Source organism: Solenopsis invicta, chromosome 3 (genome assembly GCF_016802725.1).
Source record: "Solenopsis invicta isolate M01_SB chromosome 3, UNIL_Sinv_3.0, whole genome shotgun sequence".
NCBI classification, from domain to species: domain Eukaryota; kingdom Metazoa; phylum Arthropoda; class Insecta; order Hymenoptera; family Formicidae; genus Solenopsis; species Solenopsis invicta.
In genome coordinates, this window is record NC_052666.1 from 10488692 (window position 1) to 10605437 (window position 116746).

At 37.5% G+C, this 116746-nt stretch overlaps 8 protein-coding genes across 8 annotated transcripts; 4 read left to right on the top strand and 4 right to left on the bottom strand.

Moving 5' to 3' along the window:
* Positions 1 to 30126: 30126 nt before the first annotated feature.
* On the bottom strand, positions 30127 to 30929 carry LOC120357368. Its single transcript, XM_039447547.1, has 2 exons — positions 30799 to 30929; positions 30127 to 30715 (listed from the first exon to the last, which is right to left on the bottom strand). Exons 1-2 carry the CDS (start codon positions 30912 to 30914, stop codon positions 30127 to 30129), a joined length of 705 nt encoding a protein of 234 aa, XP_039303481.1. The 5' UTR covers positions 30915 to 30929.
* Positions 30930 to 47012: 16083 nt separating this feature from the next.
* On the top strand, positions 47013 to 47564 carry LOC105203716 (cyclin-dependent kinase inhibitor 1C-like). Its single transcript, XM_026130041.2, has 2 exons — positions 47013 to 47343; positions 47422 to 47564. The coding sequence occupies exons 1-2, from the start codon at positions 47013 to 47015 to the stop codon at positions 47562 to 47564; spliced, it is 474 nt and encodes a 157-aa protein (XP_025985826.2).
* Positions 47565 to 60765: 13201 nt separating this feature from the next.
* On the top strand, positions 60766 to 62693 carry LOC120357137 (leucine-rich repeat extensin-like protein 6). The gene is made up of 2 exons (XM_039446889.1): positions 60766 to 61063; positions 61661 to 62693. The coding sequence occupies exon 2, from the start codon at positions 61707 to 61709 to the stop codon at positions 62097 to 62099; it is 393 nt and encodes a 130-aa protein (XP_039302823.1). The 5' UTR covers positions 60766 to 61063; positions 61661 to 61706; the 3' UTR covers positions 62100 to 62693.
* Positions 62694 to 65497: 2804 nt separating this feature from the next.
* LOC120357369 (extensin-1-like) lies at positions 65498 to 66188 on the top strand. The gene is made up of 3 exons (XM_039447549.1): positions 65498 to 65534; positions 65614 to 65762; positions 65817 to 66188. Exons 1-3 carry the CDS (start codon positions 65498 to 65500, stop codon positions 66186 to 66188), a joined length of 558 nt encoding a protein of 185 aa, XP_039303483.1.
* Positions 66189 to 73345: 7157 nt separating this feature from the next.
* LOC120357370 lies at positions 73346 to 78514 on the top strand. Its single transcript, XM_039447550.1, has one exon. The coding sequence runs from the start codon at positions 73346 to 73348 to the stop codon at positions 78512 to 78514; it is 5169 nt and encodes a 1722-aa protein (XP_039303484.1).
* Positions 78515 to 90802: 12288 nt separating this feature from the next.
* On the bottom strand, positions 90803 to 92053 carry LOC105203984. Its single transcript, XM_011172949.2, has one exon. It carries the CDS (start codon positions 92051 to 92053, stop codon positions 90803 to 90805), a length of 1251 nt encoding a protein of 416 aa, XP_011171251.2.
* Positions 92054 to 92985: 932 nt separating this feature from the next.
* LOC120357371 lies at positions 92986 to 93972 on the bottom strand. Its single transcript, XM_039447552.1, has one exon. It carries the CDS (start codon positions 93970 to 93972, stop codon positions 92986 to 92988), a length of 987 nt encoding a protein of 328 aa, XP_039303486.1.
* Positions 93973 to 94099: 127 nt separating this feature from the next.
* On the bottom strand, positions 94100 to 95770 carry LOC105203691. The gene has a single exon (XM_011172569.3). It carries the CDS (start codon positions 95768 to 95770, stop codon positions 94100 to 94102), a length of 1671 nt encoding a protein of 556 aa, XP_011170871.3.
* Between the last annotated feature and the right edge of the window lie 20976 nt (positions 95771 to 116746).

Consider the following 116746-nt stretch of genomic DNA (forward strand, 5'->3'; position numbering starts at 1 on the left):
AATATTAAAAAAAGAATATGAAAACCTGAGTAAAGTTCTCACAAAATTACAATATAATGTACATAAATGGCAAATGTGTGGTGATTTAAAAATAACCACAATTTTATTAGGACAACAAACCAGCTTCACTAAATATCCATGCTTCATGTGTGAACATGGGACAGTCGTGATCGTGATAAGCATTATATTAAAAAAGATTAGCCGCTTAGACAAAGTTTAGATCCTGATTCTAAAAATGTTTTACATGAAAGTTTAATTCTATCATCTCAAATAATACTTCCGCCATTGCACATAAAACTTGGTTTAATGAAGCAATATGTGAAAGCTATGAAAATTAACGACAGTGATGCATTCAATTACATATTCTTAAAGTTTTCAAAACTCTGATGCAAAAATTAGGGAAGGAGTATTTGATAGTCCTCAAATAAGAACATTATTACGTGATGATGAATTAAAAAAAAAAAAAAAAAATTACAAAAAAAGAAGAAGCTGCGTGGAAAAACTTTTGAAAAGTGATTTCCAAGTATTTAGAAAACAATAAGGATCCGGACTACAAAAATATAGTTTAAAAAATGCTCAACAATTTTAAAAACATGGGATGCTTAATAAATTTGAAAATGCATTTCTTGAATTCCTATATTAATTACTTCCCTGAGAATCTTGGTAATTTTAGTGAGGCGCAGGGAGAAAAATTTCATCAAGATATCAAAGACATAGAGAAAAGATATCAGGGGATTTGGGATGATCATATGATGGCAGATTATTGCTGGTGTTTAAAACAAGATACAAGAAAATCGTATAAAAGAAGATCGATTCGTAGATCATTCAAGATTAAAAAAATATGTTATTCAAAGAAAACAGAATAACATTTATTTTTTACTTAGCATTGGCGCCCCCGTTATAAACGGGTTAGTCCTAATTAAAGTGGTACCTCCACGTGGTTCAGGATGGGTAACACAAAATCCATTTCAAAATATCAAAGTTCAGTAAATTTGACATTAAAGAACTCTTTCCTTTATTTATGACTTTAGGGGATTCAAGTGTTTTCTTATCGATAGAGTCGTCTCACTTGCGTTTTATTGTTTTCCAAAATCCCGGTTGAAGTTTCAAGACAATCTCTTAAAAAATCAGATTCACTAACAGTAATATCACCATACCAGTAGTAACATCATAAGGTTCGCCATATTGCATCCACCATCTTGAATTTCGGAATTCTAATATTAGTTTTGTAATCAATGAGTCCAAAAACCTTTACATTAGAAGTTTTAAAATGATTCTTTAAAAAACAGTAAAATGCGCTATATGCGTCATATTGAATCCGCCATTTTTTAAAAAACCTAGGATGATAGAACAAAACGAGACCTGGATTCGGATTTAGGGGCTCAAAATACATACCGGAAACCTATCCAAGTAAATTTTTGAAAATTTTTTTTGTAGACCAATGTAATTAAAAACTTCTCTATGGTACGCGCACCCGTCCACGCGTTCGTGCGCTACGGAAGTGACTCCCTCCGATTTTAATGTGCCTTTAATATGTTGTACAGATAAAAATAAGAAACACGTATTTTTTCATACGTACTCTAATGCACTTTTAAGAGTAAAGCACACTTTTGAAGAAAATTGTTTTTTTTTCTTTCAAAGCGTGTATCGTCAAAATTATAAAAGATAGAAAAAAATGTTCTCAATGAAAGTTGAATACAGTTTTTCTCGCATAATAGATGACAAAAACGGGTGAGGTTTCGAAAAGTAGAACCCTCCGATTTGGCTGCAAATTGATATACTACTGTATTTCGGTGCGTTGATTACGAATATCATAATGAAAATCATCGACAAGGTCATCTTCAAAGTAAAAAATCAAGGTAAAAATCACGTTTTTTTTATTCTTTTACATATATCTTGGTAAATATTAATTTCCTAGAAAAAAGTGTCAAATAAAAAATAAAGCTCTTAAAATTGTCTACAAAAAAGCTTTTATGCATAATTTTCGTAATCGCAACGGTATACGCGTAATCATCGAAAAATAAAATAAAAGCATAAAAAAAAAATACTGCGAAATTGACGAGTCGTAGGATCCATGCACGTGTAATAACTATACATATACTAACACACACACACACACATACGGGGGGGGGGGTGGATTAGATAAGTCGGGGAGGGGCTCTGCTCTTCCCCTGCCAAAGCGTTTACTTTTCACGCAAAACGTATGTGTGTGTGTGTGTGTGTGTGTGTGTGTAAGTATGTGTAGTTATACATGTTTTCAGTGACACGTGCATTTTGCGTGTATGCGTAGCTGCCGCGCGCCAAGCGTCAAGGTCATGGTTCCTGTCGGTGTATATATATATTCGCTTTGTTTATTTGTGTAACAGTCGAGCGTAAAGTGTCGAACGAGTGTCGATTCTTACCGGTGCGTGTACATTGTTAAAATTTAATTAAAATTTTTTTTTCTATTTTTTTTTCTAAATCTTTTTTTATCTGTTTTTGTAGAAAAATGGATAAAAAGTATAATTTAGTTGCACTAACGTCTATTTTAGAAAATCGTTCTTCAACTCTTCAATGGTTGAGAGAAATTGATTTAATTCCGACACAAAGATTCTGTAAAATTCATTAAAAAAAATATGCATTTATTAGAATCTGAGATGGTTTTTGGACGATTTGTTTGTATGAAAAAAAGAAAATATCGACATTCTGCCACTGTTGCCGAGGATACGTGGTTTGAGAGGTGCCATATTTCTCCTGCGGCATGTATTACGTATTCTTTATAACGTATTGCTTCGCTGTCAATATGACGTTTAAACAAACCATTCGAGAAAGCAGTATCCACCATTAATGGTCAGGAAATATCTTGTGAGACTGTGGCTGATAGGTTTTCTTTTTGCCGAGAAGTTTGTTTGGTTGCACTCGATAAGCAGTTTGAAGAAGAGGATCTTTTGGGAGGTGTTGGTGAAGTGGTCGAAATTGATAAGTGTAAAATTGGTCGTCAAAAATATGAACGAGGGCGTGTTGTAGAGGGGTCGTGGGTTCTTGGAATGATTCAGCGTGGACATTCTACTAATTATCGAGTGGAAATTTGTCCGGAAAATAAGAGAGATAAGGATACTCTTCTGGCAATAAAGAAGCATGTGGATTCTGGGACTGAGATTCATACTGATTGTTGGAAGGGTTATAATTTGGAGCAACACGGATATATTCACAAAGTGGTGAATCATTCTAATTTCTTCGTAGATCCTGAAGTTAACTCTCACACTCAGAATATTGAGTCCTCCTGGCGTTGAATGCGTCGTGAATTATCCCGTGGAGGATTTTCCAAGTACTCCTTTGCTGATCATTTATGTAAATTTTTGTGGCGTCGTCGTGTTCGAAAATTGGGTCAAGATTCTTTTAAACAATTACTAATTGATATTAAAAATGTTATCCGGTAAAAGTGTAAGAAAACGTTGCAGCTAGAAAGTGCAAGAATGATATAGACACGTGCCTCTCGGGAGCAACCCGCGCACATTAGTTCTGTGCGTGCGTTAATTACTGGATTGAAGTCTCTCGATAAACTGTTTATAATGAACTTGATAGTTAGAAAGTCGAATTTAGCAACCAAAGTTGATTCCCTGGTTTCACTTAACATAACGTTCATGGGTGTAGAACCCTTGTAATTTAATGCAACTCTAATAGCTTTGCACTACAGACGGCAAATCTTTGTTGAGTTACCCTCATATTGATATATCTGACATCCAGATTCTAGCGCACTTTGAATTATGGCTCAATATGTGTTTATTGGAAGCTGAGGATGTGAGCCCCATCAAACTCCGGCCAAAGCTGAAATAATATCAATTAGCGTTCGACATTTGCTAATTAGAAATTGATAAATGTGCTTTAGATTTAGTGGGGGAATAGCTCCAAGCCCTTGTTTTTTAGGAATAAACATACATTATTGATAGTTTGTTGTATCATATCGCTTACAGTATCAACATTCTTGGTAGAGGTATAGATCACCAAATCATCTGCATATTGCAGTGATTTGATTCCTGGTGGAAGAGACTTAGTGATGTCTTTTAAATATAGATTGAAAAGGATGGGGCTTAAAGTTGCTCCTTGAGGAGTGCCTTTTTGTAAAATGGGTGGCGCTGATAAATTTCCATTAATAACGAAGAACGCTTTTCTGTTCCAGATTAAATTTTCGACAAATTTATGTGTTTTTTCTGGGATTCCAATCTGGAATTCCAAATGTCTTTAAATCATTAATGAGGATAGAAGAGATGACATTGTCAAATGCTGACTTGATATCTAGAAATATACAGATGACGGAGCGTTTTTTAAGGAAGTTGGTGTGTATGAAGCTGGTCAAAGTGGTAAGGCTGTCAATACAAAATTTTCCACCCCTTCTTTTCCAGTGAGCATTGAAATCCCCGAGTATCAGAATATGATTAAATGTGTTGGTTAAATTGAAAAGTTCATTGTAGAAACGTCTTGGCGTACAAATGTTTGAATGTCTGTAGATGTTAATTATTACAAGTATGAATTCTTTTGTTTTCATTCAAATGCTTTGCAATTCTACTGAATAGTGTTGAATGTTACCTAAATCAATTATTTCAAATTGTATGGAGTTTTTGACCAGAATACATATACCCCTTTTGCCAGAAGCATCAATGTCCTTTATCACCGCGAAGTAGTTCTTGATGGTAAATTGATTGAAATTGGTGAAAACCATTTTTTGTAGACAGATTACGCCAATGTCATATGCATGCAAACTGTCTTGTAGTAAAAAAAAGCTGCCTCTGACGCCCCGACAATTCCACTGCGCAATTCGCAACTCCGCACGGGGACATGTCAAACCGACGGCAAAGCGGTGCCGATCAAGAAGAGTAGTCATGTTGATTATGAGATGTCTTTGTTGTAATAAAAGTATCATCTGTAACAAACCGCCTCCGCGCGACCTCCCCCCAACGGACCGGTCATCGTCCGCCAAACGCCGGCCGAACATCCGCCGAGCATCGAACAAGGCGCTACACGCCGAGTTCAAACGCGCCAATGCAAGCAGCGAGGCATCCGCGCGTCGCGGTATCTCGCCGCGCACGCGCACCGGCCCAAACCGGCATGCGCTAACGACGTGCTCGCTCGCTTCCGTCCGCTCGCCACGCAACCGATCTCGAGCGGCGGGGTCGCTGGCACCGACGCGAACCAAATCGCCACCGAGTGTTCCCGACGTCTCAAGATTCGGGTATAAAAGCGCTGGAGCAGCGAGATGCTGCGCTTCTTCTCCGCCAACTGTTCGGACCGCTATTCCGCCGACTGGTCTCCGAAGAAGTCTCCCGAGGTAGTCCTGGGTTCAAGTGTCTTGGCCTCTGTCGAGCGTTCTCGGCGGCTACCGCTCTCACACCCGTCTCTCCTCGCCGAAGCTGGGCTCAAGCGTCTTGGGCTCAGGCAAGCGTACTTGCCCGACCGGCTTTCCTCGAAACCGATCCGATCCTACCGCGGCGGCTACAGAAAAACGGTGTAAAGCGTCTTTGCCTCCGTCGAGCGTACTCGACGTAGCCGTCGCATCCTGCCTGCAAGAAATCCCGCGGTATAGAAGCAGAGGATTTAAAGGGACACTCAGCCGAGCGCCACCCCGCGCTCCGCTACCGCTCCGACGACCGCGAAAGCCGTGCACGCGACCTCGCAAGGTCGATAAACACGAGACCGCCCCGCGCCCCGAAAAGAACGCCGACGACGTAAACAACGCACCTGTCGCGCGAATAACGGCAACCACGCCGACGACGATCCGCGCACCGAAGTCGGTACCCACCGGTATTCGCGACCTCTGCTACCGAGATAACCGTCACCTCCGCGCGATACGGCCGACGACGTATCAGCGGTGACGCTCTCGTAACTTTTGTAAATAGTAGTGCTAAGACATTTGTATTTCGTCCGTGTGCTTTACTAAATAAAAACTGTACATATCTGATACGTCAAACCGCAAATCTAATTCTCTCTTAACCCGGATCGTGCCCTGGAATTCCCGACGAGCTACGTCCGTGCGCGATATCTAATCAAGAAACATGGGTTGTTACACATCTTTGCTTTAATGCTGATTAAGATTAGTTATAAAATTAACTGTAAAATTAAGGACTTGCTCTAAAAGATCGTTAGTGTTAATATCGGCTCTTAAACAAAGAATTAGATTTCTTTGTGCAGAGTTTAGAAATGCAGATCGTAAGTTTGATGCGTTTGATGCGTAAGAAAGATCCTGGAAGTAACTGTGATCTCCGACAGAAACAGAATTAGCTAAGGCATTGCCTTGACTGCAATATTTGTAACTTTGCGGATAATAAAGAGGGCGTTCCTTCCGAGGCCGTTCTTGCCCAGCTTTCTCTGCATGCGCTGTTGATTCCAGGATTGGAGTATGTTCCTGAAGATTCTGCGTTAGCAGAAAATGATTCTTTGCGGAGTTTTTTATCCATTGAAGCAATTGACGTGTTTTTCAAAATAAGTCTAGCATGTCCTTTACTCAAAGAAGAAACGGGACATTCCGGAGATAAAGATATATTATTTGGATTTTTACGCTGTTCTTTGTGTCTTCCATAAGCGTTGGAGTTGTTCGACAAGATACACACCGTCTGACGCTTCTTGGGAGTGAAATAGGAATTACTGTTGCTATATTTGGTGGAGTCGTTGCTGTCTCGGTTGCTGCAAATATTTGCAACAACATGCGCATATGTCGGGCGTATCATAGAGATATTTTGTTCCCTTTCCGCATACAGTGAGGATCCTAGTGCTTTAAAACTATTTTTGCTGTAAAACAACGGTTTGTTATTAGAGGGAGAATTATTGTGATGGTTTGGAATGGAAAATCGCGTCGGTCCGTTATTCAACTGCAAGCAAATTGAATAGCTTCATCGTAGCTATTCTTACCGTTATTTTGACCATATACATTGCTGAGTGAGTTCTTCAGCGATTCAGAACTGCTGTTATGGCTGTTGTAAGAGGGATACATAATTCTCACTTTGCGCTTGGCTTTCATAAGTGAAATATCATCATAAGTAGCCATTGTGGTAACCAGTACATATTTCTTTAAAGCTTTGCAGTCGGGCGCAGTAGTAAAATGTTTAAGCCTGCAGTTGAGATATCTGGAAGGAAGCCTACCGCAAGGGCATTCCATCCCCGTAGGATGTCTTCCTTGCCGCACATAAGACATCTCGCGCTACTCTTGCAGTTGGCGCCAATGTGGCTAATTTGGAAATATTAGAAGCAAACCTTAACCTAGGGTACAAAGGCAATAACCTCGTATCTGAATTTGTATATAAAGATGTATCTGGGTAATTCCTGCCTATCAAAGAAAATCTTGACTGTAGACGAGGGGAATTCCAATCCTTCTTTAATTTCTTCCAAGGAAATGATGTTGGAATTTTGCAAATAATTCTGGTTCTGTGAGAGCAAAAAGCTGAAATAAAAACTTTAAGATTGTGTGTTTTAAGTAAAGTAAATTGCAAGAGGTTGTTTGCAGTGGAAGCTTTTGAAACCTCCACGCATGTTTTTCCTGCGTCAAAAGATTTATTGATGATTACGTCATAACAATTTGAGTGATAAATTTGCCCACCGATACTAGATGTGGGATCTTGTCACTAAACAAGTTCTCATCTGGATATATAAATATGGTATAGGAAGGCTTGTCGGTAGGAAGGTAACTATTTTTTCTAGAAATACTTATTCGTTGTTGAAACGGAATAGTGCTGGGTGGCATATTGTTTTAGGTAACTTTGCCTTAACGGCCTCCTTATTTAAAAGTGTATTGTTTAATGAGGGGCAGTTTATATTTAAATCGTGCAAATCTGAAGATGTGTGTTCACACGCAGACCTTTTAAATCCTTTTGAATTTAGAACATCAATATCCATATCCATGACATTTTTATTATTGAGAATCATACCTTTACCTGTAGAATGGCCAATCGCGGTACTTATATTTGACTTAACTGACGAGGTTATGGTTGCTAAGCAGTTTACATGGTTGTCGGTTGGCTTAGCTTGACGTAGACTTCGACTTCTATCCCTCTTTTCTGACTTGGAAGCAGAAAGTTCTTCAAATTGTTGAAATACGCACAAAGGAGCCAACGGGATTCCTGAAAGATCAGGTACTTTGCTGGATTGGGATAAAAGGTTCGGGAGGGAATCCTGGTGGACGCACACCTAGCTCCCCCTCCCGGGTCCCGATCCGCTATGATGCCGGCTATGCGGTAACCGGCCTGACTAAAAACCGACGATCCGCGCAAAAGTACGTCGCCCAAAGGGTTCACTCGATACTATAATACGCGGAGGCTCTAAAAAGAGCCGTTTATGTGGCAAAAAGATGAGACAATCTCAATCCGCAAGCCAAACACCCGAACAATCCCCGCAGGAACACAGCAAGCAAAAGCACAATGGCGTCATTCACGCGCGATTCAGAATCAAGGATATGACTGCCGGAGCTGCTTCCTGGGGAGAGCCGGTAATGAGTATACTAAGGTTACGTCTAGAGATGGGTAATTCGCAAACAAACTGGTAAAATGAACGGTTCTTTTGCGGGAACTAAGTGAACTAGTTCACAATTCTCATACGAATTAGTTCAAATTGAACTACTTTATCCATTGATAATTGCCAAAATGGCGACTGAAACTGAATGCAAAAAGGACGCGTTCAAGATAAAAATTCAGCAGAATAGTGAACGAGGAACGAGTGCGAAACCATTCCGCAGTTTTTAGAAACTGTTTCAAAAACTGTGGAACGATAATGTATCGAATAAAGACTAATAGACTAATGAGAATTTTGTGTAAATTATCAAGACCACTATGTTGGATGTTTATTGGGCCATTGGTCTTATATTATGCTTATATTCTGTTATGCAATTTATGTGCGATAGGTTTTAAGCGGGAAACACACTTTTGCATAGCTGCATAACCGTATGTGTAAAAAAATTATCTAATTACATTTATTTTATAAAGAAGCATAATGTGTGATTGGATAATTTTTTTATGCATATGGTTATGCAGGATTATCTGGATAGGTCATAGACGCGCTCATGATAGTGATACAACGAATGCAACAAATTTATGGACGAGTAGTTCACGAAAGACATGTCAGTGTTGTCAGATACCTTTATCAATTTCTTCCTAAAGCAGCCTCGGATTCTCCCTACATATCCCTAAATTGATTCCGAAAAACTCCAAGTTTCTCCCCACATTTTTCTGTTTATTAATAAACGCTTATATCAATAAACATTTTCCATTTATTTATAAACTGTAAATTTAAGCTATATATAGATCACCTACACAATGGTATAAATAAAATTGTCTAATATTATGTTTAAAATAAAATAAAATATACTAAAATGTTTTATTTAATTATTATTAATTATTAATAATGTTAATTTTATATATTAACATAATAGAGAAAAAAGTAGAATACTTTAGATCTATGTTTAAAAGATAAATATTTCAAACTAATATTATGGGAACTTGTTAATGTGTATAAATTTACCTAAAAAATTATTGAGCACTATAATGCTTCTTTTACATTTTGTTGTCCCAATTTTTGCTTCTATAGAAATTTTGTTTACACGTCCATCATTTTTCCCTTACATTCGACATAAGCTCTGAATTTTATTTTAAAAAAGAATGTTCGCTGTGTACAAAGAACAAAATTTATTTTTTAACCGTTTCAAAATAATTTAAAATGTCAAAAGCTTGAATATCTATTTGGCCTCCATAAACAATTTCACTTACAAATTTTTGTAACATTTGATTTGATGGTTGAAAGTTTGCGTATTTGGCAACAGATATTGTACTCTGAGGATTGCATCTAATGCATCTGTTCTAACGATTAATCTATTTCGTAGCTTATTTTTAACAATAGTCATTATTGAAAATGCTCTCTCGACTGAAGCATTTGAAAATGGTAAACAGAGAAGCGCGAGAGTTAATCTCGAGATACGTTTAAAACGCTTTTCACCTGCAGCATCTACATTATTGTTTATTTTAACCCCAAAATCCTCAGAATTATTTGAGTCTATTTCTAAATGATGCAAAATATTTCACTCTTTAACAGTAGAGTCAACGTCCAAACAAATTAACAACTTTTTACCATTTCAAAATGTAGTTTCAGTTCATCCCATTGATCAATAATGGTTTTAATGGCTTCTATACGAGCAAGTCGCCTAGTTCCTGATAACTTAGCAATTTTTTTCGGCCTACTTTGATTTATAGCTTCGTATATTTTTCTATATTCAATATTTCTTTTTGTACTATGCGAAAACTAGGTATGATCATAGGATTTTTCAGCGGCCAGATGAAGTGAATGGCAAATACATTTTATAACTACTAAATGAGGAATTATACGTTTTAATCTAAATGCTACCGAGTTATTTTTGACAATCATACTGTTTGTTTCATCAACCCCTATACCAATTAAATGTTTTATATTTAAGCTATCATTTTGAAGATGACTTATTAATGGGTTAATTGGTCATATTTTCAGCGGTTCCAGATTCTAATGAAAATAATTTGTAAAATGTTGTACAAATTTTTTTTTTTAAGTAACCTAAAATATCGAATCATAATACACATGATTTTCGTATTATCTATCGCTGTACTTTCATCAATAATTAATGAATAATAAGATTCTCCTAAATCATCAAGCATTTCTTTAAATAAACAAAGGGAAATAACATTTACGATCAACTGTGCATTTTGTACGGTGAATCTTAATATTCTTAAGAATATGAGAAGTCGAGTCCAAATCTTTTATAACTTTACTCAAATCATCGACAGCATTTATTGAACAATGCTCACATATGAAGGCAGCTATTTTTAATTTAGCTATTTTTTGAAGATTATCAATACGTAATGCAAAATTGTCCAGTTTAGGGAGTCGCAAGCATTCCTTTTCAAGTTTGAAATTTTGAATATGTTTTTGGTGTTTCTGTGTACTTTTAACAATTTTTGATATGCCAAAATATCGATTTTAGAATAAGCACAGTGTGCTTTCGTATCGTCTCCAATACAAGGTTTCAACTAACCTAGAAAAGTCATTAATAAATAAGCTTTTATTTACTTTTGTACGTACTGCTTTTGAACGGTTTGTGGCATTGTTAATTTTTGAATAATAAGAGTGTTTATACTTATTGACAAAAAGATATGAACTGCAAAAGAATATAAGGGTGATTATTAATGACTGTTACACCGTTTTACCCTAAGAGGATAACATACCGACAGAACACTGTAATATACTCAGCGCTCGTTAGATGACAGCTGCGCCGAGCAGTGTGTGGGCTATTGCAGTAGCCCGGGAAATATATCAGGTCGTAATTAATATGGTACGCGACAGTGTTGTTAACCGGATTGACGGTATATTTTAAACAACATGAAGTAGTTATACAGCGAGGATTACAGGATGATGTAATATAACTAAAGACGCACGATTATACCGACACGCGGGCATGTGTGTGTGCACATGCATGTAACTCGACGACGTACAGAGCTCGAATGCTCACGCAACGCTGCTCGGCAGAACCCGGCTTCGATCATAGACTACGAATAGCGTAGAGGGAACTCGCCGGTCGCCACAAGTGCCTAGAGTCCCTAGAAGTAGAGAGTCTGGACATCTGTTCCTAAAATGTCGGTGATGATTATGTTAGTGTATGTACGTGAGCTTTATGTGTGTGTATGTTTATCGTTGTGTGCACTTGAACATGTTGTATGCTGTTATCGCATTGGCTAAAGAGGATTAAACAGGGATCCGTATTGGTGCTGCCATTTTAGGTGCACAATCACGTGTATCCAATCACGTGGAACCCCGAGATGTCCAGACTCTCTACTTCTAGGGACTCTAGCAGTGCCGAGTGATACGTACATATAGGCTCCTGCTAAAAAATTTTCCTCAGATTATTTTTATATAATTTTTCAAAATGTCTGTATAATTTTATAGTTTTTTCAGACTTTTTCATAAAAATTGGAATACTTTTTATAAATATTTAGAATGTCTATATCTTTTTTCAAAATTTTTAAATGTGTTAACTATGAAGTATCCTAAGATTTCTATTATTTTTTGTTGTATAATTTCATATAAAATATTATAAAATTTAAAATAGTTAAAAGTATTTTACAAAAATTATAGGATAAGAAATCTCAGAACATTTCAGACTTCACATGTATAAAAAGTTCAAAGAGAAAATGTACACTTTTCAAGTAATTCTAATTATTTCCGAAAAATGTTCCAATTCGTACAACGATTACGAGAAAAATTTTTATTAGGAAAAACTTTTATTATGTTTTCGAGAAAAATATGAAAAATTCTTATAATTATGGAATTGCTCTGAAAAGTTATGCTATTTTTTATTTTTTGTTGGCAAAAGATTTAAGAAAATGTTAGAAAATCTGAAGAATTTCACATAACTTTACATACGAATATTTTGAGAAATTATGTGATTTCTTATGTTATGTCTTTTTTGGAAAAGTGTGTAAAAATATTAGAAAATTTAAAAATTTTTTTATATTTTTTATGGGATTGTTTTCTGATCTTATTGTGATATTATGAAGCTTTATATTTTATGTTTTAGTGAAAAATGTGAGAAAATTTGAAAAAATTTTCACACAAGTTTACACAATTACTTATAAATTGTTGGCATGACACATTATGAAAACTTTTATAGAAAATTATGATAAAAGTTTCTCCAGGGAAAGCTGTGCATACTCCGTTATATTGCATTTATTACTTAGATTATTACTTTTATTTATTAATCTGATTAATAAATAAACGTAGTACGTAATAACGTAATTTAAAATACTAAATATATTTTATATTTACATAAAATAAAAATGATGTATAAAAATGATGATAATTAGATTTTCTTATATCTTTTTCCAACAAGAAATAAAAAAATACCATAACTTTTCAGAGCGATTCCATAATTATGATAATTTCTTATATTTTTCTCGAAAACATCCCTTATAAAAGTCTTTCTCGTAATCTTTGTACAAATTGGAACATTTTTTGGAAATAATCAAAATTACTTGGAAAGTGTACATCTTCTCTTTAAATTTTTTATATGTGTGAATTCTGAAATGTTCTGAGATTTCTCATCCTATAATTTTTATAAAATACTTTTAACTATTTTAAATTTTATAATATTTTATCTGAAATTATACAACAAAAAATAATAGGAATAAAAAAGGATAGAGACATTCTAAGTATTTATAAAAAGTATTCCAATTCTTATAAAAAAGTCTGAAAAAACTATAAAATTATACAGACATTTTGAAAAATTATATAAAAGTAATCTGAGAAAAATTTTTTAGCAGGGGCCTATACGTACGTATCACTCGGCACTGCCAGAGTCCCTAGAAGTAGAGAGTCTGGACATCTCGGGGTTCCACGTGATTGGATACACGTGATTGTGCACCTAAAATGGCAGCACCAATACGGATCCCTGTTTAATCCTCTTTAGCCAATGCGATAACAGCATACAACACGTTCAAGTGCACACAACGATAAACATACACACATAAAGCTCACGTACATACACTAACATAATCATCACCGACATTTTAGGAACAGATGTCCAGACTCTCTACTTCTAGGGACTCTAGGCACTGCTCGGCGCAGCTGTCATCTAACGAGCGCTGAGTATATTACAGTGTTCTGTCGGTATGTTATCCTCTTAGAGTAAAACGCTGTAACAGTCATTAATAATCACCCTGTATAACGTAAGCTCGACTTTATCAAAACTGTTCCAGCGATTTGTGCACATTACAAAATTCCTCATTTTAATTTTTAATTCTTGAAAAATTGACATAAATGTATAGTAGTCAATTTTTCAAGTATATATATTTATATAAAGCGAGTCAATGGTGAGTTGCGATTTCATTTGGTTATTGTTTATTTATATAAGTAATATAGTATAAAATGAAAATAATCTGCGCTGGAACATGTCATCCACATTATTGTGTAGCAAGTTTTAAAATATACGCAAGTATTGTGTTGCTAGACTTCGTATATTTGTATTATGATACTTCACAGCTTTTCACAATCCGTGATAAAGTGAAAATCGCGCACAGGGCAACAAATGACATTAGCGATCAAAATTAGCGGGTGTAAACACCAAGGGGAAGCATCCATTTGGACACAGTACAATTGGACACAAACCACTCACAGCGCTTGAACAAAAGAAACTTGCTAGGCACAAGCCGCTGTGATTGGCTGTGTCCAATTGTACTGTGTCCAAATGGATGTTTCCCAACACCAAGCCATACCGGTTGCGTTCTTTTTCTGATTCTGTTTTTTATATTCTTTCCTTCTTTTTCGGCTTTTTCTATCACTATCTTTCTTCTGTTTGCACGCACGCAGCGTATTACTTAAGTCAAGTAAAATCATAAAGCATAATAGCGCACCGCGCGGTCAAATATTTTTTTTACAGTAAACAGAAAAAAACCCAAACATACTCCTTAAATATTTTGTCTCCCTAAATTTCTCCCTAAATTTGCAAAATAACACTAAATCTAAGGAGAAAATCCACAATCTGGCAACAGAGACCAGTGTTGTCAACTCTCGAAAAAAAGAAAAGCTAAATGGCACTTTTAAAAAAGCTGAAAAATAGCCATATTTTATTAAGTTTTTAAAATAGAGTTGTATAATAAAAAAAATACATTTATAATTATATAATTCGATATATCAATTTATTTAAATACAACATACAATTCAATTTTTAAAATTGCACATGAACATTGTATACAAAATAGTATTATAAAATAAACTATAAGTATTATAACATGTTCTATTATATGTTATGAATGATATAATATAATAAAATAAAAAATCTTAGCAAAGAAAACTACACAAATCATTCGTGAAGTAAACCATTTATATCAAAATTCTCATATTTTTGAGGATAAGTTTTATTAGTACTAATACGATTTAAAATATTTTCCGGTAATTCATAATTGTAACAGCACTTTCCGTGTCTTTTTAAACCATAGCGTATACATAATATTGAATTTATCATATTAACACTTAAATTATTTCTTGATTTTTTTTTATTAAGTTGAGTTGACTAAATATGCGCTCAACTTCTCGATTTTATACTAGAAGCACCAACAGCAATAAAGCTATTTCTACTAAATTTTTAAAAGGATTTTCACCTATATCGTCTCGGTATTTATATACTTCTCCCCAAAAATGTATGTTGTATTTTGTTTCATTTAATTAAATGAATTTTGTTATATTCAATTTCTATTTGTGCAATATGTAAGGAGGCAATATTCATTTCAATTAACAAACGTGTAATAGATAGTTTGTGATGCTTAAGTACATTTTCAACTGAAAATAAATTAATTTTTTCTAATCAATGTTGTCAGGTAATCTCTGTTTTATTTGTTTATATAAAAATAGTAAAAAGATTCTGCATCTAGATCTTACGTTTGTTTCTTCTTCTACATTAATTTTTTTCGTCTTTGAGATGTTCAATTTTATTCTCAAACCTATAACCCAAATTAGGATTAGAATCTAAAAATGGTTAAATATCATTTTTTATAGGATCTACTTTATAAAATGAAAGTACTATCATTTTACTAATTCTACGAGGGCAGTCCGATAACTTAACCTACAAAAGAAAAACAAAAAATTTTGGAAAAGTGGCGATTTATTTCTCAACATAGTCTTCTTTTAGCTCGATACACTTGACCCAGCGATGCTCCAACTTCTTTAACCCATCTGAAAAATACGTTTTCTCGGGGTCTGCAAAGTAGGCCTCCGTGGCGGCGATAACCTCCTCATTCGACTCAAATTTCTGCCCGGTGAGTGACTTTTTCAAGTTTGGAAACAAAAAAAGTCGCACGGGGCCAAATCTGGAAAATACAGTGGATGGGGCAGCAGTTCATAATGCAATTCGACCAATTTGGCCGTGGCGACGGCGGAGGTGTGAGCCGGTGCATTGTCATGGTGGAAGAGCACTTTTTTCTTCGCCAAATGGGGCCGTTTTTTCTGCAATTCGGCGTCGAATTGGCCCAATAATTCGGCATAGTAGAGCCCTGTGACCGTTTTGCCCTTCTCCAGGTAGTCGATGTAGATTACACCTTGTGAATCCCAGAAAACGGTGACCATCACCTTTCCGGCCGATAGGACAGTCTTCGTCTTCTTCGGAGCACGTTTGTCGGGTGAAGTCCACTGTTTCGACTGTTCCTTGGTCTCTGGTGTGTACCAGTGGATCCATGTTTCGTCGACGGTCACGAAACGACGCAGAAACTTTTTCGGATTGCGCTTAAACAGCGTCAAACACTGCTCTGAAGTGGTCTCACGGTTGCGCTTGTTGTCCGGAGAGAGCAAACGTGGCACCCATTGCGCCGATAGCTTTCTCATGCCCAAAATTTCATGCAAGATATGACCCACGCGGTTTTTTGAGATGCCTACTGTTTCAGCTATCTCGCGCACTTTCAATCGGCAGTCTGCTAATACGAGATCGTGGATTTTTGTCACGTAATCCTCCGTGGTAACCATTTTCGGGGCACCTGGGCGTGGCTCATCAAAAACCGACGTGCGACCATGTTGAAACTCGTTAAACCAATTTTTGACGGTCGCCATTGAAGGAGAAGAGTAACCGTACACAGCATCCAAGCGCTCTTTGATTTCGCTGCGCGATTTCCCTTCCAAAAACAAGAATCGACCGATATTGCTCTTTTTCCATTGTTCTAAAATCCGCGGACACGCCCGCTTCCACACGCGATCAAAACAAAACTACGAGTCCGATTCGGCTGAAATTTTGACAGTAGCCGTCTACGAGAATGTATTACACGATAGTAAATCTCTCTGTGGCGTTCTTACGCTCTTTCACTTACACTTACACTTTTTACACTTGTTCGATTTTCCTTGTAAACATATTCAACTATCTTTTATTACTTAGCAACACACTAAACATCTGTTGTTATAAACATTTACTTCTTTATTATTATTCTGCTTGTCAAAGAGTTTACATGTCTCAATAAATTTCTCTCAATCAAATATAAATCTAGTGATTTATACAATAAGTAATCGCTACATTTTTGGTGACCCCGACGTGATAACGGTGTATGTTGAAATCTTTTGACGCGGGAAATTTGATTTCTGAAGTGCTATTTGGTGTCAACAAGAATCTTCGAATTTTGATTCCTGGATTGTCTTGGCTCTTCTCTGAAAGCATCAAACCTTTAATAAAATGCCTGTGGATAGAACTCCTGTTAAATCTGAGTCAACTCCGTCGACTTCGACTACTTCAACTTCAGCGTCAACTGTGAGTCTTCAACAACAGGTCGAAATGGAAATTTTAAATTTACCTTCTGTTATTGAACATCAATCATCGGGTGAGTTCACTCAGATCCATTCTAATGAATTTCACCTGTTGGAACTTCCAACCTTTTGGCATAACCTAAGCTGTGGTTTGCTCAGATTGAGAGTGAATTTACCGTGTACCGTATCCGTTCCAAAGATATTAAATATAGTTCCGTTATTCTCGATGAACAAGCTTTAGTCGCGATTTCGGAAATTGTTGAAAATCCGCCTGAAATTAATAAATATAATCAATTAAAGAAAGCACTCATTCATCGTTTCACGGATTCGGAAGAAAAACGTTTGAGATAATTATTAGCCGGTATTGAGTTAAATGACAACCTTCAGAACTCTTACGTGAAATCCGTCAATTATCCGGTGGTTCTTTAGCAGATAATATTTTACATTCGATTTGGCTACAACGCTTACCATATAGAGTTCAAGCGACTCTTGCTGTTGTTGAAAACGTACCTTTAGTCAAGCTCTCGGAACTTGCGGATAAAAATGTTGAACGCGATACTGGTTTTCAAGTCGCGGAAGTTAATACGCAATCAACCTCTAAACAACCGGATTTTTCTGATTTGGAACGAAGAATCGCTGCGCTTGAAGTTTCTCGTCGTCGTGGCAAATCTTTTAGCCGATCTAGAAGCAAATCAAAATTTAGATCAAATTCACGAAATAAAAAACCTAATTCTAAAAATCAGTCAATTTGTTTTTATCATAAAAAATTTGGCGATAAATCAAAGAAATGTATCATTCTTTGTACGATGTCAAAAACTTTTACTGACTTTCAAGAAAACTAGAAGCGCCGTTGAAGATTGAGGCTGCTTACAACGGTTTACCTTGTCACGGCCTCGTAATTTTTGACAAATCTTCTAATTTACATTTTCTTGTTAACACTGGCGCTGATATTTCCTCAGTTCCTAAGAGAGTTTTGTTTAAACCATTATCAACTAATTTTAAACTTTTTGCTGCTAACGGTACTCAAATTCATACTTATGGTTCTAAAACTCTTTCTTTGGATCTTGGCCTCAGGAGAAATTTCCGTTGGAAATTTTGCATCGCGGATATTCAACGTCCCATTTTAGGTGATTTCCTCGGACATTTTCATCTCCTAGTTGATATTAAAAACAAACGTTTGATCGACTCTGTTACTGGCCTTAAACATTTTGGAAAGATCCAAGAAGTGTCACTATTATCTATTTGTACCATATCTCCCGACTCTCCTTATCACAAGATTTTAGCAGAATTTCCTGGACTTACTCGATTTGCTTCTCTTTCTTCGGTGAAGTCTCATGGAATCGAACATCGTATAATCACGGAAGGATCTCCTAAATTTTCAGTTCCCAGAAGACTTTCTCCGGAAAAACTCAAGTTCGCCAAGGAGGAATTTAAGTTCATGATGGAACAAGGAATTTGTAGACCTTCGAGTAGTACTTGGGCAGCTCCTCTACATATGGTTCCCAAATCGGAAAATGTTTGGAGACTTTGTGGTGATTACCGTGCGTTAAATTCGGTCACTGTTCCTGATCGTTACCCACTGCCTCATATTCAAGATTTTACTTCTGGACTTTACGGTAAGAATATCTTCTCCAAAAATGACTTAGTAAAAGCGTACTATCAAGTACCCGTCGCCAAGGAGGATATTCACAAGATCGCCGTTACTATACCTTTTGGACTTTTTGAATTTTTGGTCATGCCTTTTGGTCTTCGTAACGCGGCTCAAACTTTCCAAAGATTAATGAACTCACTACTCAGTGATTTAGATTTTGCTTTTTGCTATCTTGACGACATTCTTATAGCTTCTAAAAATGAACATGTTGCCCATTTGCGCATTATTTTTAATCGTTTATTACAAGCCGGAATGTCAATTAATGTATCCAAATGTCTTTTTGGACAAAAAGAACTTTCTTTCCTCGGATACTTAGTTTCAAATCAAGGTATTAAACCTACAACAGAAAAAGTAAAATCTATTATTGATTATCCTAAACTTAAGACAATTCATGATATGCGTAGATTTATTGGCATTATCAATTATTATCGTCGTTGTCTTAAAAATGCAGCCGAACATCAAGCTTTACTTACTGAATTTTTAAAGGATAGTCGCAAGAGAGATATAAGAGTTATCCCTTGGAATAATGAATCTGAAGTAGCCTTTCAAAATTGCAAAGAAGAACTTCTTCGAGTTACTACTCTTTCTCATCCTGCACCTCACGTTCCTTTGATTTTAACTTGTGATGCCTCTAATTTTGCTGTTGGAGCGTCTCTAGAACAAACCATCGATAATGTTAATAAACTATTGCATTCTTTTCTAAAAAACTTGATCAAACTCAGAAAAATTATAGCATTTATGATAGAGAACTTCTTAGTATTTATTTAGCTATCAAGTATTTTAAATATTTACTTGAAGGACGTCAACTGATTATTAGAATAGATCACAAGCCTTTGATTTACGCTTTCCGTCAGAAACTTGATAAAGCATCTCCTAGGCAGATCAGACAATTGGATTTTATAGCCCAATTTTCTTCTGATATTGTTTATATTTCAGGCAAGTTATATTCTGTAGCCGATGCTCTTTCAAGAATTGAATCAGTCTCAATGCCAATAGTATCTCTGGATGAGTTAGCTGATTTTCAAAAAGAAGATGAAGAACTTCAAGACTTACTTTCTTCGAACTCTTCTCTTCAATTAAGGAAACTTATTCTTACTGGCTCAACTTCTCCTATTTATTGTGATTGTTCTTCTGAACTAATTCGTCCTTATGTGCATAAATCTCTTCGCAAGAGAATTTTTGATGTTGTTCATGGTCTTGCTCATCCCAGTGAAAGATCAACAGCTAAACAACTTTTACACAAATTTATTTGGCCATCTTTAAAAAAGGACATCAAAGAATGGACTCGTACGTGTCTACCTTGTCAACGCTCTAAGATTTCAAGACACACGAAGAATGTTCCTGTTAAAATCGCAATTCCTGATCAGCGTTTTCAACATGTCCATTTAGACTTGATTGGTCCCCTTCCATCTTGTCAAAATTTTCGTTATTGCCTTACGATTATTGATCGTTTTTCACGTTGGCCTGAAGCTATCCCTCTTAAGGAAATCTCTGCTAATACTGTTTCTACAGCTTTTTATACTCATTGGGTAGCTAGATACGGTTCTCCCTTAACTATCACCACGAATCAAGGATCGCAGTTCGAAGCATCTCTTTTCAAGGCTTTAACCAATTTGATTGGTTATGACAGGAAAAGAACTTCTGCTTATCATCCTGCTTCAAATGGCATTTTGGAAAGGTGGCATAGGACTGTCAAGACTGCCATTATGTGTCATCAGACGAAGAATTGGTTAGAATCTCTTCCTTCTGTTCTTCTTGGTCTTCGTTCATGTTTTAAAGAAGATTTAAAAGCTTCACCCGCGGAATTATTCTATGGAACCACTCTTCGGATTCTTGGAGAATTTTTTATTGAAGAGGATTTTCCTGCAGATCCTGAAATCTTTTTGGAGAAACACAGAATTCATATGAGAAATGTCAGATCTTCACCAACCAATCATCACATCAAGAAATCTCCTTTTGTATATAAAAATCTCTTTAATTGTACTCATGTTTGGATTCGTGATGATGCTGTCAAGAAATCTCTTCAACCTCCTTATTCTGGACCATTTCTTGTTGTCAAACGCATTTCTGATTATTTGTTCTCTATAAACGTTTCAGGTAAAATTGTCAATATTTCTACAGAACGACTTAAACCAGCTTTCCTTCCTAGAGAAGACTTCTCTGCAGTTTCTACTTCCTCACCTTGCTCTTCGTCTACGGAACCTGCAACCAGTTTGGATGTTCTCGCTTCTATTTCCGTTTCTGTTTCAAGACCTTTAAGAACTTACCCAGCTAAAAAAAAAGTTCATTTCGCAACGTAGTCGTTGCTTTGGGGGGAGTACTGTGGCGTTCTTACACTCTTTCACTTACACTTACACTTACACTTTCTACACTTGTTATCGATTTTCCTTGTAAACATATTCAACTATCTTTTATTACTTAGCAACACACTAAACATCTGTTGTTATAAACATTTACTTCTTTATTATTCTGCTTGTCAAAGAGTTTACATGTCTCAATAAATTTCTCTCAATCAAATATAAATCTAGCGATTTATACAATAAGTAATCGCTACATCTCTTGCGATACTGGCACCATCGGGCAGTGAGACTAAGTACTTATCGAACCGCCCTCGTATACATCAGTATTATGCATAATACTAATGTGTTATAAAATGGAAAATAAAAATAATTTTAAGAAAAGATGATTTAATAACATAAATGTATTTGCAATAATAAAAAATATAATTTTATTATTGCTTAATTTACTCAAATGTACTAAGAAACTTTAACTCAGTTGCAAAGAACACAGCGAATACATTAAGTAATTTCTAACAACTTTAAGCTAAAAATAATATAAAAACTGAAAAGAGCGTATGGTAAGATACATCTAATAGTAATTATTGCATAACATTTCATTACATAGTACCATCTTTGTGAAAAGTTATCGCTTGTGCCCCATTATAGCCCGTAGCTTACTTTATTATGACTCGGGTTCCCCGTGTGTGTGAAGTTGGTATATCATTTTAAGGAAATTCACGACAAATTGAGAGTTCTGGCTTTATTTATATTAGTTCTATAGTTTCTGACAGATAAAACAAATAGTTCTGGCCTTTAAAGTAAAAAAACGCATAGGATAAAGTGAGACGTCAGGTTCATGCAGTGTTTCAGTTTGTCCTGCGTTATTTTCCGACACAATTCTTGTAGAATTTTAAAAGATCAATAGTTTTAGAAAAGTTCTAGAAAGATTTCTGACGTTTACTATAGTTTATTTCATTTTTATTTAAAATTCTCGTAAAATATTTACGTTATAATGTTATGTAATAGAGTTCCGTGTACAAAAGGATATGTTTCCTTTGAACGTATCTAAGCGCCTTCCAAAGAGTTCTGATCGAATCCGTTATTAATTAGTTAATAAAAAATTAATACCTTCTACGAAAAATATATATTTGTGTATATGGGTGCGACTTTGTTCTATTTTCAAGAGTTTTGTGTACAAAAAAATATTTTTCCTCCAGTTCTGAATATATTTAAGCGCCTTTCAGGAGGCATTTATATGTTCAAAACTGGATAAAAAATTTTTTTTTTTTTTTGTACACGGAACTGTATTATATAATATTATAAAATAATTATTTTAAAATAATTTTAAATAAAAATTAAATAAACTATGTCAAACGCCAGAAATCTTTCTAGAACTCATGCAGAGCTATAAATTTTTTAAAATCCTAAAATAGTTTCCAATAATGACGCAGGACAAGTTGCGTGAACCTAGCGTCTCACTTTGTCTTATGCGTTTTTTTCGTTTTAAAGGCCAGAACTATTTGTATTATCTATCAGGAACTAAAGAACTATTATAAATAAACTCTCTTTAATTTTTCGTGAGTTTCCAGAAAATAATACGCCAAATTAACATACACGGGTTTCCCTATGTGTCAAAAACTTATCATTTATTTCTCAGAAGATAGTCGCGACTGTCTTCTGTCTTTTGAGCACTACTTCTCAAAGTTTCCAATTTTGCTGATCATCAAAACACGCATCTCTGCGATTTCCGTAGTACACACTGGAAGCGAGACTTACGATATCTCCTTTTCACTTTGGTCTGAACTAGGCTTTTCTGCAAACGCTGTAGTAGGCGTCAAGGTAGGCGTAAGCTTAACGATAAAAAAAAAATCACTTTTATTCAATCGTTTTTTTATTGTCAATATTTTTTAAAATTTGAGCAGTATGAAAACATACGCGAAATTAATTACGATTGATGCTATTTGTGACGCTATTATACAGATATATAATATGATAATAACGTTTATGATTTTGTTTCTCGTTTACATCATTCCTCTAAACATGTTGACATTTGCAGTAATATTATACGTAATGGGAAACAGCGTACAGTTGAAAAACATCATAGAAAATGTAAAGACCTCGTTAGGAAATATACAAATAGCATTATAAGCGTTATTAATACCAAAACTCATAATATAATGTCACCTGTACAATACGTAAAGCAAACTGAACGCGTGAAAAAAGTAACATCCTCAAACATGTCTAAAAATGTAACAATGTTGATTTTCTGCACAATGATGTGAATAAAGAAGAAACACCAATGGAAATGTTTTCACAAAGTCTAATCATCGACGAACATACATCATCAACTATTACAGACGATCAATCTCTTCGTTCTGACGAACGATTGATAATTGAAGAAGACCATGATTCATCATTAAGTCAATTCTCTTTGCGTATAAAAGATATTACGGTTAATGAAAGTTCATCATCAAACGTGTCCGCGGAATTCTGATTTATTTCCGAATTTATCTGAGTTATCTCCGAATAACATTCCTGGAAAAAAGTTATGGGTAGAAAGAAGAAAGTTTCAATACGCGGAAGCTCTTTCATCCTCCCTAAACATTTTTGGGAAAAAATATGGGTTGGCCACGGTGAACCTTTACGAAAGGGTTGGATAGGCGCTTTCAATATTGAACTTGAAAAAAATATCGTCTGTGCGTTTTAGCCATCTCATGTAGCCATAAATGTAAGAATAAGTTAAACAGAAGTAATTTTTTCTTTTAAGCTAGAGGGCAATGCAAACACTCAACATGCATTAAATTTAAATTTTTTGTCAAAGAAAAAATTGACATGTCCTATATTGACACAATTGTGCATGTTGATGTCAGTGGACATGTTTCCCATAGGAATGAACGATATCGTCAAAACATTTGTGGCAAAACCAGAGCAGCGTTAGCCAATGAATTAGAAAAACAATCGGCAATAGTGGTTAAATTAAAAATGCTTGCTAAGGCTGATAAAGAAATATTACATGCAGGAAATTTAAACAATACTTCAAGTTTAGATATTTTACAAAAAATATCATGAGAAAATCGTACAAAATATGATCTTGATAAAGATATCGTTATATTTCTGATCAACAACAAGAACAGATCCGAGGTGACATACTAGACGTTTACATATAAGAATTTTCATTAATACCGTTATTCTATTTAGTGAAAAACAAATTAAATACTTAGCTGCTAATAAATTGTGACATTTACACCTGGATGCCACTAGCTCAATTATTGCACAACCTAAACTTCTTCGTACTGCAACTACAATTTATTATTATGTATGGTTATTGCCAGGAAATATAGACGTTGGGCCGTTGTCTATAGCAGAATTTATATTACGAAGCATGATATTACTGCAATTAAACATTTTTTGGATGTATTCAATGGTAATTAAAAAAAATAACAGCCAAAAAAATAAAAAAAAAACAAAATAGATTTTAGTCTGGAATTAATACAGTCGGTCTGCGGAACTTTTAATGGCATTAAGGTAAAAGTACCAATGACGGACCATGTCCCTTTACTTGGCCATTGACGGACATTTTATTCTTTATTAAGCTATATACATAAAGAAAAAGAAATATTTTTACTGATTTATGTTATTTGGTTATTCAGTGTCTTATATAAAAAATTATGCCACTAGACATTTTGTTTAAAATATTTAAAAAATTGTTTGAAATATCGTAGTCAAATGCACCCTGAGTCTTCATACATTCCTTTAAGATATAGCTAAGGAATGTGTGATACTTTGTTAAGATGATAATAATCATAATATTAGATATTTCTGCATAAATAAAGTTTCTATATAATATTAAGAATATTTATAATAAAAAAAAAAAATAAAAAATTGCTCATTTAAAATATTTTTTCAATAAAAATTTACATGGCTATGAATCGGTAACGTAATAATTTTGCCTGCCCGAAAACTAGCCGACTGTCCAGTTATCGGGCGAGTCATTATCTCAAGTGCTTACTTGTGCGTCCTAGTACCTAGCTGCAACACGCGCTCGAGTTTCTGTGCTTTATTTTTACGTTTTCTATACGAAATTTGTAAGTATATATTTATTATAACATTACTTCTAATGATAGTGTATTAGATTGTATACTTTTTTCTGTTGTATGTATTTCTTTCGTTCATTTTTATTGACATGTAGTATATATAATCTCAAATCGTAAGTTATTTGCTAACTTATCTCTCTCTCGCATTTTTTATTTATAGAAAACTCAAGATAAGAAAAGAAAAGAACAAAGCAAAAACAGTATATAAAAAGACATATACTCAAAAAGATGTGAATAATGCATTAAAGAAAGTGGAAAAGGGAATGTCTACACGAAAAGCCGCTAATATGTTTCAAGAAGCATTTTGTATGCAAAGCATAAAGAGTTGATTCCAGTTGAAGGTGTCAGAGGACCTAGTACTTATTTAACAACGGAAGAAGAAAAATTACTTGTTGACTGGATTTTTTATTGCAGTCAAAGAAGTTTCCCAATAACAAAATCTCAACTTCTTCAGTGTGTGCAGAAACTTGTCACTGAGTTAAAAAGAGAAACTCCTTTCAAGGATAATAAACCAGGCAGGCACTGGTGGGAAAGTTTTTGCCGTAGACATTCAGATGTAATTCCAAGAGTCGCTCAAAATTTAACAATAAATCGAGTATCAGCAACAGAAGATGTTTTGAAGAATTGGTTTAAAGAAGTGAAAGAACATTTACACAAATTAAACGTACTGGACATCCATCAAGAATATTTAACTTACATGAAAGTGCATTCTTCTTAATTCCAAAGGCAGATAGAGTATTGGCTCGTAAAGGATCAAAGTCTGTTTATAAGGTTGTACATGGTGATGAGAAGGAAAGTCTAACTGTTTTGTTTATAGTAAATGCTGAAGGCATTATGTTACCACCCATGATCCTTTTCTGGTATGAAAGGACACCAGCAACTGTTACAAACAGTTTACCTCCAGGATGGATCGCTGGGAACACTGAAAGAGGCTGGATGACAGTAGACAGCTTTTATAATTATATAACTACTAAATTCTATCCATGGCTTGTAAAGAACAACATTCAATTTCCAGTAGTTGTATACGTAAATGGTCATGCTTCGCATCTGACCTTGGCTTTGTCACAATTTTGTAAAACAAATCAGATAGAGCTCATTGCTTTATATCCTAACGCAATACACATACTACAGCCACTTGATGTAGCAGTATTCCATCCATTAAAATCAAAGTGGAAGAAGGCTGTTGATTAATGGAGGATCGATCACGGAGCTGTAAAGTTAAAAAGAGAAAATTTTGCTCCAGTTTTAAAACAAGCTTTGGATTCAATGTTTAATTTAGCAAATATTATTGAACATGGCTTTTAGACTTGTGGTCTTTCACCATTTTCTTCAGACGCTGTTGATTTCAATATTTTAAATAAAAAAAAGAAAAAAAATACAAAGTGAGCATGTGGATCAAGATTTAGCAGACACAAATAACGAACAAGAGGAAGCCAAGAAACATCTCAAATATTTCGAACATCAATTGAGTTCTGATGATCTTCAGGATTTTGAAAATCCTTTATCGAATGGAAGCTTGAAGATTTTTAACAGTGACAATGAGGGTCTTTTTAAGTACTGGGTGGACATGAAACGTCTATCTGGTGCTATAAATAATTACATTAAATATTTTGAACATTTAATATTAATTATAATAAACAATTTTAAATGCTATTTAATATTATAAAATTTTTATAATTACTATTATAAAAATAATTAATATTAAAAATAATTTAATATAATTAATATTATAGTAACTAAATATTTGATCAAATTTGAGCAAATTTGATCAAAATTTATGTATTTACCTAGAGACTTTGTCACTTATTAACATTGTAATTACGTACTTGTTCATATTTATTTTATAAGAGAATGCTAGTAATAGTGTGAACATGAATGAAGACTCCGGACTGGATAAAAATGAAGTGTTGATTGAGATTGTAGATCCAGGGCCTTGTATACCTGTATTAGATATGGATGTACATATTAGCGATTTAGAAATAGTTTTATTACCAGAAAAAAATAAGAACAGTTTAACACTGAAGACAGAAAGTTTAGGTACAGCAGAGGCTCACATAAATACTTCAAAGATTTGTGATTCAACATATATGGTTGATGTAAAGCCTTCTGAAGATTTTCGTCAATGTAACTTGTTTGAAGGTTTGTAAACTATTATTGTATAAAATATGTTATACAAATTAAAGTTAATTTCATTATATTTATATATTTCTCAGTTGATGCAAATGTTGATGCAAACGTTGACACAAATGTTGAAAATAAAACACAAAATGATAAAGAAGTGTTTCAAAGATTCGAGGAGAGCTCAAATTGTAATAAACAAGTTTTAAATATTGGTGCAATTGAAGGTAATATAAACAATTATTTATTTTTAAAAATAGTGTATAAAATAAATTTAATTTTTAAAAATATTGATTACAGAGTTCAAGAATGGTGATGAGGAAAATAAAATTGAGTATGGAGATCTAAGTACGGAAAGAGTGACAAAGATTTTTGAAAAGTCTAATGAAAATGTTTTACGAAACACTGTTCTTAAAGAGATTCAAAACCGAGTGAGTGATAAAACTCAAGGTATGTATAAAAAACTAACTTTCCAATATTTTTTAAATACTTAAATAATGTGATTTTTAATAAGAACACTTTTTACAGATATTGATACGGAATGCATAAAGATGGAAAAAGAAAAAGCGTCCCATCGCCTTTCAAAAGAGCTCTGATTTAGCCTGAAAACATTAAAAGAATAAAGAAAACAAAGTCAACTAAAAAGATCTCCACCGTATTGACGTCAGAAGAGTGGCAACAACATCATTTGGAAATACAAGAGGAAAAATTAAGAAAACAGAGAGAAATAGAAGATAGAAAAAAGCGTAGAGAAGAAGCAAAGAAAAGAAAAGCTGGAGAAAAGGAAGCTAAAAGAACTGCAGCTGAAGAAAAAAAAAACTGAATAAAGAGAATAAAAAAATTGATGGCGAAGAAGAAAACATTAAAAAAAAAACTAATACTAATACATTGTAATTGTTTTGTAATGAACCAAAATGTGTTGAACTGTTAAAGTTTTATATAAGTTTAATCTAATTATTAAATTACTGATAAAAGTGAATTATTTAATATATTGTAAAACTCTTTATCAATTAATAATAAATAAATTTACTTATTTAAAACAGTAATAATAAAAATAAATTATTTATTAGACTGTAACAAAACTTCTTTTTTATTTTCTAACCTAACCTCTTAAGGTTAAGCATTTCTTTCAATATTTTTATATTTTTAACTTTTCTAAAGTTTTCTATTAACTTATTTATTATTTTATTCTTGCTTTTACTCTGAAAAATAAAATTCCTTTCATTAAAATTATTTTAATACACTTAAAAAGTCATGGCCAGTTACTAGGACCTCATAATTTGGACGCTGGGACAATCGCATTTTGGCTGGTCATGTATTGGTACATCGATGTCTACTACATTTTTATTTAAATTACATGAAATACCGCAAAAAATATCACTTTTTTTACTCGTTTAAGCAGAAAATAGTTATAATTTCCTAAATAAAAAAGTTTTTTGTAGCATAAAATTAATTTTATGTATTAGATTTAAGATTTATTTTCTTCGTATCCTTAAGTGGCCCGTTATTGGTACTTTTACCTTAATTTACAAAGTTATATTCAACGCATGTATAAAGAATGTAAAAAATATATATATATGAAAAAAAATGTGACAATTATAAATATATGTTCTTCCCACTTTATAAAAACGGCAATACAAAAAATAAAAAAATGTTATCCAAATGGAAAAACGCAAAAACAAATGCGTTCTATAGCAGCATCGCTATTAACAAATATGTTACATTGTAATTGTGTATCAGCTGCTGCTGAAGTTTATAGCGTATTTATAATTTTTTGGAAATGATTACGAAATAAATGACTTCGACAACGAGTAGTATGACTATGAGAGTTCTAACCCAGGTGCTCCGGGGGGGGGGAGGTGCGCGGGGGAAATGTGGGTGCGGGGTAATGACGTCACCCCGGGACTTACCGTTATCTGTTTACATAAACAGAGATAACCGTTATTTGTTTACATAAACAGAGATAACCGTTATCTGTTTATATAAATAGTAATAACCGTTATTTGTTTATGTAAATAGATAGCGTGGGGTGATTGGGGGAACCCTCGGTGTCTGAGTTAGAACTCTCATAATATATATTTATAATTTGCGTCGCGGGCCTGACGTCACCCGCGGACCTAAAATTCGCGGCGCGCGGGCCTGACGTGGCGTTCGCGGAACTGTCCGCGCGCACAAAGAAATAAATTTGCTCACTCCCCTCGGCCTCCACTTCGTCCTCACCTGTAAAGGTGGTGGTGCTCGAAGAGGATTACCCGAGGAGGCTGTCCGTGGGAACGAACTCCTTGAAGAAGACGTTCATCCACGTGCCTCACGTCATTTTTTCTCACTCACAATGTTTGCTAATCGAGAGCACGGCTACGACTGAGGAACAAAGGGCTGTGCGAGAGCATCCTCCGTCGCACTGCGTATTTACAATTAATCGCATGTATATAGAATGACGAGTATCTTTTATACGTTCTCCGATATGTGGAGGTAGATTTTCATGAAACGATGATTCAAGGGATCGATTGCCGCTGCATGACGCAAACTTAGACAAAGAAGATGCGGATAGATAGGCAAAATGGCGCGGGGACTTACTGAGAGGTGGAGTCACCCGCGCAATACAGCGGTATGTATCCGCTGTGGGGATGGAGGATGTCGGGAGAGGGAAAGCTAGAACCATATAATATTTTATAATGTGGAAATGATGAGAGAAAATAATTTTAGAGCGTATGTTTTTAATACATTTATTTTATTCAGTATGCAATGCATCGTGTACAATAATATCAATAGCATAAGCAATTAATTCGCACTCGATCTGCGAACTCTTATCGTAAGATTTGTGCAACATATGTATAGCTTCGCGTTTATTTACGACACAGTTTTGACGCAAAAAATTTACGAAATATTTAAATTTCTCAGTCACGATAGCGATGCTTTGATACAACGTAAAATATACATGTTCAACGCAGTGCTCTAACTCGTATAAGAATAGCACGGTTGCAGGCTTGAGATAAATACATGCATCGTGTAACGTTAATTTAACAATACTTTGTTCGTTCAGTTTAACAAGTTGCATGTTAAGGTCGTGTATCATTATCGATGATGATGTTTCCGTTGACTGGACGAATCGCTCGATGTCAACACGTTTCTCGATCAGAGTTCTCCATGTTCTGTATGGTAGAATAATCCGGTTGCCGCGTGTATCGCCGAGCGATATCTCCACGGAGCATGAAACTGATGTCACGCTGATGTCAATATCAATCCATTTGTATGATGTTAAGGTTAACGGGAACCTTCTGCTTAGAATGCGCGGTGTATACCGCGAATCTGAAGACGTGCTGAAAAGAAATGGAGATGAATGAAACGTACAATAAAAAGTAATTGAATAAAATATAATTTATATGTATAAAATGATACTTACGATTTATTGCACGCTTCGATCGGAACGTAATAAAGTGCCATTGCGCTTATTTCAAGAGCATTGCGTTGTCTGAACCATTCGCACAAGCAACTGATGCAAGACTGATTGCAAATCATGAGACTTTTTGCGATTAATAGTTCTGGATTTTTTTTTTTTTTAATGGAGAAGGGGAAGTCCCCCTCTTTTCAGTAATTTCTTTGTTATCACTCGAACATGTCACGACACGTTTTTTTTCACGGTCCGACAACGTTGCACATGACGTTTTTTGTGATTAATGTTACTGGAATTTTCTAAGAAGGAGAAGGGGAAGTTCCCCTCTTTCCAATAATTTAATCGGTAGCCTTGAACATGTCTCGACACGTTTATGCTTCTGAATTTTTTTATAGGAGAGGGGATGCTTCCCCCTTTTTTCAATAATTGCATCATCATCGTTATTACATGTCACGACACGTTTTCGCAGCAACGTTGTACAAGAACGAAACATTAAACATAACGTACATGGCGTACGTGAAATGTGAAACACTAAATGAAACATGTATAAGAACGTTAAACGAAATATGAACAATCTATATAAAACATGAACAACCTATATGAAACACAAAAAACGTTGGAGAAACGTTGATATAATGGTGGGGAAAGGAATGAAACGTTGATATAATGGTGGGGAAAGGATATCTCGTATATTACATATGTTTATTCATGTACTTGTGTCCACCAATTGAAAAGTTTGAATACATTTTGCATTGCACAATGTTTATTCGTACGGTGTTGTCCACATTGAAAAGTATTAGCATCATCTAGATTATTTAAATTATCCACGTCTTCGTAATCCACATCCAGGCTCTCGATGTATGCGTATTCTCGTCGACTGTCCAGAAGTAATTCTCCCAGCCATTCTCGTTTCTCGTGCCCTTTGACGTACACAATCTCCTTGTTGTCATAATTTTCAGCACCCAGTACTGCAGTCGTAATCACTTGTCTCGCTTTCCGGTACGGAACCACCCCGTCGGTGCCCCATTTTAGACCATGATGACAGACAGTGAGCCAGGAAGCACAGGATTTTTCGGATTTCATCAACCAATCCCATGGCTGGGGACTGTCAAAATATAATGCGCGAGAACGTTTCCCCCTCTTAACGCCGCATATTCTTTTACGATGAAACCACTTAATCGTCCAAGGGGAAAACCTTGCAGATCCACGAACGTCGGCACAGACATGTCGCGGTCGAAACGAAGACTGTGGTTCATGTCGATGTATCGTATAATATATAAGCGCAGAATTAGGTGATTTTGCGCACAATGTTTGTCAACGGGTTATATTGAATCACGCGATCGTGTATTATGAGTGCATACGCGCCGGTGTTCTCCGGCACGTTATCTTTAGTTTCGAATTCTATTCGCACGTCAACGGTTGCGCTCTTAATCGATTCGACTTGCCGACTGCAATCAATTATGCAGAACGGACCTCTGTTTAGAAAGTTGGTGACGGTGAGATTCGGCTCGAGATACTCGTATCCGAGGTAGTTTTTGTAGAAACGCGCGTACATCTCGTATAGAATAGCCCATTTGTTTTTGGCAAAATCAAGATCCATTTCGATGTAGGGATAAGATTCAGAATTCAGATAAAGTTTCACGTTGGTCACATTGCAATGGTCGAATCGGCTCGTGTCCTCAGACATGTTATTTTTTCGGCCGGTTTGCATAGCGAAAATGACGTAACACGGTTTCTCGAGCTGAGTAGCGGTCTTGATAGCCCACGAATGCTTGGTAGTGCATTGCAATAGTGGATACTCGTAAAGATCCCACGAGCGAAAAGCCATGCTGAGATATCGTCCGCTCTCCAAAGTGCGCAGCATCGAAAGTTTATTTATACCACTCAAGAGCACATGCGGCATTCGCCACTGAATTTTAAACAACTCGAGAACGGGCTCCAACGCCGAATTACCCTTCAGGCAATTGTTATCGTTGCGCGCTCGTATCAAGATCAACTCGTGACGAGCATTGATCATTATGCGTTTATAATCTTCGCAGAATTCCAACAGCACGTAGAGCGGGACACAGAAATTGAAATACCCGTCAGCGGTAGTCATCTGCGTTTCCCAGCCGGCATTTCGCAGAATCACGCTTTTGTCGGATGGCAGCGTTACATAGTTTTTCAGCGTGCTGGTTATGCCCACGTTTCTATTACGATCAATTTCGACGCCGTTCAACTCGTATCTTATCTCGTCGAACATAAACGCAACACAATTATTTCCCAATACCACGTCACCGCTGGCCCCTTGAGGTCTTTCCTTTTTAGTAATTCTCCCCTCGACGTATAGGAAACTCTCGTACGGCAATGTATACAAATCTTGTTGTTGTATGGGTATTCTTATCTCATCGCTGTGCCCGTACGTTGTGTTTGCATACGGCGAATAAGCGTGGGTTTCAATCTTGACGATTCGATCGTCAAAGATCGGCTCGTCTCCAACGTTTAGAATATCAGTCATTTTAAGATTTTCGTACCGCGAATCCCAGTGATTGTAAAAATTTAACGTTTGATGCGCTGAGCTTTTTCTTCTTAGTTGACCGAGTCGGATTATCAATCGATGATGTCACCGTCCTTGTAAAGAATGCGGTATCTCTCCGTGCGCGCTCGGCTCCACTCAACACAAGCATCTCATGTGTGACGCTCGCTTTCGAACGTGCAACCTAACTGTAATCTCTTCTCCGCGAAAGTCCAACAATCGTCCGTTTTGATCGACAACTCGTATGGTGAGAGTCGTAATGCTCCGTACGATTACTGGAAGGTAAATGATCTGATTTGGCTTTTCACTGAGCTTATATCCTGAAGGCACACTCGGCGAAAATTCATGAATCGTATGCACACGCGCACCGTTGTTGTATGCACCCGCAGTTACACTGCATTCAATACGAATTATATTTACGTTAATTATGTTGATCGACTGGTCCGATTCATACCATCTACGCGGTTGCAGTACGCGCTTCGAGAATCCCAGCAGTGATCCAATGCTGTTTGGTTTATTAAAGTTTATTGTGTATGCACATTTAATCTCGCACTTCATTGTGTTATAATTTGCGCGAATCACTATCGGGAACTCTTCTTCCTCGTTGTCATCATTGAACACACCGATATCGCCGCGGACAACGTCACCGGTATCGGGTGCGTTGCGTCGTGGACGTTTCTGCGAAATTGCGCGTATCAAAAATTCGTTTATGGCCGGCAGCTCGTACGATCCTTCGGGTATCGTAATCTCCGCATCGTCTTTGCCGAAATAGAATTTATTGTTCGAGGCGTTCACGTTCGGTATCGTGTTGTAAGTTTCAAAAAGCGTCAGACCGAGTTCGTATTCGGCATCGGTTAAATCTATAACCGGAGAGTAATTTGCAACGAGAACGTTGCTCTTTCCGCTCAGCGTTAGGGTAAACGACATGATGGAAAAAGCGCTCGACGAATACTGAGACTTTGCGGTATCTCGTCGGTCTTTTAAAGGTCTGAAGAAACCGCAAGCACATTTGTCCGCAGAAACTTTGATCGTACGTCTGATAGGACGTTCGATTGTACTCAATCGTAACATTGCTTCCGAAATATCGCACCAGTTCTCGAGGCGGTCGAAGATTACCAAAACTATCGAAATAAATTACACGGTTGCTCCTTTTTACGTATGCGACCCAATGAGTCCCAGGGCCCGCGATATCGTCTAGGTTGACAATACCGCTTTCGTTTCTTCGTACGCCACTGGTCGGTAAAGCATTACGCATGTACACTCCTCTAAAATATGGTATGCGCATACGTTTCGCCAGACAGTTTAATTGCACATCGGTGGTCACTCCCTCGGGCATTTTTATCGTTTTTTCGACGTTTTTTTTTTTCTTCGCCGATACTCCTTGTCCGCGTTTATATAGTCCAAGATACAATCCTCGTCCATGCTTGTACGGAGCAAGATAAAGCCCGCAACCTTGTTCCATTGCGCGATTGTGACGTTGCAGCTCCTCGAGCTGACGTCGCGCGGCTTTGCTGTTGTTTATCGCTTTCGCTACACCGGCTGCACCACCGATTAAAGATCCGAGCACGCCTAACATTGGCAGGATCGGTAACACACCGCCTCGTTTCGCCGACGGAAGTATTCGTTTTTTCATCGTTTTTTTGTCGTTGCTTTCTTCTTTCTCGCCTTCATACCCATGTCAATCTTGGTCTTGGCCTTCATCGCTGTCCAAACGGCTGCAGCGGCGGCTTTTTCGCCGATAGTCGAATCTCCTGCGATGACGCGTCCCAGCGCTTTATCGGCGAGCACCTTATCCGCCGCGTGTCTATCAACGAGTTCGTTGCTAAGAGAGTACGCAATATCGTGTTCGCGGCACGCTGCGTCCAATGGATTTACGCCTCTGTCGCCTCTAGCTAATCGTTTCTTCAACCGAGTGCCCGGACCGCAAAATTGATAGCCGGGAATATGTAATTCGAAAGGAAGCGCGTTTATCGCTCGATTCAGCAGACCTCCGACGCAGCCTTTGCTCGACGCTGACATTCGCCGCAATCTTTAATTCTCGGCGCGGGACTGTCAATGTGCGTTCTCTGCCACGGCTGATTGTGATGCTCGTCGCAGCGACGATACGTTCCAACTTCCGAGTCCGCTCTTATATGCTTCCGAAGCCTGTCCCACACGTGATCGACGTAGTTGCCGTATACGTGTAACAATACGACTTTCGGTATATATTCCAACTGCTCAGCGCTCAAATCTAAAATATCACAGGGATGTGACAGCGTGAGAAACATTTTTACTACTGAGCAACTCGCAGTTCCGCGCGCCTATAAATAGGCGCTCGACGTGTCACGCGAGTTTAGTGTGAATCATGCAATTCGTGCGGCAGTCGCGTACGATACGCGTCACAAACTGTGACGAAAAATTGCAAATGATTGGGGGCAGCGCGCCGCTGAGGAAGCACGGTGAATTGTTGCCGAGTACCTTCCGCGCTATAATTGCGGGACCATCCTCGTGCGGCAAGACTAATGTTCTTATAAGCCTCGAGAGTCCGCACGGTGTACGTTTTGAAAATGTTTATATTTATTCCAAGTCGCTAATGCAACCAACATATCGATATCTCGAAAATCTGTTGACATCGATCGATGAAATCGGATACTTTACATTCTCAAATAACAGCGATGTCGTTCCGCCGAGCGAGTCGCGTCCGAATTCGATCTTTGTCTTCGACGACGTTGCATGCGATAAGCAGGATGAGATCAGAGAATACTTTTCGATGGGTCGTCATTCGAATGTCGACTGCTTTTACCTGTGTCAAACGTACGCGAGGATACCGAAACATCTGATACGCGATAATGCCAATCTCCTAATCCTGTTTAAACAGGATGGTACTAACCTGAAACATATTTACAACGATCACGTGAACAACGACATGTCGTACGACGAATTTTGCGCATTATGTCGTACTTGTTGGCAGCGTGAGTACGGATTTCTAGTGATAGACAAGGATAGTTCGCTCACTAATGGACGATACAGAAAAGGATTTAACAAGTTCGCGGTACCGTGAAACGATTAGTTGTTCTCGATACCTTGAACAGAGACGTTCATCATGGCTAATGTGCGTAATCGCGAAAAACTCGCGATGGAGATTGAAAAAACGAGCGAGGCGATCCGGAAGAAACATCACGCTCTGAAAACTGGTCGAATTGAGGAAGAGATCGCGATGGAGAGACGTTTCAAGCCTATCGTTGAACCTCTGAAACAGATTGTCGAGGAATCCCAGCCGATTAAGAAAGAGGTTAAAGATATCAAAGAGGAAAAGTCGAAACATACTAAGAAGAAACACAGGGATAGTGACGACGACGACGACGACGATGATGGAGCATCTCACAAATATTCAAAATTACCATCGGGAGAAAGGAAACGTTCTAACGTCGCGTTGGATTCACCTGTGCTTCATTCTACAATGATATAATCGCCAGGACCGTCGACGAAAACACCTACGATTGGAGCAGCAAAATCAACGAATAAGGTTCTCGAGGACGTCTTCGAAACCACATTCATTCAGAACAACTGTTCTACATCAAATGCAAACGTTGGAAGGTCGAAAAACGTTGTCGCAACATTTGGGTCCGCTCGGTCAAAAGTACATCGGCGAATTCCTCAGCGGTGGTGGTGGATCGGAGAAAAGTATAGACCATATATGGCGTTCGTCTCGACACAAATGATGCTTGGTAATAAAAAGTTTGACGTGGACATCGATGATAACATCATTATCGACGGCGTGCGATACGTTGGCACACCCGGTCTTTATGAGTTGATTTTTAAAAGATTGCCCGATGATTTTTTCAATAAGGAGGACGATTTGCAAAAGTACAAGAGCATATTATTGGCTACAAACGTACATAGAAAAAATTTCACCGCGCAGAGTCGACTACGGGGCAACAGAGGATACAAGTATAAATACGTGATTGCGCCATTGATGTCAATTGAATCTACACCAAAGAGAAAGAATAAATCCGGAAAGGGAATACCTCGCGCTATGATACTGAACGATAATAAGATCGATTACGTGCACTGGGACGATCCCAATGAGTTGGTGGATCGACTCCGATTGCTTGACGCTTCATATAGAGCCGGCAACGATGCTCACGGCAACGAGATGCTGTCCATCATCGAGGAACTTCGCGAAGCCGGTATAATTATAAATTAAACGCATATCCCGCGAAACGAGTCAGACAGGAGGCTGACTTTGTCCGAAAAGGACGTGCGATAAAAAAAAATGAGCGGCAATGAACGCCGAAAAGACGGGTACGAACGTCTAACGAATGACTTTGAACGGTTCTTAAATAAAAATCGGACGGTTGGGGAATGATTGACGGATAATTATCACGCGGCTCAAGATCGTTGTGAAAAATCTCGAGATCGAGTATTAGATGGTTATCGAACGAGCGTAAATCGGATGAAGAATGAGTATGAAAAATTATCTAATCGACAGAAACCGGAGGACAAAGAATGGTTACTGAAGGATGATAGAAAATAAACGAAGCTGATTTACATTACATCGCGAGTTTACAAAAACATGAGTTCATCAAAGAAAATTAGCTCCGAAAGACGACGTCTCGTCGAGGAATTACACGCTCCAGCGAGACGGCATTTTCCAAGAAGACGTGTTATAATCAAAGGATTCGACGATCTGTGGCAAGCTGATATCGCCGAGATGCGTCCATATTCAAATATTAACAAAGGTCATCATTATATACTAACGGTCATTGATGCGTTGAGCAAATTTGGATGGGCAGTAGCGATGAAGAGCAAGAGCGGAAAAGAGACAGCTGACGTCATCGCCGAGATAATTCGGAAGAGCGGAAGATGTCCACGCAACTTGCAAACGGATATGGGCAAGGAGTTTTACAACGCCGATGTGCAGAAACTTTTGAAAAAGCACAACATTAATCATTATTCCACGTATTCGGTGATGAAAGCATCGATAATTGAGCGCTTCAATAGAACTTTGAAGGAGAAGATGTGGAAAATGTTTACGTTGCAAAGATCTTACAAGTGGGTCGACGAACTACCGCGTCTGGTTTCAGATTACAACCGCGCGTTTCATCGTACGATAAGCATGCGACCCGTGGATGTAACGCCAGAATTGGCTAAAAAGCTCCTCGACACGGTGTATAGCCACGTTAAGATCGCTGCACCTGCGAAATTCAAGGTTGGAGCTAAAGTAAGCGTGAGCAAACACAAGACAATTTTTGAAAAAAACTATACTCCAAATTGGACAACCGAGGTGTTTACGATCGTTAAAGTGCAGCATACAAATCCCATCACGTATTTATTGGAAGATTATCGCGGAAAAAGCGTCGCGGGTGCATTTTATGAACATGAATTACATCAAGCGAAATATCCTGATGTTTATTTAGTGCAGAAAATTTTAAAGAAGAAAGGAAACAAAGTTTACGTGAAATGGCTGGGATTCGATGCATCGCATAATTCGTGGATAAATAAAAATGATGTTATTTAATTTTGTAAGAAACATATATATTGTGAACAATAAATACATGAAAAAAAAATATATGATTATACTTTTTATTTTCTCTCTTTGTCCTCGTTTAATACAATTATTACACATGAATTAGAAGATATCACACACACACACACACACGCACACGCACACGCACACGCACACGCACACACACATACACACACACACACACACACACACACATACAACGTGAGGCATACGTACATTCAATATAAAGAAACATTAAAATAGGTTTAATGAAAAAAAATTATAGTAAATATTACTTCTAAATATAAAAACATATAACAATACATCGCATAATACTGATACAACTTATAATAAAACGTGACACATTAAATATATATTACAATGGTATACGCCAATGTCCCCACGGTAATGTTTTTGTTGAATCATGGATAACGTATCGCTTATCGTCTTTTGAATTAAGCGCAACTTTCTTCTCATTAATAGTATACACCTCATGTAATTTTGAACGTATACATGTTTGGCGGCGAGTTAATTCTACATCGTCGTGCAAGCATCGCTTATAATCTTCAAAAGTAATAGTTCGCGCTACTACATTATTCTTTACACCTTTAGCCTTTTTCGTATCTCTTTTCCCTTCTACTCTCACAGCATACATTTTCGCTCTTAGCCCTACAAATTCAGTCATAATCATACCGCAATTCTCATCCTTCATTAGCCCGGGAACCTTCTTATTAATGAGAGGCATATCATATACATTGTCCGCGGGATAATCGCTTGTGTCGTATCTCGCGATATCACGTTTCATGTCCATGTACACATCATCGCACTCGATGGCCATTACCATGCTGTCTGTGTCTGTGTAGAGTACACTGACATTTATCTTGATACAATGGTAGCATATAATCGTAGTAAAATTCGTAAAGGCAGGTTTTTGAAATGTCGAGAATACACATGCCGACATATATGGGTTTGTTAAATTTTACCGAGAGTTTACGCATTTCTATGGCAACCAGATTTTCTGTGAAAACGCTGCGGCTATGAAAATTCGGAGCAGCGATCATGGCCTCTGCCCCGTAACGGCCTTCCCATTGCGTTACTAATTTAATATCAGCATGATTACGTACATTTTCCATTGTTTTACCGAAAACTGCATTATTCATTAATTTATATAAATTTTTCTCGAAATCGTTTTTCGCGTTTGTTCGAAATTCTGTATTTAGTTCTATATAATTTCTGAGCCAAGTGGATTGAGCGAATTGAAGTACGCGATGTATTTTTACGATTCGAAGCCCATGACGCGTGCACTGTTGAAGATTGCGGTAGTGGATGACGTAACGCTCTTTATCATGCACTGTCGCTAAAAGTTTACTTTGCCTTGACCCTGGAGGCTTATCGCTCGAAGGACAGAACGGTAGGTCACTGTGTCGATCGTGCAGATGATTCTCATATGCAAGGTCGACTTCCAATATATACCCGGTGTTCGAGTCCAATGCGATCGCGTTTACATCAAAATTTTCAACGTTTTCGACCCATTTAAATTCACCGTATGGCAACGGCTGGCACATTGCCCATCCATAAAGATTATTCACATCGTAATATTGACAATATATTAATGGTTTTGACGGATCGTACGATTTCATGTACTTATTATTGGCCTTTGCATATCTGCCCGAACATTGACTTAATCCGCCACGAATCCCACGTTCTACGTAAAGTACCATTTCTATGTCCGTAAGCAATTCGAATCTTATACCAGTTTTTTTCAACATTGCATCCCATGTATAGCCTGGCAATGTATAGTAATGCGCAGGGTCCAGACTGTAACTCTGCATGCTTTTATCACGAAAGTTTTCGAAAATGTCGGCTAATAATAAAACATCCGTTTTCAAATATAAATCGCTGTATTCGCCCAGGGTTTCAATTGCGAACCGCTGCCATACGTTCTCGGCATGAGCGTAATCATGCTCTGATACCGTCTGCTCGGTGAGTGAACTGTAGAACGATTTACGCGGAGGTAAACGCGTTTCTAAAAGTTTGTCGACATTATCAACGTACTCGTACGGAAAGTCACCTTTGCGTGTGAGCAATTCGAAATCCTCGTTCGATAACGATGAAAATTCAGAACGAGTAATTTTTAATTGTTCAATATTTAGAAATGACGCCAATTTTTCGAGACTCGAACTTAAGAATTTATATGAATCAATGAATCGAAATCGTATACAATTTCGTACTTCGCCTGATTTTGTTCCTACGCCAGAAGCTGCGACATGTTTAGTAAAAGAAATATATTTTTCTTTATTTACCGGTAGTAGATCAATCTTGCCTTCGAACGCGGTAGAAATTTCTTTTATTGTAAAATGCGCGTCGTAACCGCTCAAATTATGAAAAACGATTGGAATAACATACGTATTCTTATAATTTAGATTACATTTATTATGAGCGGGACCACGGTACTTGCCGGTCAGATGACAATGATCATGCACCCGTTGATTATCAAGCCACTCGTTACGGATAAGGCGCTTATCTGATACAAACGGTTTTTCGCATATATGGCACTTCGTCGCGTTCAAGAATGCCTCTTGTTGCTGTCTTGTTAATTGTTCCATTGGAACATTGATGGATATTCGGGCTTTCATGTCATGCGCCAAATTTTCTAATTCTTTCGCGAACCACGCGATACAGTCCTTATCGCGGCGAAAGCGATACTTTGATAACGCGTCGTCGAACGAGCATTTAACATAGTAAGCTATGCTAAATACCTTGTGATGTTGATACGCGAAACTCAACGTGTTCTCTGTTTCATTCTCCATCTTCCTCAATACGCACTCCAAATCAGCGTAAATTACAAAGGGGACGCGCTCCTTGTTGTTGTATGAGTCGAATTCTAGCCATTTCTAGTCCTCTCTCGGTAGAATGATGGCGCAGTCATTTATTTTCTTGCACTCCATTTCGTGCAACTGCAACTTTTCCTCTAAGTGGAAGTAATGCAGGCATCTGTAATAAACAAATTATTTTTTACTAAACAATAATTAAAAGTGTAAATTTTTTATTTTTTTTATTTTTTTATTATTACACTTACCGATCGCAAATGTACTTTCTTCCATTATGTTTGTTTAGTTGTGAGTTGACCAGTCGCGACAGGTTCTTAATCCCCGCAAAGTGGCCGTGGGTGACGTCATGTTTATCTTCCACGTAAAAAAGATTGATGTGTTTCTCCTTTTTATCTTCAGTCAGACGTAACGGTACAACGTACTGTATCTTTTCTTTTCTAGCAAGTTCGGTACCGTACACGTTCACCAACACGTCGTTTAATCGTTCAAATTTTCCAATGTCTTTCACTTTCATTGGAAATTGTATATCGTCAAACTTTAAAACAGTCGAATAATGTGGGTACGACGATTCCCGGTCGGCATGATTTTTGGCGGGGTATAGGGCAGCCACCACCGACCACGCAAAACAAGCATTGTCTTTCGATTGCACATTAATTACCGCACGTTTGTCACTTGCTTCCATCGGCATTTTGATGCAACATCCCGCGTGCATGGGATTAAGTTTGTTTATATTCACCATCAAGTTCTGTATTCGGTGTAACGCCCAACCACTATCGCGTTCCTGAAACTCATCGAGCATTGCTACTATTACTTCAATAACGCGTCGTTCATACCACTCGCGCAAATTTGATGCTCTGTACAATTCATAGTTTTTCGTCGCGAGACTTTTATTATCGCGATCGTCACGAATGTTTACAAATTCACCGTTGAATACAGTGTTCACTTTTACACTTCCATGTTTTGCGATAGCGTCTCGCACTTGCTCGATCACCAAATCACTAGCGTCTTCCAAGAAATGCCGCAGCTCAATATAATCCGCGTTTATTACAGCACCCGTAAGAATACGTGACTCAAACGCAACGTCGATCTCGCGCCACACAAGCGACTTTTTGTCATCGGCGCTACTACTAGCGTGCCCATCACCACCACCAAAGTGCACAAAACGCTTTTCTAATTGCGCTTTTGCACCTGCAAGTCGCGCGATTCTCGCCACTGTGGATTGTTTAGAGCCGACTATGAGCCGTGGACGTTTGGCACTACTACAACATTCTTCGAGCTGCGAGAGGCACTCGTCGCATCGTTGCAACCACGTAAAACATTCTGCTAAATTTGCGACCTGCGAGCATTGCTCGAGCAGTTCGCGTTCCACTTGCTCACTATTTTCCATTTTTCAATTATTAACACGTACTATAAAATGTCAAGCAGCACTTGCACGTATATAGTTTACACGATCGATTACAGTATCGATTGATGCTTTGAACGCGATATTGATCTTGTGCAAACTTTGCTTCAAAAATCGACATCTATGCGTTGACTGATAATAAATGTCTTTCTTATTGTGTAGACACACACATATTGGGCACATGTCACATGGAATCTTCAGAAACGTTGATCGCCTGCAGTTGGTACAAGATCGACCGTTTAGCGCAATAAAAGAACCTGTTTCATGATCTCGAATAATGCGCATTACTCTCCATGTGTATTGCGCCCTTTCAATCATGCACGTTGCACACAGTGATCGAGAATCATACGACGTATAATAAACATGAATCATACAATATTTTGTACTCTGATTCAAAGCACGGATTTGCGCATTTGACATGACTCTTTCCACAAAATTCTCAGGATGTTCACTCTGATTGCAATCATTATCATCGGGTAACTCTTCGTCAGATTCTTCGTCTATTAAATTCTCAAAATTTATTCGCATATTTTCGAACGAATCATTATCAATGTCCATATTATTATCTATGTTCCCAATATTTTCGAACTCAACGTCTTTGATACGCTCAGCCATTTTTACCACTGCATATTGCGACCGATTCGGTATGCTTCCGAGACATCTACTGAGGTCTGAGCGCTAATTGACTTATTATATATTTTATCTGCAACTCCTTTGTCCCTTTATTCAACTGGGTGAAGCATCGTCATTGCCTCGCGATTTGTTTAATGCAACCTGTCCGTGCCTGTTTTGAATCATCGTTTCATAAAAATCTATCCCACATATCGAGGGATGTTCGCACCGACGTTAGCGACTTCTTTGTCTAAGCTTGCATCATGCAGCGGCGGTTGATACCTGTTTTGAATCGTTTTGCCAACAAATCTACCCCCCCCCCCCCTATATCGGGTGATCGTGTATTTGACAACAGGTCATATTCGCATCGATATTTTGCCTACCTATCCGCATCTTCTTTGTCTAAGCTTGCGTTATGCAGCGGCAATCGATCCCTTGAATAATCGTTTCATGAAAATCTACCCCCACATATCGGGGAACGTATAAAAGATACTCGTCATTCTATATACATGCGATTAATTGTAAATACGCAGTGCGACGGAGGATGCTCTCGCACAGCCCTTTGTTCCTCAGTCGTAGCCGTGCTCTCGATTAGCAAACATTGTGAGTGAGAAAAAATGACGTGGGGCACGTGGATGAACGTCTTCTTCAAGGAGTTCGTTCCCACGGACAGCCTCCTCGGGTAATCCTCTTCGAGCACCACCACCTTTACAGGTGAGGACGAAGTGGAGGCCGAGGAGAGTGAGCAAATTTATTTCTTTGTGCGCGCGGCGGCGGACAGTTCCGCGAACGCCACGTCAGGCCCGCGTGCCGCGAATTTTAGGTCCGCGGGTGACGTCAGGCCCGCGACGCAAATTATAAATATATATTATGAGAGTTCTAACTCAGGCACCGAGGGTTCCCCCAACCACCTCACGGCTATCTATTTACATAAACAAATAACGGTTATTACTATTTATATAAACAGATAATGGTTATCTCTGTTTATGTAAACAAATAACGGTTATCTCTGTTTATGTAAACAGATAACGGTAAGTCCCGGGGTGACGTCATTACCCCGCACCCACATTTCCCCCGCGCACCTCACCCCCCCTCGGAGCACCTGGGTTAGAACTCTCATAGTCATACTACTACAACGTAATACAATACGTGAAAATAATTACAGAAGATGTTAACAATATATCAGATGATAGATATTCACCACTAGAAGAACAAGCTGAAACGTTTTCTTTCAACAGTAAATCTTTTTTGTATTAGCAGGCATTTAAAAAAATAGAGGGAAATTCACGAGAAAATAATAAAATCAATTCAAAATTAAACCCATTTTTCTCAAAAAAGTTTTTTGATTACGTCACGGATTTTCTAATGCCATATGTCCCTTTATGGTCTGCCACGGGCATTGCACAATTCCATTTAAGTCGGGACAGCAATGCTCCTGTCGAAAATTATTTAAAAATTTTAAAACATCAGATACTGGACGGAGAAACACGCATACCTGTACCTAAATTTACACAAGTAAATTGTAAAATAATTGAAGCGCGATTACAGGAGCGACAGTTTTCTTTAAAAACTACCCGTTGTAAAGAAAAAAAAAGAGATCAGTGATGACGAAAATAATCCTGTCAAGACATGGAAAAAATCTAAACCCTTACAAATTTTTAATATATTCTAAATTTATAAAAGACAACAAAACGATTCAACAAAATCAAGAGACTACAAATCAAGAGATTACAATATCACGTAAAGATAACGATTTTCCAGAAAAATGTAAATCAAGATATCATGAAACAGCAGCAGACAAATTATTATTTTATACAAATATCAGATATTCTGATGGTTTCCCCGACCTAAGAAAAGATATTAACGGGTATATAATTGAAATTGAAAATTTCAGAACGCTGTTACCAGATCAATATCTAGATGATACTATTATTAATGCATTTTTTAACCTTTTACCCAGAACCGCAAAAACTAAAAGCATTTCACTGCTATGTTTTGATACTCATTTTTGTCAAAATATATTAACGCGAGGGTTCGTTAGCGTCGGGTATAATAAGTGGGCAACGCAAAACGCAGTGTGGGACTACCCCATGTGATTCATATCAATTCACTTTGCAGTTCATTGGATATTTCTGGTAATAGTCCATTCACAGTAAATCATAGTGTATCTAGATTTATTACATGGAAGTCCAAAAGAAAAAATATTAAATGCAATTTGCAATTTCATTCAAGAATATGTTGGAATTACCTCGTGGAATGAATGGATATTACACACCCCACGAGACGTTCCTTCGCAAATAAAAAATAACAATGTAGGCGGAAATTGTGGAGTGCACGTATGCAAATGAGCATACATAATTGCTTTTGGTTTCTTCACACAATTTACTGAAGACGATATAAGTGTGACACTTAAAGGTATAGCAAGTTATTTACCCAATTCAGTTTCGGACAAACGGACGGAAAATAATACAACAAAATTTCGAAGTTTAATTTTATCAAATAACGAGCAACACTTAACAACTGAAAACTCTATTTTAAAATATTTAAAAAAATCAAAAAGTGTTCCATTCCATTTTATAAGTATATTCAAATTTGCAGTATCTTTGCACTTAATAATTCAAATTGATAAGCCACTACCACAAATTAGGCAACAAAAGAGAGAAACGTCATACTCGTCAAGAGAAGTATGTAATAAAAAACTTTATCTATAAGAGACATCATGTCTGTAAGAGACATCTGAAAGACTCAATAAGTAAAAAAAAGACATCATGTTTATAAGAAACATCATGTCTGTAAAAGACAAACATGATGTGCAAAATCCGACCGTGCAACCTCCCCATGGTGCACATCGGGTAACGCAAATGCAGGCGGTATAAATGCATTTATATTTAAAAGAAAAGTTTAAACATAAATACATTTTTTTTTCAACTCGCAATTCGTATACGACATAGCTGCTAAATAATTTTTTAATTAATTAATTTTATTTAACAATTAAAATTCATAAGCTTGTTTTGAATAAATTTACTATTTATTAAGAAGAGCTTAGGAACCGCCTAAGTCAGTCTGAGCTACATTCCAAAATCAACCTTAGTTAATCTTGATAGTAACCTTGCCAACCTCACAATTTTGTGAGATAAGTAAGTTATTGCTCTTGTGGTCAATCTGTCTAACTGTGCGTTTGGGTACAGTTTCGGAACGAACCACGGTAACCAAGGTTAGATTTCGGAACGTAGCCCTGGAGGTTATCGTGCGTACGTGGCGACAGAGATTCGCGCTTTTAAGGAAATTCATCAAGAGATTAAACGTAAATTTTAATATGTAATGAAAACCTCGCTCATAATCAATATAATTTCCATAATTATATTTTTTACAGAGATGGTGTCACAAATGAACTCATTTGATAACCATGTGCTGCAAGAAGCAATAAATGAAAAAAGATTGTTTCAAGCAGAACAACCACCAGTAGACCCTCCAGCAGCCGTGCCAGCAGCCGTGCCAGTAAACCCTCCAGCAGCCGTGCTACCAGATCCTCCAACAGCCGTGCCATCAGCCGCACCAGTAGACCCTCCAGCAGCCGCGCCAATAGCCCCTCCAGTAGCCCCGCCAACAGTTCAGCCAGCACCCGCGCTATTAGCTCTGCCAACGGTTCAGCTAGCAGTCGCGCCAGACGCTGCGCCAGCCAGTTCAGCGGTTTCAGGAGAAAGACGTATGTATTAAATTATATAATTACCTATTCATTATTAAATTTTAAAAGAATTGTAATAAATATTTCTTTATTTTACAGCTGCTAAAAGAGGGCAAAAAGGAGGGCACCATCTTGGTGGGCGGGGAGGACGCGCGGGCCGCGGTTTTAGATATTACAATATTAAGAGGATGTTAAAGCAACAAGAGAACTTCCTTCGCGTCGGCACTGCAGATTTGTGGTAAGAATCTGCGAAAGCCGAACTCTAGAGTCCCTAGAAGTAGAGAGTCTGGACATCTCGGGGTTCCACGTGATTGGATACACGTGATTGTGCACCTAAAATGGCAGCACCAATACGGATCCCTGTTTAATCCTCTTTAGCCAATGCGATAACATACAACACGTTCAAGTGCACACAACGATAAACATACACACACATAAAGCTCACGTACATACACTAACATAATCATCACCGACATTTTAGGAACAGATGTCCAGACTCTCTACTTCTAGGGACTCTACCAAACTCCGCGTAACAGCGCCAACTATACGCGGAAAATGTTACTCAATGGTAAATTACCGACATTTTTAATTTTGTCATATTACCATCGACATATAGGCAGGAATGGCGTCCTTCAACGCGCGGCGCATATGTGCTACACATATGTATACGCGAAGCGCGCACGTACATACATACATGTATTGAAAACATGTATACATGCATACGATGTAGTAATTATTTGATGTAGATATTACATCTATATTAGAATGTAAATATCTGTATCCATAAGAGGATATTATCACCATGTAGCCAAATGTCTGATTTTTGGTCGGAAAATAATAACGCTTTTGATACAAATTTCCGACCGCTTTTGTTCTCTCCAGAATCGATATTTGAAAACCAAACAGATAATCGTGATTATGTACATGAAACATAAGCATGCTTTCGATCTTAATTTTCATAGAACACCGATTGTTGCAGAGAGCTTTCAGAAAGATTTCAACCTTTTACATTTTATGTGCAATACTTCTGAAAGCATTCTGCAACATGTCATGAAATATTTCATATTACGTAAGAACGCAACCAATATTTTTGTCATTTTCGATTATAGTTTACAAATAATACTATTAGAATGCATTCTTTTGATTAAAATAATTAAGTATTGTTCGTCATAGATGCTTCTGACATTTATTTTGTCAATACCATCGAAACGGATACTTTTGTTATCAATACCATCCGAAAAGATGCTTTTGATTCAATAAACCTATATTATGTACCGCATATCTTTGTCATTCCAATGGACAAATTTAGTTTTAGTATATTTTCTGTTTCATGCATACTAAAACTATGTAATAATAAGAAACATTTATAATATAGAATGAGCCCCTCCAACGCCCATTCCCGTGAGAACGCAGCCAATATTTTTTTCGTCTCTCCGAAAATAATGTACAAATAATTATTTTTATAATAGAACGAATTCTTCTGATTTTTATTAAAATCAGAATTGTCCGGTACAGATGCTTCTGGTATTTACCTTGCCAGTACCATCGAAACGGACGCTTCGATTTTTATTACAATCAGTATCGTCCAGTATAGATGCTTCTGACATTTACTTTGACAGTACCATCGAAACGAACGTTTTTATTGTTATCAATACCATCTGAAAGGATGCTTTTGATTCAATATATCTATATTATGTACTGTTTATATCTTTGTCATTTCAATCGTCAAATTTATTTTCAGTACATTTCATGCATATTAAAACTACGTAATAATAATAAACATTTTTAATATTAACAATATAGAATGGGCCACTCCAACGTCCATTCCCGTGAGAACGCAACCAATATTTTTCTCGTCTCTCCGATTATAATTTAGCAATAATTATTTATGTAATAAAAGAAATTCTTCTGATTTTTATTAAAATCAGAATCGTTTGATATAGATGCTTCTGGTATTTACTTTGCCAGTACCATCGGGACAAACGCTTCGATTTTTATTAAAATCAGTATCGTTCAGTACAAATGCTTCTGACATTTACTTTGCCAGTACCATCGCAACGGACGTTTCTATTGTTAGCAATACCATCCAAAAAGATGCTTTTGATTCTTATTTTAAGTATATCTATGTCATGTACTGTTTATATTTTTGTCATTTCAATCAACAAATTTATTTTCAGTACATTTTCTGTTTTAAGAGTACTAAAATTACATAATAAAAAATATATATAATATTGATAATAGAATGGGCTCCTCCAACGCCCATTCCCGTGAAAACGCAACCAATATTGTTTTCGTTTCTCCGATAATAATTTAGCAATAATTATTTGTAATAGAAGACATTCTTCTAATTTTTATTAAAATCACAATCGTCCGATATAGATGCTTCTGGTTTTTACTTTGCCAGTACCATCGGGACGGACGCTCCGATTTTTATTATAATCAGTACTTTCAGAATGTACGCTATGCTATCCAAATAAAAGCTTTTATCTGCTTGGAAAAGGTATCAGTTTATTGTCTTCTATAATTTTTATAAAGTGTTCTCTCATGCACCTTACGTTTTTAGAATATCTTTCGTTGCACGGATTACCTCCTAAAGCTACAGTTGTGGCAAATGCTGCGGCATAAATTCCACGACTGTCGGCATCAGGTTGTGCGTCCACCTTTTCATAAATTATATCACTTTGACTTATTGTTGGATATCGATGTTTTATGTAATATTTTTCATCGGCTACTAACTTATCGTACGTACAATAAGGTAAACTATCATATACGTGAAGTTTGCTGCCGTCAAAAAATAAACATCGCCAGTGACCACTACAATTCCCTCCTACTATTTGGAGGCTTTTGTCGCTACGACTAGCTTCGATCATACGAGGAAACGCTATATATAGTACATTTTGCGTTTCAAATGGAGAAGTTTCTCTTACGACGCGTAAAAATCGATCTAACGATTCGTTTAATCTACTGTTTGTAGGCAAGACATTGTCTTTCACTTGGAAGATATCAGGAATATTTTCGTCTAGAAAGACCTTCCATCTTGCCGTGTTATCTTCATTTATATCTTGACTGCTTGTGTTACTTACAATGACACAATCATCGTCTTGATCCATATCTACAGCAGTTACGGCAGAAATATTTGTATCTCTTGGCGAAACGTCTAGTTTTATTCGTTTTTTCTCTTTACTCACATTTTTGCTCTCTTTGGCTTTTTGCCGACTGTTTTTCGAAACAGTTACTTTTTTAGCTGCCTCTTCCTTTACTTCTATAATATACTTTGGATTCCTGATTGGCATATGTATATTATAACGACTATCTACAATTTCAGGAAGCATGCATTCGTAATAGAAGCGTGTGAGGAAAGGCAGCATTTTAGTTTCCCAAAAAGCATTGTCTTTGACTACATGAACTATTTTCATGCTTTTCGGCGTCCATACGGCAAATTTGCAATATTGCCGTTGTGTTATATTTAATTGCCCTTGAATTTGATAAAAGAATTTATGGTTTCTATTTATACATTCCGGATTGCGTTTATTAAAAATGCTCTTCAAGCCGGGCAATTTCTCTATGGCTTCTTCTGCTGTTAAATGTTCAGCCGATAGAGGACATTTAACCTCCACTAGACCATCTTCGTCTATAAGTCCGTCTGGAGAAGTACGGGTACGGGTTTTCTTTATCAATAAATAATCCGCAAGGTTTAATTTCTATATTCAATTATGCGGCTAACTCTTTCCTCGCTACTTCCTCTTGATCGCGACCGTATTTCATAGCTGCGGTATCAATAATCGGAGGATACAAAATATTTTTTACCATTATTGCACAAGACGTTGTCGGTCTCATATGACATACGTCTCCAAAATGGGACGATGTTAGCATTTCTTGTCTATGTGCCAACCATAGTCCGGATTCACTTTGTCCTCTCGTATCCTGTTCAATGTGCTTCCAGTTTTTTCCATTGTCCAACAACTTGTCTAGCTGATTTTTACGAAGTTGTTCGAACACATCTTCTGGAAGATCTGGCTTTTGTGATTGAGGACCGTAATGACGATCTGTCCCTGATTCACGATTGAATTTCCGTTTTCTACCGTTTATTCTACGAGATTTTCTGGTTCTCTCGATTTTCATTTGCCGTCGCTTCTCCAATTTTTCGACAACAGGAGGAACACTTTTATTCATGCCTTTATGAATTTCTGTAAGCACTTGTTGCGTATTGCGTGTTGCAAAACTGCTCCTGCAACTCTTGCATTGTAAGAGCCTCGTTTGCTAAAATCAATTCGCTTTCCGGACACTTCTTTGCAGATTATCGAATTTAATGCTTCTGCAGCATTATTTGATACATCCAGCAGCAAGCTTTCAGAGTAAGCGGCTAAGTACGTAACAGCAGCTTCTATTTTCTGATAGAGACCATGTACTTTTAGAAAAGGAACGTGATTTTTCTGTTTCATCATTTTCGCATTTACGACCACGTTCCTTACATCGTTTGTGCTGACCAAAAACATGGCTAGGAATGTTCAATATGTCTTTTCGTAGCTCTGCAGCCTTATAATGTTGAGGTTGCATTTCTTCTCTTCGTACAGAAGCTGCGATTTTTATCTCTTTCAGAATTTTTAAAATGTTTTTTTTACAACATTTCGTGTTTCGATAAATCCATGCTTTCTGTGCCCCTTCGGCTGAGTCGTTTGAGCCACAGTTGTTAGCTTACGACGCAGATTACGACGCAGATGATTACTGCATTCTATTTTTTCCACTAGTATCTTTTGTTCGCGATATGGATTATTGTTTTTAATCGCTTGATACACATTACTATCGCCATCTGCGATGAGTGTTTTATATATCAATCCATGCATTTCGATGCTACAATTGAAACCTTCTGCAATGGCATCGCTTTCCATCCTTGTGGAGCTTACTTTGCGATCAAAATTTTTATAGCACTTATGAGCTTTTGGTTCACAACTTTTTCGCTCCGCTAATTCGCACATAGCGCAATATTTGTTACGGACACCAATGAAGAGAACCTTCTTTGTGCGGTAACCAATAATGGCACCAACACCGGAAAGTGAATCGTAACCAGTGCCGTACGATCTCTTCATCCAGCTGCCATCCGCTACAACAATTATGTACGGAATACCGTTAATTGTTTCATTATTTTCAATTGCGAGTCGTTTTTCTAACTCGCCTGCCTCTTTCATATTTTCCATGGCAATTTTCGCAAATTCTTCAACTAATTTTTCTCGTCTTTCAATATAGGTCACACTTTTTTTTTTTTTTTTGTTCACGGAGGGGAAATGCGTTACCGCATACCCCAGGCCCCGGGGGAAGCCTGGCGGTTATGTGGGGCTCTCCCCCGCCGTCAACGTGACGGTGGGGGCATACCCACTAAAACCCCTCCGGGTGTCCAACTTTGGTCCTTGCTGGGGGGCTCCGGAAACGCGCGAAGCATACTTCCGAAGCCCCCCGGACCAAGTCGGTCGAGGCCGACTCAGCACGCCAGGGGTATCCTGTTGAGGGTCCTCCGGCAGGGCCGTGAGGCCAAGCCGGCCTCAGGTCGGGGGAGAGGGACACCAGCCCTCCCCCGCCTCTTCCCCATGGTGTTGCGGGGGCAAAGCCCGGAGATCCGGCCCCCGCCGAATTTCCCGGGCCCCATCGCGCCTCTTGAGGAGGCGCGGGCACCTTCTACTACGTGGTGGAGAGGGGGTTAATCCCTCTTCCACCACCCCGGCGATGCACTGGGGGGGGAGCGGTGGCGCATTGTGTCGCGCATTAATCGCTCCCCCCGGACCGTCAGGTCGGGTCTGCCTCGCCGGGCTCACTGTTGCGGGGAACCCTCCTCCCGCGACTGCGCGTCCCGAAAGCGGGGCCGACAGCCGCTGGAAAGGAGGGTTGCCCCCTCTCTGCATTGCTGCAGCGGTTTTCATCCTCCCTCTCCTCCGCGATAGTGGGGAGGGAGGAGGCAACCGCCACGGCTCTTCTGCCCCTCCGCCTCCGTATAGCAGGGCCACTAGAGCCCGGAGGACGGGGGGCAGTTCTTCTTCGTCTGGGCGGCCGGGGCGGGAGCCAAGTTGGGTCATGGTCCTCGTCCCTGCCGTCCCTGCCACTATTTGCGTTGCCGGGGGGCATTCGTCCCCCCGGCCGCCTCTCTCTCACCTTCTCGGCCTCCTCCTTCTGCAGCATTACTTGTTCGCAGAAGGAGGAGACCGCTTTCCAGGCACTCTCCCTGCCGACCATTTGGCTAATGATGGCCGGCAGGGAGAGGTCATTACCTACAATATAGGACATGCATCGTACATCCATGCCCGCGCACACCTCTTCCAGCGTGGAATAACCAATTCCAGCTGTAATTGTTGCAGTTGCAGCAGCTGCGTTTATTTCTAGCTGATCAGATTCTGGGGGTTCTGACCAAATGGTTGTTTCATAGTTGCACATACGACACTTGAAATGCAATTCCGTCCGTAATCCAAAGAATCGGTAACTTACGGATACCCAATCATTAAATTGGCAATCTATACCTCGCTTATGATTTATATATGTCCTGTATAACTCTCGTGTATAATAAGACAGGTCCATAATAAATCTACCTTTAGGTAAATTTTCTTGGATATAATTCATATCCAATTCATTTGTTTTTTCTAACGAAAGCGTATCTTCGACAACATTGTCGGATTCCCTTTTGTCTACACTTTCGCAAGTACTTTCTTTTATTATACTTACGCACTGCGATGTTACCAAATCAGTGACATCAGTAGTGATCACTGATTCCGACGACATTGAACAATCAACATATTCGTCGTTTGTATTTTCCTTCCTGGCTTCTTGCGCCTTTAATCGCCTGTAAAAAAGATAAAGTTTATTAATGTACAAAATAATATTATTGTGTCTTTTATAAGTAATTATAAATTTATTTAGTTGCACATATAGATTCTTAATGTTACTAGTACCGTCTACATAGACGCTTCAAATTTTTAATTTACTATTTCCGTCTAAAAAGACGCTACAAATGAATTTTTCTATTCCCATGTAAGTAGACGCTTACTAGTTCCGTCTAAATAGATGCTACGTTTTTAGTTTTTACTTCCAATTTTTTTTACTATTTCCGTCTAAAAAGACGCTATAAATTTTTATTTTTCCATTTCCATCTAAATAGACGCTTACTAGTTCCGTCTAAATAGATGCTATGTTTTTCGTTTATACATGCAATTACCACAGTTAGATACAGTTTATATAAAATTAAATTAATTACGTTCAAAATATTTTCAAAATAATTAATTTAATTACGTTGAAAATATGTAATTCGGTACAATCCAGGGATGGGCATGATTAACATTAAAAAATATAAGATACAAAAATATACAATATAATATATAGAGTGATTAAAATATTTCTTAATGTATGTTAATGATATTTATATTGTATATTTTTTTCATAAGAATCGCTTAATTAGAAGAGCAAAAAATATTAAAAACTAAAAAACACCTAAAGCGCTCTAAAGAAATAAATAGTAGGGATAGAGGGCTGAAACTTGGTGAAAAATTTTTTTTCTTCCTATCTCAAATTTGAATTCTAGCCCCAATTTGATCCCCTCAAGTGCAATTTTTCTATGCTTATCCGGCTATACCTTTTTTATTTATTATTTACAAGAGGCCGAATAACGAATAAATTTTTATTTGTCGTTCAATAAAGAAGTAAAATAAAATTATATTTTTATTTTTAAATTTATTATTTTAATATTAACTTATTGAATAATGCCCAACCCTGGTACAATGTATCAATCGGTTTGGTCTGTCTGTCTGTCTGTCTGTCTGCCTATGTGTGTGTTTATCTGTCATGACCGTCCCATTAAAATGTTTCGGTGAAAAGTAATATGAAAAATGTAGCATGATCTATACATACCTCTTTAACCAGCCTTTTTTTCTCGAAAGCCTTGCCACATATGGAGGTAACTTTCTGGCACTATATTTCACTACCATATCGTTTTAAACACCTACTACAGAAATATACACATACACACACACTTTCACAATTAGACTTATCCATCGATACCACGTCCACGTCTTGTCACGACTTTTAATGTTTTTGCGCGAGGCGCGATGCCTCAATAACATCTCCTTCTCGCTCTATCGGTCGTCCGTTTGGAAGCTTTCCGTCACGCTACCCGTCACGGGCGCGTTTCAACTTGTTGCGAGGACAGTGCTGCATCACTATGGGTGCATACCGTCGCACGTTTATACAGTGTGGTAACTCACACAATTGTTCATCATAACAACGTTAAAAAAAATTAGCAAATATATTAAGAATTTTATAAAGTAATAAATTACTACAAAAAAAAAAATAGTATTAAAGATTTTCGTCCTCAGGAATCAAATTTAAAACCTTTATTATACGAGGCACTTCTTATAAGTTTGCAAAACAAAGTGAGCAGAATCAATTAAAACTATTTTTTTTATTTGTTGTTTACTTGTTGCTACAAATTTTCCAACGAAAAAAATTTCTTGCTCTGTTGATTTTTTTAAAAATAATTTTCCACTAATGAAAGATTACGTTAGCGGGACAATATATTATGTATAATAATGAAATTGAATATAAAAATAATATCAGAATTTGTTGCTCATAGAATATGTTAGTTTCGATTTCGTTAATTATACACAACAGCGGAGAACTCCTCGGCAGGCAGATGAAGAATAAGCAATCGGTAAATAATCTGTTGCTCTCATGCTTAGTGTACCAAAACCATTCTCAGATATTGTAACATCGAAATAATACGACTCGAATTAGTTGCTAATTGCATTACGTTAAAAGTAATTTATTTATTCGAGAAACGCGAACGCTAAGTTCTAAAGTTTATTACGCGATCAATAAATTTCTTACTCGTATGAAATCGATACTAAAATGTTCTAGGAAACATTACGAAAATAAACAAAAATCGAAATTTATTCAACTGCAATATAACAAAAATTGGTTACGTCGGTATGAAGAAAGAAAAGTGGCGTTTGCATTTCTCTAATAAATTAATTATTTTTAACGTAATGCAATTAGCAACAAATTCGAGTCGTATTATTTCGATGTTATAATATCTGAGAATGGTTTTGGTCCACTAAGCATAAAAGCAACAGATTATTTACTGATTGCTTATTCTTCATCTGCCTGCTGAAAACTTCTCCGTTATCGTGTCTGATTAACGAATTCGAAACAAACATATTTTATGAGCAACAAATTAGCAACAAATTCTGATATTATTTTTATATTCAATTTCATTATTATACATATGATGTCCCACTAACTTAACCTTCCGTTAGCGGAACATTATTATAAAAAAAAAAAAATTACAGAGCAACAAATTGTTTTCAAAGGCAGCTTTTTAATAACAAACGAGCAACAAAAAAAAATAATTTTAACAGGTTCTGCTCACTTTGTTTCACTAACTTATAAGACCTATACTTGGCAACGTTCTTTCACTGACGCTACGCAGCTAACTTGACGATCCTTTTTTCGTAACTCTACTACAGTACAAAATTACCTTTTCAAAAAAAGGTAAAAAAAAGGTGCCAATTTATGTGTGTGCGCGCGCACCTTATCTATAATTTTTTTTAAAACTCAAGTGGTACTATTTTTTAATTCAACCTAAATGTATTTTTTCCAAAAAATGTATGAAATCTTTAAATTGCGCCAATTATAAAGAGAATATATTGCTGTTTGAAATAACTGTTGTACTACTTTTAACAAATAAAATGCAAGTGATAGTATACTTATTTTTTAAGTAAAACCCAAGTAGCGGTATCTTTAATTCTTTTTTAAATAAAATTCAAATGATACTGTGTCTGTGTATTTTTATTGAAACATTTTTCTGTTCTAACCTAAGTGGATGTACTTAATTTAAAAAAGTTTCAATGAAATATGTAACATTTAATCTCAAAGAATTAAACAGAAATGAGAATGTTTTATTGTAATAAAAAATTTTTAAACTACAAAAATTGGCGCTGCTGTTTTACAAAATTTTATTTAGATTATAGTTAGACATTTAGCAGCGCCAATTTTTTGTAGTTTAAAAATTTTTTATTTAACAGGATTCAAAATGTACTTACCTTACTTATTAATTAATCCAATTACAAATTTCTGAAACCAGAAAGTACACGCAGCGTTGAGGCCTCTAAGTCTCAACTTATAAGATTACACCTACACCAGGCATTGGAATCATTTTTATATCTTTATTCAATTATTTGATACTTGTTTCAAACGTTAATTCATTAAAAATATACATTTACATTAAGGCTAGAATTAAAAAAGCATGACTTAGAGGCAGACCCGAGAAAGCAAACTACATTTTTGCTGAGAAAGGTAAATATGCATTGGAGAAAGATAGCAAGATAAAAATAGATTTAATAAGGTGCATCCGATCTAATTAACCTCGTTTCATTACCATATTCATGTGCACTTTGTAAATCATATCTTCTTATGACACTCGAAAAATTTTATACGTAGCACTCGTAGGAGTATAATATATAATAATATTGACTCTAGTTAATGCAAAATATATATTTTTAACTGCACATTCATTACTGCATATTCATTAATAATAGGCTTATTCAACGCATTTTTGCACCACGCGAAAGAATTCGGCAGAAAAATGTGTCGTTTGCCCCGCAAACCGAGATATTATTGACGATTCAGGTTACAGGTTAGGAAACCTGTCATACGCGTAATCATGATCGCGGTCACGTGATGCACATCACATGGTTCATCATGTGACCGCATAGATGCTGATAGTGTAGTAGCGAGCGCCACACTGTGTCGAAAATGTGAAAGGGAGAATTCCTGAGGGCGACGACCAAGGAGACGTATCTTACAGAAAAATGTAGAGATTAGAATTTGCATCGCGATATCTCCGCTTGTACGGCACGGAGAGAAAAAATAAAAACACTTTTATATATGCAATTTTTCCCAAGCTATCGAATGAGACGACTTTGAACTTGATCGGTTCAGCCGTTGCTGAGATCTAATAATCTCGTTATGCTTGAACTCGCTGACTCGCGTAAAAGAGGCTTCGGTCTTTCTCGCTTTTTTTTTTAATTGGCACGAGACGCGACCGCGCCTCTTGATAGGTAATTTTCGATTTTTGTAATTGTTTAAAAAAGCTCGAGAAGAAAAAAGACCGCTTGAGAGATCCTCCTTCGTCGGCTCCTCCCGTGGCCGGACCGTCCAACGCGGCTTGCAAACATTCCCCCTTACCTCACCGCTGCGCGTGACCAAGTGTAAATCGGAGTAACGGGGAAAGAACGAAGCAGTAAGATTGCGCTCTGTTGACTGGAGATGAAAATCCGTCGAAAATGCATATGGACGTACCAAGTCTTGAAAATTGAACAAGATTTTTTTATAGATATGTGTATACACACACACACACACACACACACACACACACACACATATGTGTACATATGTATGCATGTCTATAAAAAAATCTTGTTCAATTTTCAAGACTTGATATCGTTATGCATTTTCGATCGATTTTGATCTGTAGTCAACGGAGCGCAATCTTACTGCTTCGCTTTTCCCCCCGTTCCTCCGCTACACACCTAGCCGTGTGCGGCGGGTGGTGAGGTAAGGGGGAAAGCTCGCGAGTCGCAAACCGCGTCGGACGGTCGGCCACGGAAAACGGCCGTGTTGCCATGTTGCCTCTTCCGTCTCGACTCGTCAAGCGGTGTTGCCGATGCCACAAACGGCATACTATTTTCACTTTCGTCACTACTTAAATAATTGTTGAAAAAAGTATTCGTGATATATACGTGTGAATTACGTCTATACACTCGTGGCACCAATTAAGTGTGGTGTTCCAATTTTTATTATAAAAATGTTAATCAATTTTATTCTTCTTGTATTAATTCAATTTATGACATAAAATAGTAGTTATAGTTTTTTTTACCCTTTCTTTTTTTGAGTGAGAAATACTATTTCTGAATGTAAAAATTTTTAATTTTTAAACTTCAAAATTTTTTAATTTTTGTTTCTTTAGTTTATAATTTCGAGTATTCATTTTTATGTTTTTTGTAATATTTTTCAAAATGAGCTTTTTATTCAAAGAATTTTTTTTATTCTCCGATCTTACTTGAAATTATTATTTTTTTGTTTTTTTGCTCAAGTTGGTGTGTGATCATGAGCTTTATAATAGGTTTTGTTCTATCTACGAGAACGCTTCAAAGTTACAGTAATATGATATAATACTAAGAAAGTTTAATGACATACAAATTTGGAAATATTCAGTTTATTACGTTTTACATACTTTTACTTTAACGTATGGAAAAAGAAAAATGTAAAAAGAATTTTTTACAATTACTATGTAATATCATAAATTGAATTTCTAAAAAAAAAACATTTGTAACATTTTTTTAAAGCAAAAGGGGGATCGCAGTTATACTGCGATACCCCCGAGGGGGCGGAGAATTGTACACCTGAGAAGACCGGCGGAGGATTACATACCTTGAGTAGCCAACGGCGCAGGAATTATATACCCTGCAGAAGAAGGTCTCTATTGTGGCCTATGCGGAAGAACACTTACAGCTAGGCAGCGGCGGCTGGGATCAAACCCTGGCCCTCGGGGTGACAGTCCGACGGGCCGACCACTACGCCACTGCGTCTTAGCGCTGGTCTTCTTTTCGATTCGGTTACTTATGTTACACAAGCGACTTCATATAAAATTTCATTTAATCAGCAAACAGAGTTTTCCTTTCTTACACAAGTTTATGTTTTTATATGGAAATAACGCTTCATAATGACAATGTTATTAATTTTTTATTCGCGCTTCTACGTATGAGTATTCTACAAATATTAATAATTACATTGTCATTATGAAGCGTTATTTACGTACAAAAACATAAACTTGTGTAAGAAAGGAAAACTTCGTTTGCTGATTAAATGAAATTTTATATAAAGTCGCAGTGTAACTGCGATCCCCTTTTTGCTTTAGAAAAATGTAAAAATTTTTTTTTGTAGAAATTCAATTTATGATATTAACATAATAATTGTAAAAAATTCTTTTTACATTTTTTTTCAATACGTTAAAGTAAAAAAAATGTAAAATTGAATATTTCCGAATGTTTATATAATTAAACTTTCGAAATATTTCATCATATTACTGTAACTTTGAAGCGTTCTCGTAGATAGACCAAAGCCAATTATAAAGCTCATGATCACACACCAACAAGATTAGCAAAAAAAAGTAATAATTTGAAGTAAGATCAGAGTAAAAAAAAAATTAGTAGAATAAAAAGCTCATTTTGTACAAATATTACAAAAAACATAAAAATGAAAACTGAAAATTAGAAACTAAAGAAACAAAAATTAAAAATTTTTACATTCAGAAATAGTATTTTTCATTCAAAAAAAAAGAAAGGATAAAAAAAAATGTGACTACTATTTTATGTCAAATTTAATTAATAGAAGAATAAAATTTATTAACAGTTTTTAATGAAAATTACAGTAACGACGCCAACACATGAGCGTGAATCTCGCCGGGCCCGGGAGATTCCATGCGCAGTGGTGGGGGGTTACTTCGTGCAGCGTGGTAACCGGCGCACCAGCATTCGCGTGTCGCCACGTGCCGCGTTTTGTCACGGACCGTGCGTGAACGTGAAGGTGCAACAGAGAAGTGGCAGTGCGACAAGAAGAAAGAGAGCGGGCGAAAGAAAAATGGAAAAGGAAATGAAAAAGGAAAGACCGAATAAAGAGCCAATTCGGAGGACAACGATGACGAGGAAATGTAAGTACACCTTAAAGTACATCATTTTTTTGTGTCCGTGCTTGGTACGCGAGCGAGACGAGGAGACATCGAGAGGAAATGGCGAGGCCGTATCTGCGTAATAGCCGAATTTCTTATCGTCCGCGACATTCGCCTCGCGGTATCTTCTTGTTGGTACATCGACTCGCTCGAGTACAACTGGACCATGCATATGAAAGTTGGAAAAATTGTAGGATGTAGGAGGGTTAAACAAGGATGGCTGACTCTCCGTTTTGCTGGCATTATGACAAGTCAAATCACATGCGAGAGTTATCGTGTCGAGTCGTTAGTGCCGTAGAAGTCAGTCGTGCAAGTCTGTAACCGTGAAATGAATAAAGTCTGTCTAATTCTCGTAAAGCCAGTGAGTCGGTAATTTTGTCATCCCATCCTTCTGTCTCTGTCGAGTTAAAGAAATCAGTGGTCTTATTTCGCGCCATTGTCGAGAGTCAGCCATCCTTGTCTAACCCCCCTAAGGGAGAACATTCCCGCTGAGAGAGAGACACATACATCCTACAACCTTTCCATGTTTCAAATATATAAGGTCATGTTTTTTTCATTATATTTATGTTTGTATTGCAGCGACAAGTGAAGGCGTTGTAGATAATCTTGTCTATAATAATAGCAAATGTGCTGGCTGTATACAAACAAGAGGAAAAAAAAAGAGTTGCCACCGCCTCCACCACCGACATCATCACCGCCGCAGCCGCCGCCGCCACCGCCGTCACCACTGCCACCGCCGCCGACGACGACGACGCCGCCGCCACCGCCACCGCCGCCGACGACGACAACGACGCCGTCGCCGCCGCCACCACCTGCTCCCAGGAAGATATTGCCTGCAGGGTATACTCCTGCGCCCGGCGAAGATGCAATAATATACAGCCAGCCGCGACCAGGACGTATGCCCGTACCGCTTGTTGTTGAACAGGCATACGTCTCGCAAGAGGAAGTAACATATCGAGCGTATCGTCCAAGACCGCCGCCAGTAACACACAGGGTAAATATACATATAATAGTATAAAATATTACACACACCCACACAGATAAGATCTGTTTCTAAGTCATTATTGTTCTGGCTTTATCGTTATTGCAATATGTATTTCGAATGAATTGACATTTGAAACATGAATATAATGACTAAACGGAGATATGAAAATGATTGTAATGCTTGTGGTGTGATTAATTTTAAAAATGTCTTAGAGGTCACAGTTTTTTTGCTTTCTTTCACATTCAGATTAGTGTAAATTAATTAAGCAGTAAATAAGGTGAGATTATTTTGAATGCCGTTTATTATAATAATCTTATAACATTTAGCGGGATTCAAACTGTCTTACCTTACTTAATGATGAATTATGTTACACATTTCTGAATCTGAGAGGAAGTGAAGAGCTGTGTGTGACCTCTCAGACATAGTTTTTATAATTAATCACATCACAAGTATTACAATCATTTTTATATGTCCATTTAGTCATTAGATTCTTTCTTCTATTTCAAACGTCAATTCATTCAAAATACATATTGCAATAACGATACAGTCAAGATTAGTGAAAGAGGCCCTTATACTCATACAGCACAGCATTGCAAAAACATTGGAAAATATTTCTGCAATGTTGCAGCAACATGTACGAGTATAGTATTGTATTAACGTTGCTGCTATATTATGTAGATACCAATATTTTTGAAGCGAACATTTTACCATTGCCACAATGTTGCTGAAACATTGCCGCAATATTTTTGCAATATACTATACAGGGTGTTTCAGATCACACGTACACCCCTTTTCTCTTCGCAGGATTAGGACCAATCAAAAATATGTTCAGACGAAAGTTGTAGGGTTTCAAAAGATCTATTCAATGATCTTATCAGTTTGACCTTGGATGGCGTCGCCAAGGTCAGATCGAAATCACATTAAGTTTTTTAAATGGAACACCCTATTTTTGATTCTAGAATCTAATAGCTGGTGTCAAGACCTTTCCAAAACACTATAAGAATGTTTATTTTCGTTGACTACTTTCCGAGTTGTGCGGCTTGAAAGTTACACTACCGCCAGCATCAGCATTACTCAAGATGTACCATGTGGTGGTTACTTAGTCGGATTTAATCTTGTGTGTGGGTGTGTGCATACGTGCATGCGTATGTGTATGGGGGAGGAAAAGGGGAGTCAAAGTTTTATGTACTCTGCTTTTGTTTATTAACTGGATTGATTATGTTTGATGATCAATCATGTCCAGATTGACTGTATGCATTTTCCCGTGCTTAGCATTATCCAGAATAAACGACGTGGACGTGACGAGAATTTCATCCCATTGGGGTGCTTGATTCACGTGAGTCCCCTTGCCTCTCACGTTTGGGGTGCTTGATTCACGTGAGTCCCCTTGCCTCTCACGTTTGGGGTGCTTGATTCACGTGAGTCCCCTTGCCTCTCACGTTTGGGGTGCTTGATTCACGTGAGTCCCCTTGCCTCTCACGTTTGGGGTGCTTGATTCACGTGAGTCCCCTTGCCGCTCACGTTTGGGGTGCTTGATTCACGTGAGTCCCCTTGCCTCTCACGTTCGGGATGAGTGTATGTTTTGTTAAGCGACTAAATGTTCAAAGTGAGCACCATTCTCTGCGATGCAAGCATCAACTCTATTTTGAAAATCATTGGTTGCTCGAAGAATTTCCTCGGCACGTAAGGATCGAATTGCTTCACTTATTCTACGAATCATATTATCCCTCGTAGTCGGACGTTCATGATAGACCAAGTTTTTTATCCTTCCCCAGAAATAATAATCAAGGACGGTGAGATCTGGTGATCGGGGTGGATAATTGATTGGACCGTATTTGCCTATCCACTTGTCGGGGAACATAGTATTTAATGCCGCACGAGCAACTCTCGATGTATGAGACGGACATGCATCTTGTTGGAACCACATGTTCAGGCGCAATTGCAGAGGAATATTTTCTAGTAAGAGAGGAAGATCTGTCATTATCAAGGCGGAATATCTATCACCGTTTAGATTTTCGTCAAAGAAAACAGGACCTATGATTTGATGACTTCCAATAATTCCACACCAAACATTGACTTTCCAAATGGTTTGATGATCTACTTCTCTCAACCAGTGAGGATTATTTTGTGCCCAATAACGAGAGTTCCAAGTATTAACAGATCCATCACTTTTAAGTGTACATTCGTCAGAAAATAAAATTTTCAAGTGGAAATCAAGTGGTTGCTGTCTTATAAAGTTGCAAAATACAAGTCTCTGTCTAATATCGTTATAATTCAACGCTTGATGAACAGACATTCTGTAAGGGTGAAATTTGTTATTTTTTAGAATGCGCCAAACACTGATTTTACTAACACCAGAATCTTGTTCTCGTCGTCTTAAAGAGTCATAAGGGTTCAATTCTGTCGATGCAAGAATTTCCACTGTTCTTTCATCCATAATCGGACGACGAATTTGTGTACCTTTGTTATGTTGAGGCTGAACGACACCTTTAATTTTGATTCGTTTAGCCAAACGTGAAAAAACATTTCGCGAGTGAGGAGTCCGATCAGGATAACGTTCCCGCCACAATCTTTCCGCTGCAATGAATGTACCTCGACACTCACCTAAAATTAGCAGCATATCATATGCTTCTTCATTGGAATAGGACATGGCTAAATAAACCTAGACTAATAAAGAGGGTCGGATTTTTGTTGCGCGATTGATACTGATATGACGGTTATTGAAGACGTAGGTGACAAGTTTGAGAGAGTTATTGTCACTCGTGTTGAGTTGAGTCCAAATAGCGTTGTGGTGAATACATCTCTACTACATCCTATGCAAATAACAATATGTATAAAATCACGAGTTAGACATCGTTACGCAGAAAGCCGCGCTCGTTATTGCTCGTGTGCTACCGTTAAAGTAATAATGTAATTACATAATATTATGACATACATATGTATGTGACTATCTACGGTCGCGACAGCTAACTTTCACGATTTTTCATGATCTGTTTTTGTTGGCCCGGCTCGCGTGTTTACTTTCTTTGTGTCGGCTGCACGGCTTTCTGCGTAACGCGTGATTTTATATTGTTATTTACATGGTGTTGGCGGTAGTGTAACTTTCAAGCCGCACAACTCGGAAAGTAGTCAACGAAAATAAACTTTCTTGTAGTGTTTTGGAAAGGTCTTGACACCAGCTATTAGATTCTGGAATCAAAAATAGGGTGTTTCATTTAAAAAACTTAATGTGATTTCGATCTGACCTTGGCGACGCCATCCAAGGTCAAACTGATAAGATCATTGAATAGATCTTTTGAAACCCTACAACTTTCGTCTGAACATATTTTTGATTGGTCCTAATCCTGCGAAGAGAAAAGGGGTGTACGGGTGGTCTGAAACACCCTGTATATATACATACTATACGTTTCTTTTTCCAGCAAATAAAGAATATGTTGCGGCGTGCCGTACAACAAGCGAAGAAGAATGGTAAGTATATGCAAACTAATACTCATTTAAAAACTTAAAATGTTTAGAATATTGTTAACTTTTTTTAACAATTTTACAGCATATATTGGCATGTCGGTGAATCCTCCGCCGGCCACTCAGGCGTACAACCCGCCGCCACCCACTCATGTGTACAACACGCCGCCACCCACTCATGTGTACAACCCGCCGCCACCCACTCATGTGTACAACCCGCCGCCGATTTCTCAGGTGTACAACCCGCCTCCCGCCACTCATGTGTACAACCCGCCGCCGATTTCTTAGGTGTACAACCCGCCTCCTGCCACTCAGGTGTACAACCCGCCGCCGGTTTCTCAGGTGTACAACCCGTCGCCCGCCACTCAGGAATACAACCCGCCGCCACCCACTCATGTGTACAACTCGGCGCCGGTTTCTCATGTGTATAACCCGACGCCAGTTTCTCAGGCGTACAACCTGCCGCCTGCCACTCAGGCGTACAACCCGCCTCCCGCCACTCATGCGTACAACCCGCCGCCGGTTTCTCAGGTATACAACCCGTCGTCGGTTTCTCAGGCATACAACCCGCCTCCCGCCACTCATGCGTACAACCCGCCGCCGGTTTCTCAGGTATACAACCCGCCTCCCGCCACTCAGGTGTATAACCCACCGCTATAAAATATTTATATATAAATATTTTATATGGTTTTTTTTTATATATAAATGTTTTTTTTTATTTATATGTATATTTTTAATATTTTTTTTTGTTTATTTCAACAATGGAAAACCTCGTCCTTGAATTCGTGACATAGAATCAATTTTTTTTTTTAAATACAGAAATATAAATGATTTTCTTTAATCACAATTAAAAATGAACCAACTTGAAAGAATAAAAACGTCTTATCCCTTTTTTTTTAATTTGTTACTCTTGTTCGATGAAATTTTTAATTGAGAATTATGTAACAGACATTTTTTTTTAGATAAATTGAAAAATATTTAAAAATCCATTTTTATTTGAAACATTAACATTTTTATTTTTAATTAAATACTTTCATTCTCGACATACTAAATTGTAAAAATTATAAAATCAAGAATGATAAAATTTAATTTTCAATCGGACAGTATAAAAAAAGTTAGTTTTATAATTAAAAGTACGTTTTTATTTAAAACATTAAAATGTTCATTTTTATTTAAATAGTTCTCAAAATAGTAAACTGTAAGAATGATGAAACCGAGCGAGGCTTCTAATCAAATTTTTTGTCAAGAGAAAATCGAAATTTTCCCAGGAATTCACGGACGAGGTTTATCGAGAATGTTACGTGGAACATCCTCGTGCGTATTCTCATCGTGAGATACACATGTTGTCGCGCTCTACTTCGTTGTAATCGAATCATTTATAACTCGTGATCCGATTGCGCAAAGCGATCTTTATTAGTTGTTAAGTAGAGTAATTGTTATTGCGTACGGCAAATTCTATGGATTCGATGGGATACTATGAAGAGGAACGGTGTGAGATAACTCCGACCTGTGTTACGAGATAAGTGGTACCTCAGACGTTCAGCCGAATGTTCAGTTATGGATGAAACGTTCGTCTTCTTTATCGGGACTACACAACTCAAATAATATCCGTTTGTAGATAATCGAGCATTCAGGGTTTATTGATAATAATAATTGCGCCTCGCTCTGTGGGACCCTCGGCACACCCTCGTCTGGTTGTAGGAGAGAAAAGAAAATATTCTTCTATGTGCCGTACTTATCGATATTAATGTTTCTACTCGTGTCAGTGTCAGTCCACGGACGTTCTACTAATTGCGGCGCGTATTATTCCACTACGGATCTCTCTTAGTCTCTTTTTCTCTCTCGCATTTCCACCTTTTTCTCAGATTTACCTCCGTATCGCGAGAGTTCGCTTTTCGATCGTTAATTAATGAACCTTGAACACTGGCGCGTATGTTTCGCGACCTTAACGGAGGATATGTCGAATCCTTCAGTTGTTGTATTAAAGATATAAAATAGGATATTCTCGTTCGTTCTTTTAATTAATATTCGATGTATTTAGTAATAGTGAAAAATGGCAAGAGTTTGAGTAATAAATGTCTGTTAATTTCGTAAGTGCTCGCGTGGGCGTCGAACTGATCCAGACGCAAGCCACAAATTTACTAATCAAATGTATTACGTAACAAAATATTATTAAAAATATGGATGTCTTTAAATTTCTGTAAACGCTTGAAAACTGTTATTCTACGTTTAAAAATAGAGTTTCTCAGAGTTTATGATAAATTATAAATAAAAATAAATAGGAAAAGTCACACGAGCATTTACGGATTAATGAATAGATTAGTTGGACAACATACTTGGCGTTTATGAATTTTATGGTTACACTCATGTGTTTGCTATGTATGTATACACATATTTGTCATTATTTTATACGTGCGTGAATGTGCGTAAATTCGATGAGAGTTTCGCGCCAGTGTGCTCGAGGATCAAATAGATGTGTACGTGTACCGTTATTCGATCGTTTTTATCATTAATGTTCTTAGACTGTCGAGACCACGAAACGCCTTTTCGGAATTAACGCGACTGATTTAGCGAACTAATTTACGGTGTTCACTCGCGTTTCTTCTATTGATATCCAATTGAAGGAACCAGCCTGTACCTTTTGTGAAAAACTGTTCCCCGCGACAATTGTTAATCGAGCGTGATGTCGCCGAGCGGAAAACAAAACGCTTTTGCATGACTCACGCCACTCGAAGAAAAGTGATAAGAGGAAAAGTCACGGTGAAGAGCATAAGAAGAGCGTAAGACTGAAATAATATGGTAGCACAAGTAAAATCGTTATTCGGTTATATATATATATATATAATGCTTAGTTTTCGAGATATTTCGCCGTCCCGGAACTTTTCTCGCACCCTGTATATATATGTACGTTGCATTTATATACATAAAAGTCACATTATGAATAATAAAAAACAATGAAATATTACGCATTTTTTTCTACTGACGTTAGAACGAATAGTACATACATTTGGGTTGTAATTTTTTTTAAGCGCGGACCATACTACTATTAATATTTTTAATTGATTATAATCACTACACAATTAATTAACATAACAGATACACAATAATTAAAACATTTGTCATTTTTTAGTTTAAATTTGTATGTACATTGTATGCCGTATAACATAGTTGAACCTGATTGATGAGACTTTCATCATGAAAAAATGCTTTTTAAAGAAATTTCAATTTATGTATAACTTTAAAAATACAGACTGCATGTACATACAGTAAATACAACATCATACAAAAAACTTACGAATTATTACAATTGGTCCTGTTACAAATATGTACAAAATGTAAAATTTTAAAATATAAATAAATAGATGCTGTTTTTATGTTCGTTCTTTTCATTTATACTTATTCTGAAAAATAATATTCTCAAAACATTTATATGAATATATATATATTGTGTGTGTGTGTGTGTGTGTGTGTGTGTGTGTATGTGTGTATATATATGTGTATATATATGTGTGTGTGTGTGTGTGTATATATATATATATATATATATATATATTCTACAATTTTGTTTCAACACTATGGTCAATAAAAGTGTTTGCGAGGAAGGTAAATATATTTATGATAAATTACCTAATGTATCCACAAAACTATAATTTTAAACATGTTACATGATATTAAAAAATCAACATTCAATATGAAGTCGCAAGAGAGACGTCTCTTTACGGGAATGAGCGACTTCCAATTGGATCTGAGATTTAAAAATAATTCTATTTTTGCAATATAGACTATGTTTTGAGAGAACCGTGTCGTTATGTATATGCGCACATCTGCGCAATTTTTTTTTAAATTTGAGTTTGTAAGGTTTGTCATTGTAACTTGCGAGCAGGAAAGCGCTACATTACCGAGCGATATTACCCTTCGACTTTTACGCCATCTGCGAAAAGATCTATCAATTATTGTTGGACGCCATTACTGCTCTGTTTATGACAGTTCTGCTGTGCTGAGCGAAATATGCATGTGGTAAAAGCACATAAGTTAAACTTTTTTGTTAGGCGTTCAATCGTAATTTCAGACGCTCAGTGTTATTTGTGCATGTTTTCTCAAGGGTGGGTGACTCTTATTTTGTACGTACGAGCTACACAACTTCTGTATTAAGGTAAAGTTAACCTCAGGTGACAGCGACACTAATGAATTTTTAATCATTTATTTAATTTTTGCTCGATATTCTTGTAAATTTTACTATTCCACCCTTTTATTTTACGTGTATTTCAATTCTAAAAAAAATTTTTGTGATTCTGTAAAGCCAATTCGAAGAAATGTTAATGTTGTAAATGTCGGTACTTTAGCATCCTCTTAACCATAACTATTATTAATTAAAATAAACATAAATTTTATGAAAATGTATAATTAAAAAAAAATATCTTCGGTTTTTCTTAACTTCCATTTTTATTATTTTTATATTTAATACGAAATCTTAGAATAGTTTTAAATAATAAGCCGTACAAAAAAGATCAAATAGTAAAAATACATTTGAAGAAAAATACATACAATCTCACTACTTCATTCCTTATCTTCACTACATCACTCCTTTGCAATTAAGCCATGTTATTTTCTTTTTTTCCATTATAGTACAAAAAAAAGTACACTTGATTATTCTTATTACAAAATGTTTCTAAAGTTTATAAAAAATATATAATTAATTAATATTAAAAGCTTCTTTTTCTAAAATTAATATCATAGATTTCACATTTCACACATGTATAAAACATCTAAAAGATGTGAGATTCAATTATCGAAACAAAATTATTTCACTTAATATATTATTAATTACAACAAGAAAAGATAAGGTCATTGTTTATTGAAAAATAATTGATTTAAGTATTCTAATTTTTATTGCAGCTGTCACATAACTGCAACAAACTGATAATCAAGTCTCATATCAATGAATTCTTTAACTTATATTATTTCAATACTAATACAAAAGTGTATTTGTTCAGAAATCAAATTTATTTATCGACGAATTTTCCGTCACATAAAAATTCTTTTCAATCTGTGCATCATCATTTTCTCTTTAACTTCACAGCCAAGAAGTTCTTCTTCGATGTCCTACAGAAAAAAGTAACTTTTTTTATTTGTTGAACGGATTAAATGATTAATTATATGATTCATTTAATCAAATATAATATGTATCATACGAGGTGTGATCAAAAAGTAAGGTGACTTTTCATTTTTATAAAAAAATATTCATTTATTCATCCAAAATTATGTTATCCCCTTCAAAATAATCCCCCTCTGATACAATGCATTTGTGCCAGCGCTTTTTCCAGTCGTCAAAACATTTCTGAAATGCACTTTTGGGTATTGCCTTGAGCTCCTCCAGCGATGCAGCCTTAATCTCCTCAATCGTCGCAAATCTTCGTCCTTTCATAGGCCTTTTCAATTTTGGGAAGAGGAAAAAGTCACAGGGGGCCAAATCTGGTGAATACGGTGGCTGAGGCATGATGATAGTATTGTTTTTGGCCAAAAAAGTACTCACTAGTAACGACGTGTGCGCAGGTGCATTATCATGGTGCAGAATCCATGAATTTTCTTTCCACACTTCCGGACGTTTTTTTCTTATTGATTCACGCAAACGCCGCATAACCTCAAAGTAATACTCCTTGTTTACCGTACGACCTTGTGGTAGGAATTCTTGATGCACAACGCCATGGTAATCGAAGAAAACTGTGAGCAAAACCTTCACATTCGAACAAACTTGGCGTGCCTTTTTCGGTCTTGGCTCTCCTGGGCTCTTCCACTGGGATGATTGGGCTTTGGTTTCGACGTCATAACCATATGTTTCGTCACCAGTTATAACCCTTTTGAGCAGATCAGGATCATCATTGACGTCGTTGAACATGTCTTGGGCGATGTTCATGCGACGCTGCTTCTGATCAAAATTAAGCAGTTTTGGAACGAATTTTGCTGACACACGTGTCATACCCAAAACATCCGTTAAAATTAATTGGCATGAGCCAAACGATATGTTAAGATCATCAGCTATTTCTCTAATCGTGATTCGACGATTTTTCAACACAATTTCTTTCACTTCCTGAACATTTTCGTCGGTTTTTGACGTGCTGGGGCGTCCAGAGCGAGGTTCATCGTTAACATTTTCTCGGCCCTCTTGGAATAACTTATACCATTTATAAACATTTTTTTTGCTCAAAGTTGACTCACCGTACGCCACTGTCAACATTTCAAGAGATTTTGAACACTTAATAGCATTTTTTACACAAAAATTAATACAAACTCTCTGCTCCATTATTTTCAACAGCAAAAAATCGCCGAGCACGCAAACACGAGTCTAACCTTTATGCCTCTCACGTAAAAACAACACATGCTATATAGTCAAAACTGTGAACATATGATCGGTGACGAGTGTACCAATACAAAAAAAAAAAAAAAAATTTTGAAGTTAGAGTGTACAGAGCGCGCAAAATTCAAAAAGTCACCTTACTTTTTGATCACACCTCGTATATAAAATGTTGAACTATGGCTACGGTTCAATTAAGATGCTACAAATGTTTTTTTTAGCGTTAAGTAAAAATAAAAAACGATAGCTTATGTTGAGAAAAATTGAGCTTTTCTATATACAAAGATTGCTTTTGATTAATAAACAAAATAAGTGTTCAAACCCTTTGAGAGAAAAACGCGTCGATTATAATAGTAACCATAGATCTTTGATAAACTTTCTCATTCTCATGATGTTGAAGAACTTCTATTTTATCTAATCCTCCAATTTGTAGAATATGATGTATCCATGGCTATGATTCTCTCGAGAAAGCATCGTCTCAACGTTGTCCTTTAGTTATGTAAAAGACTAATGATAATTGCTCATTTGAAGAAAATTCGAGAAATGTTATCCAACTTGAAAAAAAGTGAGAAGGAAAAGATATTAGGTCACAACACACTCCAAGTCTTCTTGCTACACTTTGGAATATTATTGCCAGAAATATAGCATTACCAACTTTGCCTTCTAAAACCTGTAAATTACAATAATGTTACAAATTACAATAAAATCATTAATATTTGTAAAATTTATTTTTTACTTTACACAAAAATAATGTTATCTTATTCACGTATAAATTTATTATATATTTCTTTAAATTTTATGATTATAAAAGCTTTAGAAATACTCACAAAATATTGAAAAATTCAGATAGTTATATAATTGAAATGTTATTGTTCGGAGCGGCGCGCGGGAAAGGAACGCTTTCGCGTGCTGTGTTTCCCGCTCGCGACGAACCGCTGTTCGCGAGCGAGCGCGCGAGCGCGCGGGAGCACGGCCGTTGTCAAACGGCAGTCAAACGGTCGTTCGAGAAATCGAGCGGCCGCTTCCAATGCAAATAAACATGTTTTCGTCAAACTCTGAGGATCCTTCTAGAAGGATCCGGAACAATGGGATTGTTGTTATCTGTCAGTTTCCCGCCGAATCTTTCTAGAAGGTTCCGATCGCCTTTATAAGGCGCGCGTGCTTGGGAGCAGCAGATGTCTTTTGCGCGCTCTCGAGTCATCAAGTAATCGCACGTAGAATATCGGACGCGAGCGAACTCTCATTGTCGACCCGGACCTTCATACGGACTTCTCTATTCGACTGACGCGTAACTCTCGTCATTCAGTGTATTTGCCGCGCTCACTCGCGAATGCTCGCTGCTCTCGCGCACATTAGCTGGTCCTTCGAGCCGGATTTTTCTCGCCAGTGCCGGAGTAAAAAGTGAGTGCTGTGAAGGTGAAGTGCGTCGCATTGCCTGCGGTCAAGACCACGCGAGAGAGACAAGATGAGCAATCCATTAGAAGATCTGGTGCAGGCGCAGCATGATCTGTATGGGCTTCTGGCCCGCTCCTACGACAATATGATGAAGTCGGGAGCTGCCAAGGTCACGATCGGCTTATTGGAGGCTCGCCTCCAGACTCTGGAGGGTTACTGGGCGAAGTTCATGAGTCGACATGAACAACTCCTCCTGGAGTACGGCAAGGAGCTCGCGAAGCACGACTACATCAAGGAAGATCTGATGCTCAAGGCCGACATCGCCTACCACACGCAAAAGGGTCAGTACCTGGAGGACCTGAGTGTGATGCGTGGTCCCGAGAACGTTCCGGGCGTCGCTGCCGCTGCCGCTGTCGCGGTCGCGGCACCTGTCGCGGCGAAGTTGCCGCGCATCGCAATCCCGCAGTTCTCCGGGAAGTACGAGGACTGGCCGGCTTTCCGCGACCTTTTTGTGTCTCTGGTCGTCATCAACCATGCGGTTACGCCAGTGGAGAAACTCCACTACTTAAAGACAAGCCTCAAGGGCGAGGCCGAGCAGGTGGCACGACAGCTTCCGACGACGGGCGCTAACTTTGAACGCACTTGGCGGGCGCTGATCGCCCATTATGAGAACAGGCGCCTCCTGGTGCGGGCTTACATCGCGCGACTGCTGGCGCTGCCTAAAATGAAGGGTGAGTCCGCGTCAGATTTACGTAAAATCTACCATTGCGTGCATACGACCGTCGGTGCTCTGGAGGGGATCGGACGGCCCTTAACGCAAAGTGACGACCTGGCCGTCCAGCTGATCACGGAGCTCCTCGATCCGGTATCGCGGCGCGAGTGGGAGACGGAGCTCAGTAAGACTACGGAGCCTCCGTCTCTCGAGGAGATCCTGGAGTTCGTCAGCCAGCGAATGCGAACTCTCGAATCGTTGGCGCCTTCCAAGTGCGATGCTAGCTCGGCGAAAGCTAGCTCGGGTTCGTCGAGGCAAAGGAACTCCTTACAGACGAGCAAACCGGGAAGCCAGCGAGGACGCTGCTTCTTGTGCAGTAAGGAGCACTACCTGCGTCAGTGCGAAACGTATCTCGGCAAGTCGGCCGTCGAGCGCAGGCAATACGTCGACGCGAGTGCATTGTGCGTGAACTGCCTTGGTAAGCACAAGCTTACCGAGTGCCCGTCGCGGACGTCTTGTTTGTCTTGCGGAGCGCGACATCATTCGTCCTTGCACGACGCCTTCACCGCAGTCGCGGCGGTGACGTCCCATCTCGCGAGGCCGCAGCCGACGGTCCCGATGGCCGTGCTGCTGGCTACCGCGCGCGTTCGAGTGACCGATCGCCACGGCGTCGATCACGTCGCGCGGGCATTGGTCGATCAAGGATCGGAGTCGTCGCTGGTGTCGGAGTCCCTGGCACAGCGTCTCCGATTGCCGCGTTCGGCGTCGTCAGTAGAAGTGTACGGAGTGGGGGGCGTGCGGACAGGCGTAACGCGCGGCCTTGTCACTCTGCGTGTCTCGCCTCGTGACGGCGGCTCACCGATGTCAATTTCGGCGTACGTCTTCCCGCGACTGACGCTATACGACAGCGGCGTGCGTGCAGACCCTAGCGTCTGGTCGCATCTCCGGGGACTGACTCTCGCTGACCCGGATTTCCTGGCCGCGGATCCGGTGGAGATCCTCCTCGGAGCCGACGTCTACGCGTCCATCCTCCAATCTGGGCTGAGGAAGGGTGGTCGCGGTCAACCTGCAGCGCAGAGGACTTCATTGGGATGGATACTCTCGGGGCCAGTCGGCTCTGCTGAGCCTCCCGCCCGAGCCCTCACCCTGCAGTGCAGAGTCGACGAGGAGCTCACCAGTCTAGTGAGGGGCTTCTGGCAGCAGGAGGAGCTGCCCGCCAGTCCCTCACCCCTCACCCCAGCTGACCAGGAGTGCGAGGATGTCTTTCGACGCTCACACCGCCGACGGGAGGACGGTCGCTACGTCGTGCGACTCCCGGTGATTGAGCCGCTGCCGGATTTAGCAACGACGAGGCGCGCGGCCTTGCGCGCCCTTACCAGTATGGAGAGGCGACTCGCTCGCGACGACCGATTGAGCGAATTGTACGTTGGGTTCATGCGAACCTACGAGGACCTCGGACACATGGTTCGCGCGGATGCTGCGCCTGGAGGTCGGACAAGTTACCTGCCTCACCACGGAGTCCTGCGGGAGGCAAGTTCTACTACCAAGTTGCGCGTAGTGTTCAACGGGTCCACGACGACTGCGTCTGGCAAGTCGCTGAATCGGAGCCTGCTGGTGGGCCCGAATCTGCTGCCTCCTCTCGCCGACGTCCTGCTGAAATGGCGACGACATCGCTACGTCCTCGCCACGGACGTGGAAAAAATGTTTCGCCAGATCCTGGTCCACTCAGAGGACCACAATCTCCAGCGCATCCTTTGGCGGTGCAGCACCCGGGATGAGGTGGCGGAGTTCTGCTTGACGACCGTGACATACGGTCTAGCGTGTGCGCCTTTCCTGGCCATGCGCACTCTGCGCCAGCTGGCCGACGACGAGGCGGAGAGCTATCCCCTGGGATCCCGCGCTCTCCGCGAGGACGCCTACATGGATGACGTCCTGACGGGCGCACCGACCAAGAAGGAGGCTATCGAGCTCCGGCGACAGCTGACCGACTTGTGTATGGCGGGCGGCTTCCCCCTACGCAAGTGGTCCGCGAACGAGTCGGAGATCCTGGCGGAGGTCCCGGTGGAACATCGTATGCAGCAGGAGCTGCGAGACTGGAGGCCGCACGAGACGCACGGGACGCTGGGATTGCGGTGGCATCCCGCCACTGACGAATTCTCCTTCGCCATTCCGGCGAGATCATTGACGACGGTAAGCAAGCGGACGGTTCTCGCCTTTACAGCACGCCTGTTTGATCCTCTCGGCTGGCTGGCGCCGGCCGTGGTGAGGGCCAAGATCGCGTTCCAGTCGACTTGGTTGTTAGGCCTCGGGTGGGACGATCCTCTCGATGGAGCGGCCGAGCGACTCTGGCGCTCCTATGAGGACGAGCTACCGCTGCTGGAGAGCGTTCGAGTTCCAAGGATGCTGGAGACCTGTCCGGCGCGCGGCGACGCTGAACTTCACGGGTTTGCGGACGCCTCCGAGCGCGCCTACGCCGCCGTACTCTACTTGCGGACGGGACTCGGCGACTCCTGGAGGACCTGTCTGGTCGCCGCCCGGACGAAGGTGGCGCCTATCAAGCCAGTGACGTTGCCCCGGTTGGAGTTGTGCGCGGCTGCACTTCTGGCGAGGCTCACATCCCATGTTCGCTCCACTCTCGGCCTCGGGCAGGCGCCCGCACACCTGTGGTCGGATTCAACGGTCGCCCTGGGATGGATCCGCGGTCACCCGACGCGGTGGAAGACCTTTGTGTCAAACCGCGTCGCTGAGATCCAGACCCAGGTCGCTGACGCGCAGTGGCACCACGTGCCTGGCCTGGACAACCCGGCGGACTGTGCCTCCCGTGGACTTCCACCGGGAGAGCTGGTGGCGCATCCTCTCTGGTGGCGGGGTCCCCCATGGCTCCGGGCGGAGTCATCTTCATGGCCTACTGCCGGGCCGCTTCCGGACGACAAGGACTTGCCGGAGGAAAGACTTCAGGCGCACGCCGTCAAGGCTGCGCCTGTTCCAGTGGAGGAGCCTGAGGAGCTGCTACGGTTCTCGTTGCTGAGCCGACTGCTGCGAGTGACGGCATGGTGCCGACGCTGGTGGTATAGGCAGCGGGTTCCGGGAGCTGTTTTCGTGGAGATCGAGGGGAATCAGGTTGACGTGCTGACGACGCCCGAGCTGGAGGAGGCGAGGACGACCTGGATCCGGCGGGTCCAGCTTGAACACTACCGAAGCGAGCTAGTTGCCCTTCAGAGATCTCTTCCTCTTCCGTCTTCCAGTTCCCTCTCGCGCTTGACCCCCTTTTGCGATTCTCAGGGTCTTCTCCGAGTTGGTGGCCGATTGAGGCACGCGCTCCTCGCCTATGACGAGCGACACCCCGTGCTTCTTCCTGGCGGATCTCACTTCACCCGGTTGGTGGTGGAGGCATGTCACCTGCGAGCTCTGCACGGTGGAGTCCAGACGACGATGGGGGTGGTCCGCCAGCGCTACTGGATTCCTCGAGGACGAGCGGTGATTAAGCGTTGGTTGCACCGTTGTGTCAGGTGCGTGCGATGGCGGGCGGACGTTCCTCAGCAACTGATGGGCAGTCTTCCGCGGGAGCGGGTGACTCCAGGGAGGCCCTTCCTCGACACCGGTGTGGACTATGCCGGGCCGATCCTGCTCCGAGCGACCAAGGGGCGAGGACATCGAGCGTACAAGGCATTTGTCGCGGTCTTCGTGTGCCTTGCCACTCGGGCCGTTCACCTGGAGGCAGTGTCCGACTACTCCGCCGATGCCTTCTTGGCGGCCTTGCGTCGGTTCGTGTCCCGCCGGGGCCTCTGCCGGACCCTTCGAAGCGATTGCGGTACCAACTTCGTCGGCGCCGACGCCCAGTTAAGAGCTTTCTTTGCAGCGAGCAGTCCGGACTTAGGCCGAGTCGTCGGGCAGCTTGCGAGCGAGCAAATTCAGTGGCGGTTCAACCCGCCGTCGGCGCCGCACTTTGGCGGCATTTGGGAAGCCGCGGTCAAATCGCTTAAGCACCACCTGCGACGAGTGTTGGGTGACTCGACTCTGACATTCGAGGAAATGAGCACCCTCCTCGCCCAGGTGGAAGCTTGTTTAAACTCGCGCCCGCTCCAAGCCTTGTCCGACGATCCGGAGGATCTCGCTGCGCTCACGCCGGGACATTTTCTGGTGGGATCCGCGTTGACCGCCGTGCCGGAGCCCTCGCTGCGGGAGCTGCCTGTGAACCGACTCACACGATGGCAGCTTCTGCAGCAAATGCGGGATCATTTCTGGGAGAGATGGTCCCGCGAATACCTGCACTCCCTCATCCACCGACCGAAGTGGTTGAAGGGAGTCGGTGATTTTAGCGTCGGACGCTTATGTCTTATCAGGCATGAAAATACGCCGCCGGCGCGATGGCCACTTGCGCGCATCGTCAGAGTGCATCGCGGGGAAGACGGACAGATTCGCGTTGTCACTGTCCGTACCGCGGCCTCAGAATTTACTCGACCGATCGTAAAACTTATTTTGCTGCCGGTCAGCGAGAACGAGGCGAGCGAGGAGACCCTCGACTAGCGACGCGCGCCGTTTCATTATCATTATGAGCTCTTGTCTGTAAATATAATTAAAATTTTTCGTTTGTCAAAATTTCATAGGGCATCCGACTCATTGTCAGCCTGAACATATCGCCCAATCTCGGGCGAGGCGGGCGGGAATGTTCGGAGCGGCGCGCGGGAAAGGAACGCTTTCGCGTGCTGTGTTTCCCGCTCGCGACGAACCGCTGTTCGCGAGCGAGCGCGCGAGCGCGCGGGAGCACGGCCGTTGTCAAACGGCAGTCAAACGGTCGTTCGAGAAATCGAGCGGCCGCTTCCAATGCAAATAAACATGTTTTCGTCAAACTCTGAGGATCCTTCTAGAAGGATCCGGAACAATGGGATTGTTGTTATCTGTCAGTTTCCCGCCGAATCTTTCTAGAAGGTTCCGATCGCCTTTATAAGGCGCGCGTGCTTGGGAGCAGCAGATGTCTTTTGCGCGCTCTCGAGTCATCAAGTAATCGCACGTAGAATATCGGACGCGAGCGAACTCTCATTGTCGACCCGGACCTTCATACGGACTTCTCTATTCGACTGACGCGTAACTCTCGTCATTCAGTGTATTTGCCGCGCTCACTCGCGAATGCTCGCTGCTCTCGCGCACAGTTATGAAAAGATCACATATGCACAACTTACTCAAAGTTTTCAAAATACATCTGTAAATTGTTGGCTCGCTGGTTATATATGTATTTTTTTAATATTTTACGAATACTCTATATTTTGTGGGAATGAGAAGGTAGTGTGGGCTTCAAAATCAACTTTCCAGTGTCGTTGCAAATTCCTAATATTGGAGTTATGGATCACACTTCTGGCCCACTGAGTTATAATGTTCAATTAATGCTATCACTCGTCTGTGTACTCCCATCATAAATAAAATCAATCCAAAATGATTTTCAGCAATGATCAATAAACTCTGCGTGAAGGATATGCTGAGTTGAAGTGTTGGGACTGAATGGCAGTGCAAATAGATATACATTAAACGTAACATCACTGCAAGAACAGAAAAGAACAGACACTAATCGTTGAAGCAGTGACATTATTCAAAGTAATGTACATGTTAAGGTTCTATGGATATTTATTTAACAATTGGCATTCAATTAATATGCGTGCAATACGTCCATTACATGTACGCAACCGTTACAAACGCAGGTCGGTGTTCAACTGACAAAATGCGCAGAGAGATACATAAAAATGTAACGATGCACACCCCCGAAAATACGATGCATCGTCCCCGGCCACCGACAGCCGGAGAAAGAGAGCCGCCGGGCTATAACCGGGGGTGCCTCGGGCACCCAAATATAAAAGTTAACAGAAACTCCGCGCGCTAAGATCGTGTCGGTCCATCGCGCGCGTCAAGTCGGCGCGCACGCGCATGCGAGGGAGCGCGCGTTCGCCCCACTCCGACGACCCCGCCGTCAAGCGCCGAAAATGACGGAGGCAAACGGAGTATATATAGGGCCGCGTGCTCCGAAAAAGGCACCTGTTTCCCGTCAGCCAGCATCACCCGCTGATCCGCTGCGCCTGACAATCCCGGGAATAGAAGTGGTCGAAGGTTGCTTGGCCACGGCGGAGGTACTCCGCAGATTTCCGCACCGCTCCTCATCCTCCGCATTCTCTCGAGCCCGAGCGTCCAACTCTCGTCAAGGTCCTTGGCGAGGGGAGGACCCCCGATCAGCTCCCGAGCCGCGGTTACATTCCGCTCCGCCACGAAACGCAACCAAGCGGAATCGCCGACACGGGGTTTCGGCCGAGGTACTCGGCGCGTTTCGTGGCATCCCAGCCGCCATCATCATCGGCCCGCACGCGGCCGCGGTCGCCCTACCGATTCGCGCGTTGCCACATCACATCGCGAAGCTCCGCCCTACGCGCGTCGCGACACCGCGGGAAAGCCGCGCCCGCATCCGAGCATCGCTCGCGTCCCGTCGCCTGGCGACACCTCGCGAAGCATCTGTACATACTGAAAACTGTAAATAGCCGCGTTCACCGAAATCTGTCCGTACGCGCGCCGTTCTAAATTCTTGTATTTTGTCCGTCCGCGCGCCATTCTAAATTCTTGTATTTTGTCCGTCCGCGCGCCGTTCTAAATTCCTGTATTTTGTCCGTCCGCGCGCAACAAGCATCTGTACCCGTTCGAACGTTGTAAAATAAAAAGCACGTGTAAAACTCTAGCACACGCACATACCTCCGACTCATTATTTACGCACGTCCGACTCTTTCCTCCGCTTCCCGCGCGAGCCCTTTCAATCGCACCACTCCGACGAGCTAGTCCGCGCGAGAGAAAATCGGCAACGTTACAAAAAAAAGGGTTGAACACAATAGCCTAGAGATGACATCCGTATCTTAGAACCATCAGGCCACTAGGCTCAGGCACAAGAGTACAAATTCTAAATAGTTTCAACACTCTCTCCAGAATTTGACTCTCTCACTCTCACATTCATTCTGTCTCGCAGGTATTCAAATCTGACACGCGCCAAAAGTTTTGTCAGAATATCAGCTACCTGTCCTTGCTTTTAATATATGTCACGTTTACAATATTCTTTTCACACATGTCACGTATGAAACAATATCTAACGTGAACATGTTTGGTTCTCTTATGGAACTCGGGATTCTTTGCGAGTCTCATAGCACCCTGATTGTCTATCCGCAAGTCGACCGGCATTCTATGCTCGTACCCGATATCGGTCAGCAATTTCTGCAACCACACGATATCCTTCACTGTTTCACTCGCCGCTATAAATTCAGATTCAGTGGTGCTTAGAGCAACACAATCCTGTCTACGTGAGGACCAAATCATTGGACCCCCAGCTAGAACTCATGCAACCACTCATCGACTTGCCCGTTTCAGAGTCTCCGGCATAATCCGCGTCACTATAGCTCACAGGCACATCGAATTTGGTTTTTCGATACATTATGCTTACGCTTTTCGTACCCGATAGATAACGCAAAATTTTCTTCACCGCATCCCAGCACGCTTTATTGTAGTTTGACAAGAATCGACTTACAAAACTCGTCGCGAATGCAATGACAGGTCGACTAACAACCGCTATAAACCTTATCGATCCTACTACCTCGCGATATGGAATTTTAGAAGAATCATTCGTATCTCCGCCGTGAACACCGTCTATCGAAGCCTTATCGATCGGTATGCTCACATTCTTGCACACATTCATTCCAACATTTTCTCAATGTATTTTTCTTGATTTACAAACACAATTCCATTCTTAGAGTCTCTATATATTTGCATCCCGCAAAAATTACTCACGTCTAGAATCTTTATGGTTACAAAATCACTTAAAGCCTTAATCGTATATTCTATAGCGTCACTGTTTTTTGATCAAATTAACCCATCATCTACATACAGAGCTAAAATCACCGCACTGCCTTTGACGCGACCATTGAATACACACGGATCTGCTTGGCTTTTCACAAATTCGAAATTACACAGGAATTCGTTGAACGTCTCGTTCCAGTATCTCGACGCTTGCTTCAGCCCGTAGAGCGATTTTTTCAATTTCAGGACCATAGAGCGATTTTTTCAATTTCAACGCAGTCCTTCTCGTCGTCCTCGACTTTGAGACCATCTGGAATCTTCATGTAAATATTCTCCTTCAGCCTTCCATTCAAAAAAGGCCGTTTTGACATCGAATTGTACTAATTCAAGATCGTGCTGTGCCACCATCGCCAGCAACACCCGCAACGAGTCGTAACGTACCACCGGTGAAAACGTCTCATTGTAATCTATTCCCGGTGTCTGCATAAAACCTCGTGCGACAAGACGAGCCTTGTAACGCCGGCCGTCCTTTAAATCTTGGACCTTAAAAACCCATTTGGATGTTATCGTCTTCTGCCCAACATCTTTCACGATTTTCCACGTACCATTTTCTTCATGTGCATGTAGTTCTTCTTCTACTGCTCTCTCCCATTTCTCACTGTCTGGCCCCGTCATAGCTTCGACGAATGTTCTCGGCTCCTCAATCGCTGCCCAACACGCTTCATAGCGAACCGGTGCTCTGCGTTCCCGTTGCGAACGCCGTACATCTTCACTCGCTGCTTCCTTCATCAAGAGCTTATGCGCCTTCTTAGCCTGTTCGTCTTCAATCATCGGAAGCTCTTTTAGCATAGTTGCTCCTTGAACTTCTTGTTCCATCATAGGACCAACATCCTCTTTAATCGGAATTTTTACTTGTACTTCCGCCGCCTCCTTGTCGCTCACTGGAACATCTTTCTCGTGTATCGTCACGTCTTTTGACTCCTTGATAGTTCTCGTTATTGGCAGATACACTCTTGCGTTCCCTGATTCGCCTTGAAAACCTACAAAGATCCCCTTTTGAGCTTTTGAGTCAAATTTCTTACGGAATAAACCTGGAACATGTATATATGCATCGGAATCGAACGTTTTCAATTTCAATAAATCTGGTGTCTTTCCAGTCCACATCTCGTAAGGTGACACATCTCTGTCCTTCCGATTAGCAATACGATTGAGAATATATACTGCATAAGCCGTTGCTTCTGCCCACATGATCTTCGGTAGATTTTTCGCGTGGAGAAGAGTACGCGCACACTCGACAATCGTCCGATTATCACGCTCCGCCTTGCCATTTTGCTCAGGAGTAAACGGTGCTGTCACTTCATGCTCAATACCTTTCTTCTCCAAGTATCTTTTCATTTCATTGTTGACGTATTCGCGACCTCGGTCCGTTCGAAGTACTTTAATAGATCTTCCGAAGCGATTTCGCACCGCAGCTTCAAATATTTTAAATTTTTCAAATACATCAGATTTATTTTACATAAAGCAAATCACACGAAAGTCAGTAGCATCGTCTTTAAAATTTACATACCAGCGCGATCGACCAATTGACTCAACTTCCACTGGTCCCACCACATCACTGTGTATGACCTCACCTGGTTTAGTATCATGTCCAACCTCGGTCGATTTGTATGATTTTCGATGCATCTTTCCCATTTGACATAGTTCACAAAAGAATGACTTTACCTCCTTGAGATTGACCGACGGCAATAATTTGTGTTTGACCATCCTCTCAATAGTCCCAACGTTCACATGTCCGAGTCTCTCGTGTAACGTCTTTAAATCTGAATTACACTCTGCAGCATTCGCCTCGCTGCAAGGAATAGTCTTAAACGCTAAGCAATACACATTATTCGACGCTTTCACACCCTCAGCTACCTTAACGCCATTGTGCATTAGTTCCGCTTTCCTTTCCGTGAGAGTCACACATATGTTTTTGTCCGTTAAGCGTCCCGCAGACAAAAGGTTCCTACGCAAAGTCGGCACAAAAAACACATTATCGATGCGAGCATTTTCGTATTTTCCATCGACGCATTTCATTATTTCGACGTAGCCATATCCCTTCGCAGGACAAATTCCGTCGTTGCCCACCTTTATGTTCTCAAGTGCTCCATCTTTATAGTCTCTGATCCACTCTCGACGAAACGTGGAATGTAGTGATGCACAACTGTCCAAAAACCACGTGTCTTCCGACGCCATATTCTCATGATCAAACATGGCCGGGAACGCGAACGCGCACGCTGCACCAGAGCCACTCGATGCACTACCGGAAGCACCGCCATTTTCAGCAGGCTTCTTCTTCGGTTTCGTCGGACATTCCCATGCAAAATGTCCCTTTTCAGAGCATCGGAAACATCTAGCATTTCCTTTCTTCCCTGCTTTCTTGAATTGCTTGCCCTTATTCCCGCCTTTATTTTCCGCGTTACCCCTCGTGCCTTTCGCTGGATTGACCATCATAGCAGCGAGCCCTTCACTGATTTGTTCCTCCTTGAGTTCATTCTTTTTTTCTTGTAGTAATTTATCAAGCAAATTTGAGATGGTCTGCGCACTCTCCGGAACATTGGCCCATGTGGTCTTAAAAGCACAATATTTCGACGGTAGCGTCGACGTAATTTTGGCCATGATCGTGTCGTCGTCGATCTCCTTCCCGATATCACGTAGCCGGAAGGCACGATTTTGCACACGCGCCACGTGCTGCGCCATAGTGCAGCCCGGCTCCATCGCGTACCCATGGAAATCCTCTAATAACGACATCTTGTTCGTTGATGATCGCTATTCGTGGATCGTCGATAATTTCTTCCACATATCATGAGCAGTATCACACACTGTAAGATACTCCATTTGTATCTCGTCACACGCCGTAATTATGAGGAAGCGCGCCTTTGCGTCCATCTTTTTCCAGGCCACGCGCTCGGCATTTCTCGCCGCCGCATTTGCGCCTGTAGCTTCTTCAGGAAGCATCTCACTTCCTTCGACAATAGCCGATAAATCATTGTAATCGAACAATGTTTTCATTTAGAATTTCCACGGTTGGAAATTCGTACCGTTGAACTTCACGATGTTACGTAGCGAAATCTCATCACTAGCCATCTTGAGCTCGACCACGTGTTTCACACGACGCGTACGCAGGAAAAATGTTTAGTTTTATCCAAAATACAACGCAAAAATGCCAATTGTTCACAAAATATTATGCACTCACGCGCCCTGGGCCCATAACCTGTTAAGGTTCTATGGATATTTATTTAACAATTGGCATTCTATTAATATACGTGCAATACGTCCGTTACATGTACGCAACCGTTACAAGGTCGGTGTTCAACTAACAAAATGCGCACAGAGATACATAAAAAAAAAGGGTTGAACACAATAGCTTAGAGATGGCATATCTTAGAACCATCAGGCCACTAGGCTCAGGCACGAGAGTACAAATTCTAAATAGTTTCAACAGTACATTATTTATATTTTATTCAATTTCATTAAACATTACATTTCACTGAGTTTTCGGTTTGATCTCAGTGATTTCACTTTTAGCACATATAGGTTAAAATTTCAATTAAGAACTTTAGCAATAACAGGAAGGTAGCCGATTATTATTTAATCATAAAATGCTGAGTTGGTTATCTTCCTTTTATTGCTGAAGCTTTTAATTAAAAATTTTACTTATATATGTCATAAGTGATCAAAGCGCATTGAAGTGTAAAATAATATAAAAATAATATAAATCAGATTATAAACTTTATAAAATGTAATGTTTAATAAATCGAGGCAATTTTAGTGTAATCCTTTGAGAGAGAACAGTTTCAACTTAAATTTAACTTTCTCTCTCTCTCTCTCTCTCTCTCTTGCAAAATTTTTTACAACATACTATACGAGAAGTAAGCAAGCAATAATGTATATTGTTAATCAATTGTTGATGTGTAATTCACCTTCGAGATTGATGAACGTCCTCTTCAAGGACGCAGGACAATGACGAAGACGCCTTCCCAAGATCTCGGGGATCATCTCGTCGTCAATCGCCGTCAACACTTATGGGCTTCGCATGCTGAATACGATGGGCGACGAGCGACAAGCGATAAGCGATATCCAATGAGAGCTCTGCTTTTTCCGACGTCACATCCGTCCCAAGACTTTGTGCGACGTCGCTCACAATGTTGGCCAAGTTCCAATTTTCATCGCTCTCGACGCGCGAAAACGACGGCAACCTAACCAAAAAACACAGCTGAACGGTGAGCCTCTGCGTTAATTAACCTCAAAATTCCTGACCGCCAGGTTGACCGCGAGTCTCAAGTGAGACACAAATTAGAAATGAACGGTGAGCGTTGTATTGTAAGCATACATAAAACTGAAAATGGGTTCTGAGGACCAAAATTATTCGAGTATTAATTTGGAAAATGCAAAAATTATTGATGTAAGTATTTAGCTTATTATAAATTAATTGTTTAATTGTTATTCGTAAGAAGACAGTATATATTATGGCTATATACATTAATTAATTAATTTTATTTTCAAAGAACACAACGTGTAAAGTTTCTGAAAATTCAGAACTTTTAGAGGAGATTCTTATCTCAGAAATTCGTGATAAACCTTGCCTTTGGGATCAAAAATTAGATGTGCGACTCAGAGGACCTGATGTTACAAAACGAGCATGGGAAGAAGTAGCTGTAACTCTTGGTAAATACATTTTTTATTTATTAAGTTTGTGTCAACAAAAAAAAAATTCTATAAGTTATAAAATTTTGACGCATATGCAGTATTAATTATTTATGACACAGGTGTAGATTCAAAAATATTACAAAAGAAATGGAAAAACCTTCGGGATACATTCCGTCGGAAACAACAAGAAATAAAAATGTATGTTTCCAGTGGCAGCGCAGCTGTCAAGAAAAACAAATGGAAATTTTATCATCAAATGGAATTTCTTGTGTCATCAATGGAATTTAGAAAGTAAATTGATAATTTAATTATTCGACGTTATTATTATAACTGATTACCTCCAAAAATTTATCGTTTAATTGAAACACTTTTATTGACATCTCTTATTTATATATATTTACTTTTATGTAATGCAGAACCCATAGCAATCTAAGTAGATTTACAAAGACGGACAATTTCAATCAATCTGTCAATCAAGGAAAATCCAAATTTGTGCCAATTGTGACTTCATCAACTTTATCTTTGCAACCTTGTGAATCAATAATGCAAAGTATGTATATTATATATACTTATATTATTGTATTTTAAGTAATCGTAATTATTTAATAATTTTTAATTAAGTTATAATTAATGTAATATTTAAAAAATTATGTTACTAATGAATAACTTATTACTTATTACTATCAAAATTTTCAAATATTAAATAGTATCAAACTAATAAAAACAATTATGAAATAAAACTTGTTAAATTAAGATAACAAAGTTTCATATTTATTATGTATTTTTCTCTTCTGTTACAGAACAAACTGTGAAATCAACTTTTCTTTTATCCACATCACCATAACCATCAACATCAAATTCTCCAGTAACATACGAGGTGTGTTCAAAAAGTATCGCGAATTTTGTGTTTTTTCAAAAATTATTTATTTATTCATGAATATCTATTTTGTCCCCTTCAAAGTAATCCCCATGAGATATTATACACTTGTGCCAACGGTTTTTCCAATCTTCGAAGCACTTCAAAAAATCATTTTTTTTTTTATCTTGTTCAGCTCCTCCTTCGATGCCGTCTTTATCTCGTCAAGCGTAGCGTAACGTCGTCCTTTCATGGGCCTCTTCAGTTTAGGGAACAAGAAAAAGTCACAGGGGGCCAGATCTGGGGAATACGGTGGCTGCGGCATCATTAGTGTGTTGTTTTTGGCCAAAAAGTCGCGCACAAGCAACGATGTGTGAGCAGGGGCGTTATCGTGGTGCAAAAGCCAATTTTTGTTCTTCCACAAATCCGGGCGTTTCTGGCGGATTGCTTCGCGCAAATTGCGCATAACTTGCAGGTAATATTCCTTATTGACCGTTCTACCCTGTGGCAAGAACTCATGATGCACCACGCCCCTGCAATCGAAGAAAACTGTCAGCAAAACTTTCACATTCGACCGAACTTGGCGCGCTTTTTTCGGTCTTGGTTCGTGCGGCAGCTTCCATTGAGATGATTGAGCTTTGGTTTCCACGTCATAACCATAAACCCACGATTCGTCACCAGTTATGACCCTCTGGAGCAAATTTGGGTCGTCGCGGACAGAGTCCAACATCTCATTAGCAATGTTCATGCGATGCTGTTTTTGGTCGCAATTGAGCAATTTTGGTACGAATTTCGCGGCGACCCGTCTCATGCCCAAATCATTGATAAAAATCGAATGGCACGAGCCAATCGATATGTTTAGGTCCTCAGCAACTTCTCTAACGGTGATTCGACGATTGGCCAATACCATTTTCTACACTTCATTAATTTTTTCGTCTGTTGTTGAAGTGCTCGGGCGTCCGGCACGCTCTTCGTCGTTCACATCTTCTCGGCCTTCTGAGAACATTTTGTACCACCGATAAACGTTGCTTCGGTCCAAGGTAGCTTCTCCGTATGCCACACTCAACATTCGGAATGCATCCGCGCACTTAATTTCGTTTTTCACACAAAATTTGATACAGGTTCTTTGATCCATTTTTTTGAATAGGTAAAAATCGAAGACGATCCAAAACACGTGCAAGCAAAGCAGCTGTCAACAATTAAGTGAACATTCAAAATGGCCGAGCTTGTCGGCATAAGTGAGAGACATGAGTACCAACATAACGCCACAAAAAGATCGAAATTCGAATATACGTAACCCGCGAAAATTCAAAATTCGCGATACTTTTTGAACACACCTCGTATATATCTGAGAGAGCTTCGCCAAATTGTCTTAGTTCAGGTCCATTGAGTCCGGATTTCTGTGTCGGATATCAGAAAAAAACGTAGCCGAAGCATATCAGTGGAACCGCAAGACGCAAAACGTGAAGAAGACAAATTCGAAGAATTGTTAACTAAATTTATTGATTAACCGAAAAGTGAGGAACATAATTTCTGCAAATTTTTATAGTCACGCTTAGAAGAATTAGACAAAAGGTACTATATGCGCATTACACATACTATAATGCAGGAGAAATGAAAATTAATGAAAATTAAACTAGAACAGTCTAAAAATCAAGATTTTATTTAACTCTATACCTTATATTCATTATACTCTTATACCTGTATTCTCTATTTTTAATGTAATTAATACTTTTTATATGACAAATATACAATAAAACTATAAATGTATAATATTTTATAACATAATAAATACTTTTATGTATTGAAATAGTATTTCATAAATTATTCAATTAACTTCCATTGCCATGGAACAGCTCCTCTATCAGCACAGGGACGTCCTCGGGACGTCCTGTTACTTTGAGCAAGATATCGTAGGGACTACCTGTTGTAGTCCTACGATGTCCACAGGACGTCCCTAGGACTATCAAAAGACCTCCCGATAATTTCCTATAGATATCCTGTGGACATTCTAATCAGGCGTCCCAAAGACATCCATTCATTGGGACATACCTACGTATTCCATATACTTCAGGACTGCTTTAGGATTATTTCAGGATATACGGGGATTATTTCAGGATATCTGGGGATTATTCAGGATATTTGGGTTTATTTCAGGATATTTTGGGATTATCTCAGGATATTTACGGATTATACCAGAATATTTGGGGATTATTTCATGATAATGAAGGATTACTTTAGGATATTTGAGGATTATTTTAGGATATTCGATGATTATTGACTATTAAAATTATTTATAAAAAATACACATATCTCAATCTAAATCATTTATCTTTATTATTTACGACACATAAATCAAAGCTTAATTTAACATTATATCGCAAATTATACAAAGTACAACTTAAAAATTAAATTAACTCAATAAAACACATTAAATCTAAAAAAAATCTAAAAGTACACAATGAAGATTTTTCCAGTTCAAATTATAATGTACAGCTTTCATTCATGATTATGAATGCGTGTTTTATAAACGCACTCCAAGTCCGCTTATATTAATTTATACAGCATCAAATACTTGTATACTATAATACGTGAAAAAAAGCTTTATTGTGTTCTTATTCTGTGTCAAACAGTGAAAATAAACTTCTATTTGAGCAACAAGTAAGAGACTTTTAGATTAATAATGAGAATGATAATAATAATGTGGATGTTGCAGATATTGATTTTAAAACATTTCTAGCTAATTGGGCAGTCAAAGAAAACATTTCGCAACAAGCACTACGTAATCTTTTACATGGTATAAGTATTGTATTGTACGACAATTGAGTCGTATGCGTGAGCGCGAGTATTGCCTTGAGTTAATAGTATTGCCTCGCCAACGTTAAGTGTAACGGGGTTTCCACACAACACATGCAACAAATTCAGATCTTAAAAACAAGATTTATTGTCACAGTGCCAGAGTAGATCGATATACAATTTGCATTCGCCCGCGTCTAGTTGAAGTCAAGAGTGTTATCGCTTCGAAGTCTGGAGCAGGAGTGAGATCAAGAAAATGATCGAGAACGATTGCCGGTTCATCTCCCCACGCATCTCTTTTCCCGGAACCCGTCGGATTTCCCCGAACGAGACAAGAAGGCAAAGTGGGGTTACCGCGATCGGTGCCCCGAGCAAAGGCGTTATGTCGTTCGGTTACGTATCGAACATCCCGCCCCCCTTGAAGGACATACCTTCAACGAAGATGAATAGTCATCGCGATCATAATAGAATATGCAAATATAAATGGAAATTAAAACATAATCGCTGCGCTGCAATATATAACAATTCGCTTCGTCAAAATGATACAATAGATTATTATAATATCAATATTTCGCGATCGATCTACTCGGTTTAAATTGGTCAAATAAATTACAATAAATAAATAAATAAGTTAAAGACTATTGAGAATGTGACACGCGTTAATCGGCAGATGCCTCGTTCATCGGGAGGATGGCCAGTTTTGTCAGCGGCCTTGTTATTTGACCCTTGGCGGTCCTTAGTGTAGCTGTCCTTACAGCACCGTCAGGGCCCGAATAAAGTTGTTGTACCCTGCCCAATAACCATTGCAGCGGTCCTAAACCAGGTTGCTGCACCATGGCAAGTTGACTGACCTTTAATTGCTGGCCCTTGCTAATCCTCCATTTTTGTCGCTTAATTAGGATGTGCAAATATTCGGCGCTCCAGCGTTTCCAAAAATGTTGCCGAAGCTGCTCCACACGCTGCCATCGCAGCAGTCGGCCCGGATTCTCCTCTGTGAGATCTGCAATTGGAAAGCTGTATAGCGCTGCACCAATCAAAAAATGCCCCGGTGTGATACAATGCAGATCGTTTGGATAATCGCTTAATGGGATCAACGGTCGCGAATTTAAAACCGCTTCTACTTCGCATAACACGGTTTGCATCTCCTCATATGTGAGATTCGCGTTACCTAATACTCGATTAATATGAGATTTCGCCGACTTCACGGCCGCCTCCCACAACCCACCGACATGCGGAGCGTGAGGTGGTATGAAACGCCATTCAATCTCGTTATCTCGCATGAAACGCTGCATCGCAAGCCGCGTATCGTGATCGTTAATACAGTTATAGAGCTCCTTTATCTGTTTACGCGCGCCGACAAATGTTGTGCCATTGTCAGAATACATGCACGACGGTCTGCCTCTGCGCGACATGAAGCGCTTAAAGGCTCCGAGAAAGGTCTCTGATGTCAAATCCGTTACAATTTCAAGGTGTACGGCCTTGGTCGAAAAACAAACGAACACTGAAATATATGCCTTGTGCAATCTGGCATTGCGTCTCCTGCTCTCTTTTAGTAACATCGGTCCGGCATAATCCACCCCGCAGTGAGTGAACGGTCTCGAGACCGTAACACGCTGTACGGGCAGATCTGCCATCAGTGTCTGTGACGCAGCCGGCCTACACTTGAAGCAAGTCACGCAATCGTGAATTACCCTTCGCACAATTGAATGCGCCGCCAGAGGCCAAAATCGCCGACGCACCGCGTGCATCGTGACCTGCAGACCCGAGTGCAGATTTCTTACATGTTCTCGCTGTATGATCAGAATCGTCAATCGGTGACTCTTCGGCAATAGCACAGGGTGTCGCGCGTCATATGGCAACGCTGCATTGCGTATTCGGCCCCCCACTCTAATGATTTCGTGCTCATCCATAAACGGAGCTAACGGTAAAACTCGACTTCCGCCGTCGACGCTCCGACCCTCGATCAACTGTTTGTATTCCCTTGGTCAGGCGTGCTTCTGCACGCATCTTACGGCGACACGCAGAGCGACTGCTATCTCATGATGTGAAATAAACATCGTCTGATGCCGGGTTCCCCGCGAATGTGCCACTCGCAGGCAGTAAGCGATGATTCGCAATGCCTTGTTTAAATCGGAATGCTTGTCCAATAAATTTTGTACGATCGATTGTTCCAAGGACACTAACGCCGCGGTTACTCTTTTTTGTTCCGGCAATTCGCCCGACAAGTCGACATGCAATTTGGCCGGCCAATGTTCCTCAGTTAATCGCCGTTCCACCAAATCGCCGATTCTATTAAGCCCGCCAAATCGACGCCGCGCAATAAGATATCCGCGGGATTGTGAGCAGACGGCACGTGTCGCCAGCTCGATCTCTCGGTCAGGCGTTGAATCTCGCCGACGCGATTGGCCACGAACGCGTTCCACTTACGGGACGATGACGATATCCAATGTATTGCAATTGTGGAATCCGTCCATAGAATCACCTCTGAGCTCGATACGCTGATCGATGCGCGAATCTTTTCGATCAATTCAGACAGCAGTAACGCAGCACTCAGTTCCAGACGCGGCAATGAAACCGCTCTAAGCGGTGCTACTCGCGATTTAGAGATTAATAATTGTACGCGGCACCCGTCGGAATCGCGCGTTCTCATATATACGCACGCGCCGTATGCGTGCTCGCTTGCGTCACAAAAGCCGTGTATTTGTAAATCGCGCGCGTCGGCCCGAAATCCGACGAAGCGTGGCACACGCAATTCGTGTAGGCGCGCCAAATGCCGCTTTACGTCCAGCCATCGCTGATGCAAATCTTGCGGCAACGCCTAGTCCCATCCGACATGAGATTGCTACGCATCCTGCATGATCATTTTTGCCACGACCGTCAGCGGCCCCAGCAATCCCAGCGGGTCGAAGAGACTCGCGATCTCCGACAAGATTGTTCGCTTTGTTATATTATTCGTTGGCGCGCCGTAATTACATTTAAAACGAAACTCGTCGCTGAGCGGACTCCATGCCACCCCCAATATTTTCGAATCCGCCTTGTCGCTCAATGACACTTCTATGCTCGCTGTGTCACTGATACCTGGTAATAATTCTCGGCTGTTCGATGCCCACTTGCTAAGCTCGAACCGTCCACGTCTCAATAATGCTATGACCTCGTCACGTATGCGCCTCGCATCGAGCAATGTATTGGCGCCGGCGAGCAAATCATCCACGTAAAAGTTTCGAAGAACGCATTGTGCCCCCGCGGGATAGTCGAGAGCATGTTTTTGCGCCAAATGCTGAAGACATCTCGTCGCGAGGTACGGCGCCGAGCTCGTGCCGTATGAAACAGTAAGCAGTTCATATGTGTCGACCGGCGAACTCGGACTTTCGCGCCATAATATCCGTTGCAGATGCAGTTGCGACTCGTGAATCAGTATCTGACGATACATTTTAACTATGTCTGCAGTGAAAACGTATGCGAACGTGCGGAATCGAATGAGGATTGATATTAAATCCTGCTGAATCGTAGGACCTATCATCAAGGCGTCATTTAAAGAAATCCCTGTCGTGGTTTTGCACGATGCGGCAAATACCACGCGTAATTTTGCATCACGGCCGATCCCCTTAAACACCCCATGGTGAGGCAAATAAACGGATTCTCTGTCGACCGCATGTGTAGGTACGAGCCGCATGTGTCCCAATGCCAGGTACTCGCGCAAAAATTGAACGTATGAAGTCCTCATGTTTGAGTCGCGATGGAGCCGCTTCTCAAGGCCGAAGAATTGCTTCATCGCTATTTCGCGCGAGTCTCCCAACTGCTGCAACACGTCGCCCTTGATAGGCAACATCACGACGTATCTGCCCTTGCTGTTGGTTGACACATTGTTTATGAAGTGGGTTTCACATGCGTGCTCATCCCTGGTATAATTATTTGAATTGCCCGGATCCTCGATCCGCCAAAACCGTTCGATTTGTTTATGTAGTTCTGCATTGCCAATTGCCACGTGAAACGAGCGCAGCCCGGTCCCCGGCCGCACCCACGCATGTGCGTCCGGCCACAATCCACCCCAGACGTGTTTTTTGAAGTTTCGGATGACCGACTGTCGCTCGGATGTGCCCCATGCACATCAACTGCCAAAATAGATCGACGCCAATTAACAAGTCGATGTCGGATGACACGTTAAATCGCGGATCAGCCAACCCGACGCCGGGAAGCAGCTTAAATGTTTCACGTCTAATAGTGCTTAACGGAAGCTTGTCTGTGATTCGCTCCGTCACGACGCACTCGATCTCGGCCGTGAACGCACTAAATCGTGATTGTAACTTGATGTCTATCATTTTGTTTGAAACGGATGCGAGACCGCCCATGCCTGAAAACGAAATGTTCTCGAATCGCGTTCTTAAACCCAACAACCTCACGCATTTGGCTGTCATAAAATTCGCTTGTGCTCCCGAATCCAACAATGCGCGGCATGTCCGGCGGACACCGTTCGCATCATATACGTAAACGACCGCCGTTGAGAGCAGCGACTCCGTAATGCCTCGCTCGACCGCGCTATGAGTCGCGACAGCTGATCGCCCGCTTGCGGCTGACGCCGAATCGGTCGATGCCGAAGGCGCACCCGCGTCGTCAATCCCGCCGTCGCTCTTGGATATATGTAACAACGTGTTATGTTTTAAATTGCACGTTCTACAACTGCCAGAAGGGCATTTGGTTGCTATGTGATTTTGACTGCGTAAGCAGTTGAGGCACATTTTTCTACTACGCATCTCCGCGATTCGCTGGTTAATCGACAGTTTTAGGAATTCCCTACAAAAATAAATTAAATGCTCGCTGGCGCAATAGTTGCACTTGCGCCTCTCGATAGTCGTGTGCAATGCTTGCCGTCCAACGTTAAAACGTGATTGCGACCGAGAGTCGGAGCGGACGGACGAAACCGAATTTCTTTTCGCGGATTCCTCTAAAATTTGACTGCGATGCGAAAGAAAATTAATCAGCTCTTTAAATGTGGGCAATTCAGAGCCCTGCAATGACGCGTGCCACTCACGCGACGTGATTGTATCTAATTTCGAAGTTATGATGTGGATAAGTAAGGCATCCCATTTATCGGCATTACAATTCAACGCCGTTAGCGCGCGAATATGCATAGAAGCCCCGTCAACTAATTGCCGAAGGTCACTCGCATTTTCTTTAGTTAAAACTGGCAACTCGAATATTGCCAGTACATGAGTTTGCACAATCACGCGTTTATTATCATAACGCTCCTTTAAGAGGCACGCAAAGTCGTAATTGTTTTCGGAGATCTCTAACGGTTTTACAATGTCAAGTGCCTTGTCCGTTAACGCTGCCCGCAAATATTGAAATCGTTGAATGTCGCTCAACGATGTATTGTTATGGATTATTGTTACGAAAGTATCTCGAAATGGGAACCAGTCATCGTATCTTCCCGAAAAAGTAGGCAAATTGATTTTTGGCAAGCGTACATGAGATATAGTCTCGTTATTGGCTCTTATTGCACTCTGCGTGGAACCTCTCCGCGCGCCCGATGTATTATCGCTGTTTAGAAGTTGACGAAATCTCGCGCACAATGAATAGAACATCTCTTCGAACGCGATTCTATCGGTCACTTCCTCCTCATCGATCATTTCGATCTGCGTTTGTATTTTGCAGTAATCCTCCCAGAATGATTCTAAGCGAGCTTGCCGAATTTCTACTTGCGGGCATTATCGGTTAATGTATCTATGCCGTTTAAAAACGTTTCCATGCGCGTGCACGAGCCCTTCACCATTCCGCGCCGTCGTTTATAAGCCGCCAAGTCGGATGCTGTACGCGGTGTCACTGCGCTAGATAAGCCCGCCGTTGGGCTACGATCGGTCATCGGCATTTTCTCGAATTCGCGCGAATTGAACTTATAATTAGCGATGGATTGGTGCAGGCAAACAGACTTACCAGCTGCGTTGTCACCCTACTTGCGCCAGCGTGCCACGTCACGGCTCAGGATGCTGCCTCGAATCCGGAATCGTCCTCAGCGACCCGCGATTATGTACCGCACTGCAACCCAACGCCTGGCAGTAAGCGCCTCGTCCACCTCCCTCCGAATGGTCAAATTATCTGCATTACCACGAGCGAACGCCCTCCTGTCCACCTCAACTTCGACTCGATCTTGATTGTTACTAGCACTGTCTCTCCGGAGTATCCGGCTCGAAGGACCAAAATGTATTGTACGACAATTGAATCGTATGCGTGAGCGCGAGTATTGCCTTGAGTTAATAGTATTGCCTCGCCGACGTTAAGTGTAACGGGTTTCCACGCAACACATGCAACAAATTCAGATCTTAAAAACAAGATTTATTGTCAGAGTGCCAGAGTAGATCGATGTACAATTTGCGTTTGCTCGCGTGTAGTTGAAGTCAAGAGTGTTATCGCTTCGAAATCTGGAGCAGGAGTGAGATCAAGAAAATGATCGAGAACGATTGCCGGTTCATCTCCCCACGCATCTCTTTTCCCGGAACTCGTCGGATTTCCCTGAACGAGACAAGAAGGCAAAGTGGGGTCACCGCGATCGGTGCCCCGAGCAAAGGCGTTATGTCGTTTACGTACCGTAACTATGTCGGTTACGAACAAGTATACATGTGATAATTGTCATTCTAACATCCCATCTGATCCTAGAACACTTCTGTGTACTCCAAGAAATACTGATATTAGACATTGTGCTGGAGGAGAATATTACTACTTTGGATTATTAAAGTCAAGTGAAAATATTTTGTCATTAAAATCTATAAATCTAACTGATATAAAAATATCCATAAATATTGATGGATTGCCATTATCTAAGTCTTCACAACAACAGTGTGGCCAATTTTGGGTTCCTTAGAACAATCAAAGCAAGTTTTCATTATTGGAGCACATTATGGCAGACAAAAATCTTGTAACTTAGAAAATTTTTTACGAGACTTTATAGAGAAAGCAAAATTATTCTATCATGATGGAATTGTTATTGACAAACACATTCAATGTAGTATAAATTCTATGTAATACGCTAGCTAAAGCGTTTAGCTTATAAATTAAAGGACATACTTTTTTACAAACATTAAAAAAACTATTGAAAAAGTATGGCAAACCATTATAAGCAATTGTTCGAAGATATTAAGTATGAAAAAATAAAAATACCAGAAAAATTAATGATAAAAGAAAATGAAAACTTTAAATTAGATATGAGACAAACATCTCGATCATTACGTATGTTACTATTTTATATTGTTGATTGCCACAAGTATGAGAGATTGTTCTTTCAACTCCGCTCTAAAATCTTGTCTAAATCCGACTGAAGCTTCTGGGACTCGTGACAGAATATACATCAAATAGAATATATATCAAAAATAACATGTCAACAGAAATGTTTACTTTAATCCGATAAAGTTGCCTCGTCTTGGTCATGTTGTTCCGGAACATTTTCCACGTTTTTGGTTTTAATCACACTGAAAGAATTCATACTAATTAAAATTTCATAAGAATGACGTTTACATTTTTATGTATTTTTATATATTTTTAAATAATACTTTATATAACATTTTATTCACGTAGAAATGAAAAAAGAAACTTACTTTCTTTCGTTACGTTCTGATGCATGTCTTAATCAAGATTTAATAGGAACTGAAATAACTTGTTCAGTTGCTTCGGGGAAATAAATTCGCACTGCGCCTATAACACATTAATATGTAATAATATTTAAAAGTAACATATATTTAGTAATGTAAGATATTTTATGTATATTTAAGGTACAAACAATAAGTACATTATTTTATAAAAATAATATGTAGTTATTGTATCTCCTTTTAACATATATAATATAAAATACTACATATAACTATTTGAATCCTATTGAAAAAGAGCTTATAAAAATCTTTGCACACGTTCTTATTATTCTATATCCATGTTTTATGTCTAATGAACAGTACAGACAGAATGACAAAAAAGCAAACATTTTTATAAGTGCATACGGGTCTCATTACTTTAGTTTAAGTAAATATTGGTTCAACTTACCAATTATAATGTTCCGTAAATACAAATCAAAGAAGGAGCGTTTTTTCTTCCCATCAACGTAACTGAACAAACTTCTAACAAAATCACTTAGAGTTCTTCGCAAGATATTAAACGTTAGTGATTTTAGATCTGTTCCACCTACTCGTGCTAGTTGAATAATCTACAAAAAATATAAATGAGATTAAATCTCTTTGTATATTATTAGTTTCAAAAAATTATTTTTTTTAAATACATACCAATTCATTACTATTAATTTTATTGTCCATAATCTTTCCAATTTCTCTAACTCTTCTAAGCTTTTTAATGGAAAGAATTCCGTATAATTAGTTTCAGAATTTTTTTTTTCTGCTTTATTTTCTACGGTCATACTTTTTACGTGCTTTTGTAAATTATCTAATTTTGCTATTACAATATTTTGTAGGTCATATATTTTTGATATTTTAAATTCGATATCCAATATTTTTCGAACAATAAATTTTTGAATATCTGACAAAGCTGAAAGATTTCATAAAATTAGTTCTTTATGAAATATAACTATGTAATTATATAAGTTCTTTGTAAAATATAACTATATAAATTGTTCTAAAATTCGTGATTTCAAATATAGTCGTCAAAAAGATAAATAAAATCATAATTTAACAATTTTTATTTTATACGATAATTTTTGAGATATAAAGGTTTAAGTCTAGCCAGTAACCAATTACGCTTTTATAATATACATATCCATCAATTGCGCGTGTATCAATGATCATATGACAGGTGACATCTAAATTATCTGATCTCTGATTGACCAACTTTAAGCCTTTACATCTTAAAAATTACTGATTGAAATAAAAATTTCTAAATGACTGTTTCACTTTATTTTTCAAAAACCTTTCTATAGTATTTTGATTCGTAAATTTCGGAACATCGTCTATTACAGAACAATATAATTAGTACTTACATGAGTTAGCAGTATGAATTTTAAAATGTCCAAATTCGAATGCATCTTTTTCTCTATCATCTCCGATATTATGAAAATCATATACTATCAATAAACATAAAAAAATTTCAAATTATATAACTTTAATTAAAACGTAATTTGGTATTGTAACATGGAACGTGTGCATGTGTGTGTGGTGTGCATGAGAGTGTACATGTGTGTGTGTACACATGTGTAAATTGCTTATCTGTATTAATTTTTGAAGAACTAGCTTCTTCTATACATGGACTTTTTGACATACTAGAACAACACAAGCGCGCGCTACGCGCGCGTCATTTATTTAATTTTATGTTTACATATAACTAAATATAAATAATAAGAATTTCAAAAATTATACATTTATGATTAAGAACAATAGAATTTACGATTACAAATGACAGATCATGTTCTTGATGATTATGAATAAATAAAAATAGAATATGATTTGATTTATTATTACCCTATCAGTAAACAATGTTTTTAAATGTTTTTTAAATATTTATTTTTTATTATAACGTTTTTTAAATATTTAAAAAACATTTAAAAGATATTGTTTTTTAATAGGGTAAATGTCTATAAAATTATAGATATCATAATAAAAAGTTCACCTCTGAAATTTTATTTTCTGAGATATACGTGGTCATTAAAAAAATCTTCAAACTCGTGTTCAATTGCATTTATAATTCCTTTATTTAAAAATCTTTACATTCTCAGTCTTCTTTAAATCCTTTCTACTTTTTACTTTTTTCCTATTTTACACTCTCACAATTCTTCTTTCTTCTTCCTTACATTATTTCACACATTTTTTTTAAATTTTTATTAAAACAGATAATGTTCGGTTAATGAAACAGTAATTTTTAAAACAAAATGTCAATATATCATAATATGCATTCATTATTAAAGAAACCTTCAAATTCGTGTACAATTACATTCATAATTTCTTTTGTACTTTATTTCAAACTTTACCTTCTCCACCTTCTTTGATTCCTTTTTGCTTTATATTTTTTATTTATTTTACACTCTCACAATTCTTTCTCCTTTCTTCTTACATTATTTCATGTCTCTTCGTTTCTCTACCCTCATTGCACATATTTTAAAATCTTTACTAAAAGAGATAATGTTCGATTAAAGAAATTTTCATTTCTATAACACAAAACTTCATAACATGTAATATGATATTTATTTATTACTAAAAAAAATCCTGAAACTCAGGTTCAATTGTATTTTTAATTTCTTTTGTATTTACAAATCTTAACTTTTAATTATAATATAGGTATTCAAAGATTATTTTATTTTACATATATTGAGTGTTGTACAAAAATTACAAATTTATAAAATTTTAATTAATTTAAGCAAGTTAAAATAGCATATTAATTTTTTCTAAGATACAGATAAAAATATTTATTGTCTTTAAAGAGGTGAACTTTTCTTCAATTAGATTTTATAAATTTGCCATTTATATCTTTGTGTTTTTGGAACTTATTAAGCTAGAATTTTATTAATACATTTGTGTGCTTGCACCTGATTATTTACAAACTTTTTTTAATAATTTTAATATTTTAAAATATTAAATATTAATTGTATCAATAAATATTTAAGAAGATAATTGCTACAGAAATTTTAAAGAGATTTTTGTGTTTATATAAACAGGCATAAATAGTTTAAAATAAATGACTAACTTGACTATATGGGAATAATAACTGGAAATACGATCTACGTAACACATGTTAGATTAGAGTCTATATTGCAGGATGCGGGATACACGTAATAAATTAAACAATCTATCGAAATAAAAGAAACAGATAACATAGATAAAATTATATTAGAGAAATTTTTATTTTTATGACACAAAATATCAAAATAGCATGTAATATTAGTACATTATTAGAAGAGAATCTTTAAACTGGTGTTTAATTGATGTCTTCATTTTTATTTATGCTTCATTTAAAAATCTTAACCTTCTCATACACGTTCAATTACTTTCTCTTTTCAATTTTATTTCCATTCTGCACTCCTTTGATATTTCCTCCATCCTTCCATCCTTTTTTTATTATTCTGTTCAAAAATCTTTACTTTTTTAAACACTTTCAATTACTTTCTCTTTTGAATTTTATTTCCATTCTGCACTTCTTCGATCCTTCCTCTTTCCTTCCTACCTTCCTTTTTATATTATGTTATTTAAAAATCTTTATCTTCTCCAACACCATTCTCCTTTCAATTTTATTTTAATTCTCAACTCCTTTGATCGTTCCTCCTATCTTTCTTCCTTTTTATAATATTCTATTAAAAAATCTTTACCTTCTTTAATACCTTCAATTCCTTTCTCTTTTTAATTTTATTTTCATTCTACACTCCTTTGATTTTTCCTCTTTCCTTTCTACTCTTTTTTATTATTTTATTCCTCTTTTTTTCTATATCTTTATTTTACATTTTTAAAAAACTTTACTAAAATAAATAATAATCTATTAGAGAAATTTTTATTTTCATGACACAAAATATCAAAATATCACGTAATAGTCGCCCATTATTAAAAAAAACTTTTAATTTGGTGTTTAAGTGATGTCTTTATTTATCTTTATTTATCTTTTATTTAAAAATCTTTACCTTCTCCAACACCTTCAATTCATTTCTCCTTTCAATTTTATTTCCATTTTAAACTCCTTTGATCTTTCCATCTTTCTTCCTTCCTTTTTATATTATTCTATTCAAAAATCTTTACCTTCTACAACACCTTCAATTTCTGTCTCCATTCAATTATATTTCCGTTCTACACTCCTTCGATCTTTTCTTTTTATATTATTATATTCTTCTTCTTTTCTATATCTTCATTTCAATCATTTTTAAAAAACTTTACTAAAATATATAATATTTTATTACAGGCATTTTTATTTTTATAACACATAATATCAAAATATCATGTAATATTAGCACATTATTAAAAAAAAACTTCAAACTGGTTTTTAATTGATATTTTGACGTATTCATTCTTTATTTAAAAACCTGTACCTTCTCCAACACCTTCAATTCTTTTCTCCATTAAATTTTATTTCCATTCTACACTCCTTCAATCCTACCTTCTTCCTACCTTCTATTTTATATTATTCTAGTCCTCTTCTTTTCTTTATCGTCATTTCACATTTTGAAAAGGTTTACTGAAAAAGTTAAAATTTTATTTCAGAAATTTTTATTCTCATGATACAAAACATCAAAATATCATGTAATATTTGCCCATTATTAAAAAGAACCATTAAACTGGTATTTAATTGCTGTCTTAATTTTATTCATTCTTTATTTAAAAATCTTTACCTTCTCCAACATCTTCAATTCCTTTCTTCTTTCAATTTTGTTTCCATTTTACACTCTTTCGATCCTTCTTCCTCCCTCCTTTCTATTTTATATTATTTTATTCCTTTATTTTCTTTATCATTTTACATTTTTAACAAACTTTACTACAAAAATACATAATATTCCATTAGAAAAATTTTTATTTTTATGACACAAAATATAATATCGTGTAATATTTGCCCATATTAAAAAAAAAACCTTTACTCTGGTGTTCAATTGATGTTTTAACTCCATTTATCCTTTATTTAAAAACCTTTACTTTCTCCAACACCTTCAGTTCTTTTCTCCATTTAATTTTATTTCTATTCTACACTTCTTTAATCCTTCCTTTTTATATTATTCTATTCCTCTTCTATTCTATATCTTTACTTTACATTTTTAAAAAACTTTATTAACAGATAATATTCTATTGGAGAAGTTTTTATTTTTACGACACAAAATGTCAAAATATAACCTGAAATATTCAGGATTTAAAAGTATTTACGTTCTCCACCTTCTTAAATTCCTTTCGCTTTTCTATTTTATTCCTGTTTTATATTCCTTCAATTTTTTCGCTTTTCTCCTTTTCTCCCTTCTTAAATTAATGAATTTCTCTTCTTTTTTACTTTATTGCACATTTTTGAAAATACTTACGATAAGAGATAATGTTCAAAGAAAAGATATTTTTATTCTTAGAACACAAAATGTCAAAATATCATGTGATATTTAACCATTATTTTAAAAAATGTTCAAACCCATGTTTATTTACACGCTTAATTTCTTTTATCCTTTCTATTCTAAATTCTTAACTTCCTCCGCGTTCTTTAATTCCTGTCTACTTCCTATTTATTTCCTATTTTACACTTCTTCAATCCTTCCTCCTTTCTTTCTTCTTACATTACTTCATTCCTCTTCTTTTCTTTACCTTTGTCGCACATTTTTTAAACTCTTTACTAAAAGAGATAATGTTTTATTAAGGATGTACTGGCGATAACGTCTAACATTGACAATGCCTTGAAAATTTTATAAATTGTTTCTATTTATTATCTGAACACATGTTTAAAATTTGAATTCGATCCTCTAACTGGTTCACGAGTTATTCAACTTTAAATTTTGCATGTATTTTTATGGTGTAGCAGTACATTTCCACTTATATCAACGAAATTATAAAGAAATAATATTGCCAATATTCTGAAACTTTATTTATGAGTAAATAAAATATTGAGCAATATTTCTAAAAAAGTTTATATTGATTTACTAACTCGTTGTTAAGATATCAATGATAAAACGACGCAAAATTTTAGTAAATGTCAAATTTTCGAATTAACTACGTAACCATACTACATGACCACCTTTTACTTTGACTTGTATAAAGTGATAGAAGAGCAAATATTATGTTAATGTTATTTATTTAAATATCTTATGGATTTTTAAGTTCCATTTGATATCTGATATACATTAAATTGCATTAAATGTCATCAATATGCGTCTAGTTTTTTCATTTCTTACAGTTGATTTCTGATAAAATTTACGTGCAAAAGTTTTTTGTCGAAGATCGCAAAAATGGCAAAATATACAAATATATTTATTTGTAGTGCCAAATATCACGTTAATTGACATTATTTAAGTCATTAATCCTATACATGATACGAATATATATGTGTTCGTCTTAAGTTACCCAAATAGCAATGCATTCTTTGCACAAAAGAAGAAATACTTGCTAATTACAAGTTTTCTTTCGGTTGCAGTCACGTTGATATATCGCAGACACTAATCTTTTTGAATAAGACTATCTAAAGGTAATCGGAAGGAAACTATTTCTTAGGAATTGAAGGATAATAGTGTGCGGAACTTATTAGTATAAAATTTTCAATAACTTGTTATAAATAGTTTTCAACAATTCTTTATTATAATATTTCCTCCAAATATAAGGAAATTGTGTTAACATCATAATTGATTAAATTTATATATTTATGTATTTTAATATATTTCAATGAAATATGTATGTTACACCCAGATAACACACAATATTTATTATAAATATTAATAAATATTTTACATAATTTTTTTTTAGAAATATTATAGAAGTATTTTATATATATTTTATATATATGACAGAAAAAATTATAAAAATATTTATCCAAAATATTGTTAAAATATCTATTAAATATTTTCTAAAATATTTATGGTCAATGAAGAATATTTACAAAAATATTAATGTAAATATTTATAACAAATAAAAAAAATATTTGTAGTAATATTTTGTAAAGCCAGGATTGTATAGCCAGAACATCCTTAAAGAAAATTTTATTTTAATAGATAACAGAAAATCATAAATATCATATGATATTCACCCGTTATTAAAAAAATCTTAAAACGCGTGTTCAATTACGTTCTTAATTTCTTAAATCTTTATCTTTTCCGCCTTCTTTAAGTTTTTTGTCCTTCCTATTTTATTACCATTTTACACTCTTTTGATTTAACTTTCTTCCTTTCTTCCTTTTTTATATTATTTCATTACTCTTCTTTTAATAGCATTTTAATAGCAATATTATAATAATATTATTTATAATATTATAATAATATTATAACATTTTAATAACATTTTTCTTCTTTTCTTTACCTATGTCGCACATTTTTTAAACTTTTTACTAAAAGAGAATGTCCTGTTTAAAAAAATTTCATTTTAATAACAGAAAATCGCAAAATATTATATTCACTGTTATTTAAAAAAAAACCTTAAAACGCGTTTTCAATTACATTCTTAATTTTTTAAATCTTTATTTTCTCTACCTTCTTTAATTCTTTTGTCCTTTCTGTTTTATTATCATTTTACACTTCTTTGATTCAACCTCCTTTCTTCCTTCTTTTTTACATTACTTCATTACTCTTCTTTTAATAGCAATATTATAATAATATTAAACAAAAGTATTCATTCCTTTTCTTCTCTTTATCTTCATCGCACATTTTTTAAGCTCTTTACTAAAAGAGATAATGTTTTATTAATCCTTTTAAGACGGTTTTTACAACTGATGGTACACATGTGTACCTAGAGTCTAGAAAGGGTTAAAAAACATTTTATTTTAGTAACAGAAAATCGCAAAATATAATATTCACCTGTTATTAAAAAGAACTTTCAAAGCGTATTCAATTACATTCTTAATTTCTTAAATCTTTACCTTCTCCGCTTTCTATAATTCCTTTCTTCTTTCTGTTTTATTATTATTTTACACTTCTTTGATTTAACCTGCTTCCTTCTTTTTTTTCTACATTATTTCATTACTCTTCTTTTAATAGCATTTTAATAGCAATATTATAATAATATTAAACAAAATTGCTGAAAAAGAAATATAACACAAAGTATCAATTCTTTATAATGATATTATAACCATAAACATAAACGTTTCATAAGACTTATCTAAAATAATCGTGAAACCGTTTAAACGGAAAAGAAAAGTCTTCATCATCGCAGGAAACAGAACCAACACAATATTATTATTACACCATTAGTCTCGTGATGCATGTAACAGTTATGTCTATTAACTGTCAAAACGTAATCTCCGCGATGAGCAGCTCGCGAAGTAAGCACATCGAGAGAACCAATCAGCATTACGGAAAAGCGTCAACAAGAAACTTCGAGAGACTGCGACTATCGATTTAACATAGATTTTTTCCATCGACATACAGAATGGACTGCTGATGACCGTGGTGGGGGTAGAAAGACACATAGAGTGAGAGGCAGACAATACGAAGAACGTTCGTTCTCTGTCTACTAAGTTTGATTGGTTGTTGTGGCCCCAGCAACCAATCAGACTTAGTAGACAGAGAACGAACGTTCTTCGTATTGTCTGCCTCTCACTCTATGTGTCTTTCTACCCCCACCACGGTCATCAGCAGTCCATTCTGTATGTCGATGGTTTTAATACATGTTTCGACTGTTTTAAAACATGTTTGCCTAATTGAAAGAAAAAATTGCTGCATTATAAATCTAACTCACGTAACTGTATATATGCACATGCGTGCGTATAATTTCTACCTGCATTAATTTTTTCTTTCTTACCTGTTTTCCTGTTTGGTTGATTATCATTAATCTTATTTTCTGTTTCATTTATTACGTTTTTGCCTATAAATTGAAAGTATTACATTGAGAATTTTCGACTACACATTACACATGTAATGCGTGTATTCATAAACCTTAAGAAATAAGGTTTCCTTGTTCCTGTCTCTTTTTATCTCGCGTACTACATTTCACAATACGCGAGACAAAAAACAGACAGAGACGAGAAATCTTCATTTTTCAAGAAAAAATTATGACTACAATCATATAAATATCTTCACTTACTTTTACATGATAACGTTTTACACGATTTTTTAAGTACATTTTCAGATTGAGTAAGAGAAATATTTTGTGGAATTTTTGGATAAGATGGTACTTGAACTCTGTTTTCTTCTTCGGAGAAGCTTTCTTTGCTACTCACTATATTTTTAGCTCTGTTCTTCCTACTTTTTTTGGAAATTTCATCATCTTCACTTTGAGAATTAATATTTGATACATATTCAATTTTTTTTTTAATTTTTATTCCTTTATCATATGTATCTAAATAAATAAAAATATAATTAGTATTATTACTAGAAAATAATATCAAGAGGCGCGGTCGCGTCTCGGCGATAAATAACGCGACACAACGCGTTAGCGAGTTAAAACAACAACAAATATTTTAAATTTGTATGTGAAAAATACTTATTAATCATAATTTAGCCAAAAAGTATTATTAGTTAATGTTTCTACAAAATTGTAAAAGTCAATAACAGATACATACTTTATTAATATGTTTTTTTTGACAATTATGAGAGCAAGAAGTAAAACATGTTTATGTAAACAATTATTAGTAATGAAATTATCTACTATTCTACAAGTAGATTATTGTACCTACTTGTAGTTGTCCAGAATTTTTTTATTTCATGTTGTGGCCAATCATCCATTTTTGAAACACATTTTTGTACTGCTTTTCTGAACTTTTCATTACTGGAAAAAATCGGCCAATATGCAGATTTCTTATCTGCAGTTACCCAAGAGGATGGTATCATTTGTACTCCATCATTAAATTCTATTATAGCGTATTGCTCCATAATTTAAAACTGATAAAAATAAACATATATGTGACATAATTTTAAAACATCAAGTGCAATACACTTTACTAATGGAATTGTCAAAAAGGTACATATTTAACTTTTACTAAGAGTAACTTTAGTTATTTTTATCATAACTTTGAAATTCTTGTACTTCAAATTCAATATATATTTGAGTTTGATTTGATTCTAATATAAAAGAAAGATAAGTGTAGGTTTATCCAAATGATACTAAAATTAGTGATTGTAATAAAATAAATTCAATATCAAATAAAAAAGAATATAGTTTGTATCGCTTATTATAGTAATAGTTTCTAAATAAAAAACAAAAAAAATAGAACAAAATTAACAAATCAGTAATTTTTTCAGTATTGAAAATATGTAATCTTTTAATATCAAATATTCTATATCATTCGTTATAAATACATATACCTTTTAATAGAAATAAAAATATGCACATTTACTGCGTGTAATATATTTATTACAATAAACATGTTTAAGTCGACAAAGCAGCTAGGTTAGAATAGATTAATAGATCCTACACAACTTACCCTTCTACTTTAACAATCTTTGGATTCCCAATTCTGGTATGATTAATATCACGGTGTTAGAAAAGTCAAGCACTGATCAAGTAGCTAATAAGTTGTGTTACCAATAAAAAGAAATTCAATCCAATTAGATACTGGAAACTAAAGAGTTCGACTGCATTGCCAAGAATAAGACAAGAGAAATTATAAATTAACTAACAAAAAGTATAAAAAAGGGAAATGTCCAATCATAAGTGAATGTCCAATTAATGCGGTACTTCTTTAAAAAACATACTTAATAAATATCGATAGGCCGGTATTGCTGTACCACCATCGTTACGAGCCGCTATCAATCACGAGATAAGAAAGTGCATGTGTGAAGAATATATACATATACATACATACATACATATATATAATTAGAAAACTATTAATGATTCTACAGAAATTAAGTTACAAAAAGTATAATTAAAGTAAATTTACCCAAATAGCCAAACGTGATATTGCATATCGGGCAAACTACATCATTCCATTTCAGAACTTAATCTCTCGTACTGTTCATCTCTGTTCCTGTACATATGACATGCAAGGATTGTCGCGCGACGGAACAGTATTTTAGCATTATATGCATGGTACTTTGAATCATCAGTCACACTGAGCAACTTACGGTGTCTCAGATAATGCACAAAATAAAGTTGTATTATTTGACTTATTAATTATTGTAGTCTCTCATTTTTCGATATAAACTAAGAGCATGTCAGAGATATGTAATCGCAGAAAAAAGATCTTTTTTTATTTCTGCTTATGCTTGTAAGATTTTTTATAAATATATTCTAAAATGTTTTATTACAAAGTTATCGCAAATATATAAAACGTGTAAGAAACAATTTCACCTAAGTTTACCATAATTTCAAAGTGCCATCCATCCAATATAAGCTTGACATCAATGTAATATTTGAATTTGTCATTCTAAGAATTAGTGTGCAAAAATGCAATATTTAAAGTTCTTTAACTTTGTTCTTTTTTATTGGATTTAATTTATGCAAAACTTGATTTATAATTTGAGATACTTAATACTTTAAGAAAATACAAAAGAACAAAAAACTTGATTTTGTTAAAGTGTTAAATCTATTATTTTCCCTTAAACAAAATTGGGACAAAATTCCTGAGGTAATAAATTCAATATTACATCGATGTTAATAAACTTTATATTGTAGACAGTATTTTGAAGTGTAAATTTATGAGAAATTGTTTTTTACACATGTCTGTTTACTGTAACTTTTAATGAAGCATTTTGGAATCAGTATTTATATTTTTTTTTTCCTTTTTTTTCGTAGAAATATACTACTAAAGTTCATCCGGAAAAATCTGAAACACTCTGTAGAACAAAATTACACATTTATTAACATGCTATTTCTAGCAGGGTTATGTATATATCCTCAACCATACAAACAGCAAATACCTCTCGTGGATGCACTTGGGTAACAATAAAACTCCTTGGTTCAATTTGGTCAACTTCCCATGCACTTACCAATCATAAATTAGATACGTATTTATCAAAATATAACGAATCCTAATTGGATAGATGCTGTAGCAGTCAATCCTTTGGGCTTACATATAAAACGAATGAATCGACTCAACGTTATGCTACTATCACAATGCTACCTCAAACGGTATATAATGTTTCTTATGTGTTATTGCTAAATATATTGATAATTATCCTCATAGGCTCTTCATATTTCAAATTTTTCTTCGATTTTATATATAACGCTGGGGCAAAGTTAATATTACAAATAATAATGCATGGAGTGAATACTCAAAAAAAATTCAATTAGCATCTGGCAGCAATTCCTTCTGCAATTTGATAGCACAGCAATAACAAACTACATTGCCGCTCAGGTATGTAAATTTCAACGATATATATTTTATTAACAGGTGTATAAAAATTTTATAGTTTCATGTAACATAATCCTAGAATTTTTACAATTCTGAATTGGGATTATGGACTTTAATCAAGTACGATGAGACGATCTACACATTACGATAGTCTAATACGAAATCCATAATTCCAATTCAGAGTTTAATCTCTAGTACTCTTCACCGTTACTGTTCATGTACATAGGACGCGGCAAGACTTGCCGCGCAATGGAAGTCTGCACTGTAGTCAATCAAAATTGGATAAAGTTTATTTTTTTTTTTAATTTTCTTTCACACTGCAGAAGATATGGACAATGAGCTTACTATCGCGCCTACTTCTGCCGCGCGGCAATTTTTGCACGTCATATGTACAGAGGCCATAAAGATGAACAGTGCAAGAAATTAAGTTTTGAAGTGGAATTATGTAATTTGCACGATGTACTATATCACGTTTGACTATTTGGTAAATTTAATTATACTTTTTTGTAACTTAATTTTTGTAACCTTTAATAGTTTTCTAATTAATTATAAATTCTTTCACTGACCTGCCAATATTCATTAAATATTCTTTTAGAAGAAATATCTCATAAATTGGACATTTATTATCCAACATTAATTGTAACTTGACATTTCCTTTTTTTATACTCTTTATTATTTAATTTATAATTCCTTTATGTTTTGTTTTTGATTAGAGGAACTCTTTAATTCCTGGTATCTAGTTGGATTATTGATTCTCGTGGACTCTTTATTGAAACTATAGCTACTTTTGTTCAATATTTGATGTTTTTAAAACCGTGATGTAGCGATTCTGTGTCACAGTGTGTGCGTATTTTTATTTTTATTAAAAGGTATGTATATTTTAAAAAATGATATAGAATAATTAATATTAAAGGATTATATATCTTCGAAGCTAAGAAAATTACTAATTTTGCGAATTTTTGTTGAGAAGTATATATAAATTTTATTTTTGCAAAAAAAACATGTAAAAACATGTCTTATGTGACATATAAAGAAAAATAATTTTGAAAAACTGTTTTAACTTATTTAAATTGAATTTTACTAGGGTTGCTCTCAGGTTTATCTAATAAAGTATTTACAAGATATCTAACAATTTTCAATTTTTTTTATGAAACAAAATTTATACATTGTATAAAATGCAATTGTCTAAGACTTAACGAGATATTTTCTTAAACTTTTAATTATAACATTTTTTATAAACATTCAAAGATTGCAAAAATTGTCAAAAAAATCGAATTTTTTTTTTAAATTTATAACATTTCAGTTTTTTCAAAATTTGGAATTTCGACTCATCAAGTTTTTCTTGTTTCCGTATTTTTTATACAGTATTAGAATTCAAATACTGGAGAGGTATTTTGACAGACGGCCCGAGAGAGTAGTCCAAATAAAAGTTTATTTTAATCACGGAAAAAAAAAGTAGCTGTTGTAGCTAAAAACTGCGTGTGGTAACTAAATTACAGTCGTAATATATGGACTGCTAATATCTTAGTTGTGACTCCGATATTATTTAGTTGAAAGAGTTTTGCTGCCCGTTAGACAAGGTTTAGTTACAGTGCATATTTCAGTTAGCTGTCATAGCAACATGCATTATAGTAATTAGTTGTAACGTGCACACCATTTATATGTGGAAGACACAACGTTTGCTATCGTTGCAAGTATTGTTGCTGCAGCAATCAAATCAATGTGCTACATCCAGAATATTTTTTACAGCTAAAAGTGTAGCCAAGGTAGCTATATTAATTAGTTACTGAATAGATTTTGTTTTTGCTGTAGTTTAGGGACATGCAAAATATATAAAAAATAATAAAATCATATATTTATAAAGTGTATACAATTATTTATTTCTCATTTTTAATTATGTATACATTACAGAAAAATATTATATAGAATTAAAACTATATTTAATTTTAAATATAAATTTTTGTATAGCATTAAAAATAATATATTTAATTTTATAATATTTTTAACAGTATACATAACATATAAAATATGCACATATATACATACATTTTTTGTTTTGAATCTGTTAAAATGTAAATAATAGATACTCTATTTTTATATATTGTGCATTGATTATAAAATGCGATTTGTTTTAAATTTAAATTCAATATAAAAGAAATTGTTGCTGCTGTTCTAAAATTTATAAAAATGTGAAAAATTTCTATGTTAAAACAATATTGGTGTCGCTCTCAATATTTTTATTAAGTAATTTATTAATTAAAACTCATTTGTCACATTTTTTAATATTTAATGAAATGTAAAGCTGAAAGTAGCCGGGGATTAATTATTAAATCAAAGAGCGCTTATGATAAATTCAGATAAGAATAAAAGGATTTGATGTAAAGAATTTACTATGCGTGATATCTATCCACCCTGAGAAACTTATTAAACAGGAAGATTCGCGTTCAGCGTATACTTTAAGTAAAAAATTACTTTAGTAAAAAATTATAAAATCAATGCACAATACATAAAAAAATATTAATATTCAGGATCAGGATATCATGAAGAGTATGAAATTAAACGGAATAATGTAAAATAATATAACATTCCCCATTTCCCATAGTATATATGAACAAAGGAAAAGGATCGACTAAATCTTTATATTTAATTGATAGCCACTTTGTACTTTGTTCTACTTCGAAACCACCAATACTACAATTCAAACCTATATTTATAAGAGAAGAACAAATAAAAAGTGGACTATTATTATGAATAATAATAAACTGAATTTCCGCAAAAACGGGACAAGAACTTTCATCTATTCCACAAAATAATACCACTTTAGGTTGGTACCGAGTACCTTTATAATTGACCCAATTAGTAACAAAACATGCATTATAGTTTATATCATTTGGTAGTGATAACATAAAATTATCGAAATGATGATTTTCACTAATATCAATGATATTTCCTGATCCTGTTTGAATATTTGGAAGAATACTTTCTTTAGCCATAAGTCTATAGCAAAATAAAAATTGATATCGAGTAACAATCGAAAAGGCAATATTTTGCCTTGACATGACAACATTCGAAATTTTTTTAAGAGCTTTATGAAAACCTTCAAGTCTAATTACAGATAAAGAAACAAGTGGTCCACATTGCATCATGACTCTTGCGTAATGAATGAGATTATGACGTTTTGGTTTCAAATATTGCTTTGTGCATTTCAAATATTGATTATGATGCTCTTCTACTAATATTTTGAATGCAGAAGCAGATTCTTGTGATACCGATTTACTGAAAATAAATTCAATTATTTCTTTTAATAATAAGTATAATTTCCAAAATGGATCATTATATGATTTTACTTTATGTCCAATAATTACTCCAAAAAGTTTACAAAATGTCAACATTTCCGAAGCTGTCATTTTAAATTTATTTTTTGTTGCAAAATCATCTGAAATACTAGGTGGTTTGTTTTGTATACTAGGACCATAATGAAACATTTGCAGACTATAATTAAGACCTGATAAAGTAAAATCACCAATCTGAATAAAATGATTTGTTATTGGGATCATATCGTAATGAGCGATACCTTCTAGAACATCATGCATGATATCAACGTAAGAATTGTCTACAACATGAAATGAAGTGATTGCATGAAAGACACATTCCTCTTTGATCCCATTAATTGAACAGTTTGCTGAAGCCAAGTCCACATTATACGATTCACGTGTTCTGAGAATATAATCATCCTCAAGACAAGTAGTTTGAGAAATGTTACGATGAATTTTGCAAAATCGACATGTATAATTAGCTCGAAAACTTTCAACGAATCCACACATAGCATGAAGGCCTAAATTATCTCCCAACAGTAAACTTAGCACAAAATAAATTTTATACTGATTTCCATTAACAGTAACTGTTATTCCGACTTGTTCCAAAACAATCAATTCTTCAATTAAAGGTGCAAATGTTTGTTTATTTCCAAATTCTTTACGGTCTTCTGTGTTAAACAAGAGAGCTAAAAAAATATTTTCCAATCGAGATACACATTCAGGTGGCAAACACGGTATGTAATAATATACTCCTCCAAGACAAGTACTATGGGATCCCAATGGGTTATTAACTTCCCAATCATCATAATATATAAACAATGGAAAAACAATAGCATCATCTTCAAAGTTTTTTTTTTATCATACCAAAGTTTAGATTGAATAAAGTTTGTAATGGTATCTGAATTTCTGAGCGAATTAATATAATGTATTGTAGCAGTAAAAGCATCAGGCAACTCAAAAAATTTTTGTAACGTTTGCGTTAGGGGTATGAAGTAACCGCAAACATTTTTCATACGTTCCACAATACATGATCCAGTATTTTTACGTACTCTTCTTTTACCTATACAATATTCAATAGGAGCTATATAATTACCACATAATTTAAAATATTCTTTACGTTTGTATTCGGTACTAAGATGATGAAAAGGATCTTCTACTGTATTAAACATTAATGTGATATCTTGTATTATTTCATTATTAGAACCAAGTGCATTTAATTGTGAAAGAACTTTTTCTTTTAACACAGAAATATGGCCACTTGTTAGAAATAATGTGGTATCCTCAATAATTGATTGAATGTGATTTTGTGGAATGGAAGAAGTGTTGTATAATTTTGTAACAAAAGCATCGGAACGATTTTTTACGAGTGATTTAAACTGGGCGGGAGTTACCAATAAATTCTCACTAATAGCATTTTCTAGTGAGAATATTTCACCAATATTCATATTTTCATGAATTACAAATTTCTCGGTAATTTTTGTATTAGCAGTAGGTTGCTCATAAGTATTATTCATAATCGTAGGCCATAAAGAAAAATTATGAATTGATCCAAGCAAGTGTTTTCGTAATGAATTCCAAGAAGACCATTCTCTAACGCATCCATTTAAATACAGTGAATGAATTGACATAATGTTTGACCGTGAAATGCGTTAACAAACTGTTTACAGATTGTACAGTTTCTTTGCACAAAAAGCAAGTAGGCATAATGCAAGTGTATTTTCCAAAATAAAGTAAAATTAAAATGATTTATATTCTTGAATAGTCGCCAGAACTGAAGAAGTCAGTTGCGAATTTTTATGTTTATCCTACAAAGTATCAAATTCATATACAGCTCTTTGTAAAAACATAAACAGTTGTTCTACCTCTACAGGATATCGAATGTTTAAAGCGTTACATAATTTGAAGACAAGATCAACGGCTTTTAAAGATGTTTCCACTTCATATCTAAATATATCAATGACGACAAAACATTGTATGATTTCATCGAAAGAAGAATCTATTATTACTGCAACAGGTTGTGATGGCTGATCAAGTAATCGCAATTTTGCCGTTTGTTCCTCTAATGTTGTTTCAAGATCTGCTATTATCTATAAAAAAAGATATTATTACCTTTATATTTTTATGTCAATGTTGAAATTTTTTGTTCCATAAGAAAAAAATAATTAAAATAAGAATCATAGTGACTAGCATGGAATATGGATCGAGTAGAGTAATTGTTCTACAGGAAATAAAGTGTTATTAAAACATGATCATCGCTTATCTAATACAATTTAGTTCTTTTAGTTACAACATATTACACCTGTGCTATAACATTAATTCTACTAATCACTATGCTTTTCATTTTTCTAATTATTTTAATTTTTATGTATATATTTAGTTTTACATGCAGAAGAAAGCCTTCTTCAGATTCTTTTCTAGAAAGCCTCCAATTTTGTGCTTTGCCATTTCTTATCGTGTTCACGGGGAACAAATAAGGCATCAAAAATAAAGTTACAATTTGCGTACCATCTATCAAAATAAATATTTAATTAAGAATATAACAAGTTATTGTGTATGAAAAGAGATAAATATAATAAATATTTTACCTGGCGTAGATACATTATCAAGACGGTTCTTCACTTTAGATACTTTAGGTACTTTACTGATTACAAAGTTTGATATTTTTTTCCAAGCAGCACACAATTTTAAAGTACAATTTGGATACAATGTTTCGAAATCTTTCTCTAGCTAAAACACAGACATATATAAATATAAAAAAAGTAATCTTTGTGGGAAAAGATAGAAAAATATTTTATGAAGTTCTCAGGAAATTGAGATATTCATTACAAAAAAATGAAATTTTATAAAACTTACTAATACGTAGCCTAAAGGATCAAAAAGAGCTGGAAACTGAATCATATATTCGTTACAAGACTGATTATTACTTTGAAGAGCTTTTAATCGCATCTTTGAAGTCAAAGACCAGTATTCAGTCACAGTTTGCCACGGTTTACAATTATTTTTGAGCCATAGTATATTTTCTTCGTAATTGTCGTCATTTTCTTCGTCTATAAAAACATAAATAACAAATATGTAAAAAATTTCTTTATTTGCAAAATATTAGTTGTTAAATAAAATAAACATCATTAAGATTTTTTTAAATTCATTGCAGTCATATTGAATTATAAAATTAAAGCCATTCATAGTTCGATCTTATATTTAAAAGTCTTACGCTCAGATATTTAGATATTACGCTCATAATTTCATTAGCAGCTGAAGACTAAACTTAAAAACATAATCTTAAATATGAAATCACACTTATGATTATCGATCTATCACAAGAAATAGTATAAGTTTATTTTTTACGTTATATGCTGAAACAAATAATTTTTTCCACATGTTATTATTTGTGTTTGACAAGATAAATTAAGTCAGATATATCAA

Bases quoted from the DNA above. Each gene is read 5' to 3' on its own strand.
- LOC105203716 (XM_026130041.2), top strand. From the start codon at position 47,013: ATGGTGTCACAAATGAACTCATTTGATAACCATGTGCTGCAAGAAGCA. The intron at 47,344-47,421 runs GTATGTATTAAA...TTTATTTTACAG, and splicing joins AGCGGTTTCAGGAGAAAGAC to CTGCTAAAAGAGGGCAAAAA.
- LOC120357371 (XM_039447552.1), bottom strand. From the start codon at position 93,972: ATGTTGCCTATCAAGGGCGACGTGTTGCAGCAGTTGGGAGACTCGCGC.
- LOC120357369 (XM_039447549.1), top strand. From the start codon at position 65,498: ATGTTGCGGCGTGCCGTACAACAAGCGAAGAAGAATG. The intron at 65,535-65,613 runs GTAAGTATATGC...ACAATTTTACAG, and splicing joins ACAACAAGCGAAGAAGAATG to CATATATTGGCATGTCGGTG. The intron at 65,763-65,816 runs GTGTACAACCCG...CCGATTTCTTAG, and splicing joins ACCCGCCGCCGATTTCTCAG to GTGTACAACCCGCCTCCTGC.
- LOC120357368 (XM_039447547.1), bottom strand. From the start codon at position 30,914: ATGATTTGCAATCAGTCTTGCATCAGTTGCTTGTGCGAATGGTTCAGA. The intron at 30,716-30,798 runs GTAAGTATCATT...ATTTCTTTTCAG, and splicing joins ATCGAAGCGTGCAATAAATC to CACGTCTTCAGATTCGCGGT.
- LOC105203691 (XM_011172569.3), bottom strand. From the start codon at position 95,770: ATGATCGATGAGGAGGAAGTGACCGATAGAATCGCGTTCGAAGAGATG.
- LOC120357370 (XM_039447550.1), top strand. From the start codon at position 73,346: ATGAGCAATCCATTAGAAGATCTGGTGCAGGCGCAGCATGATCTGTAT.
- LOC105203984 (XM_011172949.2), bottom strand. From the start codon at position 92,053: ATGGATGAGCACGAAATCATTAGAGTGGGGGGCCGAATACGCAATGCA.
- LOC120357137 (XM_039446889.1), top strand. From the start codon at position 61,707: ATGTGCTGGCTGTATACAAACAAGAGGAAAAAAAAAGAGTTGCCACCG.